This window comes from Drosophila bipectinata, chromosome 2L (genome assembly GCF_030179905.1).
Source record: "Drosophila bipectinata strain 14024-0381.07 chromosome 2L, DbipHiC1v2, whole genome shotgun sequence".
NCBI classification, from domain to species: domain Eukaryota; kingdom Metazoa; phylum Arthropoda; class Insecta; order Diptera; family Drosophilidae; genus Drosophila; species Drosophila bipectinata.
The window spans coordinates 20,781,646-20,900,541 of NC_091736.1; the positions used below are offsets into that span (position 1 = coordinate 20,781,646).

Sequence of the window (118,896 nt, forward strand, 5' to 3'; positions counted from 1 at the left end):
AGTTTCTCATATGCAAATCGCAAGTTTAGCAAAATATTTCGTTTATTGTTGAACTTTTCCGTAGTTGCTCGCTTTCTTGCTTTTCTTTCTCAGTTCACAGTTTGTATGTTGCCGTTGGTTTTTTACTTTTCCTCGCAAAGATTGTGGCCCAAGACGTTTTTGATAAATTACCAAACATCAGTTTCTGTGAAATTGCAGAGTAAAAATGAGGGGGACCTTAGTTTTATAAAAATCATGACACCTTTTATTGATTTACTGTTTCTGTTTAGATGCTGATATACATATGCGGTACGTGTTTATGGGTGTAGTACTCTTAAAATTACACACACAATTCATTACTTAACTGGGTTTATCACAATAAGTACGTTCTTGCTGGTACTGTCTCAGCAATTATTCTCGGGCTCTCCCATCTACTATGTGCATTCTGATCTGGTATCGAACTGCATCTACTATTGAAATCACTTAACGTCTAGCCAGAACACACAGCCTTGCTTTGCTTCTCTAAAATATTACACTTATCCGCTAGGAATTACACATTACTTACACACAGAACAATAGATATACTTAAGCCTAAGACGAATGCGAAATCGTTTTCAAATCGTTAAAGCCACATCTAGAGTGTCATCTACAACTCAATAATAGCCCGCGTATAATTTAAAACATAGTTAAAGCAAACCTAATTCAACGCTTTCTAGTCTGATTTGTCAATGCTTTCGTTAAACAAACAATAGCTACATATGGCGGGGAAAACAAGTGGAAGCTGCAACCCAATTGATTTAATTTTTGTTTATTTTCTATAAATTTACTTCATTAAAATTATTTTGCTTTACAAGCATATAAAATGGCTCTCATTGGCTATCGTACAACATCATTGCGGAATGAGTTTTTACAATTTTGAATTTTTATGTTGTGCAGCGTATTAAAATTTACAGTTCTTCAAATTTATATGCGACAGCAATTGGATAGGCTAATTTCATCAAAGTTTTCGAGACTCAAGCGCATAATATTTACAAGGTTCGGACCTCGGCAGGCTGTCTGAACGGATTGCATACAACTGGAACGATACGAGATTGAACGATGTTAAAACTTAAAAAGTATAAGGCTTATAAGAGTAGACTCACCTTTCAACTTGCTTGCAGCAACTACCACTTGGACTTCATCTCTCCAAAAATAAAACTGGTATAACTCAAGCTTACGTTAACATGGCATCTAAGGAATACAAAAATATTTCTTAGTATTGATTGATATTTTAAATGGATACCAAAGTGTAATAGCTGTGTCTTATGGCCAACCACGTTTTTAACTGAAAATTAGAAATAATAAACATAAAACAAGAATTACCTAGAATTTTGTGAACAAAAAAGCGAAAAGTGTAAGATTTGTGCAATTTAAACAGAGAACAAAACTTTATTTAGATATGTATGCAATTGTTGTATGGTGTGTTTACACGTGTGTATATGATACTCTACAAAACATTGTAAGATACACTATGCACTAGGGTACTTCAAAGTGTGCAACGACAGAGAGTTAAACAAAAAGTTTACATAGCGATAAATCATATGTGGTTCTATACCAGGTTCTTACAAACTGAGGTTAGAAATAAAAAACTAAATAATAAACTTCATGAAGGCTTCAAAATAAATAATAACAACATATTCCTTTTGCTGATTTCATTTGATTTCGTTTTATGCGTGTTTACAATAGCATATTTAACAAATAAAAGCATGTAATTTGGTTCATTCATTAAAATATAAGTTTTATAATAGTGTGGTGCTCTAATGGGTGTGTAACAAAAACATTTCCTTTTCAGTACAAATAAAAAATGTGTTAGGTTTGGGAGTTAACAAATCAATAAACTAAAACTAATTATGCTTAGCGCTTGCGGCTGTTTATAGTGAGAGATAATCCATTGAACAAAACGAGTAACTTGTAACTAAGGCTAGAATATATACCAAGTACATATTTTTGGTTTATGAACTTCATTGTGACTTGCAACATGAGATATGAACAAATCGAACAGAGAGTGCATATAAAAGTAATCAGATATCAAAAACTTATAGCTAACACTTGAACAGATCTTTGCATGTTTTATATTTTTATTCTTGCTTTCGTTTATGAGTCATGAAAATGTGTACAAAATATTTAATAAAAAATGTAATGGGTCTACCACCTTGTACGACAGTTTAAAATTATAAAACAGGTCGTAAAAGATCGCATGTAAGGGAACTTCAACAGAAAGTAAACTAAACTATGATCTAAGAGTTTTGTATTCTTCGTTTTTTTTTTTGTTTGATTTTCGTTTGTTTTTTTTTTAGTATTTTTTTTTGTATTTTTAATTCAACATATAAAGTGCTAAATCATAAGCAGTAATGTCTTTTTGGCACGGGTTTCATGTCTTTTTTTGTTGCAGTTTGATTTTTGCTTTGATCTTTGACTTTATGATACGTACAACGTTGGCATTTGCATCCTCACCCACTCTTGCAACGCGCGCGCTCTACACGGCAACTCTTCATTCATTGACTACTCCATATTTCACAAATTTCCGAACTCCCCTCGCTTCCGCTCGATGCCGATCGTAGGGCGGCCAGTATGCTTGGGCGCACAATCAGTACGGCTTGGAGGCGTCCTTGGGCTTCTTCAGCTGCACCTTCAGGCGCTTGGTGCCCACCTGGAACCCGTTCATCGCCTTGATGGCCACCTGGGCCGAGTCAGGGTTGTCGAACGAGACGAAGCCAAAGCACTTGGACAAGCTGGTCTGCTTGTCAATGAAGACCTTGGCGGAGATCACGTTGCCGAAGGGCAGGAAAGTGGAGGCCAGGTCCGTGTCCGTAAACTCCTGCGGCAGATGGTAAATGAATAGATTGCAGCCCTCGGGTCCTGGAAAAAATAATGAAAAAAGAAAAATTAAATATTGTTGATAAATCACTTATATCACTATCTTTCGAATCTTTCTATGTATATAATTATTTTAGTGATAGGGGTATTGATTTCAGTTTTTAGACACATTTACCCCCTGTACGTAGTAATAATTCTGTCCCACCTGCTATTTCTAGAAATTAATTAACTTGCTCTAACTCTTCAATTTGTATTACCCCATTTTCCAGCCCCTAATCGCTGAATAGAGACTAAAGATAAGTCAGACAAAGCCCAAAATTATACGGGCTGGAACGCCCCGAACCAGTAACAGCAGCTGATTGCCAAAACGGAAGCGGAAACGATGCGACCCACTCTGCTGGCTCCTCTGGGCTACGTGTGTGGGAGTAACATTTTGTTTAGTAGCACGTGCCGACTCTGCTGACATCACCGTCATTATGCTCTGCAGCATTATCATCATCATTTTGGTCATTATCGAGTTCTTAGCCCTTTTTCGAGTGCCATCCCTGTCGCTCTGTCCTTGTCACACGCGTATTAACGTGGTTCGCGCCTCCTGCTGCGGTTGCACTTTTCGTGGAAATTACTGTCAACGTCAGTGGCAATGAGCAGACAGCAGTCAGCAGTAACCCGACCCTCCAGCAGCCGAAATCCTCATAGACGGCGAAGGCAAACACACCGAACAAGGGAGCGCGAACGTGTGGCGTAAACGCTGCGTCAGCAGTCGCGTTTTCACTTTCGGGATGCTTTTTAATGACCCCAAAACGCTCCAAATGACACCAGACTCTTTGCGGTCTTTCAATTTTATCAGACAAAAACGGGTAAGGGTAAAACAAACAGGTCCCCACCATCAACTAATTTCTTTTATATGGAAAGAGATATTTAAAGATAGAACTCTTAATAAACATAATTTAAAATTATTGTTACCTTCAACTAATATTTAATTCATTGGTTAAACTTTAAAGAGCATAACGTAGTTCTTAGCCAAAATCCCCACATACTGGGTAATCAGAGAGCACTACACTCGTGTCAGCAGACCGCCCACTCCCTACCCAGCCAACTTAATCATCCTTTGCCAGGAGCCCTGCTATTGATCACCTTGATATACGACTTGCCATAGGCCTCGTCGTGTAGGCCCCTTTCGGATTCTACCCCGGAGGACGACCGACTGCTGACAGATTGCTCGACTCTGATGCGATTACAAAATGGAGCAAAATTGAAAGGCGAAGAAGCCCTTAGTGCCAGAGGCGTGTCGCCATCGTCATCGTCATTATTATCAAGTTCTGGCACCGCTGGCGGCCACAAGCTGTTGACGTTGGCAGGATTTTAATATTAATTGACTCATGGCTGGCAACCGGCTCGGCTCCTCGGCTGGTGCTCCTGCTGGTGCACTTGTTGCTGTGTAATTCTGCACACCTATCAATTAATTTAGGCCTTCTGAGAGTAACAAAATAGCGATGGAAAAAGTCCAATTAAAAATGCTTGAGGCTATTGAATTACGCGACTAACAAGCGACACGTGTGACTCGACACGACATATAATTAGATGAAAGAACAAATATCGGAGGAGCAGGGTGGGTTGCCAACGTTACAAATGAAAGGCCCTCAAAGATTCCAAGAAATTACTTGAAGAAATTAAAAGGCCCCCGCCTTACCACATCATTGGCCCTCTTTAAATTCTTAGGACTTTCTATAAGATCCTTAAGACCATAGGTTGTTTTCCATATATTTAAAAGAAAGGCAGCGGGAATCCATGCAGGAATTTGTTAGAAAGTTACTTATTTTTATTTTGCCAAATTCACTTGGCTGTCAACCGTAAAAAATTTCTCGCACATTTCGCTAACCAGGAACTCCTTTGAATCCGCCAACGACCCATCTCCTCACATCGACCCAGCGAATAAACTTCCTGCTTTGTTTTTCAAAACTCGAAAAAAAAGAAAAACCTCCTGAATCGTGGACGGGAATATTTGTGTGTGCGAAAAACGATTTCCTATATTGCATTTTCCTTTTCCGCCGAGCAAGGATTCGCCATCCACCCTGAAAATGTCGCCCAGCCTGTTTGCTTTTGATGCACTCTGCAGGAGTAGGCGAAGGAGGCGCTGCATATCTTCCTTACTCAGAGTAAAGGCTCCAGCGATATTTTGCCATTTTCTTGCCCGTCGCATCTTTTATTTTCCTATCTCTCTCAAGGGCACGGCCGGGAGCCAGGCAGTGGAGAGGAAGACAAATGGAATCTATGGCACATAAGCTACAGTTCCAGTTGGGGTTGCATATACATATATCCGAGTTGCCTTTATTGATTTTAATGCGACCTCTATATGTGCATGCAGTTGCAGAAAAATTTCAGTAGCAGGAACTGCAAGAAGTATCTTAGTTTTAGTTTAATTGAAAGACGCACTCCCCTACCAGATAAATGAATAAAATCTAGTTTTCAGCAAAAAAAAAGGCTTGGCATATTTTAAACATTTTTTTGGAGTGCTAGTCCTGTGCCCCCTTATAGTCACTCGCTTGCAAGCGGATTTCAGCTTCCACGTTCCCTGTGCAACTGCACCCAGGACCTACCAAAGCATAAGTCGCAAATCTTTCGACTTCCCACTATCCCTACCTCCTTGTCGAGGGCACCCACAGCACACACTTATTTTATATTCCGACTTCCGGCTTATGCATATGACTTTAATCCGGCTGCAGCCGGAAGGAGAGGCGACCGCTGCCGCCTTAGGGTTACCAGCCGCTTCTGCCAGAAGCGGAGTGGCCCCCCCGTCGTCTGTCACTGTCATATTTGTTGTCCTGCCTCCTTGCTCCGCCATCCTTTAAAGCGTTTTATTTACTGCATAGAGCTCTTGGGCAGCCTCTGATTTTTATATTTCTGAAATATGGCATTTTATATTTATTTTATTTTGCTGCCTTCGCTTTGGTTTCCTGCTTAATTTTGCTGAACTCGTCTGGTCCCGACTACTATACATGCTTATAAGTTGTTTCCTGCCCCTTTTTTCGTTTAAGCCTCCTTTCGGCTATATAGCTTGTACCATAGCTATATAGCCTCTTCCTGACTGGAAGGCTTGTTGGCCTTTGACAAATTTCACATGTTGGGAGTTTATCTGCCATGAGATGGTCGCTGCTTATCTCTTCATATTAGATGCTCGTTTTTATTAGAAAGTTAGTTTATCTCCCCAGTTAAATATTTTGAAATGATTCAAGTCAGAAAGCCCAATGCAGAGTCAATTACACACTATTCTATTACAGCTTACCCTCTGATATCCTGCCTTTATCTCATTCAATAATTATATAGAGCTTAGCTCAGCTCCCCCAACTAAACCTCCAAGACGACTTCCATTCGAGCAACTCCAAGTCATCTATGATAGTTTTTCACAAGCCAGCCAAGCGAGGCGAAACATGGCAGCTCGCATTTCGCATTTCGGCTAGCAGGAGCAATTTGTTGTGCTTCCACAATCCACACAATCCTCGCCCCGACGGTTGTTGCTGCAGTTGGTCAGGAGGGAATTTCGGCGACGTCATGAGTCAGCAGAGCAAACAAGGAGTCGCCCAAAAGGACGAAAGGGCAAAGCCAGTGGAGACGAAGATTTGGGGGAGTGGAGAGGGCGAGCGAGTCAGTCAACTGTGAAAATATATCTCACTATATGGTGGCCAGCATACAGTTGGAGAAACTATAATATTTAATACAGAATTTCGGTAAAAAATCACTATATACATTTTACAATACGACCAGAAAAAGGGGAAAGTAACACAAAAATAAAACACATTTCCCTCAAAGAGTTGGCATTTTTCTGACTGCACTTTCCTGGCTCATGCAACTCCCCCCAGCCACTATCCACTCAAAAAAGGATGTTTGGTTATGTAACCGGAAATATAGCAAAAAGTGCAATGCCAAAACATTTTCCGTTGCATTCTCGACCTCCGCCCCGGCTCTCGCCCACATCTTCGAATACTTTCCACTGAAACTTTAATGTTATGTGTGCCAAAGCATACTTCCATATAGCATAGCACAGTGAGAGGGAAAAGTAATGCCCAGTTGCCATATTTCCCGATATTGACAGCGACGTCTGACTAATGGAATTGTGTGTCAAGTGTGTGTAATATTTACACTGTGTCAGGAGCTGATAAAAATTTAAGCCCCGCCAAAACGCTCCCCATAAATTCTCCTTAGCGTTCTCAGGGTGGGGCGGGCGGTAGAGTGAAGTATACAAGATGATTGATCTTATTGATTTTTGCTCCGACTCTCCTGGGCATTTGCTTCTTGGCTTGTGCTTATGGCATTGAAGGATTTGTGTCAGCAGAAGACATTCGATTGCGGATTAGAGGGGCGTACCACGTGTGTGCCTGCGAGTACGCCCGGATGATTGAAATTCTTCGGAGCTGGTTAAGATGTCGGGCGTTTTGATTTGTGGAGGATTGGAAGCGCATAGGAATATCCTCGAGTGCCTAAGCCGTTCTGAGAGTTATGAAAATGCTCAACTAAATTTCCGGCTGCGGTCCTGCCCAACTGCACAGCATCTGATGGATGATTTTTCATATGAAAATAAGCCCCTTTCCCCAGAGGAGCTGCAGCAACGAGAACAATGACAGAACTAAAACTAAGTAGATTAGACGGAACACTCACAAAGTGTCCGTGACAAATGGTAGGGGCGCATAGGACAGGGCGGATGGGGCGCCTGCAGGATAATGCAGGACAAGCCAACAGACAGCAGAAAAACAGGACGAAAAAAAAACCACATCACGAACGAATGACGCTGACAGCAATGAGCGAGCGGGTTAATGCATGTGGTGCAGCATCAGCAGCGGAAACAAATATAATATTAAACGGCAGTAGAAAATGCCGACCATTTCATACTCTCTTCTAGAAGATTTAGATTCTAGAAGTTTAATCCTGATTGAAATTAATTAAATTTTAGTCAAAAGAGGCTTAGCATTATCCTAGTGAATACATCTTTGATCAATTTTCCTTTAAAACTAAACTATCCTTCATAAGGGTATTGGTGCTTGCTACTTTACATCCTTATTACAAGTTTCTAAAATAAGCGCGGTCGAACGAATTTCCCCAATTTGGAATCAGACAGAGAGCCACTGCAGGATTCATTCGGGCATATTGTTACATTTATCAAAGTGTCAGACAGCTAGACATCTCTATTCCATTCCGACCCACACCAGTCCCCTTTATCATTTAATTCCATTGTGATTATATACGAAAACTTTTGTGCACATAAAAAAAACAATGTTGTTAGTTAAATAATATTATAAATATAATTAAATTAATATAATGTATTAAGAGTCTTATTTAAAGAAATAATGAAAACCTCAAAACTCTTAATAACTTTTAACTTTGTTAAATAAATAAAAATATTTAACAAATAACAGCATTATTTCTATATTTTAGAAGAAAATTCCAAAAGACTCGACATCGGTGAAAATAACCAACCTGTCATACACCTAATTATCCTGTCATGTATTCAAATGAAAAATGTTTCTTTTTAGATAAACAATTACTTTACAAAATTGGATAACTGGTCGTATACGTAATATTCAATATCATAAATTGCGTATACGACTAGTTGCATCGAAAGGTGACATTACACTACTTGCTCCGGCTGAATTGTTTTAACTTATTTTAATTAGTTAAAAACACAAAGTAACAAGAATAATTTATGGTTAAAGGATATATTGGCTGCACTCACCCTCGATCTGCTTGCCAGCAGCTGCAGCCGCCGCGGCACTCAGTGCAACGCTCGCCAACGGGGAAGTGGACAATGCGCTGGCACTTCCGAATTGGGGTAGGCCAGTGGCTGTCGACATGTACGCCGATGCTAAGGGATTTGGATCAGACCCTAGATGGATGAACGAGAGAAGGTATTAGTAAATAACTTGTTAAAAATATTCAAATAGTGTAAAACAATACGAAGAATAATAGATGTATTGAAGGAAAACAAATATATTTTTGAAAAACCTCTAAGCCAAGTTTTATAAAACTGTGTAGTTTATCGCGGTATCCACCCCGGCTTGCAGTTTATAATTATTATTTAGTTGGTTTTTGTTTCGTCCGACGTAATTAATCATCGAATTTGGTGCGCGCAGTGCCGAGCGACATTTGATTATTTTCCGCAGCCACTTTCCACTCTCCACCGGCCACTGGCCACCCCATCAAGTACACCGGCAGCAGCCAATCTAAAATTAATTTGTCTCCCTACTAGTCGGGTGTGCGGCTGCCACGGGTGTGGTGTGTGCTGGTAGTGTTCTGGTTTCGGGTTTTGTGTAATTTGACGCCTGTTTGTTATTTAGTTGTTTTGCGTGTTTCGCTATTGGCCGTCATGCAATGCAATTTTGCGGTTTGCAATCTGCCCTGTCCGCCCCTGGTTGCCCCTGGGCCACGATCGCTGTTATTAATGAGTTTTGCAAACCATTGTGTCTGTGTGGGCCCCAAATTTTAGCAATGCGGTCGAATATCAGTGCGACCCCTGATGATTTCAATAAACAAAATTGGTATAATAGCAAATCGAGCCAGTGTGAAGTCGAATCGCCAATATTATCATAAATATGAGAGGCTCTAAATGGAAATTTGAGGGTGAACTTCAAAGAAACAAAAATGTATTTAAGAAGAGCTCCAAAAAGTGCAAGAGCTAACAAAGTTTCAAACATATTCGCATTGGAAATTGTTTTAATTGTTCCAAGTTTGGCAAATAAATGACCGAACAATATGCTGGACGGCCGAGGGGGTTGTTCACTCATCAGAGAGTTTCCGAAATAGGATCTGGCTAACCAAGTTGGCCAATAATAATCCACATGAGTGCCTGGCCGGCAGCAAGACAACAACGGCCAATTGGAGAAACAGTCAACAGAGCCAGGAAGGAGTAAGAAGTCGAAAAAATAGCCTAAAACTATTTCTGGCCCGGATGTTGTCTGTTTTGTATTTACAAGTTTTTAGTTCGCTGCTGGAAATTTCTTCTCCTCGAGTTCGAGTGCAAAATTGTACAGTCTTCTCCGAGCTATTTGCCACTTGCAGGCAGAGACTTTTCGCTGCAACTGTGTTATTCTTGGCGTTGATTTTGAAGTGCAAAAAAGGAAAAAGCGTACAAACAAACGTAATGGAGAGTCTGCCAGGGAGGAGTGGCTAGCAACACAAAGCACAAGTTGAGAACGTGTTGAGACCCTAAACCTATTTGGGGGAGGGCAAGGGCCCGGAGTCGGAGTCGGTACTACCAACTATATAGTTTACTGCACTTGAACAAAACTTTGATTAAGATTTTCGTTTGTTGCTCTTGGCTGAGCTGGGTTTTTGTTTTTTGTTTTCCATTCCCTCTTCAAAACTCGAAAAAAAAGGCGAGGAATGAGCTTCGCAAACTTTGTGAATTGGATGCGTTTGAGTTCTACGGAAGAGTACTTCCGGAAGAAGATCCTGGAGCTTAGGATGCAAAATAAGAGCCCGGCAATAGTGTTTCAGCCTTTCGCTTTTTATTTAGATAGGCCCTAAAAAACATAATGTAGCCTGTTTCTCAATGAAGTCCCAAAGCTGGAAACAATTTCTCAGGATATTCTCATCCTCCCTTTGTTATCCTTGCCAATTGGTATCCCTGACCTCCCAGCAATTAGTTTTTTTATTCATCCACCAGAGGCTATACTTTCGATACGCTCTCCATAAACAATTTTCGGAGGGGACCGCAGAAAAATCCCACGTACAAAGGCCGTGGTGGAGAGCTCTATTTGTTTGTCCATTTTATTTGAGGCAGGAAAACCAACAACAGTCATTGCACAAAGTTTTGTTACTTGTGGCAACTCGGAAAACGATTTTGTAGTTTTGTTTATGAATACGACCAGCGAAAAGTTTTTTCTGTGGGTTTCCTTTCAAAGAAATGGTTACAGGAATAATGGACAAGGACTGGGGGATAAGGGCTTGTCTAGTACCTTGCAGGAACCAAGAAGAGCCTGCTTTGTCCAGCAACCAAAAAAAAATGTAACCCTTTTCTTGTAAAACATTACAGGGTATGCCCGAGAAAGGAAAGGACGAAAAGATAGGCGCATCCTTGCTGTCCTCGCTGTCAGCTGCACTTTGAAGCGAATTTCCTTTTCACAAGTTCTAAAGGGGAAGGAGGCAGACGGGCACAAGGACATCTCCTTGGAGTCCGAATCGGAGTCCATCTGCTCCCGGGCCAAGGAATTTTTAATATTTCATTAAATGAAGTGCCCGGAAATCGTTCAAGTGGCACACGATGAGCACGCACAAGTGCACAAGGGCCAAAATTCAAGGAAATCCCCACCAGATAAGCTGCGAGTGGAGCAGGATGGCCCACGACGGAGAAGAGACGGAATTACTGGGAATCCGCTTAATTTTTGGCATTTTTCTGGTTAAGTCAGCCGCAGATTTTCCTTTACGTTCGGTCATGTGTTTTCTTTGGGTTGCCCCACCACCACAGACTAGGAGTCCCTAGGAATGAACTTGCTAAGAAAATATTTAAGAAACGAGACCGAAAGAAAAAGCACGGCCAGCGATGGCCAGAGATCTGGGCTGGGAAAGTCAACTCTCGGTTGATTTTAGATGTTATTCTTTCAGAGCATGGTGGTTTTTGTTAAATTCTAGTGACAGGCCATAATTATTACAGTATCGCTCAGTTTTTGCCTTTTAATTTCTGTCACGGAGTCTTGAAGTTCAATGGGGTTTTTATCCCGCCACCAATTTGTGCCTCGAAATATTTTAAAAGATACTTTTTCCTCTTTTTCTTCTGCGAGTTCTGGCTGAGGAGTGGCTCCAAGTAGGGAGGTCAATTGAAGGGGCAACTGCAACCTCTGCCTGGATCCACATCGAGCTCTCAGCACTCAGCCCCCTCCAAGCACTACCCCTTCTCGAGGGGGCCGCAATAAGTTCCGTGTTGTTAATTTCGCAAGAGAGTGTAGCTTGTAATTCTGTACGTTGTAATAGTGGGGTCTTGCTGCAGAATGACTTTTCAGCTTCTCGGCTTCCCGGCTTCCAACTTTACGGCCATCAGCTCCCTGTGGACCGGTGACGTAAAGCGGACGACGTAAAACACGGGCGTTACGGGGCACGTGAACGTTACGTCGGACGCTTCGTTGGCTTTAACTATCGAACTTAATAACACACACACTTTAACGGCAGGAGCCGAGATGAGAGCAACAGCTAACTGCCGGCAAGTGAGGAAATTCAAGAAATTGGTGTTTAATTTTTAAGAAATTATAAAGGAAACTTAAGAGCCAAAACAAAGCAAATCAGTGAAAAGTCTCACCTGTTAGCTTAGCAACCGCCTTCTTTCTCAGAAGGCCTGCTTATGGTCCATAGTTTAGTGATTTGGTAGGCAATGTTAGAAAATAAACAACTTTCTATTAGATGGGAATATCTTGGCTTGGGTAAAGGCTTCCAAGGACTTTAATTGAATATTGTGAAAAATGGAGCAGGAAACTTGAAAGGATAATCTGAAGCTCGCCGAATTAGGCTAATTGGGCAGGCTGAGCAGCAGATGATGACACATTGCTGTTGCCGAATATAAACTCAAATTAGGGCGCGGGAAAGGCCTCCCTAATTGGTTATTGATTAATTAAATTTGGAACGTTAATGGAAACGGATAACAGGCACACTTTCGCAAAGAAGCCTTTAATAAATCTCTGCTTCTGGCCTCTGCCCTGCTATATTTAGCCGAAATGGCCTTCTGATTAGCCAACTACCATTGGCCACTCATTAAAGCCAATAACCAGGACAACAACGCGCCAGATAATTACAAATCGATGAAGGAGAAAGCGGGAAAGAAAGTAAAGGGAGAACCAGCAACAGGCTGGCAGGAAAAGGAGAGAAGGAAGGTCCTGGGACGGGCAGGAAAACATGAGAGAGGAAATGGGCAAAAATTGGATAATTAGCCCAGTTGTGGGTGTTGTGGATAAACTTTATCACTATCAGGACTGTGGGAAATACACTTACAGAGCAGAGCGGCAGTGTTGGTGAGTTGTGCACTTCCCGGCGATGTGGCGGCCGCGGCGGCTGCGGCGGCGTTCGTGAGATTCGGCTGCGTCATGGCCGCGATGGCTGCCAGGTTCTGGACACTCATCGGGGTCAGAAGTCCAGCGGCGGCGGCAGCAGTGGTGTCCGTGGCGGAACTGCTCTGTTGGGCGGCTCCCAGACCAGTAAGGGCTGTGGGTGGATCAGGGATTAGGGATTGTTCACAAAAATACTTTTAAGAACGTACCTTGCAAGAGCTGCTGCTGCAACCCAACGGCCTGCAACTGCTGCAACAGCTGGATGGAGGCCGGGGTGATGGCATCGGCTCCGAGAACTGGGGACGGCTGCTGCGGCGGGTTGGGCAGGATCGGGGTGGCCACGCTGGTGGCCGTCTGGCCCAGGGGGATGTTAATGTTGCTGGCCAGGTTCCACAGGTTGGCCTGGATCTGCTGGATCTTCTTCTGCTCCTTCTCCTTCTGCGTGTCGGCAAACTTGACGACCAGCGGGGACGTGCAGCCCTCCATGATCTTGTTCTGGCTTAGCGTCTATAGCAGGGAGCGGTGAAGTGGGAGTTAGTTTGAATGCCGTTTAAGGGACACGACTTACCACTTTAATGGCCGAGATGGCGGCGTGTTTGGTGGCGAATGTCACGAAGGCACAACCCTTGCTCTGGCCGTTCTGATCCCGCAGCACGGTGCACTCCTCAATGGCGCCGTGGACCTCGAATAGTTTGCGCACGTCGTTCTCGTTCAGCTTCTTGTTTAGCATTCCCACAAAAAGCTTACGTTCTGGAAGGGAGAGAAGAGTGTTTCGTCAATATAATTCATATGGTTTAGGTATCAAGTATAGTCAAGACCTCGGCCTTGGTAAAACAATCGCTGCGTGAAAAGCTGGCGGAAGACCCAACCGCATCGCAGTGTCATACAATAGCCGGCGGCCCTGCTCAGTGCTCAGTGCCAGACGCAACTGGGTTGGGGCCAAGTACTAGACTAGACCGGCCCAGTTGGGCTTGGTGAATTCCAGCTTTTAGCAATGCTCAATTAATTTTACATAAATTAAAACCCTCACTTCTGCGAGCCACCAGGAGGTCTCCTGGACTCGATAACTAATTGGCAGGCATTTAACATTTCGCCAAATATTTGCACTTTCAATGGGATAGGGCTGCCGGTCGAGGGGCCTAATTTATTTGCACAAACACGCAAAATGCGCACTGCACAAATTAATTGTTATCGAATGTGTAATTGGCTGAGAATGTTTTTCCGAAGGAGGACGCTTGGGAGGATGGCGTGATTGTGTTATTTGTGCGGGTGATTTGGTCCGGTTGGCTGGGCTTCCATCTCTCGACTAAGCCAAATTGCAAATCAATTGGCTTAAATACATTTAAAGTGCTGGCGATTACTGGGAGCGGATTAAATATTTATATGTGACTCGGACAAGCAAACACAAACGTTTTATTTAAATTTCGGCTATGAATTTTGGAAGCTGCTTTTGACACGATGCTCTCTTTAAAGATTTCCATAAATATTCAGCTTGTTCTGTGTTTTTATGCAACTAAACCGAGGCCCCTTTGTGAAGAGGTAGTCCAATTAGTTTTTGTTAATTTATGCCGAAACAACAGACCATTTGGGCCAATAGCTCGCTTTATAAATCCCCGTTTTATCGCTCCAATAAACGCGAAATTTTAGTTAATACAAATTATGCTTTATGGCCGGCAGTTGGGCATTGCAGCTGCGCCAGCACGACATAATATACTTTCCGCGAAAATCTGTTTTTGGAAATCAATTAAAATTATAATTAAGCTGCTTATGGGGCAGAAATTGATTTTTAGTAGCCATTCTGGTCACTGGCCGCAGTCAGAGGGCAAAGGGTATTAAACCGATTACTATTTAAAGTTTATTATCATTGCACTTTTAGCAACCAGTGTGGCAGCCACAGAAACTTTCCACTTCTGCTTAACGGCGAGGAATTCTAATGGCTGGTTTTTACCCGCGATAGCTGTCTCCCACTTGCCACATTTTGAGGCATCAGCGCCTTCCTCCTTCTTCTTCGGCGCCCCCGATTCAATTGCCACTCCGAATGCTGATGCTGCATCATCATCCGCGTTATTATTATCATCATCCCCATACCCATGCCCATCTCCAGCATTATCAAATGCGAGACCCACTCGTGGCACATGGGGGTGCGGCACCAGCGCCACTATTATTATTATGATTATCGCAAGCAGCAAGCGGCAAGTTGCAAGCTGCAAGTGCAACTGCAGCAGCGACATCGACTAACTGCACTTGAGCTATATTATCATAATCCTGGCAGAAGCTGCAGACAGCCAGCGGCGCTCCCAGTGGAAAGGAACTCTGAAATTCATTGAATTCGGTGGTTGGGCGGTGGGGGAATGCCAATACTCAAAGTTCTCCTCCCACAGCCCTTTTAGACTGCATCCTTTTAATTCATCCGCCCGAAAAGTAAACAAACTCTACAAGCCGGTGACCTCATTAGTTTTGATCAGGAGCCCTTGCGATAGGACTTGTGATGGTGGCTCTAAGTATTTAAGCTCTCAAGTGATTTCCCTCCTTTGCCCTCAATGCGATGACAATCCAATAAATGATAGAATTCTTTCTAAAACCTAAACTACTTCTTCTGGAAGACCTCTTTAAAACCGTCAGAACCGTTCTATTTAAAGTTTAATTCCTTCGTCGAGGTGGCAGCTGTAAAACTTTACCTACAAGTCCTGCCAGAGTGTGCGCTTTAGTTTTAAATTATTAATACGGCTGAGACCCGATGGTCCAGGCTTATGCCGAGCTTATGCCTTCCTTTCCCGGCCAGGACGGGGGCTGAAAATGGACGAGTCAGTGAGCCGGCTTCGGGGTAATGCAACTAATCTGCTTCTAGTGGCGCACATTAAGTGTTGCCACGCTTTCGACTTTAATTTGAAAACATAAAGCAGTCGAAGGGGTGGGGCGTGGAAACTCGAAAGTGCGGGCCCCACTTTTCCAACCTACATGCACTCGGCCAGGACTTCTTTTTTTTTTTGCTGGCCATTTTGCATGCCACTCAACCCAGTCGGAGATCCTGGGGCCTGGAACCCGTAACCCCAAACCAAAACCGTGTTCAGGGTGAAGAGTGAGGCGGTCTCGGCTCTCTATACCCTTTCCGTCCCAATTTCTGAATCTAATATAGAGAGTGGGTTAGTGTTGTAGATGGTATTGTACCGACATGGCCAATACCCTTGAATTTTCTCTGAGAGCTTCATACGCTATCACGTTCGCTGTGGCTACCAATCCATTCTGCAGTTTAAAGTGCCTTCGAGCATGATTCTACAAAAAGCTGGCTGCATCGCCCTCGAAAACGGGTCATATTTGCCGCCATTTCAGGCGAGTGTGTGCATCCACCATCCAGTCCCCATCCAGTTTTCCCGCCTTTACCTCTCTATAATCCCTCTACCCTGGCTTATTTATGTCACAAATATGAGAAAAACGCATACGCAATGCTACGGCTGGATGGGCTTAGATGGGCTCAGCCCTCGGCAGGCCCCTCCTGCCCACCACGAGCCCTAAGCCCCACCCTCCTAAGCACTCCTCACCTGGCTGCGTTGCCACTTTGCATGCATCGCTGCGTGTTTGGCATATTTAACAAATTTTCGCAAAAATAATGTAACTCTCCACGTTGAGCTCCACGGGCTGTGTTGTTGTGGGTGCGGTTAGCACACATACTATACAAGGGGAGAAATGGGGGCTAGAGGCAGAGGGTTACAGGCAGAGCAGGATGGGAGGCAAGTGAGCGGCAAAATCTAATCAAGCGCTGCGGCAATGGCCACGCTGCACACAAAGATACACACGCCTGCCACGTGATGCAGAATCCAGCCAACCAAGCCCATTTAGCCTCATTGGCCCTGCTGTAGTGGGGAATACTTTAATTTCAATATTTTACAGCTGGCCATCGTTTCATATTATGCTGAGAGTGATTCACGCCCCCATTTGGCGGGAAATAAAAATTTAATTTCAATTTAATCGCGAATCCGGCCATTAAAGTGTCTCAACTTTCACTGTCTGGGCGTCGGGAGTGTGTGGCCCATTCAGACGTCATAACTTTCTTACCTGCCTAATGAAATTTGCTTCCGCCAATGCCGAAATCCAATTCCCCCCGACGCAAATGCATTATTAAATTTAATTCCGAGCAGTCTCGGAAATTATGGCAAGTCCTTGTTTGAATTTTTTTTAAATTTTTATAAGTGGAGGAAATGGGCAAGTAATGCCTGCAAGTGTCTGCCGAAATACAGGACACCTTGTAAGGGTAGGGTACTTTGCCGCAGTCTCCATTCTCTCCTTCACCGCAATTTTTATATTCTGTATTTTTCGTTGGGATTGCAAACGAAATTTACATTTTAATTGCATTGAAATGTGCTGCTTTGTGCTTAATCTATTTCCTTTCTCTCCCTACACACAAAAAATATTGAATATCAAGTGGAGTGGCGGAAGACGACGAAGGACTAACGAGGATTATGCATATATATCAAAAACAATTGCAGCAGAAGGGGACTGGCGAATAAATTTCCATTAAGAGGCGGCGCCGGAGCTGAAAAGAAATAAATTCCAACACCCCTGCGAACAGAAAGGAGAGGGCGAAACCAATTTCAACAAACTTGCCTCGTTTATCAAATGGGCCCAAACGATGGACAATAGTTCGTACAGGTTAATAAATCGATATGACATGGAAGCCACAAAATGTCCTTGCAACAACAACGGCCCAATAAAATGAGCCACAGCCACAGCCAAAGCCAGGGCCAGAAAAACGGGAGAAAAGAAGGACACGCCGAAGGAACTACAACACAAACATAAATTTTCATGTCGGGGCAATAAAAAGGACATGTTTTTGCTGCATACACGAGCAGAGCAGATATCCTTACACATAACATGTCCTCCCCCAGCCGCCTCGCCAATACAACAACATAATCAAGAGCATAACAATAAAGCAAGAAAGTTGGAGGAAAACATGGCCAGGGCTTTGGAAATTATTTGCATTTTTACACATTTTGAGGGTCAAGCAAGGACACGCAGGACACCCCCGCCGCTCACAAAGCGTGTTATAGATCCGAGCGAACGGGCAAATATGAATGGATGTCCATTATAGTCCTGTATCGTCCTGTGGGGTCAAAACTTTTGATTCGAACAAAGCGTGTGCGGTGCTGTGAGTGGGTGTGTGTTACTGTGATAATGGGTTTCTGTGTCGAGCAACTTTCAACTTCCTTTATTGTATTTTATGGCTCCCATTTTTATTTCGGGATACGCTTCCCTTTTATGATGCCCTTTCCAGATATGTGTGTGGGGATAGGGCGCGGGAGCAAAAGTGAAAGTAAGTAGTTCCAGTTTGATTATGATAATAACACATCTGCATAAAAGAAGACGATCGAAGGGTTGGCCTTTATGGCCCTGAACTGAAGCCATTTTTATCAATATTTTATGGAAATTATGCAAATCCTTGAAAGGCTCTGTGAGTATAGGCTTTGGCGGAGGGATAATCGTATAACCAGGGGTTCAATTTTTAAACAAATAATTCTACTTTTAAGTATTCACCCATAATGTCAGGGCTGAGCCACATTCCACACACCACCGCCAAGAGCTGACCGTGCAAAGTGTCACTCAGTTGGACAGTCAGTCAGTGAGATGGTCCTCCACTCCCCCAGTCGCCCTGCAATCATTCAGTCACTCCGTCAGCCTGCCACTCAAGCCAACAGCTGCCAGCTAAGCAAGCTCTGGGAATGCATTTGGCCAACTTGTGTGCAAATACCCAGCCGCCTCTGAGCTGCGCCATTCCGACTTGCCTTTAAATGGCTTTTCCTTTCGGCCCCTTTGCTGCTAGGATAAGATATCCAGGCCTTTCAGCCTTTCTCGCTCTCCTATTTGACTCCAGAGTGTGAAGTATTTCACTAAAAACCAATTCATTTGCATAAAACGGCACCCAGACGGGGACAAGGACGAACGGAGCCTAGAGAGTTTAGAAAGAATAGAAGCTGGGCTGGCTTTAATTTAAAGGATACCATGTATTTCTCTCTCAAAATGGGTTCAAAATTAATCCATATTCCAGGAAGTTGGTCTCAAAGCTTAGTTTCATTTTAAACTTAGACCATTTTTTCTATTAGTCTCTTAAAGTTTTCCAAAATCTGCATCCATTTGGGTGAAGAGCACACTGTGGAATGCATTAGGCTGCAACCAAGGCCGAAACCACAGCGGAGAATAGGAAAGGGGCACAAACCAGAACAACAAAAGTAGGCATGCGGGTCCGAGTCTAGGCCAGGCCATGGGCAGCCTACAGGATCGGAGGACTAGTGGCAACCGAACCAGAACCCAACGCGACCAGCGCCTGCTGCACACTTTTTGGGTCAAAGCAATTAAAGGTTATAAATTTCTCGCCTCCCAGTCCTATCTTGCTGGTCTGCGAAAAATTACATTTTTTGTTAAATTTTCTACATGCACTCCTCGGTGGCGGCCATGTCACGTGCCGGCCTGGCCTCCCGCTCGGGCAGTTCATTTAACGTTTAATTTACCAGAAAATTAAAGCCCAGTTAAAATTTGCATGGCAATTGGGGGAAAAGAGATTTATGGAGTAACAAGTGAAGGGTGGTACGCAGCTGGTCATTGGTCAGAGTCCTTAGAAGGAGAGCTGGCTGGTAATGTATGAGGGAGACGTGAGTTCTTTCTGAATCCATGAAACTATCTTCTGGTGTAGTTTTGAGTTAAATTCAATGTATTTTAAAGACACTCTCATATACACACTTGTGCTTCTCATTATACCCTTGCAGAGGGTATTATAATTTTGTCCAAAAGTGTGCAACGCAGTGAAGGAGACATCTCCGACCCTATAAAGTATATATATTCTTGATCAGGATCACCTCCTGAGTTGATATGAGCATGTCCGTCTGTCCGTCTGTCCGTCTGTCCGTCTGTCCGTCTGTCTGTTTCTACGCAAACTAGTCTCTCAGTTTTAAAGCTATCGTCTTGAAACTTTGCACACACCCTTCTTTCCTTTGCACGCAGTATATAAGTCGGAACGGCCGGGATCGGCCGACTATATCTTATAGCTGCCATATAACTGATTGATCGGAAATGGTATAACTTTGGTGTTTTTAGAGTTAGAGAGTTCAAATTTGACATGAGAGCTATTTTTGGCAAAATAATACGACATGCCAAATTTCATAAGGATCGGCCGACTATATCTTATAGCTGCCATATAACTGAACGATCGGAAATGACCCAACTTTCGTGTTTTTGAAGATAAAAAGCTGAAACTTAATACAGATTCTATTTTTGGCCAGTTGATCCAACCTACCAAATTTCATTAGGATCGGCCGACTATATCTTATAGCTGCCAAACTGAACGATCGGAAATGGTATTTGGTAGAAATATCAACTTTCGTATTTTTGAAGATAGAAGTTTGGGACTTTTTTTAGATTTTTTATTTTAGTTAATTAGTTTTATTATGATGTAATCATAAGGATCGGCCAACAATATCTGATGTTTGCGATGTATATCCGGTTTTAACTGCAAGGGTATATAAACTTCGGCTCCGCCCGAAGTTAGCTTTGCTTTCTTGTTTTTAACTGAAATATTACCCCGCTCTTGAAATTACATATAGTATGTTCAAGTGTAAAGCATAAATTCACTTTTTCTCGTCAAGAGACGAAGGACATTGTCCTTTTTTGTTGGGTCAGTCTGGTTTCGACTGCCCGCTGGAGTGAATTAAACAGGAAAAGTGTCAGGCCAGCAACACGTGTATGTCAATAATTTAACCCACACAGGCATCCACAACACTCCACGCCATAAATACACTCATATGGGCTGACAATTTAACATTTCTGCCAGGACGAAACAACAATAAGGCCTTTAGTAGCGAAGCTCCTGCGATCCTCCGCGTTAATAATGTCAGAGTCAAGTGTAAACTTGTGGGCAGGCGGCGGGCGTGGGCTGGACACTCGCTCAGGTGATAAAGAGCCGCGCAAAAAATGAATTTAAATATGTTTACCAGGCCAGTTCTTTTGCCTCGTTTTTCGGTTTCGAATCCACAGATAATGCAATGAAGGGCGGAAGTGGGGAGCAGTCGGTGATGAGAAGATCTGCGGCTGACGATGCAAGCGATTCCAGGCAATTGACATTTCATTTAAAAATCAGTGGCTCTGACGCAAGGCAGGTAAGTAAATTATGGTTCCACTCGGGGAAGATGCCTATCGACTTTAAAGAATACCTTACTCTACCTTTAAGACCTTTAGTAACAGCCACTTTAGCTCGGCTTTCCTATTTACTTTCGCAACAATTACAGAAAGAGTCGTTGGGTCTCGGGCCATTTGCTTAATGACGACTTCTTGGCCATTCGATGTCAGCGTCCTTGCCCCAACCATCTCAATTCACCGTCGAGTACGATGTGCGCCCAATAAATTGCTTTAATTACCCAATTTTAAAAGGCTGAAAGGAGGACAGCCGGAGGAGCGCAGAGGAAGTACATTGTAATGTGTGTGAGCCAATTTGGTCAGCTGACGACTCCTGGCAACTCCTGCGACAAGGCAGATATCACTCGGCATCAACAGACCATCAATATGAGAGTGTCCTCAGGCTGAACAGAAGCGGATGCGGAAAGGACGACAGGTGAGTGACCCAACACATGCCTCTTAAAGATGGCAAAATTTTAAAAATTTTAAATAAAAATAATTTAAATATTAAACTTTCTTTAAAGGGCGTTAAAGTCAAATCCCATTTATGGGGGTTAACTAATTGTTAATCATGATAAAAAAAATATTAATCTTTGTATGAAAATCCTATTGGTATGTTGACTATAGTATATTTACGAAAAAGTTTTATTCTAAAGTTTACGGATATTTACAAAAAACCAGTAGAATAGCGCCGTGTAATAATCAAAGGTAGGTGGAATCGAGTGGAATCTGAGAGGATCTGCAACTCCTACCTGGCACCGCGTACGGTGATGGATGCGACGACGGCAGCCAATATGCTGAATTTATTGGCGGATAGGATTTATGCGTGGCGTGGTGAGCTGCTACGGAGCCTGACGGAGGGCAGAGGGCACCGGCCACAGGTCCTGGAAACAGTGTTAAAGTTGCTGCTGCTGTCGCCGCCGGAGATGATGGCGATGCTGCTGCCGGAGCAAAGGACAATGCTGCTGCAATGTCGCTGTTATTGGATAAATTCTCAATTACTGAAGATAATTGACTGCCGCTGCCGGTGATGATGGCCACATTCTCAGCTTGCTGGGATGCCTCAGACTGGCTCGCTGCTGTCGGCGTGCTGGAGTTGGCGGCGACGTCCTTACAGGGCTCGGATTCGCATCCGTATCCGCGGGTTTCTTTTTGGCTATTTGCGAGACCGATTGCAGTTGAATTATTTATCATGTCAGATGATGACGAGGACGACGGCGACGAGCGAAGAAGAGAGAATTCTTGAAAATTTTCACACTTACTCACACAGATACCAGACACAGATACACACCCACACAGAGACGAGCCGAGAGAGCGTTAAAAACAGAACAAGAGCCGGAGTCGAGAGCCCCGACCAGGCGAGTCAAGTGGAAAATTCAATAAGCAAATATAATAAATATTAAACACGAATATTCAACTCAATTATCGGCCAGTTAACACTTCCTCCCAGCGCCGTTTGTTTAAGCAATTCGGTTATGAATATTTTTGAGCAACACGCAACGTTCTTGGTGGTTATTTATTTGCTTTTTAGCCACGCACAATTATATATTGATTACTTGAGTTTGTACTCCGATACCAACGAATAACAATCAGGTGTTGTACGTGGAACAAAAATGGTTACAGTTCAGTCTCTCCCGATCCCTGCCATTCAACAATCAACAATGAGTTTCCGCACTTTCAGCGTATTTGGTTTGGTCAACTGCTGGCATCAGAGCTCTCCTGCGATGGCAATTGATGCGTTTGTCCGCCCGCCAGCGGCTTTTATAGAGCGCTCCTCCTTAATCGCCACTAATTATAGGTTTTGGTACTTAAAAAGAACAAAGGGGCTGTGCCAAAGACTGCGCTGCCTGGCGCTGACCGATGAAATTCAGTGCGAATCGAACCGATTTATGTAAGGCATGTGACATTTAGTTTAGAGAGCGGGGAGGTTGGTGGTTTTAAAGGGTGATTGGGTGACAAGATATCTCAAATATAACCTAGTCATTTAAAGAATTATTTGAAAAAAACTCACAATCATAGAGGACGATTTCCTTTCGATTTAAGCTCCCAGATAGACACCCTTTATCTAGAACTGTTTACTTTGTTTTGCGTTCTTTGTTAGTTCACAGCAAGCTGTGTCTGCTCGGATAAGTCTCCCGTGATTTAAATAAATTCTTTTAGGCTCACTTTTTACTTTTTGCTCCGATTGCAGCGACAGGCGACTGACGGCGGACAACGAATGCGTATTGGCAGAACTCGATTCACTAAAAATAAATTGGCATCAATCAGAGGTCGCGGAAAAAGGAAAAGTCATCAGAACCAGACGATGCGATGGCAACTAATTAAGCAACGTCACACATGCAACGTCCATTAATGAAAGTGCCCAACGGCAGTTCTTCTGCCAGGAGGGACCCGTCCGGGCTTTAAATTCCAAACAATAGGCGTCGTCGCGCCAACAAGAAGAACAAATGGCTCGAAAAATTGGATATTTGGCACGTACGCGGATCGGGAATATAAATCACAATGGGTCTCTGATTCGGGGCCTCCTCTCCTCTCGACTCGCACTGACTGACGTTAGAAGTGCAACTAACTCTAGACCCGCGAGCTCTAGACCCAAGTTCATCGCATATTAGAGATCTAATTTCATCTCATGATTCTCAGTTGGAAAAACTTGATTAGCAAGTTAGGGTTTGTTGTGAAATGGATGGCTCTGAGCTCTTTTAAACGACTCTTAATGTTGGCCCAGCTTGGCTCACTTTTTATTCTCCTCCACAGATGATGGATGTGTGTTCTTGCTCATCGACAGCTATCTGGTGTAGTTTTTGTCGTGGCTGGGCCCGGTGGTGCTAATGAGTAAATTAACACGTTTTCTTGAAATTTTTTTTTTTGAGGAGGCTTTGGGAACTTGGAGATTACGTGTTACTCCGAGACCCATGGCGAGGGAGGTATGTACCTTCCGTATACTATACAATTCAAATCTTTTAATACGACTTGGCTTTGATTTCGTAATCTTATTAGTTCACTGTAGGACCCAACTTTCACCTTCTTGGCATTGATTCCCACAACACCGGCAAGGAACAAGAAATGCAGAAACAATATGTAATTTGTTCAAGGTTCCCCGGCTCGCCCCAAGCCCCGCCCCAGTTCAAAGTTCTTCGCCGTAACTTCTTGCCACATTTTGCATTTCAGCGCCGCAAAAAGCAGACCCACATACGGGTTCCCTATGCCTCCCCCCTCACTTGCCACATATAATGGCTAATTTGAATTTTTATCATGTTTACAAGCAAACAATACGTGCATCATCATCGTCGTCGGAAGGAAAGTCTCCGCCATTGTTGCTGCCGCCGCTGTTGTTGACGCGAGGAAGACCTCGCACAACATTTGCATATCGATTTCATATGCAGTGAAGAAAATTCATATGCTCCCGCGACTTTTGCTCAAAAAAGGAAAATTCACAGCCCAGCCCCTCCACCTCCATTAGCTGTGGAGCAGCAAATGCAATCGCATTTTTCGCGCTTCTCGAAAATAGAATGGAATAAACATGAAGATGTTTACTTGCCAGTTCTTTTCTCGTTAATCCCCTTCTGATGTGGGTTTATTATATTACCAGTTCAGTTTGTGGTAAGAATATACTTATTTTGATAGAATCTTAAAGCTTCTCAAAAACGTGAGAAGTATGGGCTGGTTCTACTCTAGACTTTAAAGTTTAGAGAAACAAAAAGTCGACTATATCTGATAAACACAGGTGGAAAGTTCACCTCTGCATGTTCTACTCTGCAACCGAATAAGGGAAATTGTGGATTATTTGCAAATTTAATAACACCCCCAGAGATCCTTGTGTCCTCCCTGCATAATCCTTCAAATGCGCAAGAGTCTCGCGCTCTCCTCCATCCTCGTAGTCTGTTTGAAGTCTGCTTGCATGTAAATGGCCCTGATTACCGCGTTGCAGTTTTCCGTTTTCCGCACCTTTGTCACCTGTCCTCCCTTCGGTTTTTGGCTTTTCTCACTTTTGCTTACTCATTTGATTTGCAGCACACTTTGCTGCTGTCTTCCCTCCCTTCTCTCAATGCAAATCGGTGTTATTACCGCCCGTCTTTCCCCCGGACTAGACTCGTTGTCTTTTCATTTCTGGCTTTTTTGTTTTCCTCACTTTTTCCTCGAAGCTATGACCTGAAGGAGGGGAAGGCTCCACTCATTGGAAATTTCTAGCCCAGGGTCAGGGAAAAAACTTTGCTGTCAGGGAGCGTCGTAAAATTTGAATGTAAGTTTCCTTTTTTTCTTTGCTTCAATATAAGTGGAAATGAGAAGTCATTTGTTTGGTGTTTATGGTTTGGTAGGGAAGGGGAAAGGCTGCAAGTTTATGAGTCGGAGATTGAACTTGCAGTTTCAAGGATCAAATGTACACAAATACTATTTTATATTGTTCTTTTTTAGTTCCCAGGTATCAAAATGTATTTATTCAAAAAGATGTATTTCAAATATTTTTATAATATTAAAATCGTGTTCTTTTATGCTACTCCTTCAACATTATTAAATCATTAAATCTGTTCTTCTATTGTTTTTTTTTGTAAAGAAAACCATTTCCTGGTTGGTATTCTGTACTGGATATTATGTCAACCAACCCTATGCAGTTTGAGTAATTAATATTTACAGCTTGACATGATTTAATAACTATTAACAATGACAGTCAAAAAATCATTCAGACAAATATGTACTATTGACTAACAAGTGTGTTTTTTAAACCTTAGAAAAGAACAGGATGGACCTAAAATAGTTTTCTTCACATATTCTGAAAAATATTTTGGTTTCAGTATCATTGGGGATCGCCTTGGGTTTTGAAAGAGCGTTTTTAATTCTCCATCGTTTCTCGTTTATAAGTTGCGTACTCAAACCACTTTTGGTTTTTGCTCGAGAATTTTTATCACCCAATTAACACAAGTTACAGAGCAACGTCTACCTTCTCCTGCTTCCAACAAACCACAAGCGAAGAAACATTATTCAATAACTATACTAAGGTGACTATAATGTAGTCCGTTATCCAAATGACCAATTTTAAGTGCAAACAGTGTTGACCAACAAATTTATGGTTAACCCCTACATGGTGACTGGGGGGTTAGATTTCGCTTTCTATAACAGAAAAGTTTTTTTGTTAGTTCTCAAAATTGTTCTATAATATAATTTTTAATTATTTTCAATTTAAAAGTATAGGCTGCTTTTTTCTTGGTAATTTAACAAAACTAATTTTTCTTTAATTGATTAATTTTTTTTTAACTTTTGGTAGGTGATATTAAATGTTTTTATGATATTTTATGTCAACAATACTACGTAATAATAGTGATGCATAATAAAATATATACAGTATAAGAGTTACTTCTTTCAAAGCTCCACTAATTCCCACAAAATCCCCCTTAAGCTAAAACTCTTGAAAATTTTATTTTCAAATGTGATTCCCCGAATCAGGAATAACAATGGCGGATGAAAGAAAAGAAAACCAATCGGAGGTCTGTCCCGTTAGCCTGCCAAAAAGTATGCAACACTTTTGCCGGAAAACGGGTGGAAAAGGAAGAAAATTGTAGTAAGCAACGAAGAGCAGCGAGAGCCAAGCAGGAAACAAAACTCGGCGACTCACTCAAGCATTTTATTAAATTGCCACCTTCCGCTTGTTGTTACGCTGAGACGACTCCGACCTCTGCCCTTGCCACATATATATTATTCTTTCGATTTCTAGGCTGTGCCTCCGCCACCCGGGCCAACTTTGGCGGTAAACCAGGACAGGACAGAAAAAGAAGAAAAACATTGCAAAAATATTTCTGCCATCTTTTCCTATTATATCGTTTCCGCTGGAGAAAACTTTTTCGGTGTTTTCCTTTTTTATTGCTTCCCATAGGTTAAAGTGCCAAATCACGAAACAAGCAACATCTCGCTGCGTCTATGTCTAGCTCAGTCTATTGAATTGAATTGCAATTCTGTTGGGTGCCGCGGCGCTTCGACGTCTGCCTATAATGCGGCAAATGTTGGATTGCGGCCAACTTGAATTTGCATCGAATGGGTTTAGGCGCAATGCGGGCGGTCGTCGGCGAAACGCTTATCTAAAATTGAAAAGCCCAAAGACACGGCTTGGCACGAGCCCCCGTAGCTGGTGGCCTCCCATGAATAGAACAATTTTTAATTAAAGTTTGAAAAACTATCGAACATTACCACTACTCTTGTAATAATTCATCACCATGCCTTAAACATTACCACGCCGAAACATTAGTAACGCAAACTCACTAGTGGGAGGAAAAAGCGTCGAAATTATTAAGCATACGACGTGTTGTACAAACGTAATTACATACGGCTGCAGCCTCGCGGAGGGCAGTGGGTGGATGGCAGGCCCTGGTACTGTTCTGGCTGGCAGAAAGCCGCGCCATGTCAGCGAAACTTTTTTTCGCCCAGTTACCAGCGCTTTTTGTTACAACTTGTTAACAATAAACACCGCCAAAGGTCCCCCAATTAAAAGTGGCCTTCTCCGAGTCTTCCTGAAGAGTCACTCCCTTCCCTGACACCCCACTGGAAAGTCAACATTTTTGTGGTCACTTAAGCAGATTAATATCATGGGTGTAATTAAAAGAAGCCCCCCGCAAGTAGGGGAGCGGGTTGGAGCTTCCTGCCCAAAATTAACATAAATTAAAAAATTTGACCAACTTTTAAAACTCTCTTATTTTTGCTTGTTAAACACTTTTTTGCCGGCAAGTTTTGCTGCCTCACATAATTGATGGTTTTTAATTAACTTCCAAGTGACCGACAGCTGACAACGACGTTTAAAACAAAGGGAAGGGCGGCCTAGCAGGAGGCGGATGTTCAATGAAAATCCCAGAAATGTTGAAAAAATTCCTCTCATGCCTGTATGTATTATTTTCGCCCAGTTTTTTTGCGAGACTGGATAGCCATTCCCCAGCGCGTTTTCAACGTTGACCGACTCCAATAAAAACTGTCAAACCCTATTGCCTGCTTTTGGGCTGACCGCCCTTTTCGCACGCCATTTACAGGACTCTGTCCTGATTGGTAACTGTCCTCCGGCATCTGTTTCCGATGTTTCAAATTCCGAATAATTTACCGAATCGTTTTTGGGAGAAATCAAATGCTAGAATAGTACCCATAGATCTATTTTACTTTAGTGGAAATACCACACTCTTTAGTCAAAACTTTTGTTTTGTTCCGATTCCGATGGAACACCGCACACATATGCACACATTTCTCACGCCTCGCTGGGCACTTTGTACCGAGTTTTGTTGATTTGTTGGCGGTGGAAATATTTTGGCTTGGCATACTTTCCGACCCCCACAGTCCCACCCCCCTCGCCATTTTTTTGAGAATAAATAAAAGAAAAACTTACCATTGCGATTCTCGCTGTCGGCGGGTTTCATTTGAATTGGATGGTACATCTGCAAGAAAAGAAAATAAATTAAAAACATTTTAAATCAAAAACGTGAACTGTATAAAATAGCCTATTAAAGATAGAAACCTTGACACCCAATCCGTTTTCTAATCCCTCTATTTTCCCTCGCCGAAACTCGTTAGAATCCAATCCGTTTCCGGGACCTGTTAATCACATTTGAAATATTAGAGCGCAATATGCTGGCCGCTTCCCATCCGAAAAGGGAGGGCCACGATTAATTTACAGAGCTTAGGCCCCAAATGCAGTCGCCAAAAACTGCGGCCGGGGAATGCAGTTTAGGGGAGGGCCGAGGCAGAGGACCCTGCTCCTCCGACCTATGGGCAGAAGCCCGTGGAGCCACCATCCACTTAAGCTGCATAATGAATGGAATGCAGGCAAAGGCAAAAGGAGCCGCGCAGGACACCGAACAAAGCCTCCGCCTAAATCCTTGACAAAAGCCAAACACATTTATTCAGCGGTCGCTAAAAAGGACGCGGCCGGGGGCGAAAAGGACGCGAGTCGGAGGAGCGGGCCTTGCTGCTTTGCGAAAAAATCCTAAAATATGCGTCGGACTTTGCAGCGTGTTTTAAATGTAATTTTTCGCGCACACACACAACTTCTTCTAATTAAAACAAGCTTAAAGCCCGCTGTCCTCAGCCACGTCTCCTTTCGCTCCAAATGGGTGGCAAAACGGGCACGAGGTCATGCTCTGTAATGCAGCTATGGACGGAACAGTGGTCTTGGATTGGATCTGGATATTTGAGAATAGTTCTCAAAATAATTTAAAATCTTTAATAGAACTTTCATTTAAAAAGAGCTAACAAAATATTAAAAATAATTTTTGTAAAAATTGGTTCGAACATTCACAAGTTTTCAACCCGTACGTACCACGTTCTCCTCCCCAATGGAGACTGCTTTGCGGCTAATGGCGCGTGATTTATTGGCAAACGGGCACCGCGAAAACGACGACAGTCTACGCTAGAAGGCAATGTCCTTGTACTTCCCTCTTTTCGCAGCACCTTTGCACCCGCCCACTTCCCTCTGTTGGCCGTAAATAATACACGCAACGCGACTGGTTACAAATTGCAGGCCAAGTCAGCCAGCCGCCTTCTGCTGGCGGTGCTTTTCCCTTTCTATTTTGCCAATTTATTTATATGCAGGAAGTGGCAATTACCAGCCAAACACAGGCGGCACACACACCCCCAATGTGAAGGGAAAGGGCCAAGCACAGGAGGAACACCAGCTCCTTGCCGTACTTTGTCAACCTCTTTCTCCTGTTCTTGGCTTTTGGCTTCTGCCTCCGCCTAATTGCTAGAAATGTCTTTTAGGAAAGGGGTCCTTACTTATTGGTGAAAAATCATAAAGTGCATTCCTCTGATAAGTCATGGCATGACAGCGAGCTCGCCCTATATTTCCGAATTAGACTCCAATCTAATAAGCTTCAATCAGTCTCCTAATATCTAATACAACATACATAGCTCCACTCGGTAATCAACACAAATTCCAAAAAGCATTCCCATCCCTTCGACAACAATCACCAGTTGTGGAAGGAAATTACAAGTTGACGTCAAAGGCTGTCAGAAGCAAGAACAACTGCGGCAATCAAAATGCAGCACGCACATGTCCCGCCTGTTAACCCTCTTTTTTCGGTTAGTACGTTCCATGGCAATTTTCTAAAATAAATATAGCAGCTGCAACCACGGAGCTACATGCAAATTATGTCAGTTTTTCCGTCGAAGCCGATAACGTGATGACATAAGCATTGTCCCTAGAAAGCTTTTGCGTTTTTTTCCAGCCAACACATGGCTTTCAAATAATAATAATATTCAATGCTTATTTGATGGTGCCATAGAAAAGGGAAACACAAAAACTGGCAGCCAAAATAAAAAGCAACATTGCCAAATGTCGCTCGATTTTGCTGACGTTGCGCCCTATCTGACCTGACCCTTCCACCGTCCTCTCTCGTTGTATCTTTTTTCTTGCACTTGTGCTGACAACTTTTCCAGGACTGCTACTGCTTGCTTTTCCGCTGCTGTTCCAAAGTGCAAATTGACATTTTTGTGCCTGCGGTTGGTCTGGACGTCCCCCTTCCTGCTAGAAGAATATCAAACGATAACGACTTTGAATATCCTTTCTGATAGAAGATACTTTCCTTTTTGAGTAATTTCAAAAATAATTTAAAGAATACAATTATGGCAAGTATTTCTATTCTAGTATTTCTATTAGATGTACCTCATTTATACTACAATAGTATTGTACTATTATTGTGTACTATTCCATCATAACCTCTCGAAAGATAGGCAACTCGATGAAAAACTTGGGGCGCGTGTCCTGTGCCAACAATTTCGTGTTTCTCTTTTTAAGCTGCCACAAGACACAGGGCTAAACTTTTAAAATTGCTTGCATTTTATAGGGAAATCTCACAGACTGAAAAAATATCCCATCATTGAGAAAAAGCGATCCACAATTTTTTCGCTGCTCTCCGAAAATATTTTCCCTCGGCAAGCATTTTATTTTACTTTCGGGCTGCTCTGGCTTTTTTGTGCGGTGTCATGGCTCCGTCAGTCCAAACGCCAGTCAATCTGTCAGTCAGCGAGTCAGTTAGCCATAATGAAGGAGGCGAGAGGCATCAGGACGATGATGCAGCCCTCCTAGCTTGTAGTCTTGTCAGCCGGATGATGGCGATTCATGATAAGTTTGTAGAGTTTTTCCTTGTTTGTGTCGGATGAGCCGAAGCTCCAATTAAAGGTTAAGATGATGGCTGCGATTTTACGGCTTATCCCCTCCATTATCCTAATATTGGACCACCCAGGGGGGGTTGGGTCTTATAGGAAATTATGTACAAATCAAAGTTACTTACCCCATTCAGCGTCTTAACGTTATGCAAAGCGTCCTGGGCTTTCAGGGCGGCGCGTCTCGTATAGAACGTCACAAAGCAGCAACCTGCAAGAGAAGGGTGGAGTTTGGGATTAGCATTTTGGTAAATTGAAGTTTATTCTACGGCGAACAGAAAAGGTGTCACGAGGAAATTATGAAAATTATTATTATTAACCCGGACCCAGAGAGGGGAGATCCTTGAAGGGCTAGAGTGCGAAAAGGAAAGGCATTGCTGGGGCCCGGGGCCTCGATGTGGCAAGAACATGACTGCCTGGCACCAAATTAAACATTATGGCCCAAACAAATGTGTCGCGTTTGAGATTAGAGTGGAGGTTTGCCAGGACGAGGGTGCTAAGTGGGGGGTTTCCGGTTCTTTGGGGCAGCAGGCAAAGGGTAGCCAAGGCGTCGGAATTTATGGGGGATGGAGTGGCAGCCAAGTGTGGCGAGCATATTAAGTGATACTTAAATCCACGCATTCCACCCTCCGACACCCTTACTGGAGGTTTACCTAACTATTTTAATTTAAAAGTTTAAAGGTAGTTATAGTATTCTATTTTTTCATGTCAATCTCATGTTTTTTGGGCAGCGGAAGTTCTTCTCTTTTTGCCAAATCTGTGGCCAAGACCGTCCACCACCCCTCTCCGGACTTTAGTTAAATCCATTTCCGGCTTCTGCACATGTCCGCATTCCATTCGCCAATCCCCATCCCCACCAAAGCCATTTAGGGCCCACCTCAACCTCCACACATCCTGTTCCATGGCAGCGACGGTTACAAAATTTAATACGGCAATAGTTGCATAACGCAATTACCCACCAGCGTATCGGCGGCGGCATTTAGTGGCGGCCCTTTCGGCTGGTCACTTTCAGTGGGGCGTAAAGTGGGCGTGAACGTGGCTATGGGCCACCCAAGCCCCAAGTCCCAATCCCCGAGTCCAGGGCTGTGGAATATCCGCCCAAACACACAGGTAATTCAATCTGTCGCACTTTTTTACGTTGTCGCCAAAGCCGCAGAGCCGCGCAGGCCGGAATTTTTCAGCATTTTTCACATATTTGAAAATATTTTCATTTCAGTCGGGGAGGTCCTTTTTGCATATTTTTTAAATATCCGGCATCGCAAAGTTAGATGGAGAGCCGCCATATCCGATTGAGTGAATTATGGAACTCTTCGGATTCAATTGTTGTTTCAATTTAAGGAGAAACAGTGCCATATTCTTAAAAAAATTTAATTTCCAAAAACCTAAATCCGATTAAGTATCATTTAAAATGAATCCAGTGCTAAGTGTAACAAATGGACGGAAATCGAAACTGGTTGGAATGCAATAAAACAAAGTCGCCGAAGTAGAAACCGGGGGACTGAAGTGATAGATAAGGAAAGCAATCGAAAAGGATAACGAAGGAGGCGGCCACGAAGGAGACTGCATCAAAACAACGCAGAAACGAGGAGAAATCTCACACAATTCCCATTATGTGCATGTCAACTGCAGTTAGAATCAAAGCCGAGGAAGAAAGCGATAAAAAAAAGCATTGTCGAGCAGAAGACTCAAGGAAAGCAGCAGGAATAAAACTGAAAACGACACCCAGTCACGTTTTTGGACAAAAAGAACTTAATCCCGGCAAGTGGGAGAAAGATGAAATCGAGAGCCGCCAGACACGACGTGCCAAAGTCCGGCAAAAGGATACAAAAGCACACACACACTTATGTATATCCGAGGATACGTACATCTGCTCTCAAAAGCCATTGGACACACGTTTGTGGACGAAACGAATTAATCGAAGTTAAATAAATCAATGTCCTTAACTTTGCCAGCCACAGATTTACCGACATTGTCCAGAGAGCAGTGTGGAAGACGGCAATAATGGGAAAATAGTGCAACAGAATGCAAGCAGAACCAACCCGGAAAACTTTAAATCGTTCGGCAGATGTTCCAGCGATAACGCTTGAATATGTATATCAACTTTTTTGATTCTTTTCTTAAAGCGCATTGAATTTTAAGAAAAAAAGTACTTGATTATAAAATAGAATGAGTTAGCTAAATACTATGGTTACCGTAGTAGGCTACATGGATACAATAAATGGCAATAACATGCCAGCACTTTTATGACCAAATATTAAGATCCATTTATAAGAAAAGATCTTTGTAGTCGGAAGAAAGAAAAGCGGACTATAGTTAAATATTTTATATCTAATGACTATATGATACTCAGAGTACCCGGTATGTGTATTTCCATACTGTACCCATTTTTCAGATAGATAAGTAGACCGTATAAACCGTAGACCGTATATATTTTTTAGAATCCGTAGATACCTTAAGTATTGCCCATCTAGTAGATGATCATGAACCTTCTTTATAGGGTCTTATAAGTATTATATCCTCTCATAAAAATAATGTAAATATCCTCTCTTTATTAAAAAAAAACAGCCATTATCGTTATTTAAGGGTTTTATATATTTTTAGACTTCAAAAAATAAGACAAAAGAGGCCTTACGTAGTATTGAAACAAAATATTATAGCTATTTTTCTTATAAAAAGAGGCGAGATATTGAAGAGATCCTAAAAGAGACGGGATTGCTGGTTAGACGTGATTAGACTAACAAGATCGACTATGCTTCTGATGCTGAACTATAATACACACCTATTGCATATAGAGCATACCCTTGAGGCCTAGATATGCCAGGTATCGTAAGTCAATCGTAACCAAGTGACCATTTTTTTTTCTTCCTTGTGCCAGATATTAAAACTGAATATCGGTTTTCCGCCGTCAAGAGGAACAGGACGAGAAAACGGGAAAATTAAGTGAAATTTTATGCATTTTTCACGCTCACTGCAGCAGCTAAATAAAAATGTCAAGAGCATAAAGTTTTTGGAAATGGCACGAAAAAAACAGCCGATGAAGGCGCTAGATAAGTGCCTTACTTTTCTTTTCTCGGAAAGACATTGGACAGCTGGACTTAGAGAAGGGAAAAGCTTTTCAAAATGAAGTTCTCAAGATAGAGAAAAGGGGCACCAAACGAAATCTGCTAGCTGACCAGATTCCTATCCAACCCACCCCAGCCAACAAACCCCACTTAACCTCTATTTCTAAGTCGCTCTGGGTGTGAATTATATTATTTCTTTTTCTCGGTTTCTGGGTGGATTCTTTCCGTTGCCCCTTCTGGTTTGGTCAGCGAGTTGGTTTTTTATAAGGCGGAGGTCATAAATCACAGACTCCAAGCCTGTCGAAAAAAGTGGGCGTTCGGGGTTTCATGGGCGTGGTTCTTTTAATGCGGAACTGTGACATACGGCTCTGTTTTGGAACGGAGAGTAGAAACTTCTCAATTGAATAAGTTCTGGGTGTGTTTTTCGAGAAGGCTTATGCAAACAGAATATATTCATTCCCTTTAAAAGCCATTACTTTGAGAGAAAAATTAAAATTAATTATATTTTAAGCGTTTAACCTGAAAAAATCTGTTCTCAGTTGGATTAGCTTGGCCACGGAAGCCGCAAAGACTTGACAACGCTCTAGCCAGATCCCACAAAACCGTTTACAGCTTTAAGCCACTCGCTCGCTCAATATCGAATTAAAAGCCACTCTTTTGCCCTCCTGGCGTTGTCACCTGGAACAACCTGGAAGAGGGAACCACAGAAAATCCCTGGCGCTCCGCTTCGCCTACCTTAACGCCCATTTATCCTGTATTCCGAAAGCACTCCCCGCACTATCGCCTGACCGCAAACGCTAATAAATTATGACCTGGGCGCTTAACCTTGTGCCGCTCTAGTTTCTACCCCCAGCCCTCCCGCTCTCACCTTTATCTGCCGGCCGCAGCGCAAAAATAGCAACAAAGGCATCAGCCATGAAACCGCAACACCCGCAACAACATAGAAAATCCAAGAGTCGGTGGGCAGTGGCACTGAGGAAGGTGGTGGGGCGAGTCGAGCAAAACTGGCCGCTAACGAAATTTAGTGCCCAAAAGGAAAACAATTTTGTTTGCAGCTCTCGCCTCAGACCGAAGAAAAAATAGGGAGAGACAAAGCATTAGCCCAGAAATACTTGGCCGAAATGAAAAGGAAATTTTTTTGGTTAATATTTTGTTGCTCTTTTTGCAATTTACGAGCTTCTGGTTCAGAGGTCAACCGTCGCACTTAAAAGTGTCATTTTGCATTTTGTTTGGTCGGAGCGGAAGCGAGACAGCAACTGGAAACTATCTCGAACACCCAACAGACAGAGGGCAGTGGCAACAAAAAGTGTTACACGTTTCACGAGGATATGGATGAGGTTCTTTAGCCTGAAACTGGGTTACACTTGGCCATCTAAATGGAAATGCTGTTGGCAGGAAGTGCTGGCTTTAAGGGAGAAAAGCGACCCACTAAACAGAGCCACAGAGGGAGAGAGTCAGGATTGTTTGCTGATATTTTTGTACTTTTATGAAGAATATTAATACCAATACACACTCCTTAAAGTTACAAAAGTAACTTAGCGGCCTACTTGTACCCATTGTGTGTCAAGAGAACCGCCCATTTTGCTAGGCGCCGACATAAATAATAACTTTGAAATGCAATTTGTGTCGATTTTTGTGTTTGTGACTGGCCCAAGTTTCTTAGATTCCCAACAGCGACAAAACGACCAAAAAACTTTGGATAGTTCTCACACGAGTGGAAGTGATATGACCACTTCCCTCTTGTCATAAATCATCACCATAACGCGCCACTTAAGTGCTCCAGAACTCTGCTCGCCAGCAGATCGCTTTCAACGCTGCCACGCCCCTGCTCCGGCCAGCCACGACTGACCACTGGGAGGGAAGGACGCCACGCCTGCTTTTACTAAAATAAGGATGAACCTGTCAACCGCAGCAGCCACTGGGCATGGGAATAGAAAAACTAAATAGACAGCACAACAATGACACAAAGTAAACAAAACGCACTGCACTCTGATGAAATATTTCAATATATAACACACAAAAACACAATAGGACCTCGACGAGCCTCGAACGAAATCTCTTATTCAAAAATATGAATAGATGTCCGAGTCAAATGGCAATTGGAAATGAAAAAGATTAGAAGCGGACGCCGTCATGGCAATGGAGAGCGAAAAGGTACATCAATAAAAGCAGAAACTTGACTGCAATCGAGAGGCTTCTGGAACAGAGCACGAAGTGAACAGGACAATGCATTTATTGAAATAATGAAAACGGGAGGAAATCTCGGGGATGCAGATGAGCAACTGGGTTTGATCAAAGCTTTCAATTCCAATTACATTGAGGGTGGAACTTCAGACTGACAAATCATAGACATCTCGTTTTCTGATTTCTCTAATTGTTTTCATATATTTAAAAAAAAAAAAGGGAGAATAGGGAGAGTAGATAGTTTCCAGACTGTATGATAACCAGTACTCTTCTGTTCTCTCGATTGTGTGATACCTGGTACTTCTCTATTCCACCGACACAGTTTCCACCTAACCTATCAAAACATAGATTCTCATAGATTCATCGAATTTTTGTTGCATGCTTTCGGGTGTTTTAAAATTAGAATCTTAAATATTAGCTTTCTCGATTATTTTTTGAGGGGAAAAAGTTCTAAAAGTAGATTAGATTATTTAGTAGATTTGGCCATTATGATATGATGACATTAGAACTTTTTTTAATTTCTTTTCTGACACAAACATAAAGTGCGTATTATAGGAGTCCATATGCAAAATACTATAACTCTATATACGTAGCACTTAGAGTAATACACACATACGGAATGACAGACATTACTTTACGTATTTCAGGTTCTCTACTGGTACCGGGCTCATAAATAATATGAATAAAAATTCTTAAAATAAGCATAACTTTATATAGTCTTACAGCAGAAGCAGGATAAGAAAGTATACAGTTCTCTTAGAAACACCCTATTTTGCCGAGTTTTGTTAGGTGGATATAATATATAATATAATTTCAGTTGTTTTGGAGTAGTTTGACATACAAATACTTTTATAAACTGCCGCTACATAAGAAATTTGAAACTCATAAAACAGTTATTGCAAAATTATAAACCTTTATATCTTATAGACTTTGTGCGTTTATACAGAGAGATAAGCCAAAGTATGAATGTAAATGTCTATATCGACTCGATTAGTAACGTTGATAAGGAAAATTCTACTCTAATTCTACTTCTACTCTACGCATTCTAGTTTCCAGTTATAAGTACCAGGTATAAATATTGTGTAATCGATAAAAGGGGCATAACTTAACTGCGTTTTTTTTAAGTAATAATAAATAATAAGGACCATTTCCTACTTAATTCAATTGCCACCCTTTCTCAAATATTAGCCACAATCTCCATTCGCCAGCTCAAGGCTATTGAATTTGTGCTGAAACACAAATAGCGAGCAAAAAGCAATTTGCTGATGGAATGGAAGGGCAAATGCAAGTGAATGCAATTAAAAGGGAGAGTGGGAGACAGAAGCACATATCACTCGAGTATGTGCGCCGTGGCTAGACCAATATCTCATATTAATTTTGTCTGCACATTACAGTTGGCCATGAAGGGCAAAGTCTGGTCTGAGCTTTCGGCTATTTACCGCAAAAAGTTGTTTTAATTTATTAGTCAGAAAAAGAAGATGATAAATTTTCCAGCGAGTTTTGATTGAGAAATGAATGAATAGATAACTTGATTTAATTTAGAAAATGTCTCTATTAACTAGTTAATTACTCACCCTTGCTTATGCCGGTGGCCTTGTCCCTCAGCACATTGATGGAGTGCACCGGGCCGTACTCCTCGAACATTTCGCGCAGCTGGGCCTCGTCCATCGACTTCGGCACCTGGCCGACAAACATCTTGATGTTGTCCGGATCGGGCTCCTTCTCGCCGTACGTGACGACGGCGGTCTCTGCGTCCAGGCGGAAGCAGGAGTCGTCGTCCATGGCCACGACATTACGGTTGGCGCTGCACGGATTGTTGTTGTTGACCAATCCGGCGGACATCATCCCGTTGCTGCCCACACGCACTAGCGCGTTGCAGTTGTTGCCCAAGCTCGGGTTGTTGCTGTTGCAGCTGCCACCTCCGTTGATGCTGTTGTTGCTCACGTTGTTGTTGTTGAGCAGCGATGGGTTGTTGTTGTTGCTGTGAATGGGGCTATTCGGCAGGCTGTTAGTGGCGCTGCTGCTCTTGTCGCTCATACCAAATGCACTAAAAATAAAACAGAAACAGAAGCTTTAATTTTAAATTGTTTAAGGATAATAGTATTCATCAATTAAATAATATAGTTTGTATAAAAATTTTATTTATTGATAAAGTACCCCCTTTTCTATTAAACGAGTTCTCACTGTAGCGTAACTGTAACTGCGACCCAAACTTACTCCAAATAATCGTTGGTCGTCTTATCCGAAAAATCAAAAATCATTCGGCGATTCGACATAAAGGAAGTGCGACTGTTGAACATATTGCTAATTAACAAGGTCAACAAGGTGAATAAACAACGAGAATACTGGGATTGTTTAGCGGCAGCACGATATTTAAGTTAATGTCATCAAAATACCAATACGTTTACTGTTATAATGCACACGGACACTCGAGGTCGGGTTGAATATACTTCCAATTAACACGGCTTACACTCTCAGCACTCAACGTGACTAATTAAAAAAAGTTATATATTAAATATATAATCGCAGTGCGTACTACTCCTGCCTCACACTTCCTTTCCGGTCAATCGGTGACGGACAAATGAACGAGAAATTCCAAATTCCATCAAAAGCATGAAGTTTGGCTTCAGTTGACGGTACAATTCCAGATTTAAGCGATAGTATGATATGGCTATCACGGGAGAAAAGGATAGAGCTAAATATGCAAGAGGATCAAGGGAACGGAAGATAAAAAGAGATAGCTGGTGACTTTGAATCAGGAACTTTAAATGAGAGCCACGATCAAAGAAGACTTTGGAAAATAACGGAGGTTCTGATTTAACCCACAGACATTAGTACAGACTTACTTTTAATCTTTCATTTATGGAGGTATTTTTAAAATTTAATTTTATTCGAATAGGATATTATAAAAAGGATATTTTATAAAATAAAAAATTATATATTATTTTATAAAAAGTATAGATGAGTTTTTTTCTTCGCCTATAAATAGCGACTTTTAAAACATTGTTTCTTTTAACCATTAGAAAGCATTGGTGGGAACCCTGTTACCCCCTGTTATATGATATCCATCCTTCTATACATCCTTTCCAATGACAGCAAAGGGCAATAAAATAGTTAATTTATTATTAAAGGGACGGCTGTTAGAAAAAAAAGTAGTATAAAATAAATATGCTCTTAAATATTAAAATATTTAAAGTTAAGTGTTTTTTAATAATTTTGTTTAATTTCAGACAAAATCATTAAGTCACAAATTTTATTCAGGTGTGGTAGCAACCCTTCCACGGGCTTACTCATCGCGATTGAGTGACCTAATTCCACCGGAAAGCAGAATCGTTTATTTACAGAAGCAAATGGCCATTAGCCTAATGCTATTTGAGGTTTAGTCGGTCAGAAAATCGCCAAGGCAAACAAAGGTGGTTCACTCAAGCCGTAATCGAAGTTGTTTTAAGGCGAAGGCTAAGCTGGAAAGCAAATGAAGTCACGGAATATTCCATTACACATAATTATGCTTTGACACATCACACATACATATATATACATACATACGTATGCATACGTTGTAATTCGTTTCAAATGATTGGCATAAGAAGAAACAATAGTGTTAATATTAAAGAAACAATTAAATATTCACAATTTTGAAGCAGAAAATGAAGAAACAATAATGTAATTTACCTTTAATTTAATTTAATAAAAGTTTTAATAAAAGTTATAACCCTGTATCCCTTCGCCCGCAAAAACTGCTGCTTTCAGACTGATGTCTTTTATTTCATTTTGCCTTTTAATTGTTACAAGTTTCACTTTTATTTAGCAAATTCTTGTCAACCTTCTCACTCTGTGACTTCTTTGTTGCATTTTGCAATTTGAACTTCTTTGTTCTCTACTTCCCAAACGGAAAACTTTTACCGCCCCTTATTCTCATGACTCCCTCCATGCTGTTTGGGCTTAACTTTAATTTAGTTAAAGTTGGCAAGTCTCGCAGAAAGCGGGGGCGAGGTCATGCTCCCAAAACCCGCTAACAACATTAGAGAGGCTCTCGGGTTTGGCTTTTCAAAGGACCTCGGGAACAATTACTATGCACATGTTATATTATTATAATAATTTCAAAATATATATAAAAAATATAATTTTAAGTGAGACGATACATCAAAATATAATAACATACATTGGATTGGTATCTTTTAAGCCGAACTTAGTTCAAAACTAAATAAAACATGCAATTGCGACAATTTTGCAGAAAACTTTTAACCCAAAAACAAAACTTTTTTCAACAAAATAAAACGGCAAAGAGCAGAACTTTCTTGGTATTGAAGTTCGAACTGCACTTTATCTTCATCACAGAAACGGTACAAAGAACCAGTGAAATAGAGAAATGTTTTGACTAAAAAAAACCCAAACAAGGTTACAAGAAAAATAATGCAGATTATTTGGAGTAATCCTTGTTAAGTCGCCTCATGGTTTTTAGATTTCTTTAAGAAATCCCAAAACACTCTCCATTCTCCATAAAAGTCTGTCAGCCCCTAACTCTGTCACTATTTTTAAGCAAAAGTGTCAAGGCCTCTAACATATTAAAGTTTTGAATCAACAATTTTTAGCAAACTTTCTCCACTCTTGGCATTTATCTTCATTTGTCGAAGGACAAAGGACCAGCAGAAGAATCTGAAGCTGGAGCAGCTGTCAACAATTTGCCGACCGCAAAATTGTCCAGGGAGCCAGGAGGGAGTGCTCGCATTTCGGGGAAAGGACCTTGGTTTTGGGCCTCCCTGGCGGTTCTCTCGAGAAGCTCACTAATTTGCTTGATTACTCTGGAGGATAGTCCGTGGAGAGAGGCGCAGAAATTTTAAATCTATTATAAAAGTTTTTTAGCCTCAAAACGAAGGCCCACTTGGGATTGGCCAAGGAGATGCTGACTGGCCGAAAGCGAGTCTCCCAGTCCTCGGAAAATCATCTTTGGGGCGACGACATGGGTCAACACTTTGACAAAGACAAGGACGAGCCCGAAACTTCCTAACAAAAGGTGAATGCAAAATGGAACAAAAAATATTATATGAAGCAGCTGCTTTAAAAAATCTTTAAGGACAAAAAATTACATCCAATATTCTAAAAAATATGGGTAAAAATTAGTATAAGAAATAAGAAATAAGAAATAGAAATATTATATAAGAAATTGCAGATATATTTTTAAGAAAGTGCATAGTTGTTTTTCACAATGCTTTCAGAGTTTTGAGTATTTTTGGCAAGTGTATTTGGCAGCAGATGAAAAATTCTTCAACAACTTTTTCGTGTCTTCATTTTTCCATTTTCCCTTTTTGGTTTTTTATTTGCAGGTGAGCTGGATAATTTTTTTTATGTCTAGCGTCTGTTCCACAACAAATCAAGTGCAAAGTGGATTCCTCCACTTCATGTTATTGTTGTTGCTGAAGAGAGTGAACTTTTGATTCTTGTTATTTTGTTTCTATGACCCTGCCTGCCCCCCCCTTCCATTCCCTTCAGGGCCTCTTCTGCTCTGCCTTTGTTCTCCTTGATTGGTTTTTGTTGCTAGTGCGGTGTACTGGAGACTGGAAATCAATGGGAATGAAGCTCGAGTGGATTTTGTGAAGCGCTTTAACATTGTAATTTCTGAAGTGGGACAAGGGACTTGAAGGAGTAATGGAAGCGAAAGATTAATAGCAAAAAAGAGGCATACACACTAACATACATATTGTGTCTTCCCTTACTGTATACAAAAAATATCTAAAAACCTTTTTTAAGCCTATTTAATCATTATTCTTTAGCATTGTTTCACAAATCGCATTTCTTTCACTGAGATTCCCTTCCTGAGCTAGAATATTCAAGCCCCTTCCCTGAAGACTCCCAGTCTCGCGGTTTATAAGCCGCTTAAAGTCGGGACTTTCTTTGATCTGGCCAGGAATAACCTCTTAATGCGACTCTGGTTCAGAAGACCAAAAAGCCGCCCCCTATAAATTACTCAGCTCGGCAAAAACTGGCGGGTGAAGCGATGAAAAAATATGAGAACATTTCGGCACGCTTATCAAAGATAATTTTAAGCCGCATTTAAAAACGGTTTCTTTGCTTTATTTTCGTTTCGCACAGACCCGGCCACTTTCTCCCGGACCCGGACTCCAGCTCGGTTGAGCTACGCGACTTTTCCGCTGACGGTGCGTTGTCTGGCAACGCTGGCTGAATTTTCCAGGCCAGGGCGGAAGGAAGTGGGGAGGGGCGGCACTGTAAAGGGCAGTTCAATGTTGACAGTCAGTGAACCCCGAAAAAGGCAGTGCGAGAAGGGTAAAGGAAAACTTGAAATACCCTTCCTAAATGTTATAATGTTACGATGGTAATCGTAATATCACGAGGCACAAGTTTATAAATTAAAAATTTTGGGTTTGGTTTGGATTTAAGAAATAAATTTTACATAAAAAGTCAAATTTCTTTACAGTTTTGCAACTTATATCATAATTTGTTAACCCTATTAGAACTACTAAGCTTAGCGCTGCTCTTTTTTGGCCAAGAGCCCGTGACCATCCTTTCATAAAACCCAAAAACCTGTGCGAGGACTCCGTCTCCTTTCGTCCTGCGACAATTGGATGAGCAAATGCTGACGAAAGGGGTGGGATGAGAAGGGCGGTGACGCTCGGACTTTGTGCAAATATTTGACATGGCCAAAAGCAGACAGTGGCTAACGGACGTGGGCCAGGGACGGCGGCAGCTGGAGAGCAGAGGTGGGCTGGGAAGCAGCTCATTTTTTGGCTCGACTCGGGATTTTCCGAGGGTTTTCAGACAGGCGGTTTTTGGGTTTAGGACTCGTGTGTAATTAAGCAAAAATTCCAAACCGTTTGTACTTGTTTTTGGCTCTGTCTGCCTCCTGTCTCATCTTCCCCGTGCTGTTAATAATCACTTGTAAATAGATCAAAGTTGGCATTTTATTAGAATTCCTCATCACGGCATGGAGTTTTCGTCCATTCGGCCACCCGCCTGAAAGTCAGACAGGATTATGTTGACTAATTAGGGGTTGCTGGTGATGGGAGTTCATTTGAAAGTTAAGTTGGTTTTAAACTAGGACCGTTGAGCCATAATTGCTATAAACACAAAGGAAACAGATCTGAAAATATGTCTCCTTGGCAAAAATTAAAAAGCCAGAGGAAAAGTAAGCCCATGTAGCCCAAAAAAGTAGGCAATAAATATCCACACACAGGAAGCCAAATTAAATAAGTAAATCTTGCGGGCATGTAAAAAATAAAAAAAAACACTGAATCGAGTTCAAAATATATGTGTGTGTCGAAAGATAAAACACAAAGGGATGCCAGTACAGGGCTCTCAATGTCACTGGAAAAAAGAAAAAAAAGAAGTGAAAAAGGAGAAAATTAAATTGTGAAGCGTAATGTTAACGCAGCGAAATGCCCAAAAGTCCAAAAGAGGCGAGTCGAGCCGGCTTTAACCACAATGAAATGAATGAAATAAATGCAAAGATCCTAGCCAGAAAAAATATATGTTTGTAGCATGACTTTCGTTTCTTTTTTGGGGCTCTGGAAAGCGTTGGGGGGTTTCCCTTAAAGAGAACAAGAAATGTCACACATGCCCGGGAAAAGGGCCGGGAGGCAGTCGGGGGTTTGGTGTTAAAACAAAAGTAACGCGATTTCAGCCAGCAGAGGCCCAAATATGTTAACAATGCCAACGGCTTCAGAGTGAAAATTCAATGGCAACAAAAATGAAAAGAATTTTTTAAAAAGGATGCAAAGCGAACTTTCCCGGTTAGAAAACTGAAATATTATTGTGATATTATTATTATCTGTGATACACATAATCAAAAAAATATGGATTAAATATTTCCCTCAAATATCCCCCTTAACAAACTTATTGATTTATTTAAAAACAAATCCAGGAAGTGGTTTCGAGCCGTAGCAAAAGAAGAACAATTTTCATGAATCCTGGAAACTGGGAGAATATATTCACCCCTCGAGAAATATCTACCCACCCAACCAAGCGAGATATGTGGAAAATTGAATGAAAGGAACTTTGTTTTTCCTGGAAAATGTAGGCAGGTTGGAGGCAAGGGGTTAACATTTTCGAGCATAAGTCTTGCAGCCAGAACAAAAGGAGGGTGAAAATTATAAATGAAAATTCCAAAGTCATGAGGGGAATCCGGGAAAAAAGCTGGCGAAAACTTTGCAACTTGAGGCAGGCAGCCAAAAATTGTCGCCACTTTTGGAAGTTTGTGTTTTCCAGCGAAATTTAAACGATTTCGTGCTCTTTGCTTTCGCAGATCTGCCACTTTGGCCCACACATTCAGGCAGCCTTGCCACACGGCTCTGTTTTTAACCATTCGATGCAGTGGCGCATAAATTCGGTTGGTTGAGGCGCACTTTGGCCAGAGAGTGGTGGGGTTTAACGAAAAATTCCGAAAATGGTCTCGCGAATGTTCGCGGAGGGAAAGAATTGGGCCAAGCGAACGGCTGGACAGTGATTCTTGGGCCAACATAAATGCAAATTGAAAAGGAAATAAACTGGTCAATATTTTAAAATTAAAACAGAAAATAAATTTAATAAAGCATAGAGGAAGAGGAGCAGAAAGCAGATCAAAGATCGTATATAAAGCAGTTGAAGAAGCAGTGTGACCATAATACGTTTGCAATACTAAAAAGAGGTGCGAGATGTTCGAAAATATTCGAGACAAGGTTTTCGTTTATTTAAAATAAGAAGCTGTACTCATACTGACTTATGATTAACATATAAAGGGCTTACTTTTGGGTGGATGTATGGTATATTCATTATTTAATATAATTTCAACGAAGATAGGGCTTTAGCTTTCGAGCACTTTTCAGTTTTTAATCACAAGTGTTTGCCCCTTTGTAACTCCAACCGCACAATCCTTTCACAATCTTCCACCGTCTTGGTCTCATTGGGACCATTACCAAAAACTGTGACAAAAATGGGTAACATAAAAAATTAAGTCCGTCGTCCTTATTCTCATGCGGGAGACATTTGTATAATTTGTTTGTGTTTTGTGTGCATTTTTATGATTTTGTCAACGCGGCAAAAAACGAAACGAGCTGTGAAAGCGAAAGGATGGTGAAATACGGAGCCAAGAGTGGGTAGAAACAACCCACAAAACGACCAAACGATAATCATAATAACGGGACACCGGCCAACGAGGCCCTAGGGAGAGAGCAGAATAAAGTACGGGGATAAGGAGAAAGACCTTTGGTGGAAAGTCGTTTGCCGTGCCTGTAATTGCCTAGGAAATGGGCATTAAAAGACAGCGTCGCTCAACGATTTTCAATGCCTGTTTTGCCTAATACACATTTAAATGCAGGAGGATCGAGAAGTAAACACAATATTTAAAACCTTAGGTTTAACTATATGGGTAGAAAATAATTTTCACTTTTTACAAACAAAATAAGAAAGGCGATCTCAAACTTCTTTATTGCTCACCCTACTCAAGAGCAAAAAGAAAAATAAAACACAAGAAATCACGCACGCACACTTGTCCAAACAAAAAGTCGCGACATCAAGCGGGCCATATCCTTCGTCCTTTTTGAGTCTCGCAGACGTATAAGAAGCTCAAGCTTCAGACCTCTAGGTAGCTGCAGCTTTGCTTGACGCATGTCACGTGTTTAATTATTTACGTGACTTGGCGACATATTTTCTTATTTGTCTATTTTGGATGGTTTCATGGCTTTTTCTTCAAGTACAAACTTTTTTTCGACAGTTTTGTGTAAATATTTATTGCCATTTAAGGGCCTGGCGTTGGGCACCAAAAAACTAGAGTTGACTCCTGCGAGCAATGCTCATCCGGGTGGGATAACCTTTAGCTGAGAAATTAAAACGCTTCGTGGATTTAAAATACATTAAAATATTGTTCTACTCTGCGGAACACTTTTATGAAAATTGTTGCTGCTCACACACACACGCCACAATTAAAAAGACAAGCAAAGTCATTAAAAATTTAAGCAGCTTTTAGGCTTACACGCGAGAGGAAACACAGACACGCAGGAATAATAGACTTTGGCCGCGCTTTGTTGTTGTTCATTAACACAACAAAAGCGGCAACAATTATACAACATGTGTGTGTGCCAGACGCTGTTTTTTATTTGTTTTGGCCCTGATTAAGATGCGCGAGGGTGGAGGGGGATAAGCGGGATTAACTGCTGGGGGCCCACAAAGAACTCTTTGCCAACTTGATCAAATTTTATTAATTGAGAGCGGCAGAGAAAGCTAATATTTGCACGGGAAATCCCTCTGCCTTTTGTCCGCCCCGCCAATTACTTGATTATTTTTCTCCATTTTTAGAAATTAATTAAAAGCATGCTGCATGCCGGCTTGTCTATAAAATTTAATATTTTAAAGGCCGAAGAAAAAGCCTGAAAATCACAACCGCTTATCTAACTAAAAGGGTCTTATATTTACACGTTCGATTGTTCAATTCCAGTTTCAATTTATTTCCACATACATTTTTCACACATCCTGCTCCGAGTGTTTGATTTTTGCCATTTTATTTGCCTATTCATATTTTATAAAGCAAACATCTTGGCTGCTGGCTGCTGACTGGGGCTCTGCTCTCAAAAGCAGCCGTTGCCATCATCGAATGTGACACACTTTTTCCGCCCACTCCAGCACACACAGCCGCACACCTTGTATCCTTTCGAATGGCCCGAGTCGAAGACAATTCCTTGGGCCAGGCCACTTACAGTTTCTGCTCCTCGTGGCCCGTAAAAAGTTCACGAATGGGGCCGAAAGGGGCATCATCGGGAGAGAGCAACAAAAGTAAGCTGAAGAAAGTACCATGTTGTCTACCCAATACAATAAATATTTAATGCACATGTTATTACATCAATAAGTGTGTCACTTTCACATACTCTCGACTCTCGGAAAGGCAACTCTCCTGAAGGCGAAGCTTTTATCGCTCGCCTCTGTTGTCAGTTTTGTTAGAGGGAAGAATTCGAAAAATACCTCTGATGTTGGGTTTCAAGCTGGGTACCCTTTAATGGTAGCTCTAATGCACCCCGAAATATTTTTAAAATATTTTATAATGGTGTCTCTTTGCACCAGTAAACGCTGATAAATCGATGTGTGTTATTTGCACATACATATACGCGCAGTTGTATTATTCATGCAAAGAGGCTTTCCTGCCGGTTTTTCTATTTTATTGTTGCCTAAAAAATGTGTGCATATGAATATTTATATTTTACTGAAATGTGGGTCAATTTTTTATTCATTAGTGTTTGCCCTGACGCGGAAAAACAACAAATTATAGACCAACTTTTCTTTTCCGCTTGGCCTTTGACGCTTTAATATTTTTGTTTGTTTGCTCGCCCGCGGTTGTGTTCGCTGTCAATCGAATTTTTAGCGGCCTTAATGCCACATGACAGGTTCAAAGCGTTGAATATTTTAAGGTGCCACAGAAACATTCACAAATAATGGGCTGATGAAAATAAAATATATTGTGCATCTGCAAACTTTTTCATTTCTTATTGGGTGGCGAAAAACATCCATTTTTCATGCAGAAAATAATAAAAAGTCGTCTGAATTGAACTCGCCTGGCTGCGACATGCTCGTGTCGTTTAAGAGCTCAATAAATATTTAAACCCCAGTGTGTACCACCATTTGACGAATTAATGGATTAGAATGAGAGCTAAATTTGATTGATTATCCCGGGGATATTTTAGTTTGTGGAGGGCGAAAGTCAAATGTTTTGGCTTTCAATGTGACTAGTTTAGTTGCAATTTTAATACTCTAAACATATTTCAGGGCAAGAAATGGCTTAAATAGAAGACAAGGGTTTAATTACATCTGAAGGCGGGGCGTGGCTTAATAACGCTCTAAAAATGCATAATTCGAATAATTTTCAGCGCAATTAGAGCTGCACTTAAATGGTCAACAAGGACCTGGGGGCAGGACCCAAAACAGGTTACACTAAATACGAATGTGGATGCAACTCTGCGAAGGCGCACAATGGGAAACGGGAAAACAAAGAGCAACAACATCAAATGAAAAGCGAAAGAGATGGATAAAAGTCAGAGGAATGGGGCACTCCGAGCCCATAAATGTACGACAACCGCAAATAAAACGGCTGGCAAATTGCTTGAGGAGGGAGCTGGGAAGTGCAGAGCCGGACGGAGCGAAAACGGAAACCTTGGAGGGCAGGACTGGCAAAAATTATGTGCTTGTGCTTAGGCCAAAGGGAAGGGAGAGGAGCTCCCTTCCCCAACAGCCATTAACTTTGTCTATTGGCCGGAATTGCCAGCAGTGCGTCTGAGTGTTCAGACTGGATCACAAGTTCTTCTCGAGTGCGTAAGCTTAGGAGACTGGAATAGGCCATTTATTATCAAAAAAAAATAGGATTAATAACAAAATATTTAAAACAAAAGGAAAATAAAACTAATGATACTTGTCTTGGAAGCATACTCAGATATCTCAACATACTAGTTAAAGATATTGGGTAATATTAAGTATTTTTTTGGGTAATATTTATTTAGCACAGAACTAGAAATATAGACATGTAGATTACATAATACGAAAGGGATAATTCAAGTGATAGGAGTTTTTTAATAGAGCTGTTTAAAGTAATTAGATTTTCGGATCGGGAGAGGCAAGAGTCGAAAGTACTTAGGGCATTTAAGAGCAGGAGTTGATATACCCGTGCAGTTAAAATCGGATATATATCGCAAACATCGAATAAAGTTGGCCGATCCTTGCGAGAATATCCGATCCATTTCCGATCCTTCAGTTATATGATATAATCGGCCGATCCCGGCATTTCCCACTTACATATATACTGCAAAGGAAAGAGGGCTATGTGCAATGGTTTAAGTCGGTATCTTTAAAACTGAGAGACTATTTTGCGTAGAAACAGACAAACGGACAGACATACATGCTAACCTCAACTGCGGAGGTGATCCTGATCAAGAATATATATACTTTATAGGTTTGGATATGTCTCCATCAACGCGTTGCACACTTTTGACCAAAATTATACCTCTGCAAAGGTTTAAAAAGACAGAATTCTTCATAAATTATTATTTTAATGTGTATTTTTAAACCCATAAACGTTCATATTTTCTATTATAATGAGTTATTGGAAATGGTATATTTCTTGGTCCGCAAAACCCTTGGCATCCCCTTAGCTTGAGGGCATTAAAAGTTCGGCCTCTAATTTCCACCACAATTGTATGTATTATACTGCCACCGCAATGCCTGCAACAGCTCGTAGCGACTTTTCACAAAAAAAGAAACTTTTTTGGCGTTATTATGGTTGTTGTTCTTGTTAACATATTTATCTTTCGCCAGACCCCGGTTGTCGTCTGCCGAATTATGTTTTATAAGCCTCAAAAGCAGCAGACAATTTGGAACGAAAAACAAACCAATTTTATGGCGCGCGGCGAAAAATGTTCAAGCACATAGGCAGCAGCTTGGGAGTGTCTGGATGGGTGCGGTGTGTGTGTGTGCCGTTGGTCGCAGGTGCCACTTATGCGGCCCAACAACAGCAACAGCCAAGTGGGCAAGGAGCAGGGTTGACTGCACTTTTTGTTGCCGCTTTCCACCATTGCCGGTTTCTCCGCATATTATAAAGGTTTTTATGGCCGCGCAAGTGAAAACTGCTAAAAGGAGAGACATGGAAAATCAACTTTTTCTGATACCCAGTTTTAAAATACTAGAAAAAAAGGTATTTGTGGCCTAAAAAAATTAAAATGAATTACAGATTTTAAAAATTATTATTTTATGTTCATAGTGCAATACAATTAATAATTAGTTATGTGTACTTAATAAAATTATTAATTAGTTATGTGTTAAAAATATTTAAATCCTTTAATGGTAAATTTAAAGTCGACTTTTTCTATTTTAAAACTACTCTTCTGCTTTTTTCCAGATCTAACGAGTATTTTCCAGACGGCAGCGCATTTTAAGCATCTTAAAAAAACATTTTCCTTTCGCGTTGGGTGTGAAGAACACACACACACACTGGCGGGTTAAAGTTTTCGGCTGGGCTCCTTCTGCTCCTTTTCTGAGATCCTTTAATAATTCATTCGGTCGCTATTTATGTGACAGGTGATAATCGTGGAAAGGCCTTCCTCCACTTTCTCCGCTTCAGTCGCTTCCTTGGTCAAGTGGAGAGTGGCTGGTGGTCTAGACGACGGGAACCCGCAGATGGAATAATTGCTGCGACTGTCTTTCTGTTTATTCCCACAGGTCCTTTTTGGGGTTTTTGAAAGGGGTGAATATATGAGAGCAAAGAATTTAATTTGCAGAGCTCCCATGGGTCGCATGGGGTGACTAATTGAAGCGACCCATTGGGGAAAAATAAAAAGCTTTTCTGGGACACAATTTCTAGAGCACCACTCAGATTTATGTCGGAAAAAAGCTCAAAATATTACCCAGATATTATGCTGATGCTTTACAAGACATCTTCTCTTCTAGGAACACCATTCTTTAAAGACAACAAGCATGAAGGCCAGTTGTTGAGCACAACTGCCTTCGAGTGAGTTTCGGTAAATGGTACTACATGTTGCATCATTAACTAAACGACAGTTTAAGCGTTCTGCCGAAACACAAAGAGGTTGGTTGAGACACTAGACTAGAAACGGAAGCCGGCGAAAATTTGTCGGGCAGCCCGAGAGAAAATTTCTGGGTAATCTTCCCAGCAGCATCGTGGAGGAAATGTGCCACATAACATTAACCAACAACTCATATCCTGGAAAACTTGGCCAGGACGGCGAGCGCCTGTTGATGGGCAACACATTTCTTTTTCCACAAGTTTTCCTCCGCTCTGCGGCAAGGTCTAATGAAGCGGCAATGAGGCGAGCCATCAAGGAACCCACAGAAAAATAAACATCACCGTCATCATCATCAGCTCGGGAAGGCGCCCAAGGACACTCCGTGACCCTGGTCGGAAATTTGCATACGGCCAAGGAAACTTTGCGGTTTATCAGAGGAAAATAATCAAAAATACTCATACGAACCAACATGACAACATACAATCAACATGAAATGCAAAAACTAAAGTTTTCTTTTATTTGAAATTGCTGATTTTAAGGCATGGCTGACATTTCTGGCAATATTTTGCAGGACACAAAAAAGCAACTCCACTCGTTTTTTTGCGTTACCTCACTTAAGAATGAAGCAATCAACAGCAGGACTCAACCAGCCAACAATTGAGCAACAACAGCAAAGGCAACTGCCACAAAGAGTACAATTACAACTCCAAGTGCAGTCAGTACCAGTAGCAGTCCTTCCTCCAGTCTCCATGCCCCTTGAGACTGCCTCAACAATTAAAACCAACCGAGTTGCCATATTTGAAGTGAGCGGCCATGGAGTGAGTGAAAGGACAACAATAATGAGGCGGGAGGAGGTGAAGTGGGTGAGGGAGAGCAAGGACCAGTACTCATAATCATAATTATGGGCTTCCTTCATCAGGAGCAGAAACAACAGAAACAAAAACAGAAACAAGATCAGAAACAGCAGAGCCTTAATTGTTCTCATGTGTTTTTGCATGGGGGCGTGGCCCTCTTTTATTTTGCCATTCACTGTCCAACAAAAGGTACAAGAACACAATCACACAAGGAGCATTTAGCCCGGTCAAAAGAAAGTTCCAACATTTATTGTTGCGCTTTTCCTGTTTCCCAGCTAACATAATTATATTCTAGTTTCGCCATCATTATCGTCTTCAAGCCCGACCGAATTCGGTTTTAATTGTTCCTCGTCGTAACTTGTAATGATGGTAGGTATGTTGTTTTGCGGTCGGAGAGGTAGTCCTTGCTATCAATGGAACTAATTTGAAAGGCTTTCTTGGGCCAAGGGACAAAGCTGTATCACAGCCACAGCACTGTCCCCCAAACATAAAACGAGACAATTAAAACGACCATTATTTTGGACGGAAAGAGCTCATATAAAATACGCAGTATGTACTTGAAGTACCACAGGCTATGTACTGATTACATGCAACAAAATAACTTTATAATACAATTAAAACGCATTGCAATGATTGAAGCTGTTTTTTCTTTAATGAATCTTATGAAAATATGTATATTTAAGCTTAGAAGGCCTAGGGCTTTCGGGGTATAAACAAAGAATTGTAAAGAGGAACCCACAAATAGTAAATAGTTTTACATTAATTGAATCAATTTTCCAAGTGATTTTATTTTATACAAATAAAGTGTACATAGAAATCTTCTGTATCTTTAAGAGGTTAAAAATAGTCAACAGCTAAATAGACTTATTGAACACTGGGCTTACTAGATTTACTACACTACACTTGAAACACTATCTTTAAAATATTCCACAAATATTTATTTTTATTTAAAATACAACGCGTACCAATAACTGAATCCTCTTATGCGCGCCTCTCAGTTTATAAACCTTTTACTCGCATAACTCGAAACCCATCTTTTTGCGACCTTTAGATACTTTTATTCAAGTATTATTGAATATATATTAAAGTAATATATATCAAGTATATTGAATATTATTGAATATATACCCTAATCGTCATTTAACCGCTTCTTTAATTCGGCCTTTTTAGTACCAACTATTTTATAAAATTAAACTGTTTCATTTTTTAATACTTTAAAATAAAATTTTTTGTTAAAATAGCAAAAGTAAAAAAATATCACACAAGCTAATAAAAATATTCCTCGCCTTATTTTTTGAGTTTAAGCCTTATGCACTTTGGTGCCTCCCTTAGCTTCCCTCTTAGCCCAAGCCCAAACCCTTTTACTTTCATGTTAAGGAAGTCAAGTGGGAAGCAAGTTTCCTAATTACAGCAACGTAACGCGTCCTTATCTTCTCTTGACATATTTTTCACGCTATTTGCAGTTTCTGTGGAAAAGCTGCATTGAAAAGCAGAAATGTCGCACTGTGCGAGAGCTAAAATTTGAAAAAAGGACTTTAAGGACTAATATTTCAAATTAAAGACTAATATTTAGGAAATGTATGACGTTCCTCTTTAGAAATGTAAATGTTTTTTAAACCGACAAAGGACTTACCCACAAAATGCGACACATTTCCATACAAAAGTATGGGAGTGTTAAAATTAATGTAGATGAGTTCTCATTTCCTTAAATAAAACGTATGTATGTAATATGTATGTATTTGGTGAACTAAATAGCTCATGAAAGAACCACATATAAAGATTATTTACTACCCTTATGTTAAATAGTAAAGTTTTTCAAAGACTTTCCAATTCAGTTTTGGTCTGGCAATGAATGGGCTTTTCGAAAAAAAACACTGTGGATAGGAAGTGAAACTAATGAAAAATGTAACCACTTTTGTAAACGGCCCATTCCAGGACATAACCTGCCAGCAGCATAAAAGCCGGACGCACACATTCGAGTCGAGAGCACGTTGCTCTGGCCGCCTCTGCTCATTGACCACTTAAAGACAAAGCCAGCTTCCGTCCGCTGTTCGCTCCGTCTGTTCGATGTCCGCCAGTTGCCAATCGCCAGTGCAACGAAGCGGCAAATGCAACACTACGACTCGACACGACAGCAACATCGGCAACGGCAACAACATGGGTAGCAGCAACTAGCAGTAGCAACATGAACACACTTTAACCCAGGAGTCGATATCATTTCCGGCCAAATGCGTTTACAATGTGGCACGGGGCAAAGCCAAAAAGACGGCAGAGGGGCAAGAAACGAGGACGGAGGTAAACATCAACAGCAGATACACACCCAGACGCCAACAAGAGGCAAAGTTTTGCTTTCTCCACCTCATTTCTTGCTTTCTCCGCCTTGCCCGACCTCCTGCCTGTTTTTAAAGCCCGGCTACACAGACACACCAGGGCGGGAGAACCGAAAATTGCATTCAAAACATTTCCAAGTCAAAAACGCTGACAGACTCCATCGTCTGGCTCTGGGCCGCTGACAGGCTGACGCCGTCTAGCCGAAAAATAAAAAGTTACTGCTGCAGTTTTTAATGCACTAACAGAAAAATAAAATAAACTAAGATATAATATGAACTATTTTTAAATAGTTTTCTATAAAGTGGACTATATTCCATCCATTTGAATATTTTCAGTGTACTGACTATCCACAAACTGAATACCACAACAACATCAACAATAATAACTCCGAGCCTGCCAGTCTAGAGCCTAAAGTAGGCAGTCGTCATTGCAGTCTTCGGTCACCCACTCACCCCATCACTCAGTCACTCATTCAGTCAGTCAATCAACGAGTCATTCCGTTGCCAAACACCTCGCCCCCTTTTCGGCCTGTCAAGTTGTCGTCTGGGGCCTGTGAAATTAGCGGCTGCTTGCAATTATGGCCTAAATGCGTTGAGAACACCGTTAGACACATGGCGGAGGAGGGAAAGGGATAGGGCCCCGACCTTTAGCCCCCGAACTCCTCCTGTGAAAACTTTTGTCGACGGCACTTGAATGCAGCACCAAGAACAACAATTTTCGGGCCACTCTGTACTCCCCAGCCAACTGTTGTTGTTAGCCATATCCGTTGTTGGCAGCAAACTGGGCTAATTGGCCTCTGTCAGAGTTTGTATGGATTTTTAATTGAAAATCAATAGAACGGGCAAAGAGTTCACCCCGAACGGGGAGGAGACGGGGAGAGTGGCTCAGATAGCACAGCTGGTGCCCGAAATATTCCACCAGACATAATCTATTGCCCAATTTTGGCAAACAAAGCGGGTCGAAAGTCTTTAAAGTCGGCCTTTGAAGTGGAGCTCAGACTATTAAGATTTAAATTTAAGGAAGAATCTTGATGCAGACAATATTAAGGAGCAAAGTTTAATATTTTCTAAAAATAATGCTCCCAAAATACAATCCTCTCACCTAAACCTGCTCTACTTGCTTAAAAACTGTTCAAAACAAGCCAAAGAGGCCAGCAGGGGATGATACAAGCATTGCTCATAGCAATTTCGCAACACTTTGGCAACTCAAAGAATGTTTTTAATTAAATCAAAAAAAGCAAACCTGCTCCTGCTCCTGCCTGGCTCCTCCCGGCTGCCCTTTTCTGCTTTGCTTGAAGCGGCGTATGGGAAACTTTCGAGTTTCGGGGGAAAATTCATTAAAAATTTAATTTTCACTCAACAAGTTGAAAAATGGAAAGCGAAAAATGCGGCACGGAAAGCACGGCGGCGGGATAGGGAACTCGAGGCTGACCCGGAAAGGTGGTAGAGATAGTAAAGAATGCACTTTGCTAATAAGTTTCGGCGCTTTTCGAATAACAGATGATGACGCTCTAGCCGGCGGCAGAAGCGGGAAAAGCGGAAAAGTTTGTACTGTTTTTTTCAGCCACGTGACAGGCGAAAAATATTTTTCCAACTGTTTGTACGGAAGAGGGCCAAGAAATCGAGTTAAAAGGGGTAGTAGGACTTCCAACCAACCTTCCTCTTGCCTACACCCCCTCTTATTCCAGTCCTTCGGCTTTAAGTTTGCGCCATTTTTGTGTCAATGTATGCCAAGTGGGGTGCCATCGTGGCCACCACCACTCACCACACCCCCTTTACCACTCCCCTCATTTCACTAAAGTGAAGCCTCGTTGCACAGCAAAGTGTTTGATGTTGTTGCTCTAGATGCTTGTTGTTGTTGTTGTCGGGCGCCCAACGAGGCGTGCATATGGTTTACATTAGGCTAAGTAGCACGCCCCTGCACACACTGACACACAATACCACAAAAACACCCACGGCAGGATAACCCCTTTGGCGCCTACCTGTAATAGTCACAGTACTGTGGATAATATTTTACGATAATCCTTAAACTATTTTTTATTATTTTAAACAAGTACCTATTTTTGGGTTTAACTATAATAAATATATATTTAAATATTTTCAAATTTGTGCTTTTTGGGAAATTTCTATAATAACATATAATCAGCAATAAAATAGCAGCTTTTATAAAACTTTGAAAAATAGATTGTAGAACACGTTATGCTTTTAAGTGGCCTACAACCCATCATTATAGTTGAAGATTAAATATTAAGTTGAAAATCTTCTATATTTTAGCTAAAAAATGAGTGCATCTGTATATTTCTTTTAGAAACTTTCAACCCAGAGGTGCTTATGGTCTGGCACAAGCTCGCTGATAAGCCAGAAAGCTGCGCTGATGCACATGCGGCTCTCGGGGGCCGAGCCACAGAATAAGCCAACGTGCAATATCTGCAGCGAATGGAAGAGCTCCCCGGGTAAGTAAAAACTTAAAACTTACAAAAATGTGGCCAAAAGAACAGAGATAGAACGAAATTTGTTCTTGGCTCACTTAACATATTTCAGGGGGTTGGCTTGCCTATAAAAATTTATGTCTAACAGGGGCAGGAAGCCACAGCTCTCGGTTTAATGGTGTGAATTATATTAAGCGACCTGCACACGCACATGCTGGAAAACAGCTGCTCGTGTGGGAGCTCTGGGGCTGGGTGGTGGTGTACTGCGAAAGGGGGTGTGGCCACTGCGAAAACAAAAAAACGTATAGGGTTGTGTGTGCCGCTGATTTGTTTTTATCACAGCTCCCCGGAGGCATCAATTATGCGCTGATGTCAGAAAAGGAACTTTTCCTCCATGGTGGAAGTATTTAATGGAAGGGAAAGGAATACAATTGGGAGAGTCCTTCGGGGGGTTTCTTAAAGTGCAGACTAAAAAAACAACAGCCACTGCTAAAATTTACTTGAAGTTACTTGAGTACGGGTGGCAAAATGTCAGGGAAAAGGAAAGATTTTCGATTTAATATTTTCATTTGTGGCAGAAAGAAAGACTCCCCCGAAGCATTCCACAGTAATCCCACTGAAAAAAAACACTGCTCTTTACATGCCGCAGAAAGGCCTGACTTATAACCGAAAATGTAAATGTCAACAATTGCCAAATAATGTTTTCCTTTCAAGTCTTCTTCATGGTCCCCGACCCTCCGAAGGGAAAATTGCCGCCACCACAGACGCACATAAAACCGATTTTGCGCTTTCGAGAGCACCAGAAAAAAAGGACATAAAAAACGAAATAAAGCTGAAAACCTCTTTTAATTCTTTTTTAAGCAAACAAATAAAATTATGCTGCGAGGGGAAGGCATAAACACGGCAAATAAATACGCCGAAGGGGGGGAGCAGCTCTGCGTTTTCCCCGGGGGGCCTTCAATGCGGCCATTATGACAAGCAGAAAATTTCTTTTGGAAAAAATACAAGAAACACATTTCACATTTTGTTTGCAAAACTCTCCGAAACAGAGCGAACATTGCAGAGACACCAACGGGGAGGAAGGTATGCGGAGGAGTGAGTCCTGGATCGAGGTCCTTTATTTTCTTCTTTTTGTGTGTGTTTAATGAGCTAAGCGGAAGGAAGTCAGTCAGCGACGTCGAAGTTGACGTTTGTAATAAAAAACAAGAAAGGAAAGCTAACTTCGGGCGGAGCCGAAGTTTATATACCCTTGCAGTTTAAACCGGATATATATCGCAAACATCGGATATAGTTGGCCGATCCTTATGGAAATATGAATATATAATCCAATTTATTACAATACAAAATCTAAAAAAAGTCTCAAGCTTCTATCTTCAAAAACACCAAAAGTAGTATTTCTACCAAAAACCATTTCCGATCGTTCAGTTATATGGCAGCTATAAGATATAGTCGGTCGATCGTTATGAAATTTGGTAGATCGGATTAACTGACCAAGAATATAATCTGTACCAAGTTCCAGCTTTCTATCTTTAACAACACGAAAGTTGGGTCATTTCCGATCGTTCAGTTATATGACAGCTATAGGATATAGTCGGCCGATCCTTACGAAATTTGGCATGTCGTAATGTTTTGCCAAAAATAGCACTCATGTCAAATTTGAACTCTGTAACTTTAAAAACGTCAAAGTTATACAATTTCCGATCAATCAGTTATATGGCAGCTATAGGATATAGTCGGCCGATCCGGGCCGTTCCGACTTATATACTGCGTGCAAAGGAAAGAAGGGTGTGTGCAAAGTTTCAAGACGATAGCTATAAAACTGAGAGACTAGTTCGCGTAGAAACAGACAGACGGACAGACAGACGGACAGACAGACGGACAGACAGACGGACAGACGGACAGACGGACAGACGGACATGCTCATATCAACTCAGGAGGTGATCCTGATCAAGAATATATATACTTTATAGGGTCGGAGATGTCTCCTTCACTGCGTTGCACACTTTTGACCAAAATTATAATACCCTCTGCAAGGGTATAATAAATATATAAAAAAGAGACGCGCTGCGACAGGCCCTCTTTTTTGGGGGAAGTCTCAGAGAGGAGTGTCGCAAAAAGTTGAAAATTAAGGGGCGTCTGTCACTTTTACTTTCCATTGCTTTCTGAAAAGATTTCCCGGATTTGCTCGTCGTTTGACGAATCTGGAAGAGGTTGTTGGGCCTCTTTCCTATTTAGTTTTCTGTAGGAAAGTAATCATTAAGTATGGATTATTTTTATATGGAATCAAACACTATGCGATATCCTAGGCTTATGCAAAACTCCACTGAGTTTAAGACCAGTTAACCCACCTCAAAAATCCAATCCGGCCGGAGTCACAAGAGCCACTTTATCCCACTAAGCTCCAAACACTTACGCAAACTGGCAAACCATTTTCCCCAAAGCCCCGAATGACTTAGTTTCCTTCAATGTAAAACACCAGCTAAACATCCTAAAGTCTCAAGGCATCAGAGTGGGAGAGACGAAAACAGGTAATAAAACACCGCCGTTTAGATATTTGACTTAGATTTTCAATAAAATACTGTGCCAATCTACGCAGCAAGCGCTCCTGACAGCAGCAACAGCCGCCCAAATCTTTTGCATAAGCCAGGACAATCCAATTTTATGGCCAGCCGAGGAAGCCGAGGAAGTATCGTTGCCAAACTGAGGAAATGCGGGACAAATAAATTGCCTCGGCTGGAATGTAAGCCCGGTTGCCAGCCAGCCGCCCGCTGGAATCGCGTGTAATGCGCTCAATCAAAAGTCAAATGTCTAAAAATATTATGAAAAGCCTTTTTGTCTGCCTTCCGAGCTCAGAACAGAGTATAGCAGACCAAACCAGACCCATCTACGTCCAGGACTTGTCCGAGCGGAGGCAGGACAGCGCCATTCCTTTCTGGCAGCGACGAGTATTCCCCAAAGGGCTGCCCTAGTATTTGGCCCAAAAGCTCAGTACAGTGGTTAGAAATCGAATAAATAATTGTGATACAGGGTAGAGTAGCAGTTCTGCGAGAGAATAATAATTAATTAGTTCGTAATTAGTTCTTATTATAAAAATAGTTTCAAAGAAAAACTTTAAATAACCTTAGTATTTAATTAGGTTAAATAATAATATAATTTTAGTTTAGTTTCCAGCCACTGTCTTGCGCCCTGTTTAGAATTCATTTATGCTGGCTGGCCCAACTTCGATTTCGTTGTTTGTTTTGTGAGCTTGTGTGTGTCTGCTTATCGTTTTTGCCCGAATCGGTTTCGATTTCTTTCATTTATACACTATCCTGGATACAGTTCTACCCGCCGTGCCCCCAATTCGATTCCCTGCCCATGTCCTCCAAATCGTCTTTACTTGTTATGCTTTATTCTGGTTCTTTCCTCTTTTTTTCTATTATTGGCTCCATTTGCTTTTGGCCGGGTTTGTTTATGCTACATTTTGATTTTCTCGGCTCAAATTGTATTTGTTGTTTCTATTTCCTTGGCAGCACAGGCGGGATTTCCATTCCTTCCACTTAGTTTGCATAGCGCCCCCCGACCCGGCTATGTTATATCCTTTTTTAGTTTCCTGTTTTAGCCTCAGCCCTTTTCACAGCCGAGTCCGTTCTGTTTGTTTTGTTAGTTGAGTCGTCCTCTGGAAGTTTATTTGTATTTTGGTTTATAAAGCGTCCTCGCCGTCGCTTGTTTGTCCATTTTGTTGGCCCGGCCAGTGGCAAATGACCCGCCCACCGTCTTCCTGCCACTCTCGCCGCCCTGCACCGAGTTCAATGTCTAAATTTATGTGCAGCCGCAATTTATTTAAATTTATGTGGCTTTTGTCAAATTGATTTCAACGCTGAAATGGGTTGACAAGGTAAATGCCGGGCCAGATGGGCGTTGGCTTTGCGATTTTTCAGAGCCCTGATTGAGTTAGCATTTGGCAAATGGCACATCGCTAAGCGGATAAGGTGGTGCCGGGTAATCAGTAGGGCAAGTGGGTCAAATTAGGAGCAAATAAATGACTGAAGTGAAGTTCTTGGAGGGAAAGACAAGCGATTGGGGCTCAATGCAACTCCTGTCAGAATACTTTCTACTTCCAAACCATCAATATTTATGAGGCCCAGAACAAACAATAATAAGCAGATTTTATTAGGGGCCTGCTAGCCGAATATAGCCATGGAACACCATCAAGATGGCACGCTAGAGGCGGCTCAACCGGCAGTCATACAAAAAGGACTCATATCAAAATGGCAATAAATAACAAACAATGCTGTCTGCAATTTTCCACTTTATAAAAGAAAAGCCATAAACAAAAGGGCTCCCGCTGGAGGGAGACGGACAAAAACGAGACCGAAAATTACCATGGATGTTCCTTGTTGCCCTTTTTTCGTAATATGTTGTGGGGTTACTCCTGGTTCCATTGTTTCCGCGCCGGGCGGCTCATAAATGCAAGGATAAGAGTCGGATTGAGTGGGTGGGACAGGCCATGACTGACAGTTGCTGGGCCTGGTTGGGTTAAGAAGGGGGTGCGCTAAGGGTTAAGGTCTGGACTTGTAGCATATTTCTGCCTCGCAATTAATTAATCTCCAAGGTAATAACGAACAACACCAGCCTGGATCACAGTGTAGCAATCGTTTGCACTTTTTGTTTATTGTCGATTACAGAGAAAATAATTATTGTATTTAGTTTTATTTTTAATGTTTCAATGGAAAGCCCAAGTAGGAATTAAAAAAGAAAATACCCTAACCTCTACTTAACTATTGGGTTTCCTGCATACAAATATATATTAACAAAATATACTTATATATTTTATAATAATTTTTTATTGTGTAGAAAAGTTTGGGGTTTGTATGGCTTTCGTCTGCAACTCTCATCAGGCAAGTCATGTGTTTGGCATTTGTGCATTACCGCTGACGCGCCGTTTTAATTTATGAAAATGTTTTCGCGCAACTGGGAGTCACCACCATAGCCATCAATGTCACGGGTGAGAGATAAGTGGGAGTACCAAGGTTTAAGGGTGACCCAGGCCACTGATGCAGGTCGAGCATTATTGTGCCTTTGTACTTTTCCATTTTAGGGTTTAATTAAAACAATTCTTTAGGCAAGTACAAAGCATAAGGCGATTACTTTGGGTAATAATTAAATGACCTTTCTTTTTTGTGAATTTTTCTTGGAAAAAAGAAAAAATTCTTTAATGCAACAGAAATAAAAGCGGATAAATGCCTGCAAGTGGCGAAAGTCCTGCAAACAAACCAAAATCCACCATAAGAAACTCGAAAAATGGAGTTAGAAGACGGAGCGAAGGATTCCCGCAACAAACCAACAAAGTTCATTTCCACACCAAAATCAATGAGCCAACAGATGCAGTCTAGGGCTCGCAAAAAGTCAGGCTACACAAAAACAAAAAAGGATAAATTTGTTGGAAATCTTGTATAACCAATGAAATAAATTAACTCAAACCAACCCACTAGATATTTTCCAATACATGACATATTATTCAATTAAAAGTGAGGGCATACAACTATTTTCACAGTGTACTCCAGGATTGTGGCGGTTGAGAGGAAGGCGAGATAAAAAATAACTATGAGAGGATATCGAGGGAACGGAGAGTGCAAAGCAAGCGCAGCTTTTGTTTTTCCCCAAAAGCATTCAAAGACCGCAAACGCAGTTACACAAGCACCACAAAAAGATATACCTACATACGTATAAACAAAGGTACATATATGTATATAGAGCATATAGCAGACAGCAAACGCCAAAAATGAAAGCAAGGAAATTGTGGAGCACATAGACCCCAAAACTAACCGCAATTTTCGAGGCGCTTGCTTGAAATAGAAAAGCGAATGAATAAAAAACTGGCACATTGGCTTTTAGTCGAAATAGTAGCATTTCTGCAATACCTCAAAACGCAACTAAATATTCTGTTTTTGTAAGGAAACTATTGTGTAACTTTATGGATGATACTATACCATTTAAAAAAAAAAAAATTCTCTAAAATTAATATCCCCTCAAAGTAAGGACCTGATTAAAGGTCCTCTAGTTTCCACTGTTTATAAAACGACTCCTTTTTATTATGGCTTCCCTTACCAACCAAGTGTAAGTGCTGCTTTCACTTTCCACATTTTTTTCCCAAACCATTTTTTATTGCTTTATATTTTACTTAGGGTTTTTTATTTGCTGACGTGGGAGCCCACAAAATAAAAGAAATAAAACTAAGGTGGTTATAGTCGAGTTTCTCGACTATATGATACCCGGTACTCTTTATTTCCACTACATGCTCTTTATTTTAGGAAATACATATATTTCAGTTCCATACTTTAAGAGGCGGAAAAACAAGCCAGTAGGGTTTCAGAATAAAATGGTTTATTTAAGTCGTCCAATTTCAGTTCAGATCTGGGTCTAAGACGATTCCTTAACCTTTTGCAACATTCAAACTATAAGTAATATTCGAATATACCCTTGAACACTGCTAGTACTGAGTAAAGAAAACGGAAACACGCCATTTGAAGCATTTTTAATTTTCTAATTTTTTTGGGTGAAAACCTTCACTAACGTTATTGATTTGTGGGGTTCATTGATATGTGTTCCAAAGTTAAACTTCCCAGACTAGGGGTGCCCAGTCCGGTTCCGAGAATGTGTGATTAATACATTTGGTCAGGCATTAAAAAAGTACACAGAGAACCAACTCAAACTGAACTCTGTTTTATTTGACTTAACCACTTCAGAGTGCCATGTGCCGTGTGTTTTTCCTCCTCGTTTTGCCCTTTTTTATAGATTTTTTTGTATTACTTTTTATTTGCCCGACTTTAAGGACTCTTGAGTAATGATGGCCAGACCAAAAGTGAACTGAATCCACGGCGGGCGCCCCGCAAATTTGCGGTCGTCCGAGAAAAAGGAAAAGTGCTGACATGTTATTTGTGCAGTTAACGAGCTGAGTTATTTTCCAGGGAACAAACCGCACTTGAATACAATAAAAAATGAAATTAAATAAAACCAACAACAGGAATCGAGGAGAAGGAAAATAATACAAAGGGCTCACGGCGACCGACCATGCACTTATCCCCCCATCAATTTTTGGTTTCTGCTTAACAAATTACCCAAAATGTATCTTGCTGGTTGGGAGTTTGTTATTTGTTTATTTGATTGCCGCTCATTAAAATTGGAATGTAAAATTTATGCGTTCAACCCACGCCCTGCTCCAATTATAGCGTATTGTGTTGTTTTTTGGCAAAAATATTAAAAATATGTTATTTTTGGACAGATAAATTATTTAGTGCCAGGGCCAGAGTTTATTTCGCAATTAGTAAAGGCTCACTTCACTATGTGAAAACAATTGGGTGAAAAAAAGCATTAAATATTCATGGTAACTGATTAAATTAATTTGAATTATTTAATTTCTCTTTCCATGCCTCAAAATAATTAAACGAAGGTATGTATGATGAAATACTTGCAGATTCCAATGACTCATGTCTCAGGCATTTGATTTGATATTCAACTTTATATTTCTACTTAAAATTCCGGGAAAGGACAAGAAGCTGTCGCCCGTCCCACACGAATATTTAGCATACTTTTTGCAAACATTTCCTGCAACAATAAAGGTGAAAAGTATGCAAACACAAAAACATGCATTACTAATACGAATGTAGCCCGAATATAACTAAAATTGCAACTATGCAAATGGCAAGCCCAGAACATCTGACGCGAGCTGTCTGCCTCAAAAAATATTGCACATATTCTATTAGAGCACTGAGAGAAATATTTACTTTTTTAGAACGAATCTGAACACTTTATTAACAATTACATCTTTTCCTAAACCTATTTTGAAATAAGTATTTATGTGTGGCCGAATTTCGATTTAAACAGAAATACTCACAAAAAGTGGCTGGAGAGATCTCGCTGCCAGGGGCATCCGGGAATGTCCCTGAGCCAGTGGCAAAATTAGCTTCGCCTGGGTCAAACCAATACACACACACACCACACACTGGAGGTCTGCAGGTCTGGTGTTCGGGGGGTCCTGGATAAACAAACAACGGCAAAGGCAAAAAGCAGCAGCAACAATTGAAATGAAACAAACACAGAGCAGGCTGCCAAGCCAAAGGTAATGCAGGGGGTAAGGCTTGGGTTATAAATAGACTGAGGGCGCAGGAGTGGGCGTGGTAGGAAGGGACTGCGCAGGATGCCAGAAGGATGCAGGTGGGTTTTTTTTTCACAAAGAAACAAGACCAGAAGCAAAGCACAGTGCGTCATGATTTTGGGAAAGCTCACGCGGGTGGAACTGCCTTAAGGAAAATAAGGTAAAATTTAGAATATATATATTTCACCGTTATAAATATATCTTTATTATTGTCCTTCGTGTTTTTTTATCGCACTGTTTCCGTTGACTTTCGCATTTCAGTTCCACTCTACAAAAGCCACACAAAAGCTGCAAGGACATCCCCTTACAATACTCTCATGTGCAGGTATTATTTGCTTACACGTCAAAAGCTCATCCTCACACACCCGAAGGACTCTTCCCCCCACTCATGGCCACTTTAATAAATGAAAAACCTCTCAGTGTTTTGTTTGTTCAGCGTCGCTGGTCTACGTTTCAGCATTTCTGTCGCAAATTAGAAAGAGACTCGTTTCACTTTCAGCACACAATTCTTCCGTTGGGGATGATTGCTCATAGCCGTAATTATATGGGAGCCCTCTGGTGACGATTTCCATTATCTGCGGCTCATCGGCACATCAACCCATCGCCCGCCGGCGCACTAATTTGAGCCACATGCAAATGCAACATTTATCCCGGGCTAATTGCAGTGCAACACGCGCTTTAAAGTCAATGAACGATTTGGAATGCGCCGCCCGGCTCGGCGGCAATCGCAGGCACGCAAATGTCAAAGCTTTTTAAAGAATCCATAAAATGTCTAAGGGGGGCACCCCGAAAATAGCAGTAGACGTTGTAAATTGCGAAGCCAGTAAACATAAAATGTCATACTCGGCGGCCTATAAAAAGCGCTTTTCTGCCTGTATAGCAGAAATAAAATTAAATCTCAAACTGCCTAAGTAGGAACACTAAAACGAATTAAATTTTTATTCCCAACAAAAGCCAATGTTTGCCAACCAATTCCTTGAAGGACATTTGGGGGGGAGGTGGCTGTCAAAATGGCGCCTACCTTTGGCGCCAACCATTTGCATGTGTACCGACCCAGGGGTTCTGGAGAAAGGGGAAAACAAATAACAAGAACCCTTTACGGGGCCACAAATCAAAAGTGGAAACATGAAAACAATATGTCAAATGATATTTCACATTAAATTAGTTAGGTCCCCAAACAAATGTGTAGGAAAGCAGCCGCCTGGCGTATGTCTGCGGGAGTGCATGTCTGGGTGTTCGTGTCAAGGATGTGCTCGGGAACTCGACTTTCCTTACACCTATGGCCGCCCCACCTTGAGCTGATTTCCCCCCGCTACTTGGCTGGAGCACTCTTGCGCCCAGCAGCAATTTGTCACGTGACATTCTCCTTTGGCCAAAAATTACAAATGTTTTTATTATTTGCGTTTGTTTTTCGGCTTTGTGTTGCATGCCTGCCCGGAGGCGTTGCCAAGGTGTGTTTACTTTTTCCAATTTTGGGGCATATTTACTTCCAGATGTGAAGCCCCGGAGGAGCATATCATTTTGTATTTAGTTTAAAATAGTATTAAGTGCTTCTATTGACGTGGCATGCATTGATAAACTTAAATGTAACTCTTGTGTACGATTTAATGGATTCGCGTTTCTCTAATGACTCAGTTGCTTACTCATTTCTGCTAATGAATTGAGTTGAAATTTAAAAGCTCTGCGTTCCGTGCAGTGGAAAATCATGCAACGTGGTGGAGCTCGGAGGGGCAAGGAACAAAAAGGTAAATAGCCACAATGGTGATTATAATTTCACATGCCAAGGAAGTGGCTCTGGTCAAGAAGGCGAAAATTGCGATTTTATTTGGTTAATTGGCTCCGATTTGTTATAAGAATTTTTATAGCATACATTACAGCGTTTCTGATAAACTAAATTCATGATTATAGTTTTAGTTATAATTATTTAGTGATTATTAAATAAAGGACTATTTATACAGCGAAATAACAAAAATATGTGTAACATAAATGTGTAATAGGTTTATGTGTAAGAATTCTGAGGGATATTTAAAGACAAATGTTTGGAATTCTAAATCCACACATCTAAACAAGATAGAAACCTCTGTCGAAAATCTTCAAAAGCTTCTCAAAATAAACACAAAACATAAAAACGAATGGCGACACAAAAACATCTAAAATAGAAGCGTTTCTGATGTGGAGGATAGGATCATTATACTTTCACTCGCACTCACCTATCCCGCAGGACTATTTTGAACTCCGGCTGCGAATCGTAGTCGGTATTGTCGATGAAGCCTCCATTCCGCTCACGCTCACGCTCCCTTTCCCGCTGCTCGCGGTCACGCTCACGCTCGCGCTCGCGCTCCCGCTCCCGCTGATACTCCTGCATGTTGGCCAGCTGCTTCTGGAAGAGCTCCTGCTGGGACTGCAGCATCTCGTGGTGATCCTGCAGGGCGACCAGCTGGGAGAGCTGCTGCTGGTAGGTCGACTGCTGCGGAGGGTGGGGCGAGGCGGGGCGAGGTCGGTGGTAGGGGTGATGGTGGTTGTGGTGCGGTTGGTGATGGTGGACTTGGTGTTGGTTGTGGTGTGGGTGGCGCGGCAACGATCTGCTGTGGAGCTGCTGCTGCATCTGATGTGGTTGATGTTGCTGTGGCTGTTGTGCTTGTTGTTGGAGGTTGCTTGGGGTGTGGTGACTCGGGTGCTGTGGGTGGTGGTTGTGGCTGCTCTTCAGCTGGGTCAGCTTGGTGTCCACCTCGGCCAGGCCGAACTCCAGTTCAGCCTGCGCCTGCTGCTCGTAGGCCTGCTGGGCCTGCTGCAGTCGTTCGCGCTCGTTTCTCGGCGAGTTGGCCAGCTGCTCCGCCGGCGGCTCAATCTCCACAGCCGAGTAGTCGTAGTCGAGTCGGTGGTGGTGGTGCAAGGCCTGTTGCGTCTTGCTCTCGGCCGAAACCGCACCCGTTCCGGGCGTGGCGGCGGCGATTTTCCCGGCCAGGGCGTCCAATGAGCTTAGCATTTCGTCTCCAACAATTAAAACCACTCGATCTCTGCCTATCGTCGCACTCCTTGTGGATCCTCAAAAACTTCTTCCTTGTGTTGCACCAAGCATATATACTGCCTTGAGTTCTCGCTATCAGATCCGTGGATCGAGCTCGAACACTGCCGTCGCTGTCGTCAAGCTTCTATGGTGTGTTTTGGGGGCCTTCTCAAAATGGTTTTTGGAATATGGAACTTATTTTCATTTCTATTGTTAACTATGGCTAATAACTTTCCTGAAGGAGAAGTCGGAGGCAAATTGCAATGGATTAGTAAGTTAAATGGATATTTATTAGTAAAGGTAGATAATGAATGGAGGAGGCGACCTTGACAAAGCATGCAGGCTACACATATCTGTTTGCTCGGTGGCTCAGGTCAGCTACATTTCACTCAAGTCCTCCCAAGCCCCACCACAATGCACACTCTTACACACACACCCCAACACTCGTACACCTCCAGGCCCCACACAGCTTCTGCGTTTCCGACTGTCTGCCTGTAAAGTGTGGTCGTAAAATGCAAACACTTGAGCCAGAAAAGGGCCAGCTTGAAAGGCAGAAAGGGTTTCTCTCCTCGAGCTGGAGTGTTCATGCCTCTCGCAATGTGTAGTGTAGGTTCTGTGGGCCCCCAGGGGCTCAAGTCGTTGCTGCTTTGTGGTCAAAATAATTGGGGGGACATTCAAATGAAGAAAATCAAGAGGAATGCTAGAGCTAAGCATTTTTAAAACCCGCACGAGAGTCGTGGACAGTTTTTTAAAGTTTCTTGGCACCAAACATGCATTTTCATAAACCCTATTTGTAATTATGGAAAAACTTTTGCCTAAAACAGTTTGTCAGAGAGATGGTACAACAGCTTTTGCATTCAACCATCACCCTGTAACTTTAGCCAAGCTCCACTTGACGTCTCCAATAGATTAGGAATCTTTAAGCCAAGTTAAACTAACAACATCTTTGTTTACTTTGCAAGTAATCCAATTGTTGAGGAGCTCTCTTCTCCATCCTTCAGTCAAGATTATTTGTGGATTATCCAAGGGCCGGGCAATGAATGTAGATTGCAATACTTTTGTGGCCGGGGAAGGACTCTGGAGAATTCCGGCAGAGAACTGAACTGAACAAAGATGGAGAGGCAGCCAAGCTGACCACACACTTCATCCTGGCGTCCTAAACTCTGTTATCCTGTGAGTTGCAAGCACATATCCTTATCTGCACTCACTCTACTCAACACCTGAAACGTCTTCAATCAAATTTGCAGCTAACAACAAAATGTCTTTGTTGCAGCTGAAGTTCCAGGGTGATTTCGTATCTAAAAACTACAAACTTGGCTTAGTATGCTTCTAGAGCGATGATAGAGTGAGAGCTACCCACACCCACTTTAGGGTTTGTTGCAAGACATACTGTAAAAGTCAACTGAATGCACTGGGCAGATCCAACCTCATCTCTTTCACTCCAAATCCAGCTCTGTCCCACTTCGTCTTGCTGCAACTTTAAGTAGTACGCCCTGCCTCCTGCGCCATCCGGCAGCAATGGTTGCATTTGAAAGGAATTTGCCTTTACAAGACTTTACTTTTTGCAATTTACACGCGTCGTGCCCCCCTCCACGAGCACACAACTGCATCTAAAATATATTTGTATATGTGTTTGCTCGGCTGTTGCCAGCAGTTGGCTTTTGTAAACGTTACTTCCTTATTACATGGCATTATACTATTGCAGATACATACTGCAATGGAGACGGAGATGGAGATGCAGATAGGAAGAGCTTGTTAAATGTTTTCCAGGATGTTTACTGAGGCAGGACGTCTTGGCAGCCGCAGAAGGGGAATAGAACGAGATCTTTATGCCAGTAATTAGCAAAGCCCAGCCCAGCCCGGTCTGGCAGATTAATGTGAAAAGTTTAAAAGGTTTATTAAAAATATTCCTCAAATTTAAAGAGCCCCAACTAATGAAATCTCTGGACGCACAAAAAACGCAACCACTTAATTAGGCATTCAGCTAATTGCATTCAAAGGATATCTGGCTCGCCCCAGAGCCCAGGGCGCAGCGCCAGACAGTCGGAGAGAGGTTTTTTGTCTTTTCGCTAGGCCTGGCATAGTGGCGTTTGAAAAGGCTTTAAGTCTAAGCTCCGTCTTTGTGCGTGTTATCAAAACTAACAAGCCAGTAAAATATAAGATGGATGGTGCTGGAAATGAAAAAATAAGTCGCTCATGAACTTCAGAGACGAGCGCGCCATAAACCGAAAACATGAATCCTTTGGCGAAAAATGAATAAAGTGAAATGGCTAGAACCAAATGAATATGCTTCCCGTCGCAGAAAAAAAGAATGTTTGCGAGGAAAAAGTTGATAAGCGGTGACTGCCAAAGCTCTGCGAAAGAAACAGAGACGAGTGGGAGGAGACTCGTTGGATACCGATTTCTATATGGAAGAATAACAAAAAATAACTCGATTTTCAGCAACAGAAATCGTTTTAAAACTTTCCATCTTCTTTAAGCTAGAAATTGGATACATCTTGGACAGTTTCTAAATAAGTAAATATTTAAACAATATTCGATTACCGGGCGCCTTTGTCCCATGATTATAATTATTTTCGATGATGTAAGCAAACATTCCTTTGGCTAAACAATCAGCCCCTTCAGAGGCCGTTCAATTAATGTCTCCCCAAGCAAAGTATGATTATAAGGAGAAAATTATTTTATAATTATTATTAATTATTTTTATATTATAATAAAAATTAAGCATTGTCCAGTGAATGAATCGAAAGACAACAAAACTATGGAGAGGATGCTCCAGAAACATCAAATTTCTAGTCTCAGGCTGGTACTGTCGGTCGATTTAAGCTCAGAAATGGTCTTTCAGGTTTGGGCCAACAATCAATGCTGCACGGAGATCTTAAATCTTAAAGCTTAAATGAAATATGGCGAGCAATGGGAGCCTTTCTGGCTTAGAAGTAAAAAGTCTTAACCGCAGTAACCCAAAGTCACGACGAACGGGAGAAAGCAATTACTTTCTGCTTTGCTTGTTGCTTCTCCTACAAGACCGCACCACCCACGCCACCACTTTGCCAGCCGAAAAGTGGGTATAGAAAAGTTTTGTGGCCCTGACAGCAGTTTATGCTACACTTGCTCCGACTCAAACTGTCAATATTTTACTTCGGGACACACAGCCAGCCACAACGGCAGCTTTCAGTAGCGGGCCAGCTCGAGGAGCTGCCACATCATTTGCTATAAATTTACTCCATGGTCTTGTAACGACCAGAACAGAGCAACAATTTCCAAGGGTGGTTCCGGGTATAAAATCACCAAATATATTGTAGGTCAAAATTTAAAAAAGATTTTTTGATAATTTCTGAAGAAATATTGAATTAAACAAGAAAGCAAAGCTAACTTCGGGCGGAGCCGAAGTTGATATACCCTTGCAGCTAAAACCGGATATATATTGCAAACATCGGATATAGTTGGCCAATCCTTATGATTACATCATAATAAAACCAATCAATTACAATAAAAAATCGAAAAAAAGTCCCAAGCTTCTATCTTCAAAAATACAAAAGTTGATATTTCTACCAAATACCATTTCCGATCGTTCAGTTATATGGCAGCTATAGGATATAGTCGGCCGATCCTAATGAAATTTTGTAGGTCGGATTAACTGACCAAAAATAGAATGTGTACCAAGTTCTAGCTTTCTATCTTCAAAAACACGAAAGTTGGGTCATTTCCGATCGTTCAGTTATATGGCAGCTATAAGATATAGTCGGCCGATCCATATGAAATTTGGCATGTCATATTATTTTGCCAAAAATAGCTCTCATGTCAATTTTTAGCCCTCTAACTCTAAAAACACCAAAGTTATACCATTTCCGATCTATCAGTTATATGGCAGCTATAGGATATAGTCGGCCGATCCGGGCCGTTCCGACTTATATACTGCGTGCAAAGGAAAGAAGGGTGTGTGCAAAGTTTCAAGTCGATAGCTTTAAAACTGAGAGACTAGTTTGCGTAGAAACAGACAGACGGACAGACGGACAGACGGACATGCTCATATCAACTCAGGAGGTGATCCTGATCAAGAATATATATACTTTATAGGGTCGGAGATGTCTCCTTCACTGCGTTGCACACTTTTGGACAAAATTATAATACCCTCTGCAAGGGTATAAAAATGAGAAACTTTTTCAAATTTCATGTCGGTTCTCTTCAAATATTTTTAAATTTTTTTTTGCTTTATTTTCAGGGCATTTTTAGGGAATATGTTTCTCTGAAAATTCCAAAATGAGACTTCTGGCCAAAGCACCCACACCCTTTAAACCAGCACCCGATCTGGGCCACAAATTTTGAGGTCAGCCTGAAAAGTCTGGCATAAATCTGAGAACAAACTACACCGGGGCAACCGTCTCGGACAGGACGTTGCCTCCTCGGGCAGCTCTGGGCGGACTTTGAACCCCATGTTGATGCTGGTAATCAAGGCATTAAATGTGTTTACTGTTTATTTTATTAGACTTTAAGGCTTAATAGCTTCTTCGAGAGCGATTTGGGCCCGGCTTTTGTTTCCCAGCCCCAGGGTTCGACCTCACCCATTCGAGTATTTAATTAAAGTCAACTTTGATTTAATTAAAAGTTCTGGCGCTGGCCCAATATTTTGCTCATGAATTATTTATGCCAGCAAGTGCGCCAAAAAAGGAGCCAACTGATTAAGCCAAATCAACATAAAAAGAGGCACAGCCCAAGAATTGCTGATGGTGCACAAGAGTAAGTGCGACAAGTTGCAAGTTTGCACCGCAAAATAAGGAAAACTCTTACTCTCATTAGCGCGAAACTTTGTCCTGGACAGAGACTATAACCTTCCCTATTTTCCTTAATACTACTCTCCTTTTTGAATAGCGAACTTTTTCGCTTAACTTTGTTTTTTCCGTCTTCTCTCTACTTTCTCAGTTTTCTTTTTTATTTATCTGCGCCAGTACTTGGTCAATTTCGTGGTCAGTTTCACAACTTTGTTGACTCCTTTTGGAATCGACTGTCGTCCACTTTCTCCTTTTTTTCCATGCAACGTTAATCTGTCAATTTTCGTCAGAGTTTTCAGCAGTTGTATTTATCTTTTAGAGGTCACACTATCACACAGTTTTGGAGAATGCATTGTACTAATACTATATACTACTAGTAGGTAAAGGATGGGCTTCTTATTGGTAATACGACTTATAAGAGAAGACTATAAGAGTGAATAAGATACCCTTGTTCCCTTAATAAAATAAGGGTAGTACTGAGTGCGATGTGTAGTTTTAGAACTTCATAACTCTAACCCCGTATAAATATTGAAACAGAAACTGAACGAGTTTCAAACTCACACCGAAGGAACAACAAATATGAAAACACAACGACGACTTGGTAATAATTTTTATTTATTTTGTTATCTATTTGGTCGAAAATTGCAAACTGCAAAATGTGGAGAAGAACAAAGCATGAGTAAGGTCTCATGAAATTTATATTGGAGGGTAGGTGGATTTGGTTGCAACCTCATGGGCGGACAGAACTGCCATTGTTGTGTCAGTTTCATGCTAGTACTCCCAACCACACATATGTAGTATTCACATTCGGCTGGGCGGCTGGTTGTTTATGCAAATCTCAAATGCCTCGTAAAAGTAAATGAACATACGAGAGCCAACAATACCGCAACTTGAAAAAATTTTGTATTGAAAATAAGTTTGCAGCTTGGGGATTTGAACTAGAATTTTTTCTAGAAAGTCCAAATATTTATTTAAGTAAGCCATTTCCATTGGAAGTCTCCTCCTTCATTCAGCAGTAAACCCCTCTTGTACGACGTGTCCAAAGCAATTAACACATTGTCTACCTTTTTAATGATTTGAGCCAAAAAGCAAAATGCCAAAACACTTTCGACTTTTGTCATTGTGGAGAGGGCCAGAGCACAGAACACAGGAGGTTGCGTGCCTGGCGATCGCAAACTATACGATTTTATATCAGACCACTCTCCAGCTTTTATTGGCCCAATGTCCAAGGTGGGGAAAATTTATGTGGCCCACGCACGCAGCTGGCGGCACATTTCTCATTTAACTGCCTCCACCATTTGCTAATTAATACGAGAATTCGACGCTCGAACAACTAAATATTTCCTTTTTTGGCCTGTTTTTCGGCCACTAGAAGAATGTCCGAATCAATTTGTGCGGCGCTTGCTTTTTTTGACTTTGGCAACGAGATTTGTGCTTTTACGACTTTTGGCATGTCCCGCAGAGAGGTGGCCCCTTCCCGGCTATGACTGCTCGTGTGCTCATCAGGACACGAAATTGGATTGGGGTGGGGAGGACATAGTATCGCTTAACTTCTGACCAACTGCTCACGCAAAAATATTTGTACGAAATCAAATTAATGGCGGCTCGTTGATGTTTTATTAATTTATACGGCTTTGCCCCTCTGGTCGGGGTTCTCCAAATAAATTATATTGCTCATACGACGCGTGGTTTCCATTATTGAGTAATTAAATACTAATTAAAGCGAAACCCGAGCCATTTCCCGAAACTTTTATCGAAGCCTGCTAACGAGGAATTAGTGGAATTTTTTGGAATATCCTAAAAAATATGTATATCTCTGACTAGGCAAGCTTTAAATAGCAATTAAAGCCAAAAGCTAAACATGGCTAGACTCTATCCTGGTCAATTGCTCCTCGGTGATTTAAACTAGATTCTGCCAAAAACCAGACATCAGGGGCATGGATCATAAGTGACACTTGTCTGGCTTTCGCTTCCAACTGGAAAACTTCTGGTAGCTAATTACTCTTGGATGCTGTCAGAGTCCCTTGAGGTATGCTAGGCTTTATATACAGTCTACTGGATTGATAAATGCAATAAACTTTGACAACATCGCATTGTCGGTGGGTCAGGTCGCACTTCTTCCCATGTTGATAAAAATGCATATACATATTTTAATTTTTTGCACTCGCTCGTTTGTTTTTCCTGTAACCATTTTTGCTTTTTACCGACATGTCACTCAAACTGTGTGACGTTCGATTCTGTTTGCCCGACTTCCTGTTCCCTGTGTGGTGTTTGCTCTTGTTGTATAATATATCCTATCATAATCTTCACTGACACGCGATGTTCTGTTGCCGTTCCCGGTTTTTACATATATCTTGTCTTGTTGGTTTTTTCGGAGCGGCTATCTTCAACCGCCTCGTTTTTTATTCCCTTGTGACAGTGTGTTTTTGTGTGTGCATCACTTCAAATATTGTTGCGACCCATCAATTTGATGTTGTCAATTTCGTGAAAATTTATTGTTTGCTGCTCTCGGAATTTGACATTGTCATGCAGTTCGTTAGCCGTTTCTGGGCGGTTGTGATGTATTAAAAACAGTTGACGGACCATCGCTCGGACAGGCCGGATGAGATAATGTCACAATGAGATTAAGTTATTTCTTGGTGGGATAAGACATTGCAGGAAGTATTTATAGACCTGCAATATTGTATGGACATGCCAATATTTGCACTCCGTTTTTGGAACATAAAACTTCCAAACCTCCTAAAATATTCCCTGTTCAAACGCACACCATTTTCCCCTCAAAGTTCGATTTGCAGTCCGCATTTAAATCTTTCCTGTTCGGAGGCCCGGGTGTTCGGTGTTGGTGTGCATCTGGTGTGCTTATCGGGTCTGCCATAGGTTTTTGCCAAATAAATATTGTGTGCAGCATTCGCACATAAAATACACAAAACAAAAAAGAACAGAGCCCGAAACACGCAAAGAAAACAAAAGACCCGAAAGATATTGGGAGAACACACAAAGCTGTTGACATGCGGAGGATATTCATGGAGTGGATGGATGCAGCAGATACAGATACGGATTGAATGGGGGTTTTTGGTTTGGTGGATTCCCCGCATCGGATTTTGTTTATTTTCGGGCTTCATGTTAATTCGTGTGTAATAGACAATGTGGCCGAAATCAGCAAAAAGGCCAGGAGAATGCGCCAAAGAGTGCAGGTGAAACTGTTTTCCGTTTTCCCTTTTTCGACTTTGTGTCGGCCCATCGCACGGCTATCAAAGGTGTGTCCTGTGTTTTGCACACAATCTGCAGGTGTCCTGTGTCCTGTGACTTTGACCAGTCACCGGACCCTCCGCATATATTTCGTTATCTGTCCTGTCGCCTGTCCGGTTCTGTCTGTCCAAAAACAAAAATATTATCAGCCATTGTCCCCCCTTCTGTGTACTCAAGCAAAATAAAAAAAGGACCTTCCAAATTGAATTAGTCTGTGGAAATGCTGAGATTTGTAGGACTCGATTTTGCAGCTTGAATTTAATTTACTTTGGAGAGCAATGCTGTCTGGATTAGGCCTGAATAATAACAGAAATGCGGAGCGTTTTTATTCCCTGCCATCCAATATTAATTGCTTGTTTTCATGGCAATCCTATAGGTACAATTTGTGAATACAAGCGGCATTAAAGCTCTGGCAACTTCTTGCTAAACTGAACTACATCAATAATTGAATACAATAAATGTGCTCCAGAACACAGTGCGTATGAGTTATGTTGTCGTTGTCGACGTCGCCGTCGTTTGTCGCTTGTTAATATGCCTCATAAATAACGCATTTATGACACAGACACACGCACGGCCAGGACACATTACAATGAACCCACACACACCAGTGCAGCCACAGATTTCCAGACACACACACACTGGAGCATGTGCGTGTCCGACTCATTTGTTTGGCTGTTCGTGGCTCTCTATTAGCAGCTTTGATATGCAAATTCTGCGTCTACATAATAAAGTTGCGCCAGATTTTTAACCCCGCACTAGCCATCATAAAAACACACATCCACACACTATAGTCCTGCACCAACACTCACGCAGGGCACGCAGGGACATACTAATGCAAATCCTAATAGTTTAATATGCTTATAATTGCTGCCTGAAATGTATTGTGCTAGTTGTTTGGTTCCACTGCAGTCTCTGCTTTTTAAATATTTTATTAATTTCCTATATGTTGTTGACCATTTAAATTTTCGTCGACGCCGAGCGCTGAGTGCGTCTGACAGACAGACAGGCATTGTTTAGGCCTCCCGCTCCGCCGGGCCTGATTTATGTTTTATGCATTTTACCAAATGAATTTCATTTATGGCAGAATATTCTGTTCGTATTTATATACAAATATTCGCTGTCAGGAGTACTTATTTCGCCTCGACGGAAGTGGCGAGCGTTTGTTTGGTTTGCGGGAATTTTTCAGAAATCGTTTTTGTCCGAGCGCGTTCATTCTGAAGGATATCAGACTATTCATGGGCTGGGGAATAGTACATTTAAAAACAATCGCAGGATGGGGATGCTCTTTAAATACCTTTAACCATTTGAAATTCCATGCATTTTTAATTCAGGAAATTGGTTAAGGATTTTTGCAATGCAAAGGCCTAAGTTGCAACGCCAATAATTTATTCAACGATAGACTAATGATTTAGAAGCTATTAATTTTTAACCTACATAGATAATAAAATGTGATACAATGATTGCTCTTTAAACTACGCTGAGTTTCCCTAGAGCCACAATAAACATAGCTCCCCATCCGTTCTAGATAGGAAATTTAAAAATGTTCAACTCGCTTTCACTTGCACAAATTCAAGCCTGGCTGTAGGCAGTCAGAGAACTTGGCCCAATTACAGCCGAAACCGAGCACAGCACAACAACACGCCGATGTTGTACCGCGCTAGACGCCCAAAAGTCGGCAAATGTTTTTTGTTTGCTCTGGTTCCTGGGACTGGATTCCGAGTTCTGGAATCTGGTTTGGCAGTTAAACCGCACTTGCGGCAGTCACCTTGTCTGCTCTGCGTCCCGCCCTCGCTTTTCCACTTTCCGCCTTCGTGGAGAAGTGGTGGGACGCTGGGTGGCAGGAGGATATGCCTCGTCATAAATCTCACAATTTCTGCATGAAACTCAGCTGCGCTCTGGCTCGACTTTATTGCCGCCAGTCTCTAGACCTCTTCGTAGCTGTTTCCCTACTTTTATATATGTATAAATTTCAACCTGAATGTCTTAATAAGGTCTCGTGGCCGTGCCAGATAGAGACGCTGCCGTGTGCTCTAACGTCTTTATGTCAAGGACACTTTTATGCCTCCCACAGCCGTCGGACAGCGACGGAGATTAGATTCCTGTCACTGTTTTTACGCCCAGATTTGGCTTTACGACCTGCGGCATTTATTTCGAAAATATTAACAATTAAGTGAGAGAGCCCTGCAGTGTGAATTGAATGAGTTGAGTCCTCCTATGGGTGCAGTGTTAGTTTGCTTTTTCACAAACTAATATTTGAGGATCCCATTCGGTTTGTAATTTGCTTCACTTGCTTGTCCAACTTAATGAATCTCAGTTAAGACAATTTGTCCTTCCCAGGACTCGCCCAGCCCAATTAGCGCACATCTTCAGCAACAGCTCTTGCCATGTGTCCTCGGCGGGTCATGTCTTTATTAAATGCTCTCAATGCCCGAACATCTGCCAGGACCAGATTGCAGGAGTCTATGACCACCCCTCCGCGCCTTCGGAAAGTCCTGCCCGGACTCAAGTCTCTTGTGAGCTCCGCGTGTGTTCGTAATTTAATAAATTTAATGAACATATGCCACCAGAAAGCAGGCTGAGATTGAGTACGGAGCGGAAAAAGATGTCCGCCCGAGGAAAGCACAAGCAAACTTAATGTCAATGGGCACGCAGACACACACTGGCCTGGCCCGGGCCCCTGGCCCCTGGCCGAACAATTTTTCAATGTTTCTCTAGAAAAATATACATAAAGACACACAAAAGTCGGGGGATAAGTGGGCGGCCGGGGCAGAAAGATTATGTAGACATGTTCCCACTGACTTATGATTGATGTCTTTTGTTATTGTTGCCGCTTTTATGTATTTCTCATCTCATCCTCGCCCTGTCTGTTTCTTTATTTTTTTGGTTTATTAGATATAATATTTTAGTGGCCTATTGTGCGAATGCTGTGTGCTTGGTCCTGCGCCCTCTCCGCCATTTGATGCGCTCCACCAGACATGTGTTTACTCCTGTTTCCGAGTGCCAAAGTGGGCATGGGGCCGGGCATCAGGAAATACACATTTTATGTTCATATTTTTCTCTGTGCATAACAAAAGGCGGCACTCAAATGACTCTTTATTTCTCCCATCCCCTTTTCACTAAATTATGTTCCATATGGTCCTCGTCCGCTTTCTTGGCCCTTTAACAATAAATGTTTGCCACATTTTTCTTAACATTTTCATGGAAATTGCTCATTTTATGTTCAAATTTTTCGCTACTCCGCCTGCCTGCTCCGGTCTCGGTTTTATTTTTGTTTGCAGAAATTGTTTATTTTTATTTATATGGTATATGGGCGGGTTTAATTGGCCGCACACACAAGCATAAAAAGGGGCTGGAATGTGAGCAGAGGTCATAAAGATTATGTTAATGCTCCTAAAAAATGCGATCAAAATGTTTTCAGACAGATAAGGCAACTAGGGGAGCAATAAATCACTTAGGTTATTTCTCGACCATATTCCAAAGGCTAGGCAGCGATTTAAATAATTTTAAGAAAAGGATAAAGAATAAAAATATTGAAGATTTTTGGTTAAAAAATTATAATTTTTCAGAAATAAACTTATTTTTCACTTTTATTATATGGTCTTCGGTAGATCCATTGAATTATTGCTGAAGGCTGTTGTTGCAGGTGGTGGCGGTGGTTTTTCGACATTACGACCCAAATACCGCTGAGTTCAGCAAGGCTGACAGTATAGTTAATATAGGCCATCACGCCTATATCACAGGTTTTATATTAAGTATAAGGTTTTCCGATCATTTAATAAATACTTAAAAGCTTTGAATATAAAGCTTTCCGTAAAAATATATTTATACAACAAAGTAAAATATAATTTTAAAAACATTCGATGTAAATAAGGGTATCTGGCTCATCTCTTAGCCAGGTTCTTAGTTCTTCCCTCATGTTACTGTTATTTATTTGGCTCAGATGGTGCACAATTTACTGGCCATTTTCGCTGCATTTTTTATGCTTTGCATTGCGGTCGGACTTTCTGCTCCCTTTGTTGTTTTCGCTGTTGAGGCGCGTCAGCTGACGTTGGCATATATTCAATACATTTTCTTTATGCCTGCGAACTAATTTGTTTACTGCCAGAGCCCTATACACCCTGGTGCAGAGCCCCGCCTTTTTTGCCCGCCTTTTGGCCAAACATTTGTGCCAGCTGGCCAAACAGTTGCCACAGTACACAAAATTATTCTCCGTTTGCGGACATCACAATTTTCAAATGAATTTTTAAATTCAAACTGAACAAACTTTTTTAATTAAATGTTTCCTTTGGGCTGGCCAGCACTTTTTAATGCCTGGCAGCTTATCCGAAACTTGAACAATTAGAACAATGCGGAAGAAGGCTTCTCTCCTTCGCCTCTCATTATGCATCCTTTGCCTTTTGCAGATTTTGTATCCTTACATGATTCCGCAAAGACAGGGCTTCCAATTTTGTATTGGGGCTTGACTTACTTGGCCAAGGCAGAACCCAAAAGCCATAAAAAATAGACTCACGTAAATTTTTACGGGAAGAGATTAAAATAAACGCCGCACAATATCTGAGAGAATGGCATGTTTTTATTTCGTTTATTGTTAAACAATTTACAGGCTTAGCCTCAATCGCTGAGCGAAAATGTTTTCATTTACATCGCAAACGCATTCGAGGCCATTTATTAATTAACTATAAAACAAAACTCTCCTGCGCTTTCAATTTAATTATTGGCAGAGAAAAAACAATATTTTACAGGCGAATTAATTTTTATATAGAAAACAATGTTTATGTTGTTCGATTTCATTCTGTGGCCGAAACGAGGGCAATTAGCGGCTAGCAAAAAACGCTGCCACGCTGCCCGATGTGGCACACTTTTTCAGGCAGTTAACCGCGCCAAGCCAGCCCCACAAAATAAAGCCTTTAATTGTTGGCATGGATTAAGGTTTCACGGTGCGTATACTTAATGCCGGCGAGGTCGATTCATATTCATTTTAAAGTGTGATATTTTCCGAATATAGTTCCCAGAAATATCGGGGAGATCTTTATTCGAAATAGGGCAGTTGTTGCATTCTTTGAAAATATGGAAAATTAATAGATTGACGTTAAACGCAGTTTAATGAATTTGATTGGACATTTAACGAGCACTCCTGCGGTAGCGTATTTTGCAATTAAATTCGCCATGGATCAGAAGAAACTATCTGGCATAATTGCGTGGAACAGTGGAAGCTGGGAGATGCATGTTGTCAAATGCCCGTCACGTGCAGTCCCGTCTCAACAACTAATTGAAAGCCAGACGGAAGAAAAGTAAACAAAATTTCCATGCCCGATACCCGAGAAGGACGTTGGCACTCGGCCTATAAAGGATAACGAGGCGAAGGAGCAGGAGAATATAAAGGAAAAATGGAGCACAGCTGCCGACTGACGATGAGGCGGCGTCGGTGGCGACGTCCTTGCCCATCGTTATTATCCTGTTATCTCTCTAATAATGCCTCAGAGAGTTTGTAATTAAATTTTTCAAACACTGACGTTGTCGGGAGTGGCTGAGGCTGAGGCCGAGGCTGAGACCGAAGCCCAGATGCAAAGATACAGGACGAGACACAGATGCAGGGCGGCGGGCAAAGGACTCTGCGGCACACATAAAGAACGTTACGCGCACGAGTGCCACTAGTTAGTTAGATAATAACGCTCAACGGAAGCCGTTCAAAGCGGAAACGGAAGTGAAGTTAAGCGCACTGCTAAACAGATACTCCAACAACATAGGACACAGGACAGGACCACCGGTAGAGGGACGAGGGAAGCCAATAACAAAACGAAGCAAGGCCACAGCTGCTGACGGTCTATGAGGAGAAATGAGAAAATCCGATTGAAAGCGAATCCCAATGACTGGGATTGAATTAGCTGCACTCTTTATACATTCCGAGCTGGAATAATTGCACAAAACCGGACTACATTGCTCGGCTTTATACTTCCTATTTTTAAATTGTAAAATAATTACTGCATGCAGAAAAACCATAAAAGGTTTAATCATTTAATAATAGCTGAAGAAAATTAAAGGCTTACAAAAAACCACTCTAAAAGCATCCTTTGACGGATTATGTTGAAATATGCATTGATTACTATCCTTTGTAATAATAGCTGAAGTGCTTCTTGTTTTTTTCCAGCCAGCACCAGCTTTTTATGTGGCAGCTTCCCGCCCCATCTGGGGGGAATTAGTTACGTAAAGGAGGTAAGAGGCAGTCTGGCTCTCGACGAGCTCTTCCAGTGACTTCCCTCCTTTTAAACCGCAGACCGCCAACACAACAGTCAAGTCACGTCAAAGGCAGTCTGTCTCCCTCCGACCGCCAGGACCTCGATTCCCCACTCTTTCCGTCTGCGTATTTCATTTCACTTTGAATTCGTCCGATGTTCTATTTAAATGGTTACGTAATTGCATAATTATGGGCAAATGTAAGTTGAAACTTGTGGTCGTCCCGCTCTTGGGTAAACAAGCTTCCCGCAAAGAGTTTCGATATTTGCTGGTCGAGGAAAATTAATTCGGGGAGCGCTGCGAGGGAGGTCAATGAACTGGGGAGGAAGTTCCCTGCTCCAGCTCGGAATTTCGATGGGGGATGGATACGGAATATAAATGACAGTCATAACTCAGGTTTAGGAGCTCAAAACTGTCTTGCGAAGAAGCCAAGATGGGGAAGAACAAGTTCGGGATACGTATACGTATTTATCAGAAACAAAAATAAATATATTTTCTTTGAAAACACTTTCATTTATCTCTAGTTTTTATCTATCAAGTCCAGCAAATGTCAAGGTTCAATTTCATAAATCACACACCTGACAATCTTATGCAAACTAGATTTCAGGTCAAATCGTATCACCATTGATCACTTTAAATTTTAATTAAAAGCGAAGTTCGTTCCTAAAGTTGATTGTTTGAAATTATAAAACCACAGTATCCAGCTTGGATCCATATCTTGTTTTTCAATTAAAATCAAGTCTTCCTTCAAACAATTTTTTTTTCGCATCTTATTCCTATCCATTTCCCGATGCCTTTTGCTGTCAACAGGCGACGCGTGAAAAAACGCCAGGAAGAAAAACGCACTCGCGTTTATTTCCTCCAGGCAACCGCGTCGGCACGTGATTTGCAAAAATTTCCATTTTTGTTTGGTTTTGGGTTTGCTGTGTTCTCTCTCTTGTCATTTTTTTTTTTGGCCAGCAATTGGCAATTGAAATTTGCGGTCTAACATTTATGCAATAAATTTTAAACGGCACTCGATGAAAATATTTCCATATTTTTGTGTATTTTATATGAAATTAATTGGATGCACTTTAAACTCGATAGTCGTAGAGGTATTTTGCTCATTTAATTTTGGCTCTATATGGAATAAAATTTATGAATAAAGTTGTTAAAAACCTTACGTATTAATTAACTTTCCTTGGAGAGCAATTGCCAAATGGCCTGGCTTAGGACTGGCTAATCAAAAATAGCACAGGACAATGGAAACACCAGCAATGGACTTGCCATATTCGATTTTTATCAAACTGGCCGCCAGCTGCGTTCAGAAGAAATCAAAACACTTATCAAATATGCATGGCGCATATTAAAAATCAATTAAATATTTATTCAAACACAAAATGGCGGTTGGAAGCACTTAGAACGACTGGCACAACGGCCGGGCATAACAATGCAAACGAATTTAACAAAGAACGAGTGGGAATGGCCTCTGGTAATGTAATTGAGGCAACAAATAAACAAAAGGCGGAATGAAATTAAAAATTTATTATGGCTCTGCTTGTGGTGTTTGAAGTGAAGAACTCAGTTCCAGAGCGGAACCAAAATATCTTCACCAAACAAATCGATAGGATGTTGAATTATGAATGAGGAAGATTTAAAACGGCTGTTTAGGAATTTAAGGGGGCATCGCTATTAAGGTCTATAACACCTTATAGAAACTAGAACTTGATTTACGTTTAATTTTAATAAATTCTGAGGATTTTTAACTTGTTCTTCATATCTCTAGCAGCCGCAAGAACGGAAATGAAAATTGCAATTGCAACCCAGTCGCGCCAGAACTTCGCAGAAAAAGAATGTGGAGAATGGACATGGGGAAATGGATAGAGAAGACTGGAAAATACAGTGCGGAGAAAGGGAAGAAAGACGTCGAGGCAGATGCCGTTGCTGTTGTTGAAGTTTTGCATTTCCGGTATGCAAACAACAGACACACATAGAAGGACGAGTCGAAAGGAAACAGTCTAAAGACGTAACAATGTGTAATTGTTGTTGCCCATTGTGGATAAGGCTAGGCAGCAAAATACAGCATAAGAGGTGGAAACAAGCCACAAATCTGCAAATTATTCACAACTATTACCTAATGAATGCTAAAAACCAATGTTTCATATTCATTAAGCAAACATTAAATTCAATAATTAAGGAAGACAAGATTTAATAACTCTGTTGGTGGAATCGCCACCTCCATTCACTTGCACAATATTCAAACATTTAAACCATGGGATAATCTTACTTTTCAGTTTTCTTTGAGAACTCAGGACAGAAGCCTTTCATAGTGGCTGTTTTGCTGAAATCGGGTACTTTATTTCACACAATCGTACACAAGTTTTTCCACTTAGACTGATTGAATTTCTGATTCTTGGCGCGCCTAATTATTCTCTCAAACAAATGAGTCGGCCAGACCCGCAAAGGACAGCTTTAAAGCAGCCCGATGCATTGGGCTACGGGCGAGATAAGCGCGAGTTTAAAAAAGTATTGCCTATTTAAGTGGGCGCACTCAGGGCCACCAACAGCGCGTACGAAACCACGACGGGTGAACGACAATTGACATGAACCATCGACAAAGGACACGCCGCTGCTGGTCAGAACATCCGCACCGATTGAAAGCACGACTTATACTAAATACCCTTCAGCTTCGGCCCAGAGTCGGAAAATTGTCAAATTGAATTTCGTACACACACAGTCTGGAATGCCGAGTCCTTCGCCTAGAGTTCTGCCAGAACGGCTCTCTGTTTACAGCGGCAAACGACTTGTTCTAAAAACATGAGTGAGTGGCTCCATTTTCTCTCGGAAGCATGTGTATTACTCTCGCCAATTTTTGGCAGGTCCTTTCGGGCCGACTCCGCTCTTCCACATGTTGCCATCATAGCAACCTGTTAGACCAAAGCTTAAGGGCCACATCACAAAATTAAATTAAATAATGAATAAAACTATTATAATTTTTTAAATATATGAATAATTATTCACACTTGGAGCGAGAATTCAAATTAAAGATGTTCAAGAATTTATTTTGTATCCATCCTTTTTTGTTTTTAAAAGTGCCAATTTTGAATCAGTTCCTTCGTAACTATTTGATTTCCTAAGAGAGTTATGTCCTTGACGAAAGAGCGCGCATGCGTAAAAGGCCGTAACGGTTAAGGGATATTTTAGTCCAGAAACGGTTAAGAAACGTCTAGAGTTCTAAAAAAGCCCAAAACAAACACGAAACTGAGGTACCCCATTGAAAAAAAAATTAAGGTAAACAAATAAAAAATAATGTGGAACAATCGAATCTCCAGCCTTAATTGCAAGTTCTATATTTATGTATCTATTGATGAAAGTCAACTTCTTGTTGAATTGCCCTTATACTCATTTTTAAGCCCTTTAGTCTTATCGAAGTAAATCCTTTGGGTTATCTTAGCCACAAACAAAAAACCAACTTACCCACTGATGGACGTGAAACAGGGATAACAACGAATAACAACAAGAGCAACACCAGCAACAGGATCCACCACAAACGTTGACAACGAACTGTGTGGCCAGCCAAAGAACAAATACCGGCAACTTTGACCACGAAAAGTGGTAGAGGCGGCAAGGAAAAGCTTAATGAAAAATATAAATCCACAACTGGAGCCTCTGATACCCTGCAATATCTATATTTATTGATATAAAAAACAAGACACTTTTGTAATTCAAATAAAAAAAAAGTTAAAACTTGAAATACATAGACTCAAGAGCCAGTTTAAGTAGAATCGGAGTGTATCCAATCGATGGAGGGTTGTAATGTAGCGGGACTAAGCTGGAGGACAATAAATAGGCAACAGAAACGACAACAACAATAGGTCCAAAGTATAGGGGTAATGAGGTGGGGGCTGCGGAGAAGATACAACCAAGTCGGAAGAGCAGTCAGAAGGAGTCAGCAGTCACACTCCCCCATCCATATCATCGCCGCATCATGATGTAAAAACTTTCCTGGCTCCCCGCATTTTGGCCCGTGGAACCTCTGACCCCAGAGCCCCCATCCTCCCCATCTAGTTTGCGAATCTCCGCCCCCCGGAATCCTCAACCGGCGGAGTGAGCGTCTGCCCCTTTAACAGAATTTTTGTTTACAAACTTTTGGCTGTTTGTTTATTCTATCCAAACTGTGAGGGGAAGTGTGGGTAGAGGACCTGAGCCCCGTCCATAAAGGGCCCTTCTTCGCCCCGCGACCGGGGGTCCGCCCGGTTCTTCGGCTACGGCCACACTGCGAGTGCTAAAAGTTGCGAAAATTTCGTTGTATTTTTTCTCCCCCGGCGCTTAACAAGAAAATTCCTGATGCGATTATGAGCCCTCTGGTTAAGGTAAGCTTCCAGGGGGAAAGGATACAGAAGGGGGAGGGGAGACAAACCGGAAATCAGAGACGGAACCAGATCGTATGACACAGAGAGTGGAAATTCCTTTGCGGTGGCTGCGGTCTGTCAAAGGTAACAAGACGATTGTTTTTCGGGATATACTCTTGATTAAGAGCAATTTGTAAAGATAAAAGCCCATTTTTTAATAATTAATAAGAATCCCCCGAAGAAATTTAATGATTTGATTTTAATTCAATGTGAATTGATTTATTAAAGGGCTTTCGTTATTGAATGGTAAGGTTTTAAATTAGATTTTAAATTAAAGCTGTTACCTCAATGGTTATGGATGATTAGTCACAAGTCTCTAATATTTAATATTAGAATAAAACAAAAACCAATTATAGGTCCATCGGAGGCGTAATAAAAATTTAACCAAAATTTCTGATAAGATAGGAGCTGGTCCTTGAATTCCCAATAAACTTCTTAGGCAACTGAAATGGGGCGACCACAGGAAAATGCACTCAAGTCTAGGTGACATCACATTCCCCCTTGCCACGCCCCCTATAACTTTACCGCCCACCACGGGGTCGAGCAACGCAATGCAATAACGCCGCCAGATTACAAAGTGCACATGTGGTAAGCCGTAGAGTCGTGGGCCAGAAAGGACCAAGGGCTGTCGGACGGAGAAAGGTTTTGAAAATCTTTGTAAAGGAAACAGGAACAAAGCACTTGAAACCTTGCGGTAGCAGCCTCGTGCAATTTCTCCGATGTCTAGTGTCTTCTGCTCTTTTATGCCCTTTGCAGAGGGTAAGGCTCTTTTCTGCAGCATTCAAACTCCTTTTTGAAAAAGAAATCCTATTCCTACTATTTTTGAAATAGTATTCCATGATACGTCCAAAAATTATCTCAAAGAGAGTAATTGATTAGTGATATTCTATAAGAGATTTCAATAAGTCGGCTTGGCTTTCTGTAACCCTTTCCGTCATTTGGACGGGACATTTTGCCAAACTCCATTAAGTTGACGCGAAGAACTTTGGGTTTGTGGTCGCCAGCTCTGGGCTGTTGCTCCTGTGGTTATTGTAGTGCCGTTGTTGCTACTGTTGGCGGAGTGTGTCGTTGCCTCTGTGATGTGTCTACTGTCCTTACTTCTAAGCACAGCAGTTCTGGGAGAAAGGCGGGACGTGGGAGGATTAGGTCAACACGGAGCGGACTCATATGCATGTTCGTGAAAAGGCAGACAGACACAAGGACACACAAAGGGGGCCTCTTTCTGTTCCCTCGTCGCAGTCCTTGACAAGTAGAGCCGGCAACTCCAACTCTGGCCATCCTTGGGGTTTCCTTTTTTGCGCAACAGAATGACTATGAATACGACTGACCTATGACAACATCAGCCCGAGAGGTTGATTATGATGATTTGATGATGAAAAGTTGACAAAGGAGCTTCAGCAGTGAGATGACCTAATCAAGTGCAGGCATTATACACAAGCATGGAAGTATTACTCATTTTTCCATTAAAAGAGATAACAAAATATTCAAAATTTTAGTCTTAAGAAAAGTAACTATTTTTCCAATGATTAAGCTCCTGCCTGAGGCCAGTGTTGGGCAAATTTTAATTGCAAGATCAATTAAAGATTAACAATTAATTAATTGGTAAATGTAACCACAACAATTAACAATTATTCAACTGTAATTGTGAAAATTTTCAAATAACAATTATTTAATTGTTAACTGTATTAGTAACGATTAACAATTTATTAATTTTCAATTGTTTTGTTAAATTTAATTAAAAATAACAATTATAAAATACCGAATAAAATAAAAGACCGATCCAAATAATAATCAATAATTTTAATTTAACATGATTAGACAGACAAAAGCAATTTAAAATTTCTTGTAATAATTTAAATTACACTTCAGTACCACTCTCTTCTCGAACATACTGTCTGATAGTTTGTGACTCTTTGGCAGATTTGTCATTGTCGCAAAAGAAAAAAGACGTTCCACTGCAGCTGACGATGGCAAAGGTGTGTTGTATTTAATAAAAACACTTTTTATCTCAGGATATCTATTGAGAAGTTGTAAATCTTGGCTTTCCTCGGCAAAAAAATGCAACATCAAAAGTTCTGCTTTAGTCATTGGGGCATCGGAGGAGCATCCGTTTTTACTTGAGTTTGAAATATCCGAGTCTGAGTCAGAGTCAAAATTAAAAAAAATATTTTCTTGGGTACTTTTTGTTGTTGCTACTGTTGCTACTGTATTTTCACTCATTTGTTTGGAAATGCAGGTCTTGAAAATTTTCAGAAGTTTAGAACGATCGTTTGGCTCAAAACAAGCCAACCATTTATTTTTGAATCTTGGGTAAGATAATGCCGCAATAGCCGCATTTTCCGCTTCAGGAGTAGTGACGTCAAACATTTTTTGAAATCTCCTCTCAACACTCTCTCTGTATGCCTTGATTAACGGGTTGCAAAAGGAAAAGTTGTTTTTCTTTTCAATTTTTTGAAATTTTTTTCTCAGCGCAAGTAGGCACGGCAGAGTTATCCCATAATAGGTGTTAGTCTCACTTTGCATTATATCGAGTGCTTCTGCAACTGGGGAAGTACACATCAAATATTCTTGTATGTAATCAAATTCATTTTCTTTGATAGTATTTCTTATGTTTAATGATCTATGTAACAGTAAGCTTTTCTCTTTAATGTTTAAGATTTGCTGGAGGGCATCAAACAAGCTATTCCACCTGGTCTCGCCAGGTCGGCTTAACGTGTGCCCTAACACATCCTGTATTATTTCGGCACTTTTTGGTCGCCCTGCAGCTTTCCACAGAACATTACATTTTTTCATTACTGCAGCATGCATTTGCGACAGGGGCGTGTCTTGCTCGGTTAAAACTTTGTTCGCATCCGTAGTTGCGCAAAGGCTTAAAGTATGCGCACAGCATCGTAAATGAGCAGGAAGGAAAAAAATGTGCTCAGGATCATCTAAATTCCATGATTCACCTTCTTCAACATCGGAATCGGAAGAAGCTTCTGTTGGATGAGAGTCGAGAATAAATTCATTTTCAATGTTTATATTGGTGAATTTAACACCGAACATTTTGAAAGCTTTTACGAAATTGCTTCCATTATCCGTCACCGATGCAACAATTTTATTTGTATTGAGATCGAATTCACCGTTAATTTCTTGAATTATTTCGGATAGCCTATCATAGCTGTGGACGCCTCTGAATCTTCGACAAGCTAACGCCACTGACACTCTGCGTAGATCATTTTTGATCCAGTGCGCTGTAACTCCGATGAAACTTCTCTTTTTACAGGACCAGATATCTATGGTTGTGCATACATAGAGAACTTCTTCTAGTTCTGAGTTGATCTTAGCTACTTGCGTTTCGTAGTGTTTTTCTATGCGACGTCCTAGTGTGCGTCGACTCATTAAAATTAACCCCATTTCTGATATATTTAAATCCGTGAATATTTTGGAAAAATATGGATCTTCCACTGCACGCAATGGAATCATGGAATGTATAAAATATTTCAAAATATTTTCATCAAATTGTTCTTGTGTAATGTTCTTCTCAATCGACTTCTTTGTTTTAGTAGTTGTGATTTTGACAAAAGTATCACCTTTTTTCTGGACTTCACTTTTCTTTTTTTTTACATAGGTTTTGTATTCTTCGATGCAATCTTGCCCATGTTTTCGCTTTAGGTGACTCAAAAAGTTTGACGTACAATTATGAAATCCTTTAACTTTAGTTAATACACCTCGTGGACATTTCATACAAAGCGCTGTGATTTTATTACCCGCACACTCTTCAGGCAAGTATTTGAAAAATGCACCATCCAGTAAGTGAAGCCGCGCTTGCGACGATGATGAACTTTCAGCGGTGTCGGTTGGTGTCACAGGCGAAACCGTTTCTAATGAATCATTTATGTCCGAAACCGAAAGAGTCACTGAAACGTTACTGTCTTCGTCCAATTCGTTTATCGACGCCATTTTATGTTACATGTCTAGGAACAATATATTTTTTTAACTAAAACACGAACATTTATATATGAAAAAAACTTACATGACACCAGTAAAGTGATTAGTTTACGAACGACTCGTGCTAGCAATGAGCACTCAACTAGTGATGCTGAAAACATCGATGCATCGAACATCGAAAAACAATTTTTTTAGCGATGTTTTCCAAAGTTTTTCGATGTTTTTGTTGATACCGATGTTAACCTACATAAACACAAGTTTATGTTTTCCTAAATCTTTACTAATTTTATTTTGATACATAAAGTTAATTATTAGTTTTAATTGTTTTATAAAACAACTAAAAAATTTAATTGCAACTATTTTAATTGTAAGTTGCGATTGACAAACATTAATCAAATTATTTAATTGCAAGGTACAATTAAAAGTTAAATTGCGATTGATTTAATTGTAATTAATTTAATTGCAATTACTTTTTTAGTCAATTAACAAGAAAATTGACAAATTAATTGATTAATGCCCAACACTGCCTGAGGCCCTAAAAAAGCCAACGCACCCCAAAGGATAAACCGAAACGAATAAGGAATCAGCTGCAAGAGAAATAGGGAGCCTGGAGAGGAAGTCCTGCTGAAGGATATACCATCTCCACATACACAAAACAGATAAATGGTAGCAAGTTTCAACAAAAGCGGCGGAACGGGCAACGCAGAGGTTTTCTGTCCCATGCAGTCGCAAATAAAAAGCGCGATGAAGGGGGAAAAGAGTTTACTTAAATGAAGGATTCTTTACACCCTACTATACACAATTGCTCCATAAACAAAATGAGAAAACCTTTATGTCTATAAAAGCTAATAAGTTTTCCAGGCACATAATCTATTTAGGTTCCCATGCTATTTTCTTAAGATATAATTCCAAATTAAAGCTTAAATTTGGTTAATAAAACTCTATAGCTTCACCCTTAAGACAGGGTATCAAAACAAGGACATGCAAAATTATGCGCCAGTTGGAAGTTCGAAATGTTTACGGGGCAACCCCAGCCCCAGATGTAAAGAAGACGGGAAAGGGCAGCCCAAGTGCATTCATTGTCCCTCAAACTCGCCAGACTCTACACACCCCACAGGATGAGGGAAAGCGCCTAGGGACTCCAAGACGAGAGGCCAAAGAGACTGCGAGGAAGGGACGCAAATATGCCAAAGCTTGCAGAGACAACAAACAGGAAGTACGCATTTCCTGCACTCGACGAAAAACAGATATAAAATAAAAACATGCCGAGGAATGGCAGGGCGGGGTAAGGAAATCAGGAAGAATCAGGGCGGGAGGAGGAGACACCCAGACGGAGATACAGTAGAACTGTCGCGACGACAACTTTTTTGACACAAAAGTGCCTGGAAAACAGTTTTCTTTTAGTTTCCCAACAGCCATTCGCTGTTTGCCCTTCGCCGTGAAATTAATTGAAACCGACTAGACCGCTGGGGGGGTGCAGTGAAGGAACAGGGGAGCTGCAGACTTGATCTTGACACTCTCCCCTGGCAGTGTCCCTGAACTTGCCAAAAAGCGTGGACATCATCCTGCGTTCACTCCCCCTAGTCCTCTTGGAATACCTTTTTAAATTTGGCTCTACAGCCTGCACTGGAAAAATATAGTCAAGGTTACACTTAAATTTTACATTAAAGTTAATAATATTATTAAATAAAGTTCTTTACTACTAAGCAGTTTAATAATTTTTTAAAACTATTTTATAGGTATGGTTTACATATCCCTGTCATCCCTGTGTTATATTTGTCCACGCAGCATTCCTGGTCGCCTGTCCCACCAAAGAAGTTCTGTGTCACAAGTTGACTTGGCCAAGATTAAGTGGGCGTTTAATTTGCCAACTCGCACCCTGCCGCCCATATTCCACCCCAGTGCCTGCCTTTAATCCCCACCATCCCAGACCCTGCCCCAACTACTTGCACCCTCGTCTATGAAAATACTGCGTTAATGTAATCCACGCTGCCGGCATTTCCGTATGCTTCCGTTTGCTTTTTCTTTTCCCAATTTTTTGGCGAGTTTTTTGTGCAGGGCTTTGTCCTTGGCAGCTGCCTCGTAACTTTGCCACTTGGATGATCTCTCTTCCCCCGCCCAGCCGTGCGCCCTTTGCTATTTTAGCTTAATCAACAAAGTAAATAAAATGTCCAGCCTGCCGGTGACCCTTGGTCGGAGGTCATTTGCGGCCATTTTTATGAAGTCGAGGGCTTATTAAGTTGTTTATATAAATATGTATTTTCGAATAAATTTGGGATTACTTTTTGCCATAAATACGGTAAGCCAATCTGCCAATCGAGGTGCCATAATGGGAAATATATTACTAGATTTGTTTCTCCGAAAACAAGGGGAAATTGGAAAAGAAAATACTTTCTTCAATCCACAATTAATGAGCTCCATCAAAGGACTATTTAATTATTTCTATTTATGTCGCCATAACTCATTAGTTCTTTTGAATTTTCCATACCCGTGACACATGAAAAATCGCTGCTAAATCAAGCAACTCACTTTGATGTTCAAAACAATGAGTCCCTTGCGCCGGTAAGTAAGCAAGGAAGAAAGCAGCTGAAACAAGTCCTTTGGAGAGTTGAAAGCAGAGCTTCCTGCATGCCAGCCCCCTAGTTTTTCGAACCCAAAGAGTTAGTTGTCAACACACTCCCACGTAATTATAGAGTTGCTGGTCTTAACAACGCCACATAAATGGAAACAGCCGAGGTAGAGAATATAAAAGCCATTCGATGGTTTATGTTTTGTAATTAAAATTTGTCAAGAAACTTTGCTCGATCTATTCTAGGAATGATTTCAATTTTAAACAACCACTTATAGATTTCTTCATAATCCCATACCTATTTTCCCAACCTCTATTGTAGCCCCAACATATCCCGTCGCATTTCATTTACTTTCTAATAATTTCTGTGGAAAATACCGATTGCACATGTGGGACTTTATATTGGCAGCACTGTGGAAACCAATTAAAATGCTGCACTGGCTCTGATTATAGGGCTTGGGTGTGTTTCTGTGTGTGTGGTTGTGTATCCTGTTTGGGAGGGTGTGTGAGTGAGCCCGTCGGTGTGAATAGATTGGTATGTGTCAACTAAGTGCAGTTAATTAGTGCGAAAATCACTTCAGTTGGCCTGGGATATTTTTTGCCGGATATGCTCTCTCCGATTTCTTTTAAGGATTTTTTGTTGTTTGTGAGTTTCTCCCACCTTCCTCTCAAGGTTTTCCTTGGCGAATTTTCACGTTAATTGCTCTGCGCTCTGCCCGGACTGCTGCAATCAGCCGGAAAACAGAAACAGAAGCTGGAGCTCTGGCACAGGACAGGAAAGGCAGTAGATTGCCAGCGAGCTAAGCCACTCAGGGATTAACTTAATTTGTTGTCTCCTTACCCCCGACGGTTTATTTTGGCTTCTATTGCAAACACGCCTTTTTTTATGATTACTACTGGGCCGTTTTCTGCATGGTTTGCAGAAAACCCTCCTTGCAATGAATTTCTTTTGATTCTATGACTTAGATGGTTTTTATTGCTCGAACAAATTTATTAAATCTGACTTAATAACTTCACAAAATGCTTATATTTTGGGGCTTAGCGCCGAGTAAAAATCCTAAGCTGGCCTAATTTTGAGATCGGCTATAAGAGCCACGTGATCTGATGGAAAGACCGAAGACGGTATGGCAGTGTTTTCTCTCAACTCGGCCTCGGATGGCAGGGGAACAGTCTGCATCACCTCGAATCGGTCCTTCTGGTAGTAGATGTAGTCCAGGCATCCGGAGAACAGAGTCGTAAAGTTGGTGAAAGGTGGCGTGCCGCAGGCCGAACTCATTTCAAAGGGCTGTGAGACCTCCACCCCTGAAACAGCCTCCTCGGAGTTGCTGCGCCAGTCGTCCAGGCTCGAGTCCACGACCTTCTCGGTCATCAGCTTGTAGATCCCGCAGTCGGGAGTGCTGTTGAAGTCCCCGCAGAACACGAGTCCTACGTTGTTGGGGTTGGCAATGTTCAAGTCCCTGAGAACCTCACTTCGGATGTGTTCCACGTAGATGATGGAGAAGCACATCTGCAACAGCCTGATGTGATCCGCGTCGGGATGGAAGTATAAATGCGTGTTGGCCACCAGCACGAAGTGGTCAGAGTCCTTCACTTTCAGCAAACATATTTGCACGGTTGTGGTTCTATCGCAGATTCTCTTCGCCAACTGGCCATTGCTCTTGATTTTACTCCACAGGCTCTGGAAGATATCCAGGGTGGGAATATTTTTCCCCAAGTTCAATGTGTGGGACTGTATCAGCTCGAATCGTGAGGTTCTGTAGAAAATGGCCACACCCTCTGGACAATCGCCCTTTTGGGACAAGAAGCCCTGGAAATTATTTGGCGGTTGGGTGAGGACTTCCTGCAGATCCACGTCGAAGATCCTTTGGTCGACTTCCTGAAGGCAAATCAGATCCGCATGGTAGCCAGTTATCTCCTTCACGAAGAGTTGTTTCCTGTAGTCTATTTGGAGATACTCGGGAGGGCAGTAGGGGAACAAGTGCGTGCGGCTGTAGTCACTGTCTGTGTACAAGTCCGCCAGGAGGTTATAGGTCATTACCCGCAATTCATCGGAGCCTTTCAGGAATGTCGGTGTGTACTTTTGTCGCGCTTCGAAGGGACATGTCCCTGGTCCCGCCAGCACTGCAGACTTGGAAACACTTTCCATCAGCGGGCCCACCATTCCCTTGTCGTTTTTCGGGGCGACTACGAACTTCATGAAGTACCCGATGTCCTCAGACTTGGGCTCGTAGCGAAAGCCCTGGCCGCAAAGCTCCCACTGACTACTTCCGGGAACCTTGGACCTGTACCACGTGCCTTCACTGCTCTCCCGGTTTCCGAACTGCATCTCGAACTTTGTGGGATATACCAGACATCCGGCCAAGATGCACTTTGGTAGCTGTAGGATTTTTACCCAGGGCGGGTTGACCACCATATTGAAGGAATGCTCCAGGACCTTTAGTTTAACTCCGTTCACATTACTGCTAAGCAGTTCTGCGAACGTGATTTCATTGAAAGAAGCATCTGAGCCCTCTTGGTAGAGATTCACATTCACTTCGGCAGGCAGCTGATCGAGTTTCTTTTTCAGTTTTTTGGACAGCTCCTTGTGGACATTGGTCTGGATCCTGGCCAGGACAGTCTGCGTCAGCTCTTCCGGCTTCCTGCAAAAGTTGAACTCCCGGTCCACGTTGAACTTTTCATTGACATATCGGAAGGCAATGTTTAATTCATTGCTGTCGCTCTCGTTTCGAATATAAACATTCTCCGTGTCCATCCTGGCGCGTCGAGCCAGAAACCGGAATGGTGTGAGATTCAAATTGTTACCAAGCCGACCCTTTGCTAGTTGTACAAACATGAACGCCGCACTAAGAAACTTAGCTATTTATTGAGTTCAGTGGCAGAAGCTGTGATGAAATTCGAGGCTCCTGGGGACAGAAGAGAAAACACCGCACGTTTATGATTTTCGTTTTTGTGTGCAACGATTCGGCTTGCTTACACTTCAGGGCAGTCACCTTTAACCCAAACATAAAAGTTCTCCGCGAAACTTGAGTACAAGCTGCTAAAATTGCACAACCTTTCGCAATTTATTTTATAAACCGGCAGCAACGAGGCGAACAGCTGACTTTGTTTTGACATTCACAATAGGCAGCATATGGCAGTGAACAAAAACAGCCGACAGAGGGCGCCTCAAAAACATCGATCGTCGATAACGAAACAGCTATCGGCGCTAATATTTAAATAAATAAAAAGAACCAGATAGCTCTTATAATTTTTGCAAGTGGACGTTCTGTAAGATATTCTTTACGCTATATATAATTTTAATAAAAATATAAACTTAACTAACGTAAATATAGTTAAATACTAAGACTATAGGGCGCCTGTTTTGTGAAAAAAAACCGCATTCCACGAAATTTAATTTTGAAAAGTTCTCAAAGACTTTCGCGAAAGCACCAGCATCAACTATAAAACCTTCTATTTCACTTAAGAACTCTTTTTCGGGGCGAATAACATAAACATTAAGCCAAATGTTACGATCCATATGAGACAAGCCGGGAAGACTGGCAAAGGTAAGAAGGACCACTCTGACGACGGCCATAAAAATGCGAAACAGGAGCCAGATCATGTGAGTATTTGCGGGGAGAGAGGCGGAGTGGTTGGTTAAGGTCCGTGCATGAAGCTCGAGTGCATAAAAAGCAGAAACAAGCCAAGAGGCGACTCGGCCGGGTCAAAAGGAATTGGCTTGGCCCCGAAACAGAGTCAACAACTGCTTGGCGCTCTAGAGTTTGCCAAAAAGATTGCAATACGAAGAAAAATCGACTAACAAGGATAGCAAGAGCAGGACCATGCCGGGCAAACGAAACCAATTGAAGAAATGTTGCTGACACCAAAAACGAAACTGCAGGAGGAGGACGATGATGATGACTAACAGGATGAGCCTGGGAGTGAGGCTAAGCCAGAGGACGCTGAGGATGTGCTGGACGGGCAGTCGAAGGGAGGGGAGGACAACAACAAAATTAGTTAGCACTTCAGAGAGAAAGCAGCTTTGGCTCGGGTCCAGGACTCGTTGCTGGATTACAACACCTGCGGGTAAAGAAGCAGTTCTTGCCCAGTTGTTGTTTTTTTTTCCTACATTGAGCCGAACTAGAGATGTCCTGGAGCTCGAATATATCACAAAGAATTAGCCAGGGACTAGAACGGAAAAATGGACACGTTATTGAAATTGTCTTATTAGTACCATGGCAGGCTTTGTCTTTAACAACAAATCCTAAAATGGAATATCCCCTAACCCAACGTGTCTATGTGAGGCCCACAACCAATCGTGCTTTCTGTGTGGCATCTCCGGCCAAAGCAGCAGGACAAGGCTTAAAGAACGGCAATTAAGTGGCCTCGAGCTCAGTCCCTGCAATTTCAATAACTATTGAGACCACTCAAGCAGGACGACCGGGTCAAGTCCTTGCGATAATCCATCCCCCAGTCGTAGCCCCAAAAAGCCTGCAGGAAGCAGCACACTCACATACACCCACACGAACAGATCGCAGTCCTCCATTCATTCCCCCACCATGTATAATATCCGTTTTGGACGCCACAGGACGAGCACTTACCTGATTCGGTTGCTGCAAGATTTCGTTCTTTTTGTTTTTTCCTTTTCTTAACACTTGTGAATTTTGTAGCCGAAAGCGGATGCACTGGGCTATTGGTTCTTGTTAATAATGGGAAAGGAACTAACGGTCTTGTGATTATATAATTATTTATAAAAGCATTGAACGTGACGCAGTACGGCCGAAAAGTAAACACATTGAGAATTTTGCCACCAAAAAGCCGAAAAATTGATGAACTTTTATAAAATTATTTGTACGTTACACAATCTGATTTAGAAACAATACGACTAAAATAAACTGAGACTCTTACGACTTTTACGATTTGACAAGCTCTGAGATCTGGCGCAGGGCCAACGTGATCGGGAGTTTTCCTTTTTGGGTTTTTAAAAAATTGGAGTTACCAATCGGTGTTGCCAAGAACTAAAGGTAATCCTTCAATAAGGCCTATAGAGGCGCCTCCCGCCACATTGACATTAAAGATAAAAGAATCAACAAACTCAAAAGTTTCGCCAAGAAAGTCATTTGCTAAAATTGGCAAGACCAACATACAGAAGCAATTTAATGAGGCTGAAAATTTTCTGGCCCAAAGCCAATCAAGACACACAAAGAAACAAAACAAAACTCACGTTTCTAATCAATTAAAAAATACCAAAGCAACAGCGCCGGCAGGTGGGGGAAAATCAAGACCAGTAACGATTTTCAGCAATAAATAAATTACAGACGGAGCGCAGTCAAAGCGATTAAATCGAGGTGGAAGGACGAACCGGTGGCGGGAGTCGGAGGAGCAGCAGAACTTCACAACGTCTGCTGCAATTTTAATTACGCCTGCGATAGGAGCAAGACAGGAGTAATGGAAAGCGACACAAGGATATCAATTTCGGTAGCAGGATACCCTGTTTGTTCAAGATGATACTAATTTTATGGCGTTTACACATACTTGATAAGCTGTTTAACAATAAGCTATATAAATGAGAAGCATTTGGCTATAATCTTGTTTCTTTATTGGCAATAATTTCTTCAAAAGTTCCTATTGCAGTATTTATTAAATTTTTCTGGTGTTTTACAGAATTTAATGACAATTTCATCATAAAAATTCCTAAAATAAACTTTATAGAAAACCTAACAGACTCGAACTTCTGACAAGTCCAGGATGCGCCAGGACTAATCCTTTGCCAAAGTCTTTGACAGTTGTCTTAGCTGCACAACAAAAAGAACAAGAACAACATCTTCATCATGATGCCAGCATTTCGGAGTGAAGGAGCACAATAAACAAAAGCAAACGAAACAACAACAAACATTATCGCACATCATTATCGTTGTCATTCAGGGAGCGTTCCAGCTTAAAAACACTCCACCCCTCCCCGCCAACCTACACCATTTGCCGTCTATGTATTTGCTTTATTTTTGTGTTTAGTTAGTTTTTATGAGCGTCATTATTTTCGCTTGCTATGGCGCTAAGCATCTTAAGTGGCTCCCTTCCCGGCTCGCCCGCCTCTGGTATTTTTTCTGCAAAAAATTCTCCTCGAGCGTGTTTGCGGGTGTGGGGCTGTGTTTGCATAGGCGCAGAATGTCTTTGTCGGCTTTTGACGATTTTATAATTTAACTTTTGCTGGGAGCTGACGACTGAGGAGGACCGCCCTCCACCTTCCGCCACTAGTTTTGAAAACAACTTAATAATAAGTGAGTGCCGAGTGCTGGTCGGAGAAAAGTTGGCTTGGCGCGGGGAGGTAGCGGCAAATTAAGGCAGTTAGAGCACATCGCTGGGTTTTCCTTGGGGCTCCACCTGCTAGGCAATTATCATAAAATGGATCCTTGTTGCGCTGCTTTTACCAAGTTTCCTGTGGGTGAAATAATTGTCGAGGACAACCAGGCCAAATAAAAACCACAACTGGTTTGCCAAGAAGGGCAATCAAAGTACTATATATATGAAAGGAATACCTTATTCTTAAAATATACATTTTTAAGCTTATTTCCTCTAAAATTAGGCCCTCTATTAAGGGAAGCAACCCAATAACCTTTCAACTACTTTGTAGGATATTCTTTTTTTAGCCAATCTAATTAAATTTAGAATCGCTTCTAGGACACGGTATACTTACGGGTGCTCTTAACATCGAGTCTTTAAAATATCCTAAGAATGCACTCTGAAACCTCACTTATGTTCGTGTCTCAGTGAGGGGCATCATCATCAATACAGATTTTCTTTGTCAGAGCTGGTGCATTCGGTAAATAGCCAGCAAATCGCTTGGAAGACATGGGAAAACATATGTTAAAAGTTGAGGGAAAACAATGCGAAAAGCGTAAACAAGAAGCTTTACATGCCCGACATGCGTTCGGTGAGGAGGAACTCAAAATCCACACAAACAGTCGCAAAATAAAGTTAAGAACGGTATATATATATGCATAAAAAATGTTAAAAACAATGAGCAAAACACAACACGGAAGGGAAGATCTGAAGGGACTCTAACAAGCACAGGGGAAACAAATCTTTGAGCTTATTTTTCTGCCTCCCCCAATCAATGCAATTTATGTGCGTCTTCGGAGACCACGCCCCTTTCCGTTTCCATAATAACAAAATATCTATAAATTGTCAGCCAGTTGTATCGCTTCCCGTTCCGCTCGGCGACGCTCCCCCGAGGACCATAAATAATATGATTATGGTCCTGGAGCCAGGAGGCAACTTGTATTTGTCAAAGCAAACCAAACTGCTGTTTGGCTGCAGGAGCAGAGTCCTTCCCGTCCGGCGATACTATTAAGGACCACCATTATTCATGCAACAAGTGATGCTCGCTGGCTGGACGGCCACTTCCGTCTAATTATGGCTAATTGAATGGCAGCGAGATCCGGGATTTGTCGTTTGATTTGTAGAGGGACTTCGGAATACCTCGACAGATATTATAAACAGATGGTGAATAAATGAATGGCCCAAAATCAGGTAGATTTGGACTAGGTTATGTCGTCTTTACTCTAGTATGAATCATCAATGTTCACACTTCAAAACTAATATGGCTTGATAGCTATATGAATTTATGGGTTAAAGGCACAAAAAAACAATAAATATTTAAAACAAGCAGAGCCATTATTAAAATCATTTAAACACTCCGCGGGTTTAATAAAAACTTGTTAAATTAATCTGTCAGTCGGGCAGAGGCGATATGCATATAATAACATTTTAATCAATTATAATGCCGTAAAATAAAGCAAACACAATGTTGAGGACAAGGAGCCTTTATTGACATATCGACAGCAAATAAAACCACAGCACCGACAACAACAATAACAACAACAACAAAAAACAGATAATCCAAGCAACAAAGATTTATTGCAAATAGTATAAGCACACAAACTTTTATTTTTTTCGCTTATTTAAACGGAAAATAAAACCCATGTGGTTCGCAATGGGACAGCACAGTTTAATGAGGTTAGAGTTGAGCGGAATTTGCAATAAATCCGCAATAAGCTAACAGAGCACAAACTAAAACTTAAGACTAAAGATACTCCGCTCGAGGTGTACTCACATAAGACTCATATGTATGTATAGATAGAACACAGGACAGATACAGTTAATGATGGTTCGAGAGTCAGTATAGATTCAAAAATACACCACAAACCCACAGAGAAAGCAAACAGGCACTTTGAATTTAGTTTCTGGTGACTTTTCTTATAGACGGCACGTTACGCTACGAGACGTAATGACATAAGCGTACAAACGTTTTATCTAGATTTTGAAACTGCGTTAACGACCACGACAATTACGGAACGCTCTCCAAAACTTCTTTTCACAATTGACTAAAACTTTATTTATTATATGGCCAGATCTATAGACGCACAAAACGAAAAGCTGACGAACACACAGAAAGTCGAACTAAATAGGTATTGCAATTAGAGACGATCAGCAACGTTATCAAGACAACAGACTCTGACAAACTAAAAAGGCACAAGGCGAAAAAAACACAAAAATTTAAATCAAATAAGTGGAAATTACTTTCGAGCAAGGACAACAACAAGAAACACACTGATAATGCTCATGATCTGCGATCGAATTAAGAGGAGGCGATCCGAGAGCTGTCGCGTTGAAAGAGAATGTTCTCCCTCGCCTGAGCTATTTTCGAAAATTGATAAGACAGTTCGAATCGATTAGTGGCTGGCTGGCATTTAGATTCGAAAAAAACAGCCACCAAAAATAAAATCCACAATGCAAGTGGAGGCAGGGACCGGTTATCGGAAGGAATGCACCTCGTGGGTTTCTTATCTCAGCGGGAAACTTGCGGATAGGTCGGGGTCTGTGAGAAATATTTATCAGACTTATGGAGGTGACGATTTAAATAATTATATTATATTTATTTTAAAATGTTAACACACCATCAAGTAATTCCATTAGCTTTATTAAGAAACGCCAATCGGAAGATGCCCTCCCTTGCAGTATATTTTTTCCATCCCATTGGGCTAAACATCTTTTAGGACCTTTTAATGGAGTCCGTTTACTGATACCCGAGCTGAAAACAAGACTGAAATCGATTTACAGGACACGGGGCACGTGACTATCAGGTATAGCCCGCTGACCCCAGACCAGCCCCCGGGTCATGTGTGCGTTTTCCGCCGAACCACCAGACACCACACTCTACCCACATAGCCCCTGTTTCCAGTTCAATTGGCTACTTAAAACTTTAACAGCCGTAAATTCGCAACAAGCAAGGGCTATGAAATTTAATAGCAGACGCGGAAGTACTTCCCTTTCCGCATGACTCGTCCTGGAAATGACTGACCAATACAATACGCAACTGTATTAGCTCACGTCTGGTCCTTATTTCGATGTTCCTGCTAGAGCCAAACACATATTATTGACTTTTATTGCTGTTTCTACGCTCCCGGCTTTGTCTGGGGATATGGCTAGAAATTACAGGCAAAATTGCATACAAACCTTATTTTCAAATATGGTTATATACCTATTCTATGCCTTTTGATAAATACTATTATACAAATAAATACCCGATCCAAAAAAGTAGGACTATTAATTATAAAAGTTACAAGATTAAAGATTTCCTAATGTTTATTCTATATTTTAGTTCTATATTTTAATATTTATTTTTCAATTTTATATAATTTTATAAAAATTATTTAAAATATAATTTTATATTTATATAATTTTATAAAAATTATTTAAAATTTTCAAACATTCTCCACTGTACTCCGTTTGCTACCACATTTTCTGGAGCTACTGCTTGGGCTTCCACTGCTTCTATTGCAGCGCCTGGTACTTGTTCCCCTGTTTTAGCCTTAACCCTTCTCGTCCTGTGTGTGTTTACATTTTCAACTATGTAATTCGTTGCATTTTATTGCATGCGTGTGAGTGTAAAATATTTATGGGCTGCCTGGAGGGACACTGCTACCAGGCCACCACCATGTTGGCCAAAACCGAACTGGACACAAGCTTTTCATTCGATTTCTCCCCTGGCTGGTTTTCCGCCACTGCTGCTCAAGTTTAACGAAGTGTTAAATGGCCAGAAGCGGGCTGCAAGGGGTTAAGAAGCCGGACTGGCTGCCATTTTAGCCCCTTCCCTCTAAGAGCTGGTCAATGCCTTTTTATCAAAATTTGTCACGCACGGAGTATTTTGCGATTTTTTCCCTTCGTTCGCTCCCCATCCGAGATGAATGGATTAATAGAAGGAAAAAGATTTTCATTTGGAAAATGTTTGCGACACGAGTCGCATGAATGACAGCTCAGGCCCAAGTTGGCCAGAATCGGCATGTTGACATGGCTCAGGGCGCACGTGTGTCGTCTCCTAATACCTGAGGATGACAAAAATTGCATTACTTTCACTTTCGACCCTCTCCGAATGGTAAGAAGGCAGCTTAAGCTGTTTATTCTTTGTTTGCCTATAAATACCAGGATGCTATGTTGGAGGAACGATTTTTGGGATTAGGACGTCGTGCTGGTGGACGTTTCATTGTCGAATTTTTATTGAATTATTTTTTGGCAATTTAAGGAGGTAACCATCGAAGATTATTTGTTGTTTGTTTTGCAAGAAGTTTAAGTTTAGAAGTTTGTAAAAAAAAAATTAAATAAGATTAAGTTTTAAAAACTAAATTTCTATCAAAATTTCGTATTTATCTGATACATAAGTATTTGAAAAAAAATAATCAACTGATTGAATAAGGGACTGTCTAGTCTCTTGTATGTATGTATATAACTAACTTGGTTAGGTGTTAATAAAACAATAGTACAATATATATATAAACTCTAGAAGAACTAGGACAAAAATCAATATATAACCTTAATAAGTTAGCCAACTCCAGACCCATTTTAATTAGACGAGTTTGCAGGAACTTGGTATCTTTTCTTTTGTTTCTCTATTCAATTCTAATGAACGGTCATTTGCCAAACTCCCAAGGCCTGAACCAGTTTAGAGTGTTGCAAAGAAATTAGCCATCATTTAGCGTAATGAGCATAATAATAGCAACTAATGGTCAAGCAGCAACCACCAGAGCCAGAGCCGATCCACCATTTGATTAAACAAAGATTGACTGAAGTGCGATTAACTTTGGAATAGGGCGGAAAGTGTTATAAATGTGCAGCCATTTGTACGAGGAGGAGCCAAGGATATAATGATAAACACATATTAGGAGGAAGCCCAAGGCCGGCGAATTACTCAATTAATTCGACTCGCTCTGCCAATAATCATAAATAAACTGCCACGAAAGCTCGGATGGCTACACTTTTAATTATTTCGGCTGGGCCTTGGCTCGGCAAATTTAATAAAGAATAATTACAAGGAAAGCAATATTAGAAATGTGTGTGGCAAAATAATTAACAGAAACTGCCACATCAGGGCTCTTAGGAACTGACAGGCCCGCAATCACAGTCCAGTAATTAACATATAAATTAAGGAATAATATAAATTCTCGCAGCAATAAATTGGTACTCTCGTCTTATAAGAATTTTGACGTTGTTTTTGACATCAGTTGGCTGAGGCTGAGTTGGCAACAGAAACGCCTAGACAGTTAATTAAATTATTTCAATGCCCATTAATTACCCTTGATTAAATATCCAATGCAGTACATGACATACAAGGAGAGAAATTGAATTATTAGCTTACGCCGTTACAATTAGAGCCAATGCATTAAATAAACAAATAAATATTTTAAAATGTATCAGGGCGAGCAGCAGAGAAAATGGAATTGACATCAAACCAATTTCCGTTGCGAAAATTTAAAAGCCGCGGATAAAGGCTGAAACGCAAAAACATTGAAAGCATTTCCTCTTACAGCCTCAAATAATTTTCGTCAAATTAGTTGGCATTTCGCATTGAAACGTCGAGTTCGAAATGGATATGGTTAGCTGTCAGTTGGTAGCAAAAATAAAAACACAGACGAATCGACAAATAAAATAAAACACATTTCCACCAGAATCATTATTTTGTGGGGCACATTCGTGAAATCGGCCATTCCATTGTTTTATGTCAGCTTCATCAGCAACTGAAACTGAACTGGGGCAGCACCGAATGGGGATTCAATTGTGTTGAACAGCGGCAGTAAAATCAACATCCCGGTCGCGGGGAAGAATGGAACTACCGAATACTCAATGCTCTTATTTTTTAAATCCTGCCTTCATAAATTCGTCAAATTTGAGAACTAAAACCATACAATTTCGAGCAAAAAATGGTAAAATAATTTGAGAGTTTGTCCATGTTACTCCCCACTGATCTCCCAGGCTCACAAACAATTCTACCCAATGCCATGGATACCAGTCCATATAAGAGTCGTCCCCAACTCTTTCCCAGTCAGCTGCATTGATGACCGTAGGAAACGCTGATGATGAGAACTAGAATGAGGATGACGTTGATGACGAGGATGCTTGGCTTTGGCTGCAGTTTTTGACGTGGCACGTTCCTGCTCCCCAAATGCCCCTCGGTGATTGCAACGAAACTGCTGACAGATCCGCCGCAGCCATACATGCACAAAAGAGACAAGACAAATGCACAGAAAAATAATCTAAAAATCAAGATTACACAAAAGACACAACATATCAAATTAGATTTAATTTTAGAACCTTATAGGTCCATTAGTTCTGTAATTTTATAAATAATATGGAGGGGAGATTTTTAATATTTTTATATATATGATTTTTTTTGCAATGATTGTATTTGATCTGCCTCGAGGAAAGTCCCAAATATAAAGTCGGTCACCATTTGTGTATTAGGTGTTTTTTCAAATAAAAACATAAGACTACACGTTTTATGAGCAAAAACTGTCAAAATTTACGAGCTCTAAAAACTATCGGTTTTATGAAGTGTAGAAAATATCGTTTTTTTTTTCTTGCTAGGAAGTAGTAGTTTAAATTTTTCATTCTACCTTCTCTAGAATGGCATAACCTCAACTCTTTCAAGAACTTAATTTAATTGTGTGGCTGGTGTCTTCTTTTTTTACGGATCTTTCAAATCTTTTTTCAACCACATCAAACTCTGTCTGTGCCTCAGATCCCTTTTAGCATTTAGCCCGCAAAACTTCAATCAAGCAAAGGACCGCAAATCCCAAAAATCAGTCACAATTATTACACCCGCAGGCAGTGGGAGGTCCTGAGGTCACAATCCTTCGTCTCTCTTCATTAAGCCCTCCATTAAAAACCAAACCGAAGATAAAAGCCTGTGGAGCACAATGCTAAAACTATTTGCCATAACAAATACGATGAATGGGCTGGTTCTGGGGTCTGGGCGGATAAAAGTTGGTCGGCTGATTGATAGACAAGGAGACAGTCGGCGACACCATCGATGTCTATGGCACGAGCCCATCCTGGTATTTCGCCTATGCTGTTCCTCCCTCTGGGCGGTTGTTGTCAATTAACGTTCGACAATGACTTCCGCTTTGGTTGGGCCCTGGCCGCTCTCCCCCGCAAGCTCATCCATCGATCAACTGGTTGACTGCCTGCCTAACTGTCACAGGCTGTTTCCGTTTCCGATTAAAGCTTTGCAAAATAGTTTTGAGAGCACAGCCCTCGCAGTGCCCATTTCTGGTGTAAAAGTTTCGAACGAAATGATTTCTGCAATTTTCCTCGTTAATGGCTTGATTAATGGCAGCCTAATAGTATGTTTTCCGGGAAAACGTTTTATTTTCATCTTATTGTTGATTGGAAAGTGGACTAGTTTAAAGACAATAAACTTCCACTATAGTGCTAAGCAAATTAATCGCTACCAAATTATAGACGACGAGCATCACTTACCCACGGACGACACCTTTTACGAGCAAGCAAAGCATGAAATTAGGCAAACAACTTCCAAGCCGAGCAACAAAAACAAACCCACGACGAGGAAAGCGCGTCGCGCCTAAGCTGAAAAAAGGATATGAAGGAAAAGGAACAAGCACAGCTGGGAAAAGAGCAGGAAAAAGAAAACGCACTGGAGCACTTAGACAGCAAGGAGTGCCCAGCTGAATGTGCCAAAAGTGCTGCTTCCCTGGGGGTTTTTAACCGTAATATTAAAATATCCATTTATATTCATATTTTTATTTAAAATTCTATTTGTCAGTAAGAAATAAGAAATATTTAATTAGTAAGAATTACATCGATAGACTCCAGAACCACGAAAACTATTTAGCCTTAAATCTAGTAGACGATAAAAAAAAAACTATCACATACTCGGTAGATATGTAAATACAACCAACTGAAAAGATGTTATATATAATAGCTGGATTCATTTGAAACAGCTATTTCTGTTAATTTAATATTAATCATACAATTTACTTATTGTTTCTATAGACAAATTCGGAATAAAAGATTTGAGAAACAAAAAAAAACTTTGAATTAAGTTCAAAGTAACAAAAACCGGATTTAACAAAAAGCTTTTTTTGAAAAGAAAAACAAGAGGGGACTTCTATAATCGAGTTTCCCGACCATATTTCCCCACCCGGTACTCTTCGATTCCAGCAACAACTTAATAAACCTTTAAACTTTAACGGTGTGGATTATCAGAAACAAATTTGTTTTGCTTACTTTTGCACTTGGGCAAAACAACAACAACAAATATACGTCCATACTACCGATTCAGTAGGGAAGGAGACTAAAATGTCTAACTCCTCTAAAAATTATCCAGCTGCTTTTTAATTCATAGGGTAACACTAGATTTTTGTTTTGGAGGCGGGCGACAAACGATCTACGCGGATACCATACGATTCCTAGTTCCACATCGAATAGTTCTATCCCTTATAGCAGTGGTCGGCACCCCAATACATTGATATGATTTTACCGCATTAGTGTTAGTAACGAATAGCAGAAAGTAGGCTGTGAGCATGACGTTTCACACATTTATACTGTGTGTGTGTGGCAGAGCTCGGGCAGAGAAATTTCCTATGCCCCCAAGATAGGGCCGTGCCGACCTCTGCCTTATAGTCTTGGAGATCCAGGCGTACATTAACACGTCATCTCTACGAGTACCGGGTATAATAAATGTAAAATTTAAAATTTACAACTCAATATGGCCGGAAATGAGCCAACTCATCATCACTGAAAGAAAGTCGAAGGCTGGCAGGTCTGTAAGACGGAGGTAGGGAGAAATGGATGGGGGAGGAACAGGAGCAAAGGGAGAGGAAAGGAGCCTGGGCAATGAAAGTCTGAGGACGTCGCAGCCGCAGTGCAGACGACGCAAACAGAACGCCTAAGTAATTGCAGAATAAACAAGCATCAACAAAAGATTAAGACGCGCTCCGAGATCCGCCTTCCTGCCACCTTGCAACTCCCGCCGGTGGAAGCTTATATCCTGCCCCAACTAAAATAAATAAGCTAACGAAAACAGGAATGCAAACACCAAAGGACTTCTCGAAAAGCAGCGAAAATCACTTCCAGAAAATAAAAGCGTATGCCTGTTTATACAAAGCACAATTTTAAATGCGAAGACATTGAAAAAGTCAACCAATAAATGATAAGAAATTTAATCATAAAGGAGTAATAGTAATTATTTACTCATATTCAAACATTAAATATAATAAATAGCTTTTTTAGAGTTTAAGACTAATAAATTGCATTTTTCGGATAGGAGAAATGGGGACATTATGAGTAGGCAACAAGGTTTTTTAAGAAGAAATGGTAACTTTGGATACCTAGAAGCGACTGTGAACTTTCTCGACATTTGTGGTCGATGTGCAAATGAAGCTGAACATAAAAACTGGTCATTACAGGCCCCGCCAACCCCGCCCAGACCGACCAATAGTTGCGAAAGTTGTCCTTGCAGAAATGTTACCGCTCCTCCGACTCCTTGAAATACTTTGGATTTTGTAAAGCACAAATTTTTGGCGCAAAAAACTTTCTAAAACTGTGTTAAGAAAATAGCAGAAAAGAAATTTCAAGGGGGGTGGAGGGGCGTAGTGCTCTGGAGCGTTAAGCAATTTGCCAGCTTCATGCACATTTCCCCATCAAGTCCCCTTTGGAGGTCCCCATCCTTTCGTCCTTTACTCATTTGGCCTTTGCCAATGCGGGTCTAACAGTTAAGTGCGGAATTAAGAAAAGATAAACATTTGTAAGGATTTAGCCGAAAGTTTGCCTTTTGGCCTGTTTGTTTTTGTTTGCCTTCTATTATTATTATTGTTCTTTGTGTTGCTGATGTTATTCCCCAGTTTTTCTTTGCTTGGCAGTTCTGGGAGGTCGGAGCTGCAGTTTTTGTTAGATTGCAGTTGAAACTGCAGTTGATGTAAATCTCGGCTTGCCATAATTGCTGAAGGCAAACCCCAAATTAAATAAGGGACTACAAAACTTTAAATTTCTAAAGCGAATTATGTATTTATTGAAGAATAAAAAAAAAAACATTCTCTAGGAATCCTTGGGAAGTACTCTCTGGTATCTCGTTTCGTTTCCCCTCCGTAAATGATAATAATTTTTTACAACCGACTGCCAGCCCAAAACGGCATGTCCGCAAACAGCATCTCTTGCAGTCGATGGACCATTTGGCCGATGACTTGTAGACAAGAATCGTAAAATATCAATGGCAATAACTTTGGCCGCAGGGAGCCCCTCCTCCGAAGGGGATGAAAAGGATATGCTCGAAAAGGATGCAGGCCGGAGGATGGGGCTCTGCCAATGACTGACTAAGCACGCTGCATTCTGAACCGAGAGCCGAGGCGGACGGGAAATCATGTAGCCAACCTTTTGCGACACAGGACAAAGGACGAACAGACTCCAAAGGCGGTGGGCGCTGGCACGCCCTCCGGCAAATGCGGAGGCGAACAAAACAAAGAAAAGGGCAGCAGCAGGCGTGCGTATAACTCTGCCATGGCAGTTCTTTTTGCCCGAAGGCGTCAGTCAGCCATCCAGCCGTGTGTGTGCGAGTATGTTTATGGACCAGAAGCAGCGACAGAGGGCCGTTTGCTACCATATTGATGATGCATTTGCTGTGGCCAATGCACAAAGGCCGTCCATCTGCCACTAGTGCCCCAGGATGCAGTCAGTGCTCAGTTTTTGCCCCCTCTTCTTCAACGGAGCATTGCACAAATAGAAAAAATTTTATCTTTTAGGTATTCGGGATAAAGTTAAGGTCTTTCATCAGGTCTTTTCATCATCATTATTTTAAGGTTTAAGGTGCGAAAAAAAATATATTTATTTACACGTTTAAAGAAAAAACTTAAAAAATTCCGCCAATGTTATATCATAACCGGCAGGCCCAGTATTTTCTCCATCGGTAAATGATAGGGTTGTTGGTTTTTGAAAAAATATCGTATTGATGATATTTGCTGTGAAAAAAATATCAATCGATAATATTCAGAAATATCACCAAAAAAAATCGATATATCGAGTATTTTCGATATTTTTTATAGTCAGCTAAATTTGAAAAAAGGTTATTTTTAAATTTAAAAAAAGGTTTTAATATGTGTTTTCATCCGCCATGAACTGCAAATAAGACATATTTTTTTATTTAAAAAGTGAATTGAAAAAACAACAAATATTTATACCCACTCTCAAGCAACTTTTATTTAAGTTCTTTGAAATAAAAAATAACAAAATTATTAAGGACATTGTATTCAAATTTATTTATAAAAAAAAACTTAATACAAAAAAAAAAAGTTTCATGGAATTCATGGAATATGTACTTAATAATGCTAATTACTTAATTCTCTTATTTAATGCTCTTAATTACTCTTAATTACAAAATAAATCTTTCTTCAATGATTTAAAAAAAACTCTTTCGGTTATATGCTGGTCTGTCATTCGACTGCGGGAGTCACAGACAATACATTTAATGGCAGAAGCCAACCGTTCAGATGGAACCGAACTTCCAGGCGTGATAAGAAAACTTAAAGCAACCTTCGCTAGCATCGGCATCGTTGAAATTTGTGAGTTCCAGAATTCCAACGGATTTGTCTCCCAACTACAAAATGGCATACTCAAGTAAACCTGCATTTCCTTTCTTTCGCAACTAATATCGGAGAACACCAACTCAAAAATATTATTATCGACTATTTTTGCCCAAAAAATATCACGATAATAATATTTTTTTAAGAGAAAATATATCGATATATCGATATTTTGATATATTTCCGACATCCCTAGTAAATGATCAAACAATGTATATTGTAGGATATAACAAAAGGAGAATATAATAGGATATAATAAAATATGAAATATAATAAAACAAAATATAATAGTTCTGGTTCCATTCAAAAAAGGTTCATCCTTCACAAAGTTGTTGTATCTTGAGGACCTGATTAAAATTTTTCCCTATTTTTAAAAAAATTGTGCTGGCCAATTCGAAAAACAGTTTTAAGAAAAAAGCGTTGGCGATTAAAGTGACAATGAATGTTAACTGAAAAGCACAGGTTTTAATATTTTTTTGGCTAATTCCCAATATGGTACAAAATCATTCCCTATTTGGGATTTACAAATATTCCCTACAAAGGATTACAAATATTCTCTAAAATATATCATCAGTGCATTTTACACAATAATTAAAAATTTCAAATATCAACTTAAATATTTATCCAGCTTATCCCAGCCTCTAGCATGTTTTTCAGTGTAAAAGTTTAGAGTATTTAGGATTTTGCGCTTTTTTACTTTATGCAGTTGGTAGTCTGATTCCAGAACGCCCGAGTCCTCGCCCTCGGTCTCGGAGGCGCAAAATGTTTGCACAAGGGCTTAAGGCAAACAAAGCTGAATCAGCAGGGCAGAGGCGACTGCCGTCTGTCAGCAGCCACTCTCCACTGTACGGGCAACAATGCGAGGAGCGAAGCGGTGTGACAAAGGCAAAAAGAGAAGTCCGCTGCCGGTGGTGCCGGGGCGCCCCACCACTTCTATTTTCCCTCTACATTTTTTTGTTTTTGCCCAGAGCAAACAAATGAAAGTGGATCCACTTGAGCGCAGCAAATGAAGTGCCATAGTTGGTTGGCAGGACACTGAGGAGGGGATGGGGAGCCGGCAAGGAGCAACAGCGACAGGATCGGACAGTAAAAGTGCAACGAAAGCGAAAAAAAACAAGTTGAAACAAATACACAAAAAAGGAACCAAAGGGAAACAAATGCGGAAAAACTTCGATGGCAACAAAGCGGTACAGTAAACACAGTTATCAAAGTAAGCTACGATTGACTCCTGTCCTTAAGGGTACAAATTAGCCTCTAATGAAATCAATCCGTCAATAGCCCCACTATAACAAAGATGTTTAAGCTTTCTCATGTCTAGCACCGCGACCCTTTTTTTGGACAAAATACCCAAATTTTATACTATCAACTTATCTATAGTCAACTTTAGCTAGTCGCCACTGTAGCCATGCTTATATGCACATATGTAGTAAGTTTAGCTGCCGACAATGTCATATATGTTGCCCACCAGTTGATGATGTTGCTGACGATGCCGGGAAAGGATACCAAGGATAGGTCAGGACACATGGCTGGCGTTGGTGTTGGTGTTGGGAGGAGCCACTGGGCTGCTTACATTGGATGAGCCGCGCCGGAGCACAATTTTCAAGAGATATGTCAATATTTGACAAGTCGTCATTGTCATCTCTACTGCTCATGCCCCTTGATAGCGCTTTCCAGAGTACGTTTTGTATTAAGCGTCATTTTCGCAATGCTACTCCCTGTTGTTCTTTTATTGTATATTTGTATGGTTTTAGCAGGGTTCCTGCCTTGATTACCTTTTTATATATTTTTTATTTATGAAATAATATTGATTGCGGCCCCTAAATGGCTCTAAAGCAAGTAAATGAATTGAAACTCTAATTTCCTTCCAATAATAATTTAGAAAATTAGAAAGCCACCCTTTATTTCCTTTGGCTTCATTGAATTTCTCTATACTCCCCCTCTTAAGTTTATTGTCACTTTTTGCAAGCAGATGAGTTTCACAAAACATGTATGTATGTACTGCCCCAAACCGTCTGAAACTTTTCAATTCTCTCGGCTTATTAAAAGTGTCGTGCAATATGAAACCCGTTCGCCGCCCTAGAGGCAAAACAACAGAACGCACAGTGGTCCGGCTTGTATGGGGAGAGCGGCCAAAAATACTTCTAGTTGAGGTAGGGATTGGAAACTTGGCACAAAATATTTATATTTTTATTCTAAAATAATATGTTAAAATCAGCCAGATCGGGCAACTATATCATATAGCTGCCATATAACTGATTGATCGGAAATGATATAACTTTGGTGTTTTTAGAGTTACAGAGTTCAAATTTGACATGAGTGCTATTTTTGGCAAAACATTACGACCTACCAAATTTCATAAAGATCAGCCGAATATATCCTATAGCTGCCATATAAATGTTTGATCGGAAATGACCCAACTTTTGTGCTTTTTAAGATAGATAGTTGAAACTTCGTAGAGATTCTATTTTTGGTCAGTTGATCCAACCTACCAAATTTCATAAGGATCGGCCGACTATATCTTATAGCTGTCATATAACTGAATGATCGGAAATGGTTTTGGTAGAAATAACAACTTCGGTGTTCTTGAAGATAGAAGTTTGGGACTTTTTTTAGATTTTGTATTGAAATAGATTGGTTATATTACGATATTTTCATAAGGATCGGCGAAAAAAATCTGATTCTTGCGGTATATATCCGGTTTTTTCAAATTAAGGTTAGGTTACCTTTTTGTATTTTGCAAGCCGCACGGCACCTTACGGCACCTAAACTAAACTTTCTTATATTCTTAAAATGCTTAAGAATATTATACAAAAAGATTTTTTAATGCCAACGAGTGCCATCACAACTAAAACTCTAACCAAACACAGAGAAGACAAACTAAGAACGTTCACAATTATGTACTAAATACAACAGTGATTTACACAAAACACAACAAATACCATATATACTTTTTATTGAAAAAAGAAAGTTAATACCTTTCTTTACAATATTAAAACCTTCCATGGCACAAACACTTGTTTAAAAAATGTTTAATAAGCTTTTTGCGGAGAGCTTCAATTGCTCGTTGCTTACGCTGCAATTCACAATGAATATCATGCTATCACTTTCGATGCTATTCTTGAAGCGGACAGACAGATCAAAACAAAAATATGAATTATTTCAAATAGGTAGACCAATTATAAATAAGAATTGGTACATTTAAAGTCAAAATTTGGACTTTGGTTTTTTTATTTTTGGCCTACGGGCTGGACCACTGTGGAACGGGGCGAACACAAAACAGCCTAAGCCTGAAACTCAATCTCTATTGAACTTCACTTTGAGCTTGGTTGCCCACACTTAGTGGTGCGGAGGGACTATTGAGCATGATGAGGAGAATCACTACGAAAAATTCAACATACAAAACAAATATGAAAAATATTAAAAATATTGAACGGTTGTTTATTTCTCTCCAATAGAAATATAAATTTGGACTTTACGGAAATTATAAGTTTCTTACTTTCCTTTAATGTTTATGATCTAATTATTAGTTTAAATGAACATTTTGGGGCTGAAAGGCATACCTTGAGAGTAGGAAAGCCACCACTCGATGGCCACCGTCAGCAGAAAACAGACATCAGATGAAGGGGCATCAGCTGCTGATGTCTTTGGCCTGCTGGGGGAGGTTCGTGTTGCCGTGTTGCATTTGTTGTCGCTCACCTAAATGCAATTGCAAAAGTTTTATGTTCGAAACACGAGCAGGCAGACAACTGCCATAGAGCATCGAGGAGTCAGACTCAGCTTACTTCCGCAGGCATTAACGATGCACGTCGAGCGGTCGGGGAATATGGCTGCATAATGGAGTCTGGAACAGGCAATGACCATTAGATGGAGCCCAGTTGCCCGGGGCAAAGTTTGCTGAGCCGAGTATAGTGTCCATGGGATGGACAATAAGGCAAAACGAGTTATTAATAAACAGGATTGAGGCTCACAAGAGGCAATCAAAAATAGACTTATCTGTGAATGCCCTTTTTAAGCAGTTTTCTAAAAATAAATTAAAATACTCATAATCATAGTTTCTCAACAAATATACGAATGAAATTTTGATATAAAAGAGTAAGTAATATGTTTTATAAATAACAATATCTACTTTGATACAATATACCAAGGAACGATTTCCAAAAGATTTTATTTACATAACAAATAGTTCTTGTTCAAGCATTGAACACTACTTTTTATAGAAATTCTTAAGTTAGAGTTTCAAGGGATCGGACCCATGAAATATGAGTCACACAGATGGTTCAAAACCGATCCCCTGCAGCCTAACACAAACAAATACATAAGTGGTGCGCTTATCGCACTGGAGAAAGGGTCGCATAGCAGGTCAACGTGCAGTGCGTTGATAAGTAGTTTTAAATACATAGGTTTAAGATTCTCATGTATCGTACTTATAAGAGAACTTTGACGAATAAAATCAGTTTCCATAAGGAGCTCATTGGAGTAAGACCTATTTATTTTGGGGCTCCTTTTAACATTTGGTCCTTCGGGGCACCCTGACGTTTTCCCCCCTGTGGTAAGAGACTCAGGGTTAAAAAACTGGCACCTGTAAGGGACTGAAGAAAAATAAAAATTCTCAGCCCATGGTAGCTAAAAAATAAGGCTGCGATCTGGGTAAAAAAGAGCCCAGTTTAAAAACCGTAGTCCTCTGTTGTTTCCCCCCAAGAGGTAAGGGACATAGAGAATAAAATTATTTAAGTGCCAATGAGCATAAAACTGTGTGTTTTTATTTCGGAACAATACCGAAATAAAAAATTATATGCAAATATATGAAAAAGTATTTGTGTATTAGACTGTCCGAGGCTCTACATCGGAAAAGTAAAAAAAAAATTATATAAATGCCAATGAGCATAAAATAAAAAATAATAAAAATGAGTCAAAAAAAAAAAAAAGGCTCAAGGAGTATTCTCAACCGTATTTTGGGGCTCCTATTGAAATTGGCACCTAAATAGTGGCTAGATGTGCATTGACACAGTCAGTCAAAGGTAGCTAAGATGGCTGCGAACTGGGCATAAAAGAGCTCAGTGTAAAATCGTAGTCCTCTGTCGTTTCCCCCCAAGTGGTAAGGGACACAGAGATTGAGAATTTCCGTCGAGCAATAAGTGCGTTTTTTGTTTAGCGCACGGCTATCCGAGGCCTAAGTCGGAATATTTATTGAAAATCTTTGGGCTGGAATTCAGCCATTGAATCTCCAAAGCGATACGGCGCAAGGAGTTAAAAACACAACTTGTGTGAAAAAAAAAAGTATGTTTTTCCGGAACAACACCGGAAATTCATAAATATTGAAAATAATGTACGGCGTGTTCGAGGCCAAATATCGAGCAAAAAGAAAAAGTCGGGTTCCTGGAAACAACGACAGCCGAAGTCTTTGGCATTTTATACGGCGGGACCAACGTCTGCGGCAGGACCACCGGCGAGTAGAAGAACAACATCAGCGGCAGAAAAAACAACGAGCTACATCATCAGCAGCATCAAGGGCGGATCCTGTTACATCATCTTCAAGAGGGACACGCATCAATAAAGAAAATTTAAAAACAGTATGGTATGGTAAAACTTAAAAAAAAAAATATTTACAATTTAAAGAATAATGATTAAAAAAAAAAAATCGATAAAAAAGATTTAATTATCAATTAAATTCAATTAACAAAAAAATTAAAATTTTAAAAGAAATTAGCCATCAGTAAAACAAAAATTTTAATATTACAGTCCACTACATCGAAGAAAAAATTTATTTTTTCAAAGTAAATCTAAATGAAAAAATATATACACTAAGGCACTTTTGTGGCCCCTTGCAGGATGTTCAAACATTAGGTTGAACATAACATATAAAAGCTTAAATAATTTTAAAATATTTAAAATTCAAATTAAATAATTCTTGCACAAATTATTAAAAGAAAAAAATGTATTAACAAGATACAAGAACAAAAATTTATACAGTCCACTAAAAATTATAATCGAAGAAAAATTTAAAGTAACATCAAATTTATTTAAAAATTATAATCAAAGAAAAACACATCAAATTTACGCCTCTTTTTGTGGCCCTTTCCAGAATGTTCAAGCATTGAACACTACTTTTTATAGAAATTCTTAAGTTAGAGTTTCAAGGGATCGGACCCATGAAATATGAGTCACACAGATGGTTCAAAACCGATCCCCTGCAGCCTAACACAAACAAATACATAAGTGGTGCGCTTATCGCACTGGAGAAAGGGTCGCATAGCAGGTCAACGTGCAGTGCGTTGATAAGTAGTTTTAAATACATAGGTTTAAGATTCTCATGTATCGTACTTATAAGAGAACTTTGACGAATAAAATCAGTTTCCATAAGGAGCTCATTGGAGTAAGACCTATGTATTTAGGGCTCCTCTTAACAGTTCTTTAAAGTTGTGTAGGGTTTAAAAAAATATTGAACAACAGCTCAGGAATATAATTTATGATTAATATATTTTCAAATCAAACTCATAACTTGAACTCTTTCAAATAGTCTTAATATAAATATTGAGACTCTATTTTCAAGGCAAATGTATAAACACCTTATAGTCACTGACTTTACTGATGGGATGCGAATGAAACAATATTGATATCCCTGATTAATAAATACAGATCAGGTTCAGTCCCAATCGCGTCTAACAAAACAAACATCCCTACAGTCCGATTGGCTTACGGTAAGTGTATTAGTAAACAAATATGAAGTGGGCTGGGCATAATACTCCGGCCTAATACAGGAAACGGAAGTGCCAGCAAACATACCCACACTTGTGTACATGTAGAGACTGAGATAGCAGAGAACACGAGGCGGAGCGATAGGAAACTAAATGCAAACAAATATTGCAAAAGTTGTTGCTTTTGCCCATAAATTTCTGTCATGGGCATCATTAATTAGCGCCCCGTTCTCACCTAGATTACAAAAACAAAAAATAATAATTACATTTAGTTATAAGCTCGTACCGGAAGTAGAGTCGCCTCGGCGCGGACCAGATGGAGGTGGGGGAGAAGTTGGAGTTGCAAAAAGTTAAATTAAGTTGGATGGAAATTTGATGCTTGTTGTCGCTTTTTTCGCCAGCTTATACACTTGACATGGAATTCAAATTGAAATCATCAATCATGCTCCCAAAAGGCAAGGAGATGAAAGGATTCTGGCAACTAATGAAAACCAAACACAGCAGTTGATGGCGATATGTTATTAGGGGGATGGAGCAGCAGGTGCACATGAAGGCGGAACATAAAACGCTGTCGTTGCATTTTGTGGCACCTTCTACTTGCTTGGCTTTTTGTTCCCGTTTCTCATCTTTCTTTTTGCTCAGCTGAATCTTTTCATTTTGCCTTTTTTGCATTCTGTTTGCGCGGCGGTATCAGTGTAGTAATCAGAAATTTTAATCAAGAGTGCAGATGCCCTCCTCGTCATTTGCCTCCTGATGCCCCCTTAACGCTTCACTTAACTTGGCTCCGCCGTCGAGGTAAACATTGCAATTATGTCGAGCACAAGAGAGCAGCGCGAACCAGGTGAGCTATGATTAAAAAACAAGGAGTAGAGAGCCCCACCCACCTGGCTTCTTACTGAGGGGACTGCAATTTTTACAAATCAACTGTTTGGGTTATGACACTGAGGCATCCAGCAGCGGGATTGCGATGGCTTGTGTTGATGGCCCGGCAGCTTATCTAGACGGTTGTTTAATGTTTGTCGAACCAGGTGATGGAATGATGGCAAGTAGAGCATAGGTGTTGACAAAAAATAACTACCTTCAATACGATTTGATTTTAAGACTAACCCCAACGATTGTTCTTTAAAAGCAAGTAATTAAGAATCAGTTCTGGGCACTAAGCAAGCACTATTATATTGGTTGACTTCCAATCCACACTGGTCCAATGCTGGTAATGGTAATGCCACTGGTAATGCCCAATATTTTAGCAAGTAATATTTTGTATTAAGGTAACGAAACAAAAACATTTTTTTGAGAATAAGAATAATATATGTTTCATTTCAAAATCGCAATTTTTTTACTGAAATTGAAAGTCAGCAAAATTCGGTAGCTCTGGAAGTAAGATGTTCGTTGATCACAAACGTTGGCTTTCTAGCGCGCTAGATAATATCACATTTTAAACTAAGATTGCGAAAGTTCTACTTAACTATTAAAACAAAAAAATTTGAAATGGAAAATAATAGTTGAGGTTTGTAAAAATTTA

General features: G+C 40.9%; 2 protein-coding genes and 1 long non-coding RNA gene across 6 annotated transcripts; 1 reads left to right on the forward strand and 2 right to left on the reverse strand.

The window, feature by feature from the left end:
- Positions 1–771: 771 nt before the first annotated feature.
- On the reverse strand, positions 772–97,670 carry bru1 (bruno 1). Of its 4 annotated transcripts, none has more exons than XM_070277388.1 (12): positions 97,354–97,670; positions 66,835–67,866; positions 37,963–38,435; positions 31,271–31,353; positions 28,369–28,417; positions 13,429–13,607; positions 13,067–13,364; positions 12,802–13,011; positions 8,561–8,710; positions 2,450–2,877; positions 1,122–1,209; positions 772–1,054 (listed from the first exon to the last, which is right to left on the reverse strand). In XM_070277388.1, exons 2-10 carry the CDS (start codon positions 67,608–67,610, stop codon positions 2,606–2,608), a joined length of 2,490 nt encoding a protein of 829 aa, XP_070133489.1. In that variant the 5' UTR covers positions 67,611–67,866; positions 97,354–97,670; the 3' UTR covers positions 772–1,054; positions 1,122–1,209; positions 2,450–2,605. The 4 variants fall into 4 exon arrangements, with proteins under 4 accessions (XP_070133489.1, XP_017099784.2, XP_070133488.1 ...); XM_017244295.3 differs by having other exon boundaries at positions 13,426–13,607; positions 97,354–97,668; XM_070277387.1 differs by having other exon boundaries at positions 1,122–1,303; positions 13,426–13,607; positions 97,354–97,668.
- LOC108127311 (2',5'-phosphodiesterase 12) lies at positions 93,736–95,900 on the reverse strand. Its single transcript, XM_017244301.3, has 2 exons — positions 95,748–95,900; positions 93,736–95,676 (listed from the first exon to the last, which is right to left on the reverse strand). The coding sequence occupies exon 2, from the start codon at positions 95,604–95,606 to the stop codon at positions 93,831–93,833; it is 1,776 nt and encodes a 591-aa protein (XP_017099790.2). The 5' UTR covers positions 95,607–95,676; positions 95,748–95,900; the 3' UTR covers positions 93,736–93,830.
- A 6,691-nt stretch (positions 97,671–104,361) lies between the features above and the next one.
- Positions 104,362–105,461, forward strand: LOC138925779 (uncharacterized). The gene is made up of 2 exons (XR_011441991.1): positions 104,362–105,009; positions 105,059–105,461. It is a non-coding gene; the product is annotated as an uncharacterized lncRNA (long non-coding RNA).
- Positions 105,462–118,896: the final 13,435 nt, after the last annotated feature.

What these genes read in the sequence shown, in the direction of transcription:
- LOC108127311 (XM_017244301.3), bottom strand. Translation starts at nt 95,606, where the DNA reads ATGTTTGTACAACTAGCAAAGGGTCGGCTTGGTAACAATTTGAATCTC.
- bru1 (XM_017244295.3), bottom strand. Translation starts at nt 67,610, where the DNA reads ATGCTAAGCTCATTGGACGCCCTGGCCGGGAAAATCGCCGCCGCCACG. An exon ending in CAACACTGCCGCTCTGCTCT is followed by an intron (nt 8,711 to 12,801) that starts GTAAGTGTATTT and finishes TCATCCATCTAG; the next exon opens with GGTCTGATCCAAATCCCTTA. An exon ending in TGCTGGCAAGCAGATCGAGG is followed by an intron (nt 2,878 to 8,560) that starts GTGAGTGCAGCC and finishes TATTTTTTCCAG; the next exon opens with GACCCGAGGGCTGCAATCTA.